This window comes from Engystomops pustulosus, chromosome 6, assembly GCF_040894005.1.
Source record: "Engystomops pustulosus chromosome 6, aEngPut4.maternal, whole genome shotgun sequence".
Taxonomy (NCBI): domain Eukaryota; kingdom Metazoa; phylum Chordata; class Amphibia; order Anura; family Leptodactylidae; genus Engystomops; species Engystomops pustulosus.
Genome location: NC_092416.1, coordinates 155141963 through 155258992, shown reverse-complemented (window position 1 = coordinate 155258992; position 117030 = coordinate 155141963). Strand labels below are relative to the sequence as shown.

General features: G+C 43.2%; 1 protein-coding gene and 1 long non-coding RNA gene across 2 annotated transcripts; both read right to left on the bottom strand.

Moving 5' to 3' along the window:
* Positions 1-49560: 49560 nt before the first annotated feature.
* LOC140066141 (uncharacterized) lies at positions 49561-55635 on the bottom strand. The gene is made up of 3 exons (XR_011848130.1): positions 55138-55635; positions 51111-51209; positions 49561-49636 (listed from the first exon to the last, which is right to left on the bottom strand). It is a non-coding gene; the product is annotated as an uncharacterized lncRNA (long non-coding RNA).
* A 29641-nt stretch (positions 55636-85276) lies between these two features.
* On the bottom strand, positions 85277-111342 carry MFSD11 (major facilitator superfamily domain containing 11). The gene is made up of 14 exons (XM_072111973.1): positions 111017-111342; positions 109183-109340; positions 105797-105852; positions 104744-104851; positions 104554-104633; positions 103860-103956; positions 103722-103780; positions 101710-101857; positions 101305-101345; positions 101157-101222; positions 93722-93847; positions 93460-93634; positions 92785-92920; positions 85277-88996 (listed from the first exon to the last, which is right to left on the bottom strand). Exons 2-14 carry the CDS (start codon positions 109276-109278, stop codon positions 88832-88834), a joined length of 1353 nt encoding a protein of 450 aa, XP_071968074.1. The 5' UTR covers positions 109279-109340; positions 111017-111342; the 3' UTR covers positions 85277-88831.
* Between the last annotated feature and the right edge of the window lie 5688 nt (positions 111343-117030).

Below are 117030 nucleotides of genomic sequence, written 5' to 3'. Positions count from 1 at the left end.
TGGAGCTTACTGTATGCTGTGTTACTATAGAATTAAATGTATTCATCACTGGCCTAAGTGGACACAGGATATCGCTTTCTGTACATCACAAGTGACATCCCAGGCACCATTGAGGGAGAAGCAGGTCCTAAGAACCCCTGCTCTTCCAGTGTCAAAGGCTGAGATATTCCCCAATGTTTGCACCTAGACCTAGAACACCATGGAAACTAGTCTTAATTAAAAAATCACAAACATTTATTTGGAGTAAAATTAGTGGAACTCCTTCACCTAGCTGGCTGTCCTGCTGTCTTACTTCTCTTATTGCGATATAAGGATCGATTTTGGGATTTATTTTAAATGGCAGGCGGTGAAGAAGTGAAAAACAAGTGAGAACAACTTGGTCAAAATATTGTGGCCATTGTGCTGCTGATTGATTTGTTTCTTCTTTTATTAAAATCAGCCCACTCATCAAAGAGATATGGCCCCCAGAAGTTTATATTTGACTTAGCTCATATTAGCCAAGGGGCGGTGACACACACCCTCATAAAATATAAAGGTTACCGCCTCCTTGGCTACTATGAGCATACAGTATAAACTTTTGCGCACCATATCTCTTGTGGGTGGACTAAACTTATAGAAAAAAAACAGGCACCAAATTGATCAGGATTAGAGCGTCAATCAGATGAGGCAGGTCGTTCAGTTTCATGCATTTGGTGTCAGGACTGCTTTAAAGGGGGTTAACAGAAATTCTAGTAAACCCTTGGAGGGTGGAGATAGGGGTGGCTAAAAACAAAAAGTTTACTTGTACTTCTCTGGCTCATAGTTACTGCATTGCTTTGTACTTCTGGTCTTTGGAAGGGTTGGTGGGACACAGAACCCCTTGGACCACCGGATGTCCCATGGTCCAAGGAGACCACCAATTGTCCCCTACACTTCTCGCAGTGTCGAAAACCGTAACCGAGAGCCAGAGCTGGGTAAACACACCAATGGTGTTTGTCCAAAATATGAGAAAAACCTCCCTAAGGTAACGACCAACATGTGCAATTATTATTTTTACCCTGTCGGTGTTGTCAACTCTATAACTATGGAATTTTGGACCCAATTAGGAAAGTATAAGTATAGATAGGATAGATACCCACTGTTGGTATGGATTATAAATAAGTGAAATTGTTGCATATAGAGACTACATTATACCAGTGTGCACCTGTATACAAGGTACAGACCCAGCAGTAGATATGATCCAAAATGAAAACTAATTTCTTCAATACTACTAGGAGACTAACAGATGCCAGAGCTCCATTGTAGGAGGGAACATACTGTTATTCCAGGTTAATAGATATACCGCACAGTAATGCAACACCACTGCCAACCTCATTTGCTCTCTTCCCCTAACAGATGCTTGCTCTTTCCCCAGGCAACTCCAGTTCATTTTCACAATTATGTCTTACCAAGAGAAAACATATGCACAGTGTCCGGTCTGTGCAGATCATCTGTACATTATGTTCATGAGGTCTTCTACCTGGAATGAAAGTAACTTCTGTAGGTCTTATGATATCAAAGGGCAATATCGTGGAGATAACTGGAGGTCATGTTGATCCAGTTGCTACGACTTTGGCATCGAAGAGCGGATTTTATAGTCTTCACATTCGAACCCATGGAAGGACCTTCCCATTGGAAATCTCTGGAAATTACTCCAAGAAGTGGCTAACAGTGGTGGCAATTGTAGTGGGCAGAGTTTATTACAGCTTTAGGTCGACCAAGGCCAGGAGTTGCAGAGTATGGGCACTACAATATGTGGGCAGATGGGCAGGTATAGCAACAACGGGAAAAAGAGGATAATGGATCAATGCCAAAGAATTCACTTAGAATCCTTCGGAATAAATAAGCTTCAAACTGTTAAAGCCCTGGGTGATGGAGGAATGACCATAAAGAAGCTTATGTCTACTGGGCATTGGCTGGAGTGCATGTGCCATGGGGCATTCATGACGTATGACCACTGGAAGTCCCACTGATCACAAGGAGTCCTGCATGGGATTCAGGTTGTATGGGCATGTTGAATCACTACGGATACATGGTTGACTATCTATGGCTCCCCGTTCGATTTAGAACAATGGAGGCTATAACACGGTGTCCCCTGTGATCAGCATCAATCTCTGAGATAAATTGATAACAAGCACTCAATTGCACTGTAGCACTCCCAGAGGAGAAATAAGGTATTACAGAGCAATCAATTAAATCAATGGACCTCACGTATAACTCATGGTCCTCCAATGCAACAGAAACTCTTCATAGACGCCCACCAAAATTCTTCCACATCTTAATTTTGAAGGATTAAAAGTGAGAGTCATTTGAGTAGTAATTGTAATGACTCACAATGTGTCTGTAGTATAGAAGGGAATAAGAATCAACATCTGTATGGAAAATAATCTATACTGCGAGCTTCAAGCAGCGGCTGGTGAAAAGCATCATCCGTTCTCACTTCACTAGTTTCATATTGAATTTTCCAGCTCTAGAGCAGATACTAATGGTCCAGAGAGTGTTACAGAACAATCGATCTATCAGGTCCTAAGGAGCTGTAATGATAATTGTGGCGCTCACCCTCCACAATATGGATACAGCCTGAGATACATTACAATGAAGAAGTGGAGTTACATTCAGAAAAAGGTCCATTTATTCCCCTTTGTATGTGATATTACAGTGTCCAGTGCCTCAATATTATAGCGGTCATCCAATGGAAAAAAATTTAGACCAAGGTATCAACTTATTATTTCCAAACTCTCTGCCCTGGCTTCTCTTACCACTATGCCTTCCAGCCAATCACTGGTTGATGTGTATCTCCATTACATCCAGTGATTGGCTGACCAGTCATGTCGTATGAGACTATGGGGTACCGGGAAGTAGTGGGTGAGTGGGGAGACTTAATTTATCTCCCCTAAGAATCAAATAATGTATTATTCAAGGTGACTGATCCTTCTCCAGTATAGACAAAATGTATGTTTACTATGACCATTCAGCTGACCCAGCGAAAATTAATGTATTCCTAAAACCGTAGATCAAAAGACCAACATGCCCCCTCATTTTAGACATTTAAGGGTATATAAGGATTAGGAGGACCATTTAGCAATATCTCTTTATAAAAATTATTAGTGAATAGAAAGGGGGTTGACACATCAGGGTAAAAAAAAAAAGTTGCAAGGAGGGTATTACATGTCGTTTGTCTGTGTAATGCTCCATTTCACCTGTGGGGGCACTGTGGGGAAATTCTACACCTGCTGTGATTTTCTTTCCCAGTACACAGCTGATTACCGCATAAATATCTATACCAGGACACTCCTCTGTGAATAAAACTTTGACTTTTACATATTTTATTTAGCCGCATTTCTATATTAACATCTTCAAAGGGTTATTCCTATGAAGACAAAATTCTTAAACATACTCAGGATAACAAAATAACACATTCTCTAATTCACTGTTGTTAACAAAAATACAGCATTTCACAGATATAATTACAACCTGTGTCCATGAGACCTGGTCTACACAATTTTGGTTGTCCCCGGATCCAACCGTGAATCTTCTGACTATGGTCAGATTCTTCTCATGAATAGCTTCTCATTACTGCACACTGCAGTGCTCTATGCCTCCTGCCCCACCCTCTGCATTACAAAAACAGCTCAGACACAGGTACTTCCTGCTGACAAGCTACAGACAGATACAAGCTTTACAGTAGAGCTGACTGTGTGTTTTATTGATTAGGTGAGTTAGCAGAGCTAAGAGTATCATTGTGTTTTATATTCATCTCATGGATCTCATTGTCTCTCATCTCTGATCTGTCTTGTCTCTTTTTCTGTGTATCAGATACTAGTAGAATGCTCAGAAGCTAAATAAAAGTTTAGATAAACCCTATAACCTGATAATCTAAGCACATTGTCAGCACACAGCATCTCATAGCACAGGCATGAAGTGTCTGCTTAGAGAGTCCCCACCCACACTCTGGAATCTTACACTGACCATCACTGAGTGATAGGAGCTAAAACAGCAACCTTTGAGGGGTTGTCCACTTTAAGTAAATTCCAAAAAATAATTGATATTGTTTGTGTAATGCTTTTGAATATAATTTCTTAATTTCTTATAATTTCTTATAATTGTCAATTCTTTAAAGTTTTCTAGATCTCTGATTACTGTCTGTTTGCTGTCATTCCACAGGAAGCCTAATTTTTTACTTCCTGTCATGTGATGTCACGCAGGTGCATGGCTCGTTACAGTAATCAGAGCTGTGTGTTATAACGAGGCATGCACCTGTGTGACATCACACGACCAGGGATTGGTTTTTACTCACAGGATGTAAACAGTGAATCTTTCTATAGAATGACAGCAAGCAGAGATCTAGAAAGTATATTGTAAAATTGTATAACTTTTTACTACACAAACAATATCAATTATTTGCTGAAATTTGCTGAAAGTGGACAATCCCTACAATACATTTTCTTGTTTTACTGTTTTTATGTCATTTTTCTTTTTGGTCTGTGTTATTTTAGCCACTTGTTTCTCATTTCTAGTAGATTACATGAGGTTTTAATCCTCAATAATTCATTATCTATCTCCTCATCAAGAACTCTTCATATTCCGTCTTTCACAAGACAGAAATTGTATTGCAAACTCAACAGCCTTGACACTATCATCACCCTATGAATTTCTATAGACTCTCACGGTAGGTAATATCAATGAGGAGAGAATGAGAGGTGCCTGTATCACTCAAGAGGTCTCCTGCCACCCACAAGGAGCTATTAACCGGTTTATCATATTTTAACCATAATATTTTACTTCCTTTCCATATATTTGATTTTTTTTATTATTCCATAGTCCCATAGAAACGCTTTTTAACCTCTTGCCTATGGCAAGTACCCAGCTGTATGTTACGCTGGGCAGGATGGTTGTACAATGAAGCCTTTGTGCTTGTAATGGTACGTAAAGGGGTCATCCAACTCTGCCTTTTAAAGGGGATCTTTCCCAACCTCCATCAACTCTCCACAACACAGTGGGGCAGATTTACTGACCCGGTCCATTTGCGATCCGGACGGGATTTATTAAGGTAGTTCCTCCGCCGTCCACCAGGTGGCGCTGCTGTGCTGAAGAGCATCGGAACGCACTGGAATACACCGAGCCGGGCCGAGTGAAGGTAAGTGCAATTTTCGAGTCACTTTTTTTTTTTAAATGCGGCGGTTTTTCCGAATCCGTCAGGTTTTCGTTCGGCCACGCCCCCCGATTTCCGTCGCGTGCATGCCAGCGCCGATGCGCCACAATCCGATCGCGTGCGCCAAAATCCTGGGGCAATTCAGGGGAAATCAGCGCAAATCGGAAATATTCGGGTAATACGTCGGGAAAACGCGGATCGGGCCCTTAGTAAATGACCCCCAGTATGACTAGCACATTCTACGCTATTGTCACCACTCCCATAGGGGCACATTTACTATGGAGTTCACTGGAAATGCATTGTCCGACGATCATGCACTGTGCAGCGATTCGCTAAGATCGTGCGCCCGATATCCTGCATGTGTCACTTCATCGCTCAGGTCACCTTCTTCTTCCTGGTGCATGTAAGTGCTTGATCTTGCGACACAATTTGAAAGTTAAATCCTGCGCTCAGTCTGAATCAGTCGGATCGTCTGACGGCCCGCCCCCTGATTTCTGTCCACCGCAGCCGCGCCACAATCCAGTCGTATGCGACCCAACCGCCTGTTAAATACCTGTCACAGCCAATCAAAACCTGAAAACGTCAGAAAAACCAGCGAAAGTGTGGCCACGGACCCTTAGTAAATAAGCCCCATAGAGTTGAATGGAGAGTAGCATGTGCGGCACACTTTCCATTCAGCCTGGCTTGGGTAGGGGCTCAACAGACCTCCAAGATGCGGGTCCCAGAGGAAGGACCCACATCTTTTATTTCTTTATGATGTGGATATCCTGTTGATATGAAAAATAGTCTATATGGGAGAAATCGAGTGGCTTCCATATAGGTGGGTGTCCTCTGTATTACACAGCCACGATAACCCCCATATTGGTGGAGATCCTTTGATATACCAAAATATTAAAGATTGTTCCATACAAACAAAAAAGTGTTAAAAAAAATTCTAAATGACATAATAGCCACTGTTTTTGCCATTTCACATATAAATTTTAATAAACAGTGATCAAAAAGTTGTACAGATGCCAATATGATGCCCGGTAGTTTAGTGGGTAACATTACCGCCTTGCAGCGCTGAGGACCTGAGTTCAAGTCCCAGTGTCAACATCCGCAAAGAGTTTGTATGTTCTCTCTGTGTTTGCGTGGGTTTCTTCTGGTTTCCTCCAACACTCCAAATATATACTGGTAGGCTGATTAGATTGTGAGCTCCATTAGGGACAGGGACCGAAAAAAATGAAATATTGAAATTTTTTTATGTACCTATATAAATCTGGTATCTGCAAGAGCGTGCTCACCTACAGAATAAAGGGGAGATGTCATTTGTTGTGCACTTGCTGTAAATACAGAGCCTGTAGGAAAATTCCACATCTGTTTTTATCGTAGGTACATGGGGTCCCGGAGAAGTTGAAAAACAGGACACAGTCAATCCTCCTAAATGTTTTGGAGACTTTAACAGCCACTGATTGGCCGCAGCATCACAAGATCCCTGGCACTTCATAGGAATGAGAGCGTATGGAGGGTGAATATATTTTATTCTTTTATCCTTCCCCTCAGACTCCTTGTAGTATTTCCAGTGAGGCCCCTTTAAGAGAGTGTATCCATTTCTCTAATCTAGGCAAAACTGAGATTAATGGCCTCAACCTTTTAGTGAGGTTGAAATATGACATTACACGGCAAAGGGCGAGCCAAATAATAATCCTATAGATGTTGATAGTCTCATTATGGCTTGTCAGCTTTGTCTCCGGGCCATACATTTTGCAGTATTGATCCTGTTCTTTGAGCTTATGTGGCCATGATATATGTTGATCAACATGGAAGCTTTCATTACATCCATTTTACTCTCAGTCTTCCTATTTACAGCTCCCATTGTTATGGCATAGAGCGCTATATATAGGAGGGGATTCAGCTTCTATAACATCTGGGGGAGGCCATTGGATGATTATGAGGGATGATTTCAATTAAATCTTCCTCCCCCATTAACACTTTGTGCCCAGGAATATACTTGGGGGTTAATAAACAAGTAGATCAGGATTGTCCAAATTCTGTGCATGCACCAGAGATTCCAAATTCGGCGCAGAATACATCAAAGTACAGATATACCCAGGATTTGGAACCTGTTTGGACATTTGTTAATCCTATCTCCCCCTGGACAGAATAAGCAAGGACTTCAATCAGTATATTGTAGGATATATTATAAAACTGCATATCAATCTGCTCTGCTCCTGTTCTGTTACATAATGCAATTACACTGAATCCACGGTGACAGGCTCCCTTTTGAAGTAATTCCATAATTTAGGAAAAAATGTAACCTACAGGACTGAAAGGAACTTTATATTCCCAACTATGAAACCTTTGTATTTTCACATTTTTACTAACATTAAAGGCTGTTAGGGCTCATGCACAGAATAAAGCTCCACGCTTGGAGAATCTGTTCCCCAGTGAAAATCTATAGAAGTGTCTCCACCTTTATTAGCCAGGACTGATGGGATCTTATGTGGCTTGTTTGCCTTTAGATCGCTCAGGTTTTAGGTCCTGCTCCTATGTCTGCACCCCTATGGTTAATGTACGTTCATGAAGGGTATTTTCTGGTCCTATATTGTTAATGACATATAATTAAGTGATTGGTTGGAGTCCAACATCTGACTCCACCGTTGACCAGCCAAATTGGAAGCGGAAGCAGACACCTCTGTCCGCAATGTACTGATCTGGCTCACTGTAGGCTTCCATTAGAGCTGATAAACCACGAACTGAGCTTTCGGCCTCTGAATCCATGTGTAGTTTATACCTGCTGAAGTTGGGGTCCAACATCTGGCTCCAGCATTGACCATCCATTTCCAAATACATACAGCTCTGTCCACAATGTAGTGATCTGGCTCGCTGCAGGCTTCCCATAGAGCTGATAAATCATGGATGGAGCTTTCTGCTTCCAAATCCATCTGTATTCTAAACCAGCGGAAGTTTGCTTGTCGGATGTTGAATCCCACCTATAAATCACCTATCCTATGGAAAATGCCATAGGTCCATGGTCACTCCCGCGTCAGTGTAATCCATAAATCCTTCTTATAAAAGATGTTTTCATAGGATGACCACTTCATAATATGGCACAACCTATTAAGGCACATGGTGGTTGAGTGAAAATCCATATTTATTAGGCACCATACAAACCTAGGGTGTCCATATATTGTCATTATAATACCAATTATACTGCCTCTTTTGTCTATGAGAATCTTGATGTGTGAATATTCTTGTTCAGGACAAAACTATAAGTCACAAAGCTTTATATAGCCGTGTACAATGCCCTTCACCCTGTGATCTTCTTCATGGTCAATAATGCATTGAACTGTGGTTATTCTGGCAGCTCTGTAACTACAACCCCAATAGGTAGAGGTAACACTGCCAAACAGCTTTATGGCAGCAAAGGGAATATTCCATGTTAGCTATATACATTGCATTGTTGCATTACAATCAGCATAAGTAAATATGTGAACAGTTTTTAATATAAATATATCTTTTAAGTTTCTTTTGATATGAAATTCTCACCATATGTCTGTAACAGCCTATCCAATCCACATTGGCAAAGTAATGAAACATTAGATGTCCATACATTAGGTTATGTGTAATAATGAGAAATTACAGAGCAAAAAACTATTGGACAAATGAAGAAAGAGAGCTGCAAAACGCCATGGAAAGTCATGACACCAGTTAAAATCTATCAGTAATTAGAAAACAATTCTGTCACTTACAGAAGAATAATTTTTGCCGGTTGAACTGATGGATTACAAAAACCAAGGTACCACACAAGAAGACACAAGTACTACTGTGATGAAGCATTATTGTTCATGTGACTAAAGTTTAGGCGTATTAGATCATACATCGCCTTTAAATGATATGGACACCTTTGACATGGGAAAATATTTTTATATTAGTGGTTACAGATTTCAGAATCTCCCAGTACTGCATTTTAGGGTCTGTGTATCCAGGTTGCCTATGTCTTCACTAGCTCTGAAGTATAAACAGTCTTATTCCTGGACTAATTTGACCTACAGACACTGATATGGGGGGTTCTTCCTGCATAGTCAGATTGTTGATTCCCTAGTTCTGTAAAATAAAATATTCCTTGGCAATACTTTGGGTCTCCAAACAACAATAAAGTGGAGATGTGCTAAAAAACTTTTCTCCCATGTGGATTCAGGGGGCACACAGGCTGGAACAAATATGTCCGGCTACTCACTGATGCATTTGCCTTCTCCAAAATGTGATCTGCTGGGGACAGCCTTCTGCTACTTGTAACACTTAGAGAAGGATGAAGGAGTGCCGAGAGAGCCAATACAGCCAGAAGCATTGTCTAATCTATGGCAAAAAGCAGCAGCACAGGCTGTTATGTGAAGGAGTGACACAGACTCTACAACAGGAAAGTTCTATATCCGTTCCTTGGTCAGTAATGGTGCAGTGATGAGGGGGTTGCTCAGTTATAAGTTCAATTTTAACTGTGGGCACAAGGATTAGTGGTTTAAGTACAGAGTATTGTTAGATGGATATCTTGATGAGTTATAATGGCACATATTTCAACATATTGGGGCTCATTTACTAAGGGTCCTCTGAGCGCATTTTTGTAGGTTTCCCTACGATTTCCAGTTTGCACCGAATTGCCCCGGGATTTTGATGCACGCGATCGGATTTTGGCGTGGCCATTGGACAACCCGGCGGATTCGGACAACGCTCAAGATTTAACATTTACAATTGTGTTGCAAGATCAAGCACTTACATACACCGGGAAGAAGAAGATGAACTCCGGCGGACCTCGGCACGGAAGCGACACATGCAGGAAATTGGACGCACGACCTTAGTGAATCGCGGCAGACCCGAATCGTCGCCGGACAACGCACCGCAGGATCGCGACAGGACGGGGTAAGTAAATCTGCCCCATTGCCTTCTCTTTTTGAAGGCACACGCTGTGATGGTTTCTATCTCTCTCTTTGGGCACAGGGTTTATCAGCTGTAATAGTATTGCTTCACGAATCGCTGAACAGCCCCCAATAAATCTCCGATACCAACCATAATGAAGATTGTGCAGTATCTAAATTGAGTCATCAAAAATGTGAACGTCACTGCGGAGAACTCTTGGAGCCATATGGTGAACAGTGAGTAACATTAGATTACAGTCCTCATGAGCAGCTGTAGTAGTACACAGTCATAAAGATCAACCGTGACATACTAAGGGGGTGCAATCCATGTTTACAAGCCGTTACTCTGAGTCGCCCCCCTTACATGATATCAGCATCTGTGATGCATCTTTATTTCACATCATTAACCCTACAATTATTGATCTGTAGAGCACATAAAAGAGCAGCAACAAGAATAGCAATGTTAATGCAACGTAATGAGAAATCCATATAGTCGTACTCCAATGTGCAGGTATTATACTGTACTGCTCATCCATGTGTCACACAGCAGTGCAGAGGTCAAACACCACCTTTCACATCATGTTATTTGTTTCGCTGTATATATTTATATCTAGAAAATCTTGTTTGAATTTGGAAGGGATTTTATAAAAATAATAAGAAACATGTCTATTTTCCAAAAACAGCGCCACTCTTGTCCTCCTTTTGTTTCCGGTATTACAGCTCCATCATAACGAATTAAAATCAGTAGTTTGGAACAAATTGCAACACAACCAGGGGTGCACCAGCCATAGGGTGAATTTGGCCACTTGCCCATGGCAGCACCACCTGCAGATTGGGGGGCAGCATCAGGGGCGTAGTTATCTGGGTAGGAGGTGCCATTCTATAGCTCGCCTCAGGCAGCAGAGAGTTAAGGTTCTCTCTATGATCCAGACACATGTGGAGCTTCATTAAACTTGAGAAAATACCACCATTTTCTCGGTGGTATACTGTCCCATAACGCACCCTCATTAACTGTGGAGCATGAGGGATCCTTTTTTCGCTTCCTCCGGGGCCTCCGTAACATAGAGAAAATAAACTTTTAAAAATATGTGAATGAGTTGGAGGCGCTCAAGGTCCCGTCCATCGAGCGCCTCCTGGCTCCTCCGAGACCTCATTTATACATGCCCGCCATTTCATTGAGCCATTAGTGATGCATTTCCTTAAAGGATTTTTCCAGGAAACATTTGACACATATTTTTGTCTTTTTCATACACTTGAATGGAGAGTGTCTTCGTGTTTAGCAACTCTCTATTCTAGTCAATGGGAGCACCGAAAATCGCTTCACCGTTTTCATTGGTCACATAGACTAGAATGGAGAGTGGCTGCGCATGTTCAACTCTCTAGTGTATAGGAGCAATGAAAATAGCTGAGTCCATCCGCTTGGCTATTTTTATTGCTCACATAGACCTGAATAGAGCTGCCGGGCTGCGGAAAGGAGGTCAGTGCACCCCCATTCTCAAGATAGGCACCTATCATGTACTGAGGACCTAACTTGTGGATTCGTCATAAATACCCAAGCTGAGAATAACCATTTAATCAATTGCTGATCATCTCCAACTTCTGATTGACTGAAAGGATGGGGGTGGAGCTAATCAACTGGGTGGAGCTTACTAATCTTTCCCCCTTCTCAGGAGAGGGTGATGGGGGATCCTCCTGCTGCAGCCAGTTGTTTTACAGCTTATAAAAGGAGGTGGCTGAGGCTACAACCTGGAGCTTTTAGGGGACAGATTTTTTGATAATATTTTTGGGATTTAATTACAACAAAATATGACCATAACAGAAGAAATTAACGATAAAAGATATACTTTCTTATTTCTGATGCTTTTTCTCCATTCCTTTAAGGTGCACAATGAGATCCCTTTAATCTGGCATCCATCTATCATCTATCTACCTGGCGTTCCCTCTAATTTCCCAACGCTCACATTTTAATTTTTAGAATATAGATTTACCTAATTGATTGTCAAGAAAGCGCAGATATATTAGAGCCTGCTTCTGGTTGAAAATCAGGGCTGACAGGGGTTAATAGATTTTCGAGGCGGCAGTGGGTGCTCACTCTCCTGTGGAGGGCACCTTGCCAAGCTTCATATTCACTTGGTTGTAGGATGAGGGGAGTAAACAGCTCAGTCTCCATGGAAATGTAATCGCCCCCAGAGGCTATTACCGCACACGGGTTTCTGCCAACTTGCTCCCTACAGTGCTGTGTGTGCACCTTACTGCGTGGTACAGCTCCCCCGGCTATTTCTGGCGCGTCCCTTCCCCCACACTTGTGTTATTATGACACCTGTATTGTAATCTCGTTAGTCGTCCCCATTAAAGGCAAAGGCTAATGAATTGTGGTTGTTTATGGAAAGTGATTATTGTAGATATGAAACGTTTCTCCGACAACATCTCCTTATCCCTGGACGACACACTTACTGGTGGTTGGCGTCTAGATCTCAGGTCAATCGTATCAACCACTTTTACATGTCCAGCTCCAACCCTATTTCCCTATTAAATATGTAGTTATTGTGCCCCACTACATGCCAACTGCAATGCCCTCCTTACATGCCAGCTACGCCCAGGTAACTGCTCAGGTGTGCATGGCATGTGTCTGCTATGAGAACTGCTTAGGGTAGAACAGGCTACAGTGCCAAATACAGATTGGCAGAATCTAGCTTAAGCCTTTCCTGGAGTTAAGAGTCAGTGCCAAGACCATGTTTCTGTTTCTTTGGTTGATAAGAAGATTTTACATAATATATTTTTTATACAGCCAGCATGTGATAGAGCAGGAAGAGCTCAGCAGATTGTGCACAGCAAGTTTTAGAGCAGGATATATGTTATGTAGCTCAGCTCCTCCTGCATGGAAATAGGACACTATGTACAACCTGCTCAGATCATCCTGCTCTATAACATGCTGCCTGCAGATAGGACACTATGTACAACCTGCTCAGCTCCTCCTGCTCTATAAGATGCTGCCTTCAAGTAGGACACTATGTACAACCTGCTCAGCTTCTCCTGCTCTATAATGTGCTGCCTGCAGATAAGACACAATGGGGCAGATTTACTTACCCGGTCCATTCGCGATCCAGCAGCGCGTTCTCTGCGGTGGATTTGGGTCCGGCCGGGATTCACTAAGGCAGTTTCTCCGACGTCCACCAGATGTCGCTGCTGCGTTGAAGACCATCGGAATGCACTGAAGTTCACCGAGCCATCGTGGGTGAAGGTAAGCGCGTGTCGAGCGACACTTTTTTTTTTTTAAATGCGGCGTTTTTTCCGGATCTGTCGAGTCTTCTTACGGCCACGCCCCCCCCCATATCCGTTGCGTGCATGCCGGCACCGATGCGCCACAATCCGATCGTGGGCGCCGAAATCCCGGGGCAATACAGGGAAAATTGGCGCAAAACAGAAAAATTTGGTTAACCCGTCGCAAAAATGCGAATCAGGTCCTTAGTAAATGACCCTTAATGGAGCACATTTATTAAGGGTTGTGCGACAGTTTTCTGTCTGACTTTGCATGTTTTTTTAGGTGCAAACTGCTTGCACGGGTATTTAAGAAGTGCCTGTGCCACATTGGAGTCGCATGCAACCTCCTCGTGTTGCGGCTGCACTAGACATCATGCAACACAAATTTCTGCACTGAAGGGGGCGCTACAGTCTGACAGAAGAGTGTTGCACGCCCTATGTTAAAGGTGCACCAAAAAAAAGTGGTTCACTCTGTCGGAACAGTGCAGGGGGCGGCAGATTCATGAAGAACGGGTACCAAATATCCTGAATCTGGCGCACCCTGCACACTACACAGGACACTGGACATAGTACAGACTACACTGTTCTTGGTAAATGTGCCCCAATCTGCTCAGCTCCTCCTGCTCTATAACATGTTGCTTGTAGATGGGGCTGCATTATTACAATAACAGGATCACTTTAACAGCACTTGTAAAGCTTTATATCTTGCGTGACACAGAGCCCTTCAGAGGAGCACACAAAGAAGTCACAGTGATTTACTTTCAGGTGAAAGTCAGCTAATTCCATTATTGAAGAATCTTGCAGAAAAGCTGAGGTTTCTTCTGAAGGAATGTGCAAGTCATTCCATCTGTAGGTAAAACACCAACGTGAAATTGGATTGGCAGTATTATGTCAGCCAGGAGCTCTTATCACTAATGAAATTGCAGGCCGGGGGGTCAATGGGCCACAAAGGGAAAAGACTTTGTATAGAGGTTGAATAATCCCTCCTGAAGTTCCCTGAGAAGGTGAAATATAAATGGTTACCGACATTTTAACAAACTTTAATCAATAATACAATAGAATGTAAGAACTTCCATCCATCAGAGAAAAATCCCTCGCTATAAGGCTACATTCACACGAACGTATGCCAGCCGCGCTGTAGTCGAGCGGGCATATGTTCGCTGTGATGGAGAGGAGGAGGGGTGACGTATGTATGACATACCGCGCCATAACACTGGGAAAGATAGGACATGTCTTATCTTTTCCCCGTATACGGAGTGGTACTGTGCCACACGTGTGCGCCAATTTCCGTCCTATGGGGGACGTATATATATGGGAAGCTATATACTTTACCACACCCGTAAGAGAAGAGCATGCCTTATTTTTTCGTCGTGCACGGTATGATACGGTGATGACCGGGTGACATAGCCGTCTATGAGAACATATACGCCCCCACAATGGCTGTGTGAAAGTAGCCTAAATCCATCTTTGGAGACAAGTCTGACTTTCAACTCAAATCAGTTTGCCCATGGAGTAAGAGAGAAAAATAGATAGACAGATGCAGCTAATAGTAAGTTTTTTATCTTACCAAGTTCTTTATACACATCCATACTGTTCAGTACTTCTCTATAATGGCTTCCATGCTGTGGCTATATTTCTGTATATTATAGCCAGTGATTGGTGAACACAATCCCTTTTACTTTTTAAGACAGATCAAACATGTCAGGTATACAGTGCAGGGGGCATAAACAGGGGGCAATAAAGAACGCAGGAGGCATTAAACTGTGCATGATCCACAATAGGATATTATATTGAGTAGAAGCCACTAAGGGAGGGTATTTTACAGGCTCAATATACTGTGTGGGGGAAATAAGAGGGGCAATATGTTGTGTGGGCCAGGTACAACTGAGGCATTATACTTTGTTGAGGGTACTAAGGGGGCATTAATTTGGGTATTACTGTAGGGGTATAAATGGACTTTATATTGGATTGGATAGTGGGATTGGACAGGGGCGTTAGCTGGATGGGGTTAGATTGTAGCTACTAGATATGTCCCTTTGTCTTTAAGCTACTCTTAGATGATTGTGGGGGTCCAGTATGGTGGGGAGGCCCTACAACATTTGCTAAAGGTACATTCTGTCCTAGTTATACCCCTCATAACTTAGCAATTAACTGCAGTAGAAATAGTAACACCCTAAGGCGACGTATTAATATATCCAGTACTTGATCTCACTGTCACACATTACATGTTATTGTGACCTGGAGTTTTAATTGACGGTGACAGGAAAATCACAGTAAAATTAGCGAGGTCGGCTGAAGAGACCAGAGGTGGGTGTACGTGCGAACTGGAATACTCCATGCAAGTCACCGGGAGCAGCATTAATATGCATTAGCGGGGAGAACTCCACATCCAGAATACCAGAAAGTCAAAGCGAAACTGCCAGATAGAGGGGGGACTAGTTATCGATATAAAGCGTCAGAATCCTGTAGAACATTGAGCCTGGGAGATAAGCGCATCAGTCCTACTAGTGTATAAAGCCGAGCTATGAGGAGCTGTCCACAGCCGCAGTGCTGATTCTTCATGACTGACCGAGGAATCATTTCTATGGGATTATCTAAATGCCCCCTTTAAGCCATATATATAAGAAGGGGACATGAACAGGTGAACTGTAAATTGTTGGTTTTGCAAACACGGCTAAATGACAAGTTCACATCTCCAGTCTCGCTGGTTATATAATTACTTCGTACATAATGGGGCACATTTACTTACCTGGTCCCTGCGCGATCCCCGAGGTGCGTTGTCCACTGGAATCCACATCTGCCGCGATTCACTAAGATTGTGCGCCCGAGTTCCTGCATCTGTCGCTTCCCCGATCAGGTCCGCCAGAGTCCACCATCTTCCTCCTGGTGCATGTAAGTGCTTGGCTTGCGAAACAAATTGCTTTGTTAAATCCCGCGCGTTGTCCGAATCTGTTGGATCGTCCGACGGCCCGCCCCCCGATTTGTGTCGCGTGAAAGCCGGCGCCGATGCGGCAAAATCTTATTGTGTGCCCAAAAAACCTTTCTAAATGCGGCGCACATTGGAAATCGGTCCGTGGATAGTGTGGTCCGCGGACCCTTAGTAAATGAGCCCCATTGCATTATTATGCCTCTAGCATAGCCTTCATTTTCTAGGAGTGTCGCTATTTTATGAGCATGGTGGCCACGTTTGGCATGTAGGAAAACACATACAAAATGATGGTGTTCCATTATTCCATGTGTATGGCTGCTATATTATGCACCAGCTAAGGCATAGCATCACATAGCTATCTCTATACTAACGTTTTTATATGGCAACAATTAATTCTGCAGCGCTTTAAGGGAAAGGTTAATCTGATAATGAAGCAAATATAGTTTGGGTTCTAAATATCTTTCTGTTTTATATACAACGCCCATGAAGATCTAGGGGTCACTATGGCAACAGACTAAATTAATCTAGTGTAGTCTGACAGATTGCACTGTTATAATATTTAAGTAACCAGTGTAATGAGACAATGGTATAGAGGTTAGAGACATTGGAAGATCCATTACAGATAAAAGGTATGCTCATATACTCATGGTCAATAGTGGATTATAATGTAGGTGGTTTGGGCGGTAGCTTGGGGGCCAAAGCCTTCTAGGGAGCCCATGACCACCCAAACCATGTTTAAATAATTTTTTTGCTGAGAAGGACCTTTCGACCCATGAATCCTTGTACATCTGTTCTTTATCTCAATACACATGTACACAAAGGCCATTTCAGGACATGTGAAGGTCCTCCAAAGGTCCTGAAACTTCAGATTGAAAGCAGGCAGAAGACACACATCCTCCATTCCCCAAGAAGTTTGATTCTAGTACCATATGTAGGAAGTAAACATTTGTAGGGGCTATAATGTTTATACAGCCCAGGGCCCATGGCAAGGTTCCTTCAGTGTAAATGGTTAACTTTCCTGGGGTCTATGCTCTGTTGCTATGCAACTTAAAACTTCTCTTGGCTTTGTTGAAATTATTAGGTCATCTAGTTTTGTTATAAAGACCCTGCCATTTCCATCATTTAGTTACCGGTGTGTTTTGCAAAGTCCATGTAAGTCTTTTGTTCCTTGGTATTTGTGGTATTTTCACACTAATGGGCTCCAGGGCAAATTTGGACCCCCTCGGGCAACTTTTACACATACCTTCCAGTACATTTCAGCACCTCCTATAACTAATTTTTGCAATACTTCATTGATGGGGTCTGAAAAAAAATGTTTTTTTCCACCCATCAAAAAAAGATTTTTTAAAACAGAATATGAAATTTGATGTAAAACTGCTTTGGGACAGAAGCTCAGTTTATGTTTGGTGGTCCTTTACAATAGCAGCCCAACTCTATATATGGTAGTCCTTTACAACAGCAGCTTAGATACAGCAGCTCAGCTCTATGTATGGTCAACCTCTATAATGGCACCTTAAGTACAGCAGTTCAATTCTATGTTTGGTAGATCTCTACAATGGTAGCTTAGATACAGTCGCTCAGCTCTAAGTAAGTAAGATACCTCAATAACATTGCATGTGTACCAGCTGCAGATGGTGAGAAGTGTTTTTGCTCTAGCTCTATATCAAGTGATGTCTTTTTTTTAATGTAGTGGGAGTAAAAGGAGAAGCCTGTAACCCTTGTAGCTGCACATTTCTCTCTAGCCTCAGTTACTTGACTTTAAACTGACCTACTGCTACCGCTGACATTAAAAGGTTAGTTATTCCTACACATCTCCTATCCTATATATCTAGTTTAGCTACCACTTTATCACTATCAAAGTCTTATATATTTTCCCTTACTGGATTTTTTTTAATTGACCATCTTCTCTTATATATTATATTCATAGCACATTACAATCTATTTATACAATTATGGGATTTTTACCAGATTTATCGCTCATCACTTCTTTACATCTTCTTGTCACATTTCCCCTTCCAATTACTAGGGAGACGTTAGAAAGGAGATGTCGTATGTGGAGATGGGAATAAACTTTAATGAGTATATGCTTTAACCAGTCACACAGCTGTCATTTACATATGTGCGAGGAAAAATAATTGATGTAAGACTGTGTTGTGCAGAGCAGATTAACAGGCGCCGGATAATCTTAGTATCTGCGGCTGGTTCTTCCCTATTTAGCTGCAATAGGAATTTTCTGCAAGATTAAGCCGCATATCCACATCCTGAACTCTCCGGTCACGTAGTACGGGCTCTATTAAAGGGGTATTCCCTTCCTGTCCTTATGTCGTCTTCTTTGGGCATCTAAAATGTAGCATTGCCATGCACGAAATAAGAAATGGTGTCCCATATTTCAATAATCTGGATATGGATAAATATTTAGGTCACACGAGTCAAATTTTGGGTCAGAAACTTATCCTTTTAAGAGAACCCAAGTGAAGTTGCCCTTAGGAGAACTCAGGGATTTATCCATGTCATTTTACTTCATCTTAGAAACAAGTGCTCGCCAGTGCTTTAAGATCAGTCTCCAATATGATAAATAACTCTAAATTTGCTTGAGCTGCAATACCACACACAGCCCATGGATACGAGTGGCGCTATTCTGTTAAAGGAAATCAATCATCAAAATCAAGCATTGATAAACCAGGGGCACTTACTCATAGATGCCTCTATGAGGCAGAGGGAGGGGGGAATGCTGAGGGAACAGGGAGGTGGAGGAGACAGTGGGGCTCATTTACTAAGGGTCCCAGATTGCACTTTTGTCAGACTTCTCGTCTTTTTCACGATTTGCACAGCTTGGACACGTATTTAGAGCTGTGATATTGCCGTCAATTTTTCTCTATACAGAACACCCTGGGCATCTTGGAACTAACCATAGATCTTCTCTCTATATATATAATTTCTGGATGATTAGGGCTCTGTAGGGGTTGTACTATCACATCCAAGACTCCTTACAAAGGGACAAAGTCACCCCAAAAATGATTTAGATTTGATTTAGATTTCTTTTGTTCATCATTAAACTGATTAAAATTCATGAAATCTTCATATTATTATATTAAATTTCATTTATATTATTTTCATTTAGAAGTTAACATTTTTATATTTTCAAAAACATTCTCACTTTGCGGCATTTTGTCCACAACTGTCTTAGACTTGTGCAAAATACTGTAAATATAGTACAAGTAAAAGGTAATGTTATTTATTTCCACCAACAGAAACAGCTCAATTCTGGTCTAATATCTAGACAAACTGTGCACACAATGTGGAACAAACGGGTTAAATCAAGCAATAATACCAAGTACAAAAGACATGGTCAGATGCTTGCCCTTTCTGTGCTTGGGAAATGGAAATAATTTAAAGTAGGGAATTCAGGTGTGTAATTGAAATGACTGGGTTAGATGGTAAAGGTCTTGGGTGCCGAGTGGCTTTTTTAACCCTATTGTATAGTGTAGCACTGATCTCACTGATCCCATAGTGAAACATAATGGCACTTTCCAATCTGATACAGATGCCTTGATTCCAACTACATTCCCTTATCTCATGTATATAGTAGCTGATATTAGAGGTGGGGAAATGGGGGTACAGTACAGCCAATCAGGGCTGGCAATAAGGGGACGGCAAACTGCATATGCTCAGGGTCCCCTGTCCTAAAGGGGCCCATGATGTATTGCTCTTTTAATACCCTTTGGTTGATGCTTATCTTCTATCTCCTGTCCTGTCTATATATCTATCATTTATCTCTTGTCTATATATCTATCAACTATCTGTCTAGTTATCTATCATGCTAACCATGTATCTTTTTAGCTTTTTGTCCTATTTAACTATATGGGGCTCATTTACTAAGGGTCCAAACGCTGCACTTTCCGCAGGTTTCTCGACAATTTTCGATTTGCTCCGAATTGCCCCGGGATTTTGGCGCACGCGTTCAGATTTTGGTGCTTCGCCGCCGGCTTTCACGTGACAGAAATCGGGGGCGTGGCCGTCGGACAACCCGACAGATTCGGAAAAACCGCGGAATTTAAAAAAGAATTTGTGTCGCAAGATCAGCACTCACATGCATCGGGAAGAAGAAGGTGAACCCTGGCGGACCTCCGCGCAGCGACACCTGGTGGATATCGGGCGCACGGAACTTAGTGAATCCCGGCAGACCCGAATCAGCGTCGGACAACGTGCCGCGGGATCGAGACAGGACCGGGTAAGTAAATGTGCCCCTATATCTCCGATGTACTTATCTATCTCCTATCTATTATCTATCCATCTATCAATTGATCTTCTACCTCTCTTCTACTGCATCTATTATCCATCATATCTATATATCTATCTATCGATCATCTATCTAGCTATCTATATATAATCTACTTTATATTTATGCATCTATAAATCTATATCATCTTTCATATTAATCTTCTATCATCCATCTCCCTATCATCTGTCTATCTCCTATATAATCCTCCTACAGCCCCATATTACAGATACTTACCTACTACTGTGTGGAACTACAAACTGTTATTATTGTGCAGGGCTAAAGGAGCCTCTTACTGACTGTGACTGTTCATTTTGGGGCCCCAATTTTATTTTTGCTAAGGGCCCCAATATGTCTGAAACGAAAGATGCAAAGAAAAAAATCTCATTTATGGGAGTCCAACTCCGATCATGAGAATGGGGTCCGAATTCACTAATTGACAGAACCAACGGCCAAAGAATGCCATATCCAATACTATGGGAGCGTCGACAGAGCACAGCGTAGGCAGAGCACAGCGCTTACCTATCTCCGGCACTTTCATAGACATTGAATGAGTGTTGCGGAGATACCTAAAAGCTGTGTAGAATTGAATGTAGCGACAGGACCCTGCTCCACCAATTAGTAAGAATGTAGCCCCCATTCAAGTGATCCGATTGCTGACGGCCCCACCGATCAGATTGTTTTCCCCTATCCTTACTTGGTACAACCCCATTTAGTGACAGTAGATGAATATACAGGCCCATTGTCATCTCTTATTACATTTTCTTGCATTGTTTCTATTCAAGGACTTATATTCACTTTCTACCTATTGTCTGATTAACATTTACTTCTATTTGACGCGTTTTATTCTTCAATTGTCTTGTTCTTCAAGGTTCTTGCAAAATTACTGAAGTAGAGGTTGAACTTGCTGCATATTAGTCTCCTTTTGTTCATACATAGTATGTAACTAGAACATCTTAACATTTAACCCATCTTGGAGATGATGTACGTAAGATGTGGATCCATAAGATTCTAGTAGCAGAACACAAATCCATTTATTACAGGAAGTGGAAGGTCAGGTCTCCGTATCTTATAATTATCACTTCCATTACTTTGTTCTTAGGAGTGAAATCTACATTTTAAATTTGAAGTTAAAACACTTGGCGGATTTATTGTATGAAATCATCTTCCATTAACAAGGATCACATGATCGGATGTGGGAAATATATTTTCGGTAATAACCTTAAATAGACTTTATGATGTTTTTTATAAATATGAATCATCATAATGTGACTCTCGGAGGATGTCTACTGTATGTTAAGTAACAGTAGTAATTTTTAGTTTTAGGTGATGTCAAGGATTCTTATTGCTGTTATCTTCATGAAATAGTCTGGCACCTGGTTGTGTCTGGTATTGCAGCTCAACTCTATTAATGTGGATGGGACTCTGATGCACTACAACACACGGTCTGTGAATTTGTGTGGTGCTATTCTCATCGCTAACAACCCCCTAAAAGGGAAAGTGGCAATTATCAGTTACTGCTCATAGGCCGTTATTCTTCCATAAGTGACCATTGCTGTCATTCTACCGTCATTCTATGACTTTTGAGGCCAGTGATTAGTCACAAAAGTCTTGGTAGCCTTTCTGCTTCTGGTCTGGCCAGAACTTAGGTGAATGGGGGAAGTCTTTTGATATGCAGTAATATCCAGTGGGTGATAGGTTCCATGAGATTACTGGTGATCAATGTGTAAAAAGCTTCACTTTGATGATGGATACAGCTACATGTTTCCACCCAGCACCTGGTCCTTCATAATGTGTCATCAGGCCTGATGAAGGACCAATTATGGGGCCGAAATGCATAGCAATTTATGTTTTTAACTATAAAGCTTGCTGTATCCATCATAGAAGTGAAGCTTTTCACTCTTTGAGTGCCGGTAATCTCATGAGACCTATGTTCCTCTGGATATTGCTTCTTTCATTACTCCTCTGCCTGAGCCCTTGTCAGGGAACGATTGGAACCCGGGCCTTCATAAAGCATCATGAAGCCTGATGAAGGCCCATTCGTTGGGCCGAAATGCGTGGCAATTTATGTTTTTAACTATAAAGCTTGTTGTATTAGTAGCACCCTCCACTTTGTCGGGGTTGTGGCGGTGAGTAGCAAAAGTGCAGTGCAGCTGAAGAGCAATTGAGGAGCACATTGAGGAGGATAGCTCACCAAGGTGGCCGGCATCCCTACAGTTCAAGTTCAAATGCAAGTGTGTGAGTTGTATTTGGCGCCGTCATCATCACAAAGCAAGTAACATAAACCTCCTCCTCTATTCATCCCCTGGGAGCCAGCCCTAGTCGGGAAGGGTCCATAACATCATGCTGACCCACAACACCTATCTCCCAGGGCCCAAATCAGCGAAAATTATCCCGACTGGCGTCACAAACATTTCCCTACAAGTCCTTTCCGTCCCCCTTTTTCAAGGAGCCTAGTGGCGGCCCCTGGTTCCCCGTCAGTACCCTCGGCCTAAGGGGACATATCCATCATAGAAGCGAATATTTTAACCATTGAGTGTCGGTAATCTCATGAGACCTATATTCCTCTGGATAATTCTTCTTTCATCACCCCTCCGCCTGAGCTCTTGTCAGGGAAGGAGTGGAACCATTTGAGAACCGACAGCCGTGACACTAAATACAGGCGCTAAAATTAGTGACTTCAGGGAAGAGACCACCTGACATTAATCAGTTAATTTTATTCATATTAAATGCGGTGTTACACTAGGGGTGCGCCCTTCTTTTATTTTTTGTGTGGTTGTCCAATTACCTGGAGGCCCCCACAGGCTAGTGGATTTTGTCCCTCCTTCCCAGGAGTTCTGAAGCCTGTGATATGGGGGCAGGTGAGTATACCACTAAATACCACCAGCAATCACCTCACCAAATAGCTCTCCACTGGAGCAATATCTATGGGCCATGTATTGCATATTTTGTGGATAAGTCATAATTGAGATGGAAAAGTTTGTTGTCCAGATTTAATTTCCATATGGATAACTGAATGTAATTTTCTATATACATATATACACTAGATATTATGCATAAGCTTCTATACACGTCTTACCTTACATACAGTTATCCACCAAGGAATAGTGTGTGACATGGCCCTCGTGCCAGATTTTACTCAAAGTTGCTGGAAATGTCAGTTCTGGTTTACTGCTGCTCTTCAGCATCCAGCTTCACGCTGATGAGATCTGTCTGTCTACCTGCTAACCCTCGGGTCCTCTGAGGCTTCTCCACATATTGGATGTTCATGGAGGTTTCCTTGTCAGCAGAAATATATGGCAATGCATAAAACATGGGATATGTATAACATTTCAGCTTTTCCATTCATTTAATATTCTAATGTAAAGATCTTGATGTCTTGTGTCACAAACTGCTTTCTTCATAACATGGGGGCAGATGGAGGATCATGTGATCCATAACTGTCCATGAGCAATCGCCCTGCGATTGAATATGAATATTATCTTAATGTCCTGGCAGGGCAATTGCTTACAAATAATTAGAGATCACATAACCCTCCATCTGCAGCCATTTTATAGTCAGGAATGTCTGGCTGATGAGGGAAAAGACAGGAGGCTTCACTTTTCATATCGAAAAAGTGGAGCAGAACTTTTAATAGTGGTATATTGGTAAATTATCCAATATACTTCCCACAACACTTTTACACACATAAAAAAAAAACATTAGGTAAAATTGCCAACCCCTTTAAGTTCAAAGTACTATCTGCAACACAGTTTGTGGAGATGGTCTCTACCCCCTTCTATTGTGAATTCAATCCACTTATACAGTGCCCCCGAGTGTCTCCAACGCTACCCTGGATTCTCCTGGACACTATCAAGGTGTCACTATGTGTTGCTGCTCTCCAGAAGGAGAGTGTCTGGTTTTATGGTAAACAAGTCTAATATTTTCCCCCCTAAAACGTGCTCTTCTATAACCCGATGGCTGTGGAAATTTACCAGTTTCACTTTAATTAGAGGTAGAAATGTTCTCTATACTCTCTATATTCATTAATACTTTCTACAGTTCTATACATACCCAGTACAGATAAACAGAATGTATATCACATGATGCAGTATAGATCAATGCAAGTTAATCTCCTGTTAAATAAAGCAAGAAATTGCTGACTTTGTATAGGGAAAGTATGGAAATGTCCACCGTTCAATGATCCCGTGCTCCAGAGAACTACACTTCAAGTTTGTTCTCTGTTGGGTTCCAGTTTCTTCAAAGTTTTAATCTGAGCAATGTTCCAGATTTAGACCCCCTGGTCTACCCACCTGCTTCTTATGATTCTGGAACCTCTTTCATTGTGATGACCCTTGGCTCAAATATAGACATAATTCCTGTGACCATGCCCCAATCCTGGTATGTTGACCACTCTTGAGTTCTGCTATGTTTACCACACTTCAGCCCTCCTATGGTGACCACACCTCAGTCCTCCTATAGTGGCCACACTTCAGTCCAGCTTATGAATCTTGAACTTCTTTTCTTGTGAGAACCCTTTGCTCTAATAAAGACATTACTCCTGTGACCATGCTCCAATCCTGGTATGTTGACCGGTCTTCAGTTCTGCTTTGTTTACCACACTTCAGCCCTGCTATGCTGACCACACCTTAGTCCTCCTATAATGACCGCACTTCAGTCCAGCTTATGAATCTTGAACTTATTTCCTTGTGAGAACCCTTGGCTCTAATTCCTGTGACCATGCGCCAATCCTGCTATGTTGACCAGTCTTCAGTTCTGCTATGTTTACCACACTTCAGCACTGCTATGCTGACCATACCTCAGTCCTGCTATAGTGGCCACACTTCAGTCCAGCTTATGAATCTTGAACTTCTTTCCTTGTGAGAACCCTTGGCTCTAATAAAGACAATGGGGCAGATTTATCAAGCAGTCTGAAAGTCAGAATATTTCCAGTTGCCCATGGCAACCAATCACAGCTCAGCTTTCATTTCACCAGTGCTCATGAATATTTTAAAGGGGAGCTGTGATTGGTTGCCATGGGCAACTGGAAATATTCTGACTTTCAGACTGCTTGATAAATCTGCCCCATTATTCCTGTGACCATGCTCCAATCCTGTTATGTTGGCCACACGTCAGTCCTACAGTGACTGCATTTCTGTCCTTCTGTGGTGACCACTGTCATGGCACAGTAGTCCTCAAACAGTTACACTCTTTGGTCCTGAATTGTTGATCATGCTTGCATTCTGGAACAGTGGCCACACTATTGCCTTACTATGGTGTCAAAGCTCCAGTCCTGTAATATTGACCACACTGAAGTCCTTCTGAGGTGACGAGTTTCCAATCATGGAACAATAGCCATACTTCAGACCACACACTAGTCTGGGAATAGAGACAACATTCACTCCTGCCATGGTGATCACATTTGCTCCTTTGAACATCTACCACTACTCCATACTCGGATATGACCCACTCCTGGATAGTGTCACTGTTCATTCCCTTAGAACTGCAATAGCCATTACTTCTGGGCCTCTTTTTGGCAGATGGTTATAGGCCATGCTGTAGAGCAATGAATATCTTAACAAATGCTCAAACTAATCACAACTTACAAATATCATATTAAATATTTTCTTATTTCTGCACATCTGAAGGCTACGCAGATTATGTATATATGTTTGTGTGTGTGTATTAGCACCTGCCACCAGTGTGAATGAGTTGAGCACTTAGGAGCCGCTGTATCTCTATGAAAGTGCTCATGCGTGACTGTGTATAATTAGATCTTGACTTATTAATTGTGTGTTTCCATGTACTGTATAATGAAGTATGCATCAAGATGTAGAAGCTATAAATGCTAGCATATTTATATGCATGGACATGCAAGCGTTCACTATATTATTTGTCACTGAATATTTTGCTTGCCCTTTGGATAATAATTGAAAAATGTACACATGTCTCCATCCATTCCATCCCATTCTTCTGGGTAAACATCTTGCACAGTAAACAGGGCTTGTTGGAGCATGAAGTGGCTCATTTTGTTGGTGTTCCCTGGTTCTGAACATTTACCAGGATTGGGAAAGCAAATGTTGGGAGTGATACACATTTTGGCCAGGGGAGATTTATCAAAAGAGCATAACTCTACCGAATTGATAGTTATTTGGCGCCCGTTTCTCACGTTGTAAGAAAATGTATAGACACAGCATGTACCTGATATACTGGCTATGCCTTGAGTTTTGTCATATGTTATCTTTCAATAAAGTTTATTGAACAGAAAAGAGCATAACTATTGTAGTTTCTCATGGCAACCAATCAGAGCTCAGCTTTAATTTTCCCACAGATGTTTATAATATTAAAGCTGAGCTCTGATTTTTTTTCATGGGCAACTAGAACAGTTTTACTTTAGACACTTCTGATAAATATCCCCCTTAGGCTACATTCACACAATGCATGCCCACCGTACTATAGCACGGCGAGCACACAGCGGCGCCGGAGAGAGCGCTACTGACCCCTGCCCCTCTCCAAAGAGATATATGGCGCACAGCGCCGTATTCCGGGGAAAGATAGGACATGTCCTATCTTTCTCCCAGCTACTAAATGGTAGGGTGCTGCACATGTGCGGCACCTTAATGCTCCCGTACGGCGCCGTAAACTCATTGCCATCTATGGGGGACGTATATACCCCTATATACATCGGCCGTATATATATATAGCTCCCCTATACGGCCTTATGTCTAAGTTAAAGGGGCTTCCCAAAACGAGATAAAAGAGTGTGTTCTTTCAGAAATAGCACTAAATTTGTCCATACTTCTGATATTTAATGCTTCACAGAAATTTGAGAAGTGGACTTGAACCACTGGTACAATAGTGGGATTAGAAACTTCAAGTGTAGTCAAGATTTAGTCCACTACAGTATGGCCCACTACCATGGATCATTGCATTATTGTCATAGTACAAATTATTTACATAAAACGATAACAGCAGATTTTTGTTCCCTGTTCAGTTGTATCCATATATATATTGAGCCCTTTGTTATGGGCACTTGTGTCATGTGATCTTGGGTCTAAGCACCAGCTAACATCTTGTTCTACTATGTACACAGGATGGCAGTCCTTCAGGACCACTCAAGGGATTTTCTCCTTCAGTTCCACTAAGTGGGTATTCTCGTCACCTTCCACAGGATAGGGAATAACTTGCTGATCTGTGGGGGTCCCAACAGTGGAATTCCCATGGATCATGAGAACAGGGGTCTGTTGTACCTCAAATTAATATTGCAGCTGGTTGCGCATGTGCCCTGTTGTTCTACTCATCTCTATGGCACTGATAGACAGTGATTGGAGCAGCAGTGCGCATGTTGGACTTGCCACTCTAGTTATTTAGATACAACAGACCCTATTCTCTAAATCTGTGGGGTTCCCACCAGAACCTCTATGATCAACAGGTTGTCCCCTATCCTGTGGACGGTTTTTCATTACTGAACCATGTTTTGGCCTCATTTCAAGGACCAAACAATATCTTGGAATGGAATTTCATGCTTTATAGATTTGTATGATGCTAGGAGTCCCACCCATGAGGCAAGTTGAGCCTCTTGCTTAGGGCAGCACCACCTGCAGCAAAATGGAGTGGCAGCACTAGGGGCGCAATCACCTACTATAAAGCAGAACCTTACTCTTAAAAATAGTGGGGCAGATTTATCAAACTGCCTAATAGTAAGAATGTGCTTAGTTGCCCAGTTGTTGCCAATTACAACTCCCCTTTAAAATATTCATGAGCACTGATAAAATGAAAGCTGAGCTGTTATTGGTTGGCATAGGGAGCTAAGCACATTCTTACTCTTTGCAGCTTGATAAATCTGCCCCGGTGTGTCTTTATGCCTGATGTCAGCATGAGTGTGAGATACTTCATGGAAAACCCACTTACTAAATAAGTAACCTGATATATTACTACCGAATGGGACTGAGGTGGCTCCATTCTATAGCTCACCTCAGGAGGCAGATAGTAAGTCTTTATTTATATAGCGCCTGCAGATTACGCAGCGCTGCACAAAGCATGTCAAATTGGTCCCTGTCCCCATGGGGCTCACTATCTAAACAACCTACTATGTTTTGGAGTGTGAGAGGAAACCGGAGTACCCGGAGGAAACCCACGCAAATACGGAGAGAACATACAAACTCTTTACAGATGTTGACCTGGGTGGGATTCAAACCCAGGACCCCAGCGCTACAAGGCAGAAGTGCTACCCACTCAGCCACCATGCCACCCTATAGTTTGGGTTCACCTGCCTGCACCCTAGTGGGACCACAACACTGCAATCAGGGATGCAGGGACTCCTACATAACTAGGATGTATAGAGTCCCATCGCCAGACTAGTGATCGATCCGGGAACAGACCGCAAACAATCAAGTGAAACAAACCTTTCTATGTGGATCAATATCTAAAATCCCAATACTGAACCAAACTTTTTGGAATTATGAGAAAACAAAAGAGTAGAAGCGGCAGAAGTGGCGTATGGAGAGTTTTTCAATGAATGTAATTTCTCATGTTCCTTTTCATAACATCATAAGGGCGTGTGACCGATAAACTTGAGAAAAGCAATTTAGATCTCAGATAATGTAAGAAACACAAAGATATAAATGACTGCCATTTCCTTCTTGCACTCAGGGACGGTCGCGGTTTGGCGAGATATTCTAACATTCGCCGAGACGGATCGGTCTATTACAGACAGACACTTTGTAGATGCTTTTGGGAGAGATAACCTGAGGGTTAGTTAAAAAAGAAGCACAATGCAAGGAATACAAAGCGCGGCAGCAGTGTGTGAGTGTATGTGTGTCCCCCTTTCATCACATATGCCGAAGTCAGATCTGTGTGGGTGTATTTAGAGTCCTGTCTGTCTGTGCGGTTGAATATTTATAGCTGTGTAGGAGTCTGTCCTTCTGCTTTAGCGCTCATGTGTGACTAGGTATAATTAGATTTTTGCTTATTAATATGTGTTCCCATCTTCTGTTGTGTAAGGGAATGCAATCTGGACCAGACCGAAAATGAAGAGAGAATAAAACGTCGCTACTGGACCGTGCAGTCGAAATAATAAGAGAAGAAAATGTACCTAAATTTTAAGGATCTGAAGGACTTTTGTTTTCTTAAGTTTTAAAAACTTCGATTTTTTGGTGGTTGCCATGATAGCACCAGGGTATCATCTCATTTCATAAACCCCTTAATGGCTAATCTACCAAGTAACAGAGTCTTAATGGTAGCTAGCCATTACATTAAAGGGAATATTCAGTTTTTTCCATATTGATCCCTTGTCCTTAGAGAAGGTTATCAGGATACTGAACAGCCACTGGAAGCAGTCATAGGACAGTGGTTATCACTGCTTCTGGAATAGATAAACTAGGGTATATTTTAGGGAAAAGGAGACTGTTTTAGTTTCTGAATATTTAATACCACAATGTGAGTTCACTGCAAAGGGGCCTACTGAGGCTCTGTCTCAAAGCTTCACTGAAGCTGGAACACTCCAGCTTCATAGTACATGCTGCATATCTGGTGCAGTGAAGCCAGAGTGTACTACTCCGGCTTCATAGTGTACACTGTGTACCTACAGCACTTGTGCAGTGAAGCCAGGATGTACTACTCCGGCGTCAATAGCAGTATCACACAGGCGCTGAGAGCACTGAATGGTAATCACACTAAACCACCAGTCCATAAGGGCCTGTGGTTGGTTTAGAGTCCCAAATCCACTTAACAAGTTGCCTTTAAGTTTGAAACAAGATATATTTGCTGAAAGTTGTCACTTTCATGTTACAGAGCTGTGCATGATGACAGATATAAAATGAAAATCTTCACTTTATATCCATCAACCTGGCTTTATCATCACTTGAACTGAGCTGTGCCCATATATACAGGATAGGAGTAGTAGTGCTAAAATGTGCCTTTATATATGCAACATCCCCCACCGGGGCCTAGCCCTTGAGGCCTGGAGACAGTCAGGGCCCGCGGTACCGGAGTGGCTGGCGGTTGCGGCCTAAGCACGCTATTGTCACGGTGCTTGGTACGGGGGAACCGGAGGGCTATCCTACAGCCTGGCAGGTCTCCGGCAGGGTGGTGTTGGCAAGAAATGATTAGGGAGAGGCTGCTATAGCGGATCTCCCTGGGGCAACCCCTTAATGTCCCGAGTGTGAGTCTCTGGGTGATGGACAGGGTGCCGGTGATGAAGGCAGCCGTATTAGCAGGGACCAGACGGAGACAGAAGTTGAAGAAAACAACTTACAGTTCTTTATTTGAACCGGCAGGAACCGCAGCAACGTGCCTTTAACAGATAGATGGAGTGCTGAGATGCTTTTGGAGGGAGCCTCAGGAGATAGTTCACCAGCCTGGATGTAGAGGGCAGGCTGGGAGGCAGCTGTGTCCTAATAGGATGCTTCAGCTGGTCCTGTAGAGCTTCAGGTATCACCTTTAAAGGTAAGATGATACCCCTTTCCTCACTATACTAACTCTAGTCTTCTTGCTCCACTCTTCAGAGGCAGGGGCTAGACTCTTCCTGCTCTGGTATGGGCTAGACTGAGTTTACTCACTCACTCACTGAGCTATAAGTCTTCCTGATCTGAGCTGAGCTCAGACTAAACTGATCTGATCCCTCTCCTGAGAGAGACTGCTCTGAGATCTGACCCAGAACATTCCTGGCCAGGGGTTTTATTACTTCCCCTCTGGTCAGGTGGTGGCTGCTCCTCCAATCACATCTCAGCTTACAGAGGACAGGATGTAACATAAGACATTGGATGATAGATTTTACATCATACACAGATTAACTTCTGCCTTGCCAGGCAGGATTCACCACTGCAATATCCCCTATGTCCTATCGGGACCATGTAGTGTGATGTGGTTACATGCAGGTGGGACGTATTCGCAAACACTCCTTCACCATTGCATCGGCGAGGGTGTTGCATACCCCGGGGGCAATTGAAAGAGCCGCCCTCGGCTCGACTACAGATGGCTTGAGGGAGCAGAGGTGGATAAAGGCACTTCTGGGGAGTGCAGGCTATGTGAGGTGTAGGGACAAACCGCCCATGGTCCTGGAGACAGGCACCTGGGTTGGTGTCGGACTAAAGACAAAAACATGTAAGTGCTTGACAGTTGGTCGCTGACGCCATTAAACCGAACTGTACAGTAGGAAAGGTGTGGTGTCATGTACTGTAATCCACTCCTTGCACCAAGGCCTGTATATTTGTTATGTAAACACTTCTTCCCTGGCGACAATTATATAGTGTGTATATCTGCATAGCGTTAGCATATGCGACACGAGTACCTCCTGACTGACATCCTTACCCATAGTATGAGCGGCATCCAGGTGCTATCTCTGTAACACCCCCGGTCCCCTAAAGACCCGCAGTTTACGGACTACCCCCACGTGCAAACCTCAGTTTGAGGGATAAGGTAGCGGTCAGTGTTTTACAAAAAGACGGTCCGACACAGCCACACTACAACCTGTAAAGCCTATGAAAGGGTGAATGCAGACTACTGGCATATATCTTGACAGTGTGCAAACAGATTAACTCACATTGGTTTAGAAGCCCAATGGGTACACATCTTAAAACGTTACAAACATTACAGAGGTAGTTAGGCTACTCAGGGTAGCGGCATAGAATGTCTCTTTACCTGAAAAGGAAAGGCATAAAGAGTGCAAGCAGAATGTCCATACCTAAAAAGGAAGGCATTAAGTGCAAAATAATAATAAATTACATGGCAACTTTTCCTTGGAGTTGGCAAAAGTCTCACAGAAGGTCTTTAATAACAAAGTCCATCTTCTGGGTACAGCCCTTGATGTGGGGAAAAGTGCAATGGAAGAAGCAAAGGGTCTCCTCTATGTGTAGAGGGACAGAGTCCTTTGTAGGAATCTCTGCTGTGGCAGAGGAAGGGGTGCTATCATAGCACATGACAGTGGAAAATCTCTTGACTGAGATAAATAAGGGTGAGAGTCTCAGGACAGTTTCTGGCTCTTTAGGGAAAAGTACCTGAAGTGGGCTACAGCCCTTCAGGGGTTAATCTTGCTGCTCAAGAGCAATGGCTGCAGGCATGGGAGCAGGAACTGCAGCAGGGACATCATCAGCCTGGGTGAAGAAAGCAGTGTTGAGATCTGTCACCTGAAGACATCTGGTGGTAGACACTGGAACTGCTGACATGGAACACCCAGAAGCTGGAGCTGGAACAGCAGGGAGGTCACCTACGGCGGCAGGCATCTCAGCAAAGGAAGGAGACAGGCACTTCTCTGGCTGACCTTCTGTAGCTGGGGGCGCTGTGGAGCACATGATGATGACCGCAGGAGCTGTAACTTCTTCACTGCTGACAGCTGAAGGATTGTTGTTCCTGGACTGACCTGTAGCTCTTGGGGGCGCTGTTACGATGGCGGTGGTAACCTCTGTAGCTGGCAGGGCGTTCTCACCGGACAGCCTGGGCCTCTTAGCAGGTGGTCCTGGATACTCCGCAGGACGATCAGCAGCATTAGATAAGGGGTCAGGCCCCTTTAAGAGAGTCCCTTTTGTAGCCGGGCCTCCTATGGGGAGATGTTGACCCTCTGCAGGGAGGCCGGACTGTACCCCAGCCGGGGCTAAGGGAGATATAGTAACAGTCACTGTGATATAGGCCCTGGGGGCCATGGTACTCACATCCGCGGTGGTCCTCAGGAGGTCCGTCATCGGAGGAGGCAGCCGCTGTGGAGAATCCGCCATTGAAGACTGCGTACGGGAGACAGCACTAAGCGGTGCAGCAGAGGAAGGGGCCCGAGGCTCGTGGGCAAGCCATGCGACACTTGGTTCTTCATCTCGGAGGCTGTGCGGCATGTCAGCAGGACAGGAGACAGCACGTGGAGAAATCCAAGATGGCCGATTAACCTCTTTGATGCTGGATGGCGGCTGCGCTGACTCTGAGGTACCTCGTGGGCTCTCACTGGCGTTGCAGCGCGGGAGAGTTTCGCGCCAGAGGGCGGAGCTTGAGTCTTTCCCGCCAGAAGCTGTGGCGGGCTGAATTTTCTGCTGCGCCACAGCGCGCTGAGGCAGGATTCGCGCCTTACGTGCAGGGGGCGGAGCTTAGCAATGTCTCTGGGTTTCCCGCCAGTGGAAGTTTTGGCGGGCTGGAATTACTTGCTGCACCACAGTTTCGTGAGGTAAAATGCTTCAAGCGCGGCAGCGCTGGATGTAGCAGAGCTGGTACAGTTCTTGCAGGGATTAACCTCTTGAGTGCTGGAGCGGCGCTCGACAGCACGTGGCAGCATCAACACAGTTCAATCCAGAAACACACAATCACTTGGGCCCAAACCCGGATGGCAGCAGGGTTAGGCAGCACAGTCTTTTCAATAAAGGATAGTCTTTAAGGCCAGAATAAGGCACAGAAGTATCAATCCTGTTTGTGACGCCACTTGCAACATCCCCCACCGGGGCCTAGCCCTTGAGGTGAGGCCTGGAGACAGTCGGGGCCCGCGGTACCGGAGTGGCTGGCGGTTGCGGCCTAAGCACGCTATTGTCACGGTGCTTGGTACGGGGGAACCGGAGGGCTGTCCTACAGCCTGGCAGGTCTCCAGCAGGGTGGTGTTGGCAAGAAATGATGAGGGAGAGGCTGCTATAGCGGATCTCCCTGGGGCAACCCCTTAATGTCCCGAGTGTGAGTCTCTGGGTGATGGACAGGGTGCCGGTGATGAAGGCAGCCGTATTAGCAGGGACCAGACGGAGACAGAAGTTGAAGAAAACAACTTACAGTTCTTTATTTGAACCGGCAGGAACCGCAGCAACGTGCCTTTAACAGATAGATGGAGTGCTGAGATGCTTTTGGAGGGAGCCTCAGGAGATAGTTCACCAGCCTGGATGTAGAGGGCAGGCTGGGAGGCAGCTGTGTCCTAATAGGATGCTTCAGCTGGTCCTGTAGAGCTTCAGGTATCACCTTTAAAGGTAAGATGATACCCCTTTCCTCACTATACTAACTCTAGTCTTCTTGCTCCACTCTTCAGAGGCAGGGGCTAGGCTCTTCCTTCTCTGGTATGGGCTAGACTGAGTTTACTCACTCACTCACTGAGCTATAAGTCTTCCTGATCTGAGCTGAGCTCAGACTAAACTGATCTGATCCCTCTCCTGAGAGAGACTGCTCTGAGATCTGACCCAGAACATTCCTGGCCAGGGGTTTTATTACTTCCCCTCTGGTCAGGTGGTGGCTGCTCCTCCAATCACATCTCAGCTTACAGAGGACAGGATGTAACACAAGACATTGGATGATAGATTTTACATCATACACAGATTAACTTCTGCCTTGCCAGACAGGATTCACCACTGCAATATCCCCTATGTCCTATCAGGACCATGTAGTGTGATGTGGTTACATGCAGGTGGGACGTATTCGCAAACACTCCTTCGCCATTGCATCGGCGAGGGTGTTGCATATACAGGATGGGAGTAGAAGTGCTGAGCTGTGCCCATAAATACAGGATAGGAGTAGTAGTAATGTTCTGTGCCCATACATATACAGGATACAAGTAATAGTTCTGTGCTGTGCCAATATATACACAATAGGAGTAGTAGTACTGTGCTGGGCCCATATATACAGGATAGGATTAGTAGTACCGAGCGGTGCACATATATAAAGGATAGGAGTGGTAGTACTGTGCTGCGCCCACATATATATGCAGGATAGGAGGAGTAGGGCAGCTCAGTGCCCAGATATAAAAAAGATTGGAATAGTAGTACTAAGCTGTGACCATATATAAAGGATAGGAGTAGTAGTACTGAGCTGTACCCATATATACAGAATAGGGGTAGTAGCACTGTGGTGTGCCCATGTATATATACAGTATAGGAGTAGTTGTGCTGTGCCCATATATATTCAGGATAGGTGTAGTAATACTGAGCTGTGCCCACACATACAGGATAGGAGTACTAGTACTGTGCCCGTATAAATACAGAATAGGAGTAGTAGTGCAGAGCCAGCACTGCTCCCCCTGCCCCCCAGGTAGTTATGCCTCTGACTGTACCCACATGACCCATAACGGGGACCAGTTATTTCAGAGACTAGATGAAGCCATCACTTGGTTATATAAGCATATTGCCACAGTGGACGAGTAAACACAAATGAATAAGGCGGTCCACTATCCCTCGTTCACAATTATCACTAATTATATTTTAGTAAAAAGATAGGGCTTTTTCCGCTTAAAAATGAATTTGTATAATTTCTACTTTTTTGGTACAGATTCCCATATCAACTTGTGAAAAATGCAGAATATCAAGCACCAAGGTGAAGGGTAATATTTTTGACTGCAGGAATATCCCATTGAGTATCCTACACTATTGTCTATGGTGTCCCCAGAATTAAAGAGGTCACTTTGTGTGATAACTCTTCACCTCACCCATCTTTTTTCTCTCTTAGGATCACCGAGGGACTCGTGACTAATACTGCTGCTTTCCAAACATTTCTCTTAATTAATCTAAAAGGAATTCAGCCCAAGGATTATGGATACTACTAATGAAACTTCCCACACGTTATCATCTGCAGCTTGGTATCATAGTGTAGAGTACAATAAGGATGCATACACATGGGGTATGGATGACTGACATATAAAGAAGAATGTAATAATGTTCTAAGGACTTCTTCTTTGCTTACTCCCTAGTTAAATGCTTGGGTCAAGGAAAATAGAGACATTAATGGTTGGACTGGCCCACCAGAGAATCGGAGGATCCTTTGGTGGGCCTGGGTATTAACTGAGTACTGATAACCAGAGGTCCATTGGGAGACAGCTCATTTTGGAGGCTACTAGGGTCTATTCCCTCAGGGTTAATGGAAGATACACACCCAGAATCATTCTATCAACAATGTCCAAGACAGAAGACATTCCATGTATAGGTCTACGTCGTAGCCCTTCAATAAGGAATACATGTTGAGGAATATGTTTCTGGTGAAAGGCTCTGACAAGATGTCTCTGAGTCTTGGTGACCTGTTGTGAAGATTCAGCAGAAGACCAAATTCTCCTATTGTGAGGTAGATAATACTTTATCCTCATGGCAGCAGGAATAGATCTTGTTGAACCCATTACCCGCATGAAAGCAATCTTATCCAGATGACTCACATTCAAAGTGTGTGCAAACAGAAGATGGATAGAACTGCGCTACGAGCTACAGAGACGACATGTATGACATATAGCACAGCATGTAATCCATCCCCATAGCTGACTGACAAGACGGGTTTGATGGCTGTGGCTCACAGGAGTAGACATGCGTCATATTGATGTGTTCTGCCATGCTTGAGTAGATGCTACATCATGACAGGAAAAGTTTTTTGACTTTGAGTTTTTTAACGTGGGTTTTTAAACTATTGATCAACATTAAAACATTTGTGTCCAACAGTAGTGGAAGCATTTTACTCCCCTTTAAATTGTTGACCTATCGATCCTCAGATTATCACATTGGAGGGGGTTCAACATTCATCACCACTAGGAGCTGAGCTACTGTAGCCATATCCAAATATAAGTAAATCCAAGCACTGGGTTTTTGATGCCAGAAAGTGATATTTTATTTACACAGAAGTGATCAAAAGGTGTGACGTTTCGACCTACACTCAGGTCTTTGTCAAACACGATCAGGGTGAAGATTAGGGCTTGGCTGGCTGTGCTGGCGAGCATCAGGTATTGATACTATGGGGGTCATTTACTAAGGGCCCGATTCGCGTTTTCCCGACGTGTTACCCGAATATTTCCGATTTGCGCCGCTTGTACATGAATTGCCCCGGGTTTTTGGCGCACACGATCGGATTGTGGCGCATCGGGGCCGGCATGCGCGCGACAGAAATCGGGGGGGGCGTGGCCGAACGAAAACCCAACGTATTCGGAAAAACCGCCGCATTTAAAAACCGAAAATGTGTCGCTTGGGGAGCGCTCACCTTCACCTTCTATGGGATGGTGCATTCCGGGGCGTTAAGATTATTTTCGGCGCTGCAGCGCCACCTGGTGGACGGCGGAGGAACTACCATCTTAAATCCCAGCCGGACCCGAATCCTGTGCAGAGAACGCGCCGCTGGATCGCGAATGGGCCGGGTAATAAATGTGCCCCTATGTGTCTGTAGGCGTTTTCCCGACGTGTTACCTGAATATTTCCGATCTGCGCCGATTTCCCCTGAATTGTCCCGGGTTTTTTGGCGCACGCGATCATCGGCGCTGGCATGCACGTGACGTAAAACGAAAACCCGATTCGGAAAAACCGCCGCATTTAAAAAAAGAAAAGTGTCGCGGAGCTTGCACTTACCTTCACTAGAAATAGGCCGGTGAACTTGAGTGCGTTCCGATGCTCTTCAGCGCAGCAGCGCCACCGGGTGGACGTCGGAGGAACTGCCTTAATGAATCCCGGCCGGACCCGAATCCACCGCAGAGAACGCGCCGCTGGATCGCGAATGGACTGGGTAAGTAAATCTGCCCCATTATGCTGCACTTTGTAAAGCCTAATATGTATATAACATATATGTGCTGTATATGTGTGTGTATCTGTGAGGTGTCTTCCGGCGATTCACTAAGGTAGTGCGCCCGATGTCCACCAGGTGTCACTGCTGCGCCGAGGTCCGCCGGAGTTCGCCGGAGTTCACCATCCTATCCTGGGTGCATGTAAGTGTGTGTCAAGCGACACATTTTTTAAAAAAAATACTGCGTTTATTCAGAATCCGTTGGGTTTTCTGACGGCCACGTCCCCCGATTTTTGTTGCATGCGGCGATGCACCATTATCCGATCACGTGCGCCAAAAACCCGGGGCAATTAGTCGCAAAACGGTAATTTTTGGGAAACCCGACGAAAAAGAGCAATTCGGGCCCTTAGCAAATGACCCCCTGTATGTGTGTATGTGATGTTTATCTGCTCTATATATGTGTATGAGTGTATAAATGTGTGTGTATGAATTAAGAACCGTAGGCTTATGTATATAGGTATGAAAATGAGTGTAATATGCATATTTGCTGCTTGAGCCAGCCATCAGCCGCCATCTTATAGATCATTCCTCCCTCAGCCTACTGGCTGCAGTGTTTGCTCTCCTCCCTCTCTATTCTCTACTGTACAGTCTGTGTGATCCTTCCCTACCGATCATGTAGATGCTTTCACTCTAGTTCTGAAGGCTTTTCTACATTTAGGGAAAAGGTTAAGGTTATTGCAAATACAATGAAAATACATAAAAGTAACTTGTTGGCTGCTTGTATAACCAGCACTTTAACACCATCCTGATCTCTTTTTATCATCCTATCCCTTTTCTGCTTTTAATAATAATAAAAAATCTAATACTAGGACAATGCATAGTAGACAAGAGAAGGCCAACACTACCAGGAGAGGTTTGCTGTGAGAAGCAGCAGGACAACCAGCTGTGTGAAGGAGTTACATATGTTCTGCAGCAGACAAATGGTAGGACACTTTTAACAAGCTGTGCTAATAGATATTCAAATGAACAATAAGCACAAATTTCATGCATTGGTACCCATATCGCAAGGTATCACAGATTGGGAACATTGGGTTAGTGGAACTAGTCCCATTAAAACTTTCTCAGTTCTGTCCACAAACCAATTAGCTCCATTCCTGACAACAGACTAAGAACAGATCCTTCCAAAATAATATTCAATTATTATAATCTAATTATGCTGCATCTTATTCCTCATCCGTACTAAGAAATAGCAGATGGATCAAAATCTCAGCAAGCTGTGTCAATAATCTGTCCATTGACTACAGAGCTGCCAGGTACATCTCCGAGCTTCTGCTCTATTCACTCTTTCATGGCTGCAGTAAATGGTCAGATACAATGGGGCAGACATATCAAGCTGTCTGAAAGTCAGAATATTTCTAGTTTCCCATGACAACCAATCACAGCTCAGCTTTCATTTTACCAGTGCTCATGAATATTTTAAAGGGGAGCTGTGATTGGTTGCCATGGGCAACTAGAAATATTCTGACTTTCAGACACTTGATAAATCTGCCCCAATGCCAATCCTGTCTGCAGTTTGTATATGATACACTAGCTCAGCTCCATTCAGTAAGGCATGGCTCCAAACTGTGGACAGGCCTGGGCCATATGGGAGGAAGCAGTCATGTTGTGTAGACCTACGCTATGCCATGTCACCCATAGAAGTGTATATGTAAAGTATATTACTGTAGAGATTTGTTCCTTTAAATGTAAGTATGTGCAGTTTAGTTTCCCACTGTAATAGATGGATATCTCAACTATATCCACGTATATTGTGAGGTTTGGAATTTGATCATAATAATCTACTATCCATTAAAGTGGCGTAAAAGCCCTGAAAGAATTGCAAATGCTAGCAAAGTAGGGGGTGGGCGTGGAGGGGCATGAAGAGGGGGCGCAGCTGGCCGGAAGGGGGGGGAGGGGCATGACGTTCAGTTGCTTCATGAGGCGGCTGACGTCATCAGGAGGGGAGGGTTGGAGGAGCTAGCCAGTGGGTTTGAAGTGCTGTGGGGAAGTGCACTTGGAGCTCGGACGGGCTTCAGTAATGCCCACAGAAGCCTTTCAAACTAATTTACATAAACATTAAAGTCTTTTTTTTTTCATAGAGACAATAATCTTTTATCTTTCATAAAAGTTTGCCAGTGTTTACCTTTTTAACATCTGGTTAAATGATATGGTAGATTTCTTTTACCTATAATGGGGCTCATTTACTAGGAGCCCAGTGGACCGCACTTTTGTCGGACATCCCGACGATTTCCATTTTGCGCTGCTGAGACAGGGATTTAAAAGGGGTTTTTGGCGCACGTGATCAGATTTCATGCTTTCATGCGACAGAAAACGGGGGGGGGGGGACAGACCGATCCGACGGATTCGGACAAACCGTGTCGCAATTGTGTCGTAAGCCAAGCACTTACATGCACCGGGAGGAGGATGTGAACTCTATCGGACCTGAGCGGGGAAGCAACACATGCAGGATATTGGGCGCATAATCTTAGTTAATCTCGGCACAGTGCATTCTGGACAATGCACTTTCGGGAACTCCGAGGGACCGGGTAAGTAAATGTGCCCCAATGTGTCTCCTTGATGTCTCCTGAAGAAAAGAAAAACAGTGATGTTACGAAGACAGACATGACAATCCTTTGTGCTAATGTTGAAAAAAAAGGGTGGCTGGAGAAACCATATATTTTACATCCGACCTCAAAACGCATTTCTTGGTTTAGTACAAGAAATATCCGACTAATCTAATATATTCAAAACCTCAGAAATCCTCACATTTCCCCTACTTCATTCATTCCATAATTCATTCCATAAAAATGCAAAACAATTTCCAGTATCAACTTCTATGTTCCTCTCAGTACATTATCAAGCGTCTACCTGCGGGCCACCTACACGTCAGCTCCAAGGCCGAGAACTGCCTCAGCACCAATGTTTCTTATTAAATGCCATCAAGTGAGTTGAGCATCTCAGAGACCGTAGCGACCATGTGTCTTCACAACATCCTGTCGTCTGTTCAGGCCCCCAGGATTGTTGATGGCACGGTTATGATTCCTGATGATAACCCCCATCAATCTTTGTTTTTTTCTGTGAGGCATCAATGTGTTTTTCTTTCCGTTTGGTAAAATAAGAAAAAGTGTCATCTTTTGTTGAATATTTTGAATTTAGCCCTTTAACAGAATGAAGGGGGTAACATCTATGATGATAGACTTAAAAAGGAACCTGTCACCACATTTTTACAAATACAGCTGGTGACAGGTTCCCATAGAGTCCTATTAACTAAGTGACACCTTTCTTTTAACTGAAAATTGTTTCCCGTACATCCCAATATATCAACTTTATATTATATTACTTTACATCATAAGGGGTGTGTCAAGCTCATCTAGCCCCTCCCATCTACTCCTCCTCATGCCCCATGCCTCTTATCAGCATGTGACAATTTTGATGTAATCTAAGGTCCTTTATCCAATTATGTTTGCAATGTCTAGCCCATGTATGTATCTGATCCCATGTCAGTATCAAGGAATGATCACAGCAGCCTCCATGGACTTCTACTCCTCCCCATCCGCCATGGAGGCTGCTGTGATTTCATGTGATCAGATATAGGACATGGGGTACATGTTGCAAGTGTAACAGGATATCACCCTGGTCACATGACATGCACTGCCCAATGTTCCACACAGCAGCATGTCCTAGCAGTGAGACCTGTCAGAAACCAGGAGGCAGGGCAGTGCAATGAAACTGATTTTTTTTAACATTGCAGCTATTGAACTGAACCATTTAGGGATAAGGGCAGTGTTTTTTAATAAAGTATTTATTCTGGGTGGGATCATTTTCATGTCACGTTCTCTTTATTATTTACACATTGATTTGTAAAGCACTACAGAATTTATAAAAACATAGATTATTATTATTATTATTATTATTATTATTACTACTCATTATCCTGCTATATCCTTATGGTTAATCTATGTCCTCCTGGTGCAAGTGTGCATAAATCTTTATGACCACAAGGGTGGTGACAGAGAGACAGGAGATATGTCTATATGGTTGGGTTACACATTGCTGGTCCATCATGTAGGAGATTACTAGCCTTCAGTCTCCTTTGTGCTGAGATATCTTCTTCCTCAAACCATTTTCTACAGAGACTTCTCTTCTCCTGTACCTGCTGCGGGTTGCAGAAATGATGCTCCTTGTTTCCACAGTAACACAAAACTGCATTGCCGGCTCTTCTGACAACATAAAACATCCTTGCTATTTTCTGGCAGATATTCTGCGCACGTGAAGAGGTGACAGTTTTTTGATTTCTGCAGAAGCCCTCGGAGCCCGCTGGCTTGCCAACTAAAAGTTTATAGCTTCATCGTGATGATGCAAATTTTTGGATGACTTATTTTGTGGTTGTGGAGTCAGCAGTAAACACTAGGGTGGGAGTGGACCAGGTTGACCTCATTGAATATAATTATGTCAGACAATGTAGCTGGTTTGGGGTGGGTCTTAACTGAATCGGGCTTCTGTATGTTTTCGGTGACTGAAACTTGATCAAAAATTTGGTGCATGTAGAAACAATATATTCACATGGAAAAGTACTGAAGTGAAACTAAAATACCTGCAGCAGACATCTGCTCTAGTCAGCAGTTTAGTCATGGGTTTAGCCGACCTTTTCCCAGTTTAACCGACCTTTTCTAAAGAAGAAGCCATAACAAGAAGACATAATGGGTCACTTTGCCATGAGAACTTTCAAAAACAAATACTTTTTCCCAAATGGGAGAAAGCCTAACTACCACTGTAAATTCTCTGTGCGGTAGTTTATACGGTCTTGGGAGTCTACAGTTGATATAGAAGATATGATATGAAAAATTATCCTTCTAATTAAAATTTCTTCTAATTAAGGCCTTCGGTGCCCTCAGGGAGCAGGGCTTTAGCATTACTGCAACATCTACACCCCTCAGCGTTGCTCCTTATTCTACAGAATTGGTCCTAGAGATGAAAATATGGTCAGGGGTTGACCCCCATGAACGGGGTGGTCTTCTGAAGAAGTTTGTATGTACAGTAAGTACAAAAACAATAACCACACACAAAATCACATCCCAGAAACCTAACTCCTGAAGGCAGCATTAAATAGTGATGGAGAAGGATCAATTCCAAGTTAGGTATCAAAGCTTGTGCGTGTGACGGATACACATTGTTAGGTTCTGACCTATCTTTCTTGTTACTCCGTCTTTATCTTTTCACCCCCTGGAGCGGGATTATTTTCTTTGCTTCATAAAAAATTGTGGGACCTATTTCAAGATGCCTGAGGTAAAATGTGAGGTAAATGGATCATAGTTTGACAAAACGTGAGTCCTCAACCACCGATTTGTTGAATGGATACTTCTTTCTTTCCAGAAAGAAGACAAGTTTCATGCAAGACCTAACACTCTGAAGTAAAATCTTTTATAATGCAGTTTAACCTAGCAGATTAATAAAATGGCAAAAAAACAACCTATCATGCCTGCTGTCCAGTGGTAGAATGATATGAAATGATTTCGGGAATGACCTGTGGCTCGTGAAATAAGGTTCTTTCATCCAGAACTGACGTAGTGATGGACAGTATGGATGGAAAGACCCACCACACCATTTTACCTCTACGAGGTGAAAGGGACATGTATTACAATGAGTTCGGGAACGGAATGGACACAAAATCAATCAAGGACACGTCTCCAGACAATGGGTGACAATCTGACGGTTCAGCCACCCGAGGACAAGCCAACACCGTACAATTGGGATCGGAACAGACATTTTTTTAAGCCAAAATCTCTCTGTCACTTTTCATTAGTCATCCACCTCAAAGATACATTTAATTCCCTTGCACGTCTCTCTCTGGATCTTCACCGATGCGACCATCACCCAATGAATGGGAACAGCCTGTCTTTCCGACACTTCAAGAGCCTTATGACAATTACCATAACCCTTAGCAACAACATGAATCAAGCCAACGCTCGTTAACATTGATCGTTAAAGAGAATCGTTGACTCTGAACAAAGACTCCAGGAAACAGGATCTATCGACAACGTTCCTCATCCGATGCTCTTAATAATTAAAATATCCCCGGCTTTGTCGTGAAACATAAGTATGCTCCCGAGTCTGTTCCGCAGACACCCACTTTATAGGGGAATAAAACGAGCGCCAGAGCTCTGCCTCTCCTTATACGATGTGAATAAACTTACATATTGATTGGAAACCGCATTATATGGGAGAGATAGAACACAGCCGCACAGTGATAAGGTACCGAAAGGTCAATGCCGACCATGACAGCGGCAAAGATTTGCGGCTCAGCAAGCTACCTTTCTTCTACTTTAGATGAGAAAATAGATCAGTCTTCTGTGTAAAGTAGCTTTTATTTTGCCTTTTATATGCAATAAAAGTATATGAGGGTAGTTTATTGGGTGGAAAGTGTATGTGTTGTCTATAGATTACCACTTACAAATATGTACATTTTCCTTGTGGGAGCAGGCGGCTTAGACGCTTGTCTTAGTCATGTTTGTTATATGGTAATAAAGAGAAATGAAAATATTCATGAGTCCCTGTAGACTCCCGTTTTACAAGGAGAGGGATTGTAAAATGGATGTGCATAGTTGAGCAGGGGTGGAGCTGTGGGAGGTGCAAAGGGAGCAGTTCAGCCCGAGCTGTGTCTGCGGGGCCCAAGGACCTTTCTAACATACAAAGGATCACAGTTTTATGGGGGCAAATACATGATGGATGGGGGTCTGCAAATCTAGAATCTGTAGCTAGTGATGTCACAGTACAGCGATAATACACACAGTGATATTTTACACAGAGATGTTACAGAGATAATGCACACTGCGGTATCACTGTACTGTACAGGGAAAAATATACATTGATGTCATAGTACATAGATAACACACAGTGAAGTCACAGTACAGGGATAATACACAGAGTGATGTCACAGTACAATAATAATTCATACAGTGATGTCACAGTACAGGGATAATACACACAGTGATATCACAGTACAGGGATAATACACACAGTGATGTCACAGTACAGGAATAATACACACAGCGATGTCACAGTACAGGGATAATACACATAGTGATGTCACAGTACAGGGATAATACACACAGTGATGTCACAGTACAGGAATAATATACACAGTGATGTCACAGTACAGGGATAATACACATAGTGATGTTACAGTACATGGATAATACACACAGTAATGTCACAGTACAGAGATAATACACACAGTGATGTCACAGTACAGGGATAATACACATAGTGATGTCACAGTACAGGGATAATACACACAGTGATGTCACAGTACAGGGATAATACACATAGTGATGTCACAGTACAGGGATAATACACAGTGATGTCACAGTACAGGAATAATACACACAGTGATGTCACAGTACAGGGATGATACACACAGTGATGTCACAGTACATGGATAATACACATAGTGATGTCACAGTACAGGATAATACACACAGTGATGTCACAGTAAAGGGATAATACACACTGTGATGTCATAGTACATAGATAATACACACAGTGATGTCACAGTATAGGGATAATACACATAGTGATGTCACAGTACAGGGATAATACACACAGTAATGTCACAGTACAGGGGTAATACGCACAGTGATGTCACAGTACAGGGATAATACACACAGTGATGTCACAGTACAGGGATAATACACACAGTAATGTCACAGTACAGGGGTAATACGCACAGTGATGTCACAGGACAGGGATAATACACACAGTGATGTCACAGTATAGGGATAATACACACAGTGATGCCACAGTACAGGGATAATATACACAGTGATGTCACAGTACAGGGATAATACACACAGTGGTGTCACAGTACAGGCAGTCCCCGGGTTACATACAAGATAGGGACTGTAGGTTTGTTCTTAAGTTGAATTTGTATGTAAGTCGAAACTGTATATTTTATCATTGTAGTTCCCGGCAATTTTTTTTTTTGCCCCAGTGACAATTGGAGTTTCAAATTTTTTTGCTGTAATAGGACCAAGAATTATCAATAAAGCTTCACTACAGACAATTTTAAGCTGATTATTGCAGTCTGGGACTATTTTAAAGCATCCAGAGAGCTTCACCAGAGGTCACAGTGGGCAGAGGGGTCTGTCTGTAACTATGGGTTGTCTGTAAGTCGGGTGTCCTTAAAGGAAACCTACCACTTGTAGTGGCAGGTTTCCGATGGAAATACCGGGCACCAGCTCAGGGTGAGCTGGTGCCGGAGCTTATTTTAGTTAGTGTTTTAAACCGCGGTATCGCGGTTTAAAACACTTTTTAAACGTTATAGCCGGCGCAGGCAGGTACGCGCTCGGCGCTTACCGTGCACGCGGCTCTCATTCACTTCCTATGTAGCCGCGTGCACGGTAAGCGCCGAGCGCGTACCTGCCTGCGCCGGCTATAACGTTTAAAAAGTGTTTTAAACCGCGATACCGCGGTTTAAAACACTAACTAAAATAAGCTCCGGCACCAGCTCACCCTGAGCTGGTGCCCGGTATTGCCATCGGAAACCTGCCACTACAAGTGGTAGGTTTCCTTTAAGTAGGGGACCGCCTGTACAGGGATAATATACACAGTGGTGTCACAGTACAGGGATAATATACACAGTGATGTCACAGTACATAGATAATACACACAGTGATGTCACAGTACAGGGATAATATACACAGTGATGTCACAGTACAGGGATAATACACACAGTAATGTCACAGTACAGGGATAGTACACATAGTGATGTCACAGTACAGGGATAATACACACAGTAATGTCACAGTTCAGGGGTAATACACACAGTGATGTCACAGGACAGGTATAATAAATACAGTGATGTCACAGTACAGACATAATACACACAGTGATGTCACAGTACAGGGATAATACACACACTGATGTCACAGTACAGGGGTAATACGCACAGTGATGTCACAGTACATAGATAATATACACAGTGATGTTACAGTACAGGGATAATACACACAGTGATGTCACAGTACAGGGATAATACACACAGTGATGTCACAGTACATAGATAATACACACAGTGATGTCACAGTACATAGATAATACACACAGTGATGTCACAGTACAGGGATAATACACACAGTGAAGTCACAGTACAGGGGTAATACACACAGTGATGTCACAGTACAGGGATAATACACACAGTGATGTCACAGTACATAGATAATACACACAGTGATGTCACAGTACAGGGATAATACACACAGTGATGTCACAGTACAGAGATAATACACACAGTGATGCCACAGTACAGGGGTAATACACACAGTGATGTCACAGTACAGGGATAATACACACAGTGATGTCACAGTACATAGATAATACACACAGTGATGTCACAGTACAGGGATAATAAATATAGTGTTGACACTGGACAGAGATAAGGCACAGTGTGAAGTCCACCAGTATTGATCATCCACCAGAAATAATACTACCCTATCAGAATGTGTTGCAGTTTTCTATATGAGGCAGTCAGCTGTTGAACAATTGTAATGCTGCGTGTAGACAATTTCAAGGCACCTTGAAAATTGAATATATCTGATTCATTGTTGTATCATTGTGATAATTATTCAATCATTTCTATTAAAATTGGAGCCAGAGATTAATTGTAATACTAAGGTTTAGCTCGCTGATTCATCTCAGGCAAATCTGACTCTTCTCTGCTCATTTTCACATCACTTTGGAGAAGATTTTTATAGGTAAAAGGGTGAGATTTCACATAAGAGGGAATTCTAGAAAGGACATTTCATTCCCTAGCTGAGGGGTAAACCTAATTTTTCTGCTGCCTGAGGAGAGCTACAGAAGAGCACCCTCCTCTGCCCCATACAGTAGTGATGTATCCGGTTATTTTTCTCCATGCAGTTTCTCACATCCATGTCACCTTCTGTGCATCCTTGCCTGAGGGGGCTTGTAGTCTAATAGGGTAAAACCTGGTGACGGAAATACATGGGTATAAGAAGACACATCTCTCATATGGCTGGACCTTAAAGGGGTTGGCCACTTTACCTCATGTTTTTGTACTGTGATGTGCAAGTGTGGGGGGGCAGGATATTAGGTCATTTACCAATATACATCTATTTATAGTTCTGCTCCGCTTTTTTGATATGTAAAGTGAAGCCTCCTGTCTTTTACCTCATCAGCCAGACATTCCTGACCATAAAATGGCCGCAGATAGAGGGTCATGTGATCTCTAACTGTCCACGAACAATCGGCAGTATATAAGCAAGAACATTTTCCCACCATGCTCCACCTGAACCTGTCTTTTTGCAAAGCAGGTTGTAGTAGGACGGGGAGTAAATACGGGGCCAGTTCAATAAGTACCCGTGTTTGACGGCTGAGGGCCTTCCTGAGGGAAGTTGGTGTTATCATCATGTGCTGCCATCTAGCAAACGACAGCATAACAAACTGTAGAAGGATTGATTGGTTAGTTTGGATTTGGCAGCCATTTGAGTAAGACGTGTTTCGTGATTTTCGCTAAGAGCAGTATTGTTCTGTAATTCGCTTTTTTTTTTTGGATGGGAAAAAATGCGAGGAGATAAAACCAACATTGGATGCTGTTTATGGGGACACTTCGCCATCTATGACCACAGTTAGATATTGGTTCAACAAATTTAAATGTGGGGCGACCATCCGTTTTTGCTGTGGAGCAACCAGGACGCCCAGCAGACGTGGTTACCGAGGAAATCATTCAAAAAGTCCACGACATGATACATAATAAGTTGGTGGCCGCATTTGGCAAAAAAGAAGGTGCTGTAACGCACCAGCACATTCATCCGGAGTTGTCGCTGCCAAACTGCATGAATTGCGCTATGAATTGCTGCCGCAACCCCCGTGTTCACCCGATCTGGCTCCCTGTGACTTTTTCTAGTACCCTAACATGAAGAAATGGCTTGCGGGAAAAAAATTTTGCTCAAACGGGGAAGTCATCGCGGAGACAGAGGTGTATTTTGGAGAGTTCGACAAATCTATTTTTTGGAGGGGTTAAAAAATGTCAGCAACATAGGGGGGAAGTGAATCTTTCTAAAAGGGGACTATGTTGAAAATTTAAAAAAAAAACATTTTGAAACACGGGTACTTATTGAACCGCCCTCGTAAGAAATTGAGAAGTTCCAAAACTTTCTGCACCCAAGCAGAAAGAATCTATCCACTGCATACTGGACCAATCTAGCATCTCCCACCTTCCATGGAGACATACAACCAGGCAGGCTGCTGTGCGTTGTACTTACCTGTACTTAAGCCTCTATAATATATGAGACCGAGTTCTTCATGCGTATCATATGATCATATATGGTCCAAAATACCCATTTCTACTTGCAAAAGTGTCCAATATTTTGTTTAATGAATACTGATTTACAGCTCATTGCATTGCGTTTTACTGAAATAACTGATAAGTAAGGAGAGACATGACATGTACTGAGGACAGGGCGATGAATGTACCAGGGAAAAATGCCACATGGAGCAAAACAGATGGAACAGAGAAAAGACATGACAGATGGAGTGGACAAGGAATACAGACGAGAACTTGGCCGGGAACCTGGAGCTTCGGTGATGATCCCCCCTAATATTCTACACTCGCATAGAAGAATTGAGTGGTGATAGTGGTCCAAGGATGACTTGTGAAAGTTCACCTGATGATGAAGAATTGTTCTGTTTGAAATCATCTATTGGATCATCTTTAGACTATTCTTTATAAACATTTTAGACACAGTCCTCAAGTAATGGAACACTGTCCTAGAAAGTCAGTCTGATTTACATCCAATGGTTGCGCCTTATTAATTGTGTAGGTTGTAGTTAGGATTTAAATGAATCAGGTGACATTTACTATATATGGCCAGTGTGTTCGTGGATCATTTGTTCTACTTACTTACCATATATCACATGTATGATCACCTTTGAGCTATGTCTACAGGAGAAGGGACATACATGCAGCATATTAGCCCACCATCAGAATTGAGAATTATGGTGCATATAGTCATGTACAGTGTTTCAAGCTCCATTCTGACCACTGTACAACTATAGAGGTTTCGGTGGTTGCAGTTGCAAGGGGGCTCACCAGCCGCAATACAACACTTTGATCTGCTAAAGATCCTCCTAAGTCACTAAAGTTAAGCATCATAAATCATTCAGTCTAAATCTGTGCTCTGAGATTCATTACAAGTAATAAATCGAAAATAGCGGTAGGTAGTAATGTCGAAAATAGCAGTAGGTCATTATATAGTCATGTACCTGAGGCTATAGAGCAGTGGTGGCGAACCTATGGCACAGATGGCGCACAATCGAAAAGTGTCTGAAATGACTTCACCTTCATGAAGGTCAAACAGAATTTCAATAGAAATTCATTTATTTTGGTTGGTCTAATTATGTGCCAAAAAGCTGCGGCCAAATTGAGTGACAAAGAAAGTGTGAGTGTAAAAAAAAAGCTAAATTGTGGCGCCAACATGCTGTTAATAAACAAAACTGCCAAAAAATGGTGGAACAATAAATGCCCCCATTGTCTCCTGGTGCTGATTGTATGGGTCTTGTGAGCTTCTTGAAGGTACTTGAAGGAATAGTTGCATGGCGGCTCCAAGCTAAACTTTGGCAATGACTTTTTCACCTTGGCTTATAGCGTTTTAGTATCACATTCATTTACAGAAATGTAATATGTTTCTTTAGTTGCATTTTTTTCTGTCCTTTTTTATAGTCTCATTAGATAAAGCTACTATTTCCACTAGGGTTTTTGTCAGAGCTTATAATACCTTCCATTTCTGATCACATGTATTCATAGAGTGCTAGCTGTGCAGGTTATTACGACCAAGTACTATGAGTGTATTAGGTGATCTGTCTTCATGGCATCATCTAAAGCTGCAGGGCTCCAATACAAAGGTTGTACCAGGCCCACCAAACTATAATGTATTATTTATTATACCTATCTTATGAAATAGATACATTATAGGTTCCTTTAGGTTCCCAATTAAAGGTATGATTTTCTGCGTCCCCTATAAGAGGAGTTTTATAACAAAGATCAAACCCAATTTTGGCCCCAGCCAGGATAGAAATATGTCATGGTAGGCCATCTTCAAGGTAAGGAAATCCAACATATAAAAAAAAACGGAGGCTCACCTGGACACCTTCCTCAGCCAAATCAGTTTCTTTAACACTCCATACAGGTATATGTCTCCTTCACCAACCCCCTATGTGTCTGGTACATCCATTAATCACCTGTTAGAAGAGATGTCAGTGTTTAGATGAGGGTTGTAGCATCTTTACAGAGTACTGAGCACAGAGCCGCACATTGTAAAGTGGCTGATACTGGTATTGCAGTTGCAGCTCTACCCACTTAAATCACGGTTGAGAATGCGTCCATTGGTAAGAAGGGAAACCCAGTTTTCCGGAATGTTCTCATTCTTATGATCACTGGAGATTTCCTGTGGATAGGGAATAACTTCTTAAACTTTAAAGGAAACCTGCCTCTTAAGGTAGATCTGGTGGAAGGTTCCTCTAATCTACAGTAGGATAGCCATTTTAGGGTTGATCCTTTAGTCATCCAAATTTTTTTGAATTTTTAATGGCCCTTATATGCAAATTTACTAAAGAGGCCACTGGGGCGTGGAGTAGCCTGAGCTGAGGCTACATGGAGCGGCTACTACTTTTGCCTCTTGCAATCCGCCTACCAATTCATCTTCAGCTACGAGGATCTGCGCACTTTCATCTGCAAAGCCGGGTTCTGTGCATGCGCCGTAGCTCTGGCTTTGGGGCCAAGACCATGCAGCCGCTGGCCTGTGTTCTGCGCATGTGCAGAACCTGGCTTTGCGGACAAGTGTGCGTAGCTACTCATATCGCTGGCGATGAATTGGTTGTCGGATCGCAAGAAGCTACTCAAACGTGGAGTGGCCGAGCCATGCAGCCTCAGCTCTGGCTACTCCACACCCAGAAGCCTCTTTAGGGAATTTGCATATAAGCCATTAAAATTTATAAAAGACTTGTGGGCCTAAAGCATTTGTCCTAAAAAGGGCTATCCAACAGTAGATTAGAGCAGTGGTGGTGAACCTATGGCACGGGTGCCAGAGGCGGCACTCCAAGTGCTTTCTGTGGGCACCCGGGCCACCCCCCAGAACACCAGACAGGACTCAAAGAATTTTCCTGCAGTTCCACGCAACTTTAAAGATGCTGCTTTCAGTCATATTTTAAAGTGATACTTACTCGGCTACTTGGGACTGTAGGAAGAGGGAGAATGTGTAGACAGGTCCGAATTATCTATGGAGGACTTCCAGCTGGATTCTCTGTGTACAGAGGGACACTGGAAAGAAGCTGCAATTATGCAAATGTTCCCTCCTTTCTACTGTGTTGGTGTCCTCAGGAGGCCAGTATGATTGAACATTGTTGAAGAACAGGGAGCAATAAGTTACTGCATTAATTTTTTTGTTGGCACCTCACGATAAATGAGGATTTGGGGTTGCAGTTTGGGCACTCGGTTGCTAAAAGGTTCTCCATCACTGGATTAGAGGAACCTGCCACCAGATCTACCTTAAGAGGTAGATCTGTGGTGTTAAGATTCCTTTAAAGTGTGTAAAACCCCTTTAAATAAGATTTTGGTGTAGAATTTCTGGTACCAGGCCACAACCTCATGTCCTCATAGTCTATGCATCTTAATGAAGATGGATGTTATATATGATTGCTTGTGAAAGGTAAGCTGCAGAAGTGTTGAAATGACAGGCATCCCTCCAGACCGCATATATACATGCACACTCAACTTGGCCGAGCATGCATGTCCATTCAGTAAGGAAAATGGAGTCACTTCCACAGATCATGCACAAATCTAACTGGCCAAGTCCTTCTGTACTGTAGACTCCATCCATGTCCATATGCAGCCTCCAGGCAGCCGAGCATCCCGGGAAATGCCTGGAGAATACAGTAAACTGTGATATTGTATAGTGTTATTATATCCCTATGTAAACACGCTCCATTTCTGGCGGTCTGTTTAGCGACTCTGAGTAGATCTGTATTGTAGACGGCTGTAATTACAGTACGCCAGGTCTCCAGTGTCTCGCTTTATTGCTGGATGTGCTCGGTTTCATTGCAGCGCACCTCTGCGCTGTGTAATTATCACACCTTAACTCTTTATAGACCAGTGACTGAATCATTGCAGCGTGAAGTCATTTTACTTTGAGATGAGTTCCGCCCTGCACACTGCTCCATCTCAGACAATGAATCAGATGGGAACATGACGGCTCGCGGAGCCTACACTCACACCGCTAATGTATGGAAAGCGTATAACTTATTATGAATGAGGCCGACTTGCTCCGGTGGATGTAGAAGGGCATCTGAGTGCGAGAAAGTACTTTGGACTCAAGCATTTAGAGCAGGGCTGTTACCACGCTAAGTGCAAAGTTCCATTTCTAACATGATAATTAAAGCAAACTACGGTGTAAGTTTCCACAAGTCATCCCGCTAGAATGGAGACTGTCATTGTGCAGGTAGATGAATATTCATGGAAATGCATTCAAGTGCAGATCAAATGCCAGGCATAATGTCTACCTACACATCGCATATAGAGCAGAACTAATTTATAGAAGGTTTTCGCTATTTGCGGCTGCATAGGGCAATAAACAGGGGGTACCCATCCCCCATCCTTAAATACAGAGGTCATTGTATACAGTAGAGGTAACATAACTTATTAATGGTGAACCGTATGGAGGTCAACATATCTTTTGCATTCACAAAAATTATCTTTGGAAATGGGGGTCCACATAATACACAACACCCCCTCCATATGTTATAAATGACATTGGCATCAATTTAAAAGAAATCTGCCAGCAGGATCAAGGATTGTAATCCAAGCACTTACATGCTGTTGTTTGCCCCCTCTGTCAGGATACACTCTTTTTTTAGGTTCTTATGCGGTTGTTTTTTTACAAAAAAAGGCTTTACAAATTATGTAAATGAGGTTAAGCAGCTCTGGTGAGTGTTTCCATAATTCTAAAAGTTGATTTTAATGACTAATAATAATTCCTTTATATATAGCACACACAGATTACGCAGCGCTGCACAGAGCTTGACAAATTGGTCCCTGTCACCAATGGGGCTCACAATCTAATCAACCTACCAATATGTTTTCAAGTGTGGGAGGAAACCGGAGGACCCGGAGGAAACTCACGCAAAGGAAGGAGCCCATAGATAACAAATATAAGAAGATTATCACAGTCACGGTGCCTGGATCTATGAATAAATGTCCCTGGTTTATCACAATGGATTTAGATTTCCTTTAATTTAGCCGGGAGCCCCTCAGGTTCATCAGCCGAATGTGTAAAGCCCTTTTTTTTGTAGAAACAAGGGTATAAGAAGCTAAATTTGGCAAGTTCTGTGCAGCGCTGCGCAATCTGTGTGCGCTATATAAATAAAGAATTATTATTATTAAATGAAAAGTATACCCTGCATGAGGGGGCACATACCTGCATGTTGGTGTGCCTGTTTACTATCCATTTTTTTCTTTCTTTTGAGGTTAGCGCTCATGCTTTTATTTTATTTTATTTGTACGTATACATTATTATTATTATTATTACTATCCTTGATCCTGGTTGTAGATTTCCTTTTAAAATGAGTCATATTCTTTAACAATTGGTCTGGAAAAATTGTCTGCATCTCATCAATGTGCAGACCTCCCTGATCCTCCAGTGCTCAAAGCAATTGTATTATAGGTAAATCTATTCCTACACCACCCTAGTCAAAAAAAAATATAATCAAAGCAAAACAAAACAATATAATCAAAGTAAATCAATAAATTGCATGTACCTGAACTGGCTGCCATTGAAAAGTACAACTTGACCCACAAAAAAACAAGCCTTGATATTCAACTTTAAGCAAATACAGTTATGTAATTTATGTTTGGATCTTTAAATCAAAAATGGAGTTAACCTTATGGGGATACGTCATATACAATGCTTACATTCTGAAAAAGTGGAATTGTTGTAACCTTTAATCAGTATCGAGAAATCAACGTGCCCGATCCTTTTTTTTGGCAAGGCAGGTAAGTGTCACCTGAAGTGGTCACAAGACTTTGGAATGAATTTGGTTGATAGTTAAACCAACAATCCTCTAGTAACAATTGAAGCCATGTACATGATGTATACACTGGGGCAGATTTACTTACCGGTCAATCCGCGATCCCGCTGTGCGTTGTCGACGTTGAGCTTAGCGGGATTCACTAAGGTCGTGCGCCCGATATCCACTAGGTGTCACTGCTGCGCTGAAGTCTGCCGGGGCAATTCGGCGCAAATCAAAAATATTCGGGAAACCCAACGAAAATGCTCGATTCGGACCCTTAGTAAATGAGTCCCATTGTGTCACTTTGTATGACATTAGGGGAACATGCATCTTGTGTTATGGAGGTATTTTGGCTTGTTTGTCAGAATCTGCTTTTCAGTTTCTCCTAAAAACTGATGAGAAACAAATAGTGCATAAAAGGGATGTAAAAAGAATGCATTATGGGTCCGCCAACCCCTAACAAAAGACAGAAGGTAGAGCGTAAAGTACACAGCACTGTAGGAGTCCAGATACATTACTTCCAGGCTGTTGATGCCAAATGGAGATGATCCAGAGAGCGGATCTGTGAGCGGCATCGTAAGAGACTGAGCTTCTAGAACAGAGAGACGGGGCTGAAAAAAAAAGCAGCAATACTTTGCCGCAACAGTCAGAATAGTGTTGAATTTGCAGATATCAGGCAAGTATAACAAGTGTTATTAGATGGCCAAGCAACCTGGATAGAAACCACCACTCTAGTTGCCTCTTTGGAGAACTCTCTAACCACCAAGATCATTGCTTCCTCAACACCAAGCACTTAAGGGGTTGAGTCATCAGTGTTTCTGTTCTTATTAATGTAAATGTATTTGTAAATGTAAATGTCAGAATCAGGAATACATGACACGGGAAGGTAGGGATAGGGTAGGGAACTCTAATGGAGCATGGAAAAACGGTGCTGCATTCCCTTCAGTGGGGCCTCTGCCAGGACAAGGTCGAACCAAAGCAAGAAGAAAACATCACAGGGTAGCACAGACGGTTCTGCAGGTCTCTTCGCACCTGCCCAAAACCAAGCCAGATCTTTTTTGGGTAAACCCTTAAAAGAAATCTATCTACCATTAGAAACCATCATACTAAACCAGGGACACTTACTCATAGATCCAGTCACTGGGACTGTGATAATCTTCTAATATTTGTTATCTAATAAGCCCAAAAGCAACTAGAGAAGGGGCGGAGGACTGTAGGGGGTGGGTTGAAGCTTTCTGGAAGGTTTGGGGCTTGGCCTTTCACTCCTCCCGTGTGAGGTCACCGGAGGCGGTCTTTGGGGGCGGGTATGGACCCGCCCGGGGATTTTAAAAAGTTCGAGCGCACGTGGGGGGCCTCTTTCCTTCTGCCCCCTGGACGAAGAGGCGAGAAGTCAGAGACACCTCTGCAAATACCCAGCATGGCTTCCCTAGAAGATCAAATCCGTCAACTTGTGGCCCTGCAGCGCCTTGCTGCAGGGTTGGTTTAAGAAGCGGACGTCCCTGAAGAGGACACCCATCTCTCAGGATCGAATCCTCCTGCAGTGGCTTCCACCCTGGAGGGTACAGCCACCACCCCCGCCAGGCGGCCCGCCACCCTGTCACCACCACTCACCCATTGCTCCTCACCTCCTCCACGTGAGCAGCTGGCAGAAGAAAGAGGACGTCCCATGAGGAACATCAGGCCTCCTGTCCGCCTGAGCCCAGGATCACCTGCACCAGCCAGGAAGCGCGGCCCCGCCCCAGAAGAAGATGGCGTCACCCAGACCACGTGGGGCACCGACTGCCCCGGAGGATCGTTGTGGGATCCCTGCAGAGAAGACTGCAAGGGGTAAGCGCGTTGCATCCCCTGCCCGGTGCCCCAGCGCTCCTGCCCGATCCCCTGCCCGGCACCCCAGCGCTCCTGCCCGCTCCCCTGCCCGGCACCCCAGCGCTGCGGCTCGCTCCCCTGCCAGGCACCCCAGCGCTGCGGCTCGCTCATCCTCTCACCCTGCCAGCATGTCGCACCAGCGGGGGTCGCAGATGGTGTTAGGAGGGAGGAGGCTGCTCCGTGGCGGATGTTACACAGGCCCTAAGGCGTTGGAAGATGCCCACATGCGAAGTTGGTTCCTAAGTTTCGGAGGAACACAAGAGGGCCGTGCAAGTTCTTAAATTTTTTAATTTATGTTATTTAATCATTTAATTTTGTGTTAATAAATGCTGTGGCCTTCCCACATTTCCATAATATTAGTTTCCCGGTCTTTTAATAAGTAATGTAACTTGTAGGTATAAAGGTCAAGTACCATATTTAAGGTTTGGGTTTGTCAATCCCTACAGTCTAATAAGCCCCAAAGCAACTAGAGAAGGGGCGGAGGACTGAAGGGGGTGGGTTGAAGCTTTCTGGAAGGTTTGGGGCTTGGCCTTTCACTCCTCCCGTGTGAGGTCATCGGAGGCGGTCTTTGGGGGCGGGTATGGACCCGCCCGGGGGTTTTAAAAAGTTTGAGCGCACGTGGGGGGGGGGGTCTCTTTCCTTCTGCCCCCTGGACCGAAGAGACGAGAAGTCTCCCTCCCCCCCTGCCCTCTGATTTGGTTATTTTCAGTTTCTTCTTTCCTCGGTTATGGCTGTTTCCTTCTGTTTTCCTACAGTTGTCACAGCAAAAGGCGGATGTTAGATGCCCACATGCGTTGGAAGATGCCCACATGCTGGCTGCAGGGCCCCAGCTGCCATTTCGGGCGAAGTTGGTTCCTAAGTTTCGGAAGAACACAAGAGGGCCGTGCAAGTTCTTAAATGTTTTAATTTATGTTATTTAATAATTTAATTTTGTGTTAATAAATGCTGTGGCCTACCCACATTTCCATAAAATTAGTTTCCCGGTCTTTTAATAAGTAATGTAACTTGTAGCTAGAAAGGTCAAGTACCATATTTAAGATTTGGGTTTGTCAATCCCTACAATCCATGGCATCCTCCTTCCTTCTGAAATTATGCAGCAGATGGCCTAAGGGGGGAGTTACCAGAGACTCTCCATGCTGCAGTTTTAGAGGCTTTTAAACTGTCCAGGAACATGTCTTCCCGTTCCCCTTGGCACTACCCCCTCCCTCTGCCTGCTGTAATCTCACAAAATGGGATGGGGAAGTGTAACAGCCCGGGAAGCTACAGCATATAGGAGCTCTGGTGACGCCCCCAGAGTCCTTCTGGCTCATTAGCATAATTTAAAAGCTAATTTTAGAAGGAAGGAGGCCTGGATCTATGAGTAAGTGTCCCTGGTTCATCATTCTTGATCTTGATGGTAGATTTCTTTTAGAGGCTCAAAGAAAACATAATCTACCAAGCCAATTCTTCTTTTATTGGTTATTTCAGTCCTGTCCCAAAATTTACCTACAGTATCTGGATCTGGCATAGTTTTTTTTTCATCTAAATCTATTCACATGGGGTGACACGGTGGCTTAGTGGTTAGCATTACAGCCTTGCAGCGCTGAGGTCCTGGGTTCTAGTCCCTCCCAGGTCAATATCTGCAAAGAGTTTATATTTACTCTACATGTTTGCATGGTTTCCTCCAGGTCCTCCGATTTCCTCCCACACTCCAAAACATACTGGTAGGTTGATTAGATTGTGAGCCCCATTGGGGACAGGGACTGATTTGGCAAACTCTGTGCAGCGCTGCATAATCTGTGTGCGCTATATAAATAAAGAATTATTATTATTCACATATATCATAACTAACACATAAATGTTTATATAGACATGGAAAATTGCACCCAAGCAAAAATAGTTTGTAACATCAGCTTCTTTTTTTTATAGTGCATTTTGTATATGTTTTTGTCCTTTAAACAGCTCCACAGCAAATCTGGCTGTTTCTATCTACCACGTGCCAGCAGTGATATAGTTAATCCTCGGCCCAGCTGGATACGGCAGTGTGCTCCAGAATAGAGGAGAAAAAATAACACTCGGGTCAAGGATGGGGGGACGCTGCTCACATCTGTATCCAGGAGCGGGGAAGCAGAACTGCAGGTGTGTACAGGAGCCGAGCTTATTAGCCAGATCTCGCTGAGCGAAATAGTTAACGCCGCTGTTATTGATGCCTTGCAGTTTAATACACAAGACAAGATTGCGTCGGCCCCGGCTGAGAATACGGAGTGGGGGGGCGGCAGGATTTGTCAGATATTATTTTCTCTGTTCTTCCATTGGCTGCTCCTGTGATTTTACTTTAATCTTTCCTCTACTATTTTCCATATCACACAGGAAAGCAGCTTCTAAACAATCCCAGCAGGTCCTCCCTTTATTCACCCATCTTTAATCTGAATACAGTGTCATCTACAAGGTGCGGGAAAAGCACAGAAACCCCTGTAGAGGGAGAAGCGGGAAAAACGGCTTTTCTTAATAATAATTGCCATTCTTGGAAGTGAATCAGATCTGGCTTTGCATGATAATTCGGGGAGGTCTGTGATAATTATTCTATGGATGTGCCCTGTCATTTTCTATGAATGCAGATGGATACAATAATGAGTCGCTATTCACGCTCCTTGGTAATATCATAGAGGTGTATGTTGTATAGACATATACAATGGTGTCGGTATATAGGATCAATGCTGGGATGGGGGGACGTGTGTGCATTACTATGCACCCAGCACTGTTACATCAATGTATTGAATATGGGCGATCAGAGGAAGATAATGAAGATGTATGCGCTTAGTTAAAGAGTAGGGGATTCTGATGAAGACTAAACACTGGAACCCATAGTAATCACTACATATTGCCAGGGGAACTGCAGTCTAGTATTATATACCAGCAATTCCAATGAATGGCTAACCGTGTAAAGAATGGATAGAGCAGGTCCTCCTCCATACGGCTCCATAGATCATAGGGACAGAGTCATTATTATGTTCACTAATTTTGCCTCTGATCCATTTAATGGAAACATGTCTGCCCATCTGCAACCACTAAATCACCAGACAATGCCCTTATCCAGCTGCGGTTTAGGGTCGCGACCTGTTGAAGAGGGCTGTGGAGTCGGTAAGCCGGTAACGCTGACCCAGGGGCGTAACTACTGTGGTAGCAGCCATAGCAATTGCTATGGGGCCCACAGTGTCCAGGGGCCCCGTCATGCAACCTAACACCATTATATACATATTTTCCTGCACATTGTATAGTATATTATGTATATAACATATATGTGATGTTTATGTCCTGTGTGTATATATGCTGTACTTCTGTATATGGCACTATGTGGGTGTATATGTGTTGTGTATATGCTCTATATGTTGTAAGTGTATAAATGTGTGTATGAGTGAAGACTGTATGTCTAAGTACATTTTAAAGTGGGAAGGGGGGCCCCATTCTAAAGTCCGCTATGGGGCCCTGTCTTTCCTTGTTACGCCCCTGCGCTAACCCCTCAGTTTGCTTAACTTCAACTCTGACTCCATCTCCACCAAAATGGTCCCAAACTAAACAGTCCTGTTTTTCTGGTCACTCTAGCAGTTGTAGCATGAGAGTAGACTTTCCTTCCCAGTGCCTTTTTCCTCTGATCTGTAACGGAGGAGCTTCATAACTGAGCATGTACATAAAATGCAGCCACATTCATCTCAACTAAAAGCCTAGATGAGGGGTCTATGTTTCCATACATTGGTGTATTTTGTTGCAGGAATGTGAAATTGCATAGAAAGTACAATATTGTAGCTGGACTTTGAACACTAAGGATGTCTTCTCACATTTCTGTGTTCTTTTCTCTGTGCATTCAAACTGCAAATCAGACACTTCCTCTGCTGTAATATCTAAGCAGCAGCCTGTTCCTGCTGTTACTCAAAGAAGAGGGGACCGGCTGTGCTGTGATATCCCACACAGGAGTCCAGCTACAATCGGAATTCAGGTTGAAAAAACAGACCTCTATTTCTGGCAGGTAAAAACTTGACACTGATATACACAAATATCAAGCAAACATGTTCAGTCAATCCCAGTTTGTCTATTGTGAATCTCAATTGGATCAAGTCAATGAAAAAATACACACATGGGAACTCTGTGATAAAATTGCACACGACAGGAACCAGATGTCTGCATCAGATTATTTTTTCAGGCTTTGTCTTCAAGCAAACAAATTTTACCTTTTAAATTTTAAAGGGGACTTGGAAACTAAAAAATCCACTGGTGCTCCTGCTGCTATATCGTGCCTGCAGAATCTGCTCAGATCCTCCTGCTCTATAACATGCTGCCTGCAGATAGGACACTATGTACAATCTTCTCAGATCCTCCTGCTCTATAACATGCTGCCTTCAGGTAGGACACTATGTACAATCTGCTAAGCTCCTCCTGCTCTATAACATGCTGCCTGCAGATAGGACACTATGTACAATCTGCTCAGCTCCTCCTGCTCTATTACCTGCTCCTGCAGATATGACACCAATTTACAATCTGCTCAGCTCCTCCTGCTCTATAACATTCTGCCTGCAGATAGGACACTATGGGGCTTGTTTACTAAGGGTCTGTGGACGCACTTTTTTCGGGGATTGCGCCACTGGGACAGGTATTTAACCGGGGATTTTGGCACACGCGATCGTACCAGAAATCGGGGGTGGGCCGTCGGACGATCCGACTGATTCGGACCGAGCGTGGGATTTAACAAGACATGCACTTACATGCACCGGGAATAAGAAGGTGAACTCGGCGGACCTGAGCAGGGCAGTGACACATGCAGGATATCAAGCGCATGATCTTAGTGAATTGCGGCACAGTGCATTCCGAACAGACAATGCACTCAGCTCCCCCTGATCTATAACATGCTGCTGTCAGATCTGACACCACATTCAATATGACATAAAGATGAGGACACCAGTAGATGATGGTATCAGCCATGAAAGACTCAGGGATTGAGGGAGATTTTAATAGTGAATGTTCCAGTTCAGGGACATGAGACATTGAGCTCAGAGCATGAGCAGCAGAGTATTAGATCAGTAAGTGTCATCCAGCGACAGAAGCATCTCCTAAGCGCCCTGCAGGCTGCTCACATATAAATGGCTGCTGATTAGGTTTGCATGCAAAATGTAGTGGTAACATTAATGGGTTTAAGCATCTGTGCCAAGTCCCTGCCAGCGATAAGGCTGTCAGCATGTGAATTGTATGTGTGAATGTTTCTTTTTAAGATCTAATTGTCAATGCAAATCTGACACATCTCCATATACAGAACATGGAGAAATCTAGGAACATAGATCTGAAAATTGTATGAAATGTAACCTTATGAAGATGCTGATGAGATTGTGCGCAGCGCGGTGTCCTGGAATATGTCACATGTCCTGACAACCCCATGTGGACAAATCCCAACCCCAATGCACACATCACCTAAGAAGTCCCACTGTAATTAACTGTACCACTGCCTATAACTCCAAAGTGGGCAACAAAAACATTGTACCAGGTAATGAATGGCTCATTGACCAGGGCAAAAGGTAGGTATCAGGCATCGAGTGGGATGAGGACTGTAATTGGGTGTCCAAGATAAGATTGGACATTAGTGTCCAGGCAGTCAGGCCCGGTAGATCATGGTTTCTTCTGAAGTTGGCTTACCTAACTATAAGATGATGCCATCATTGTTGGAGGAGAAATGGGTCATGTAGAGAGACTCTACTAGCAACTCCCTACCGGGCCTACAGATGCCTCCGATGCTCTTGCACCACTTCCGATTTTCCCAGGAATGGATTTTCTTCTCATCCATGTATATTGCTCTTCCATCTGACCTTAGCTTTGATCCTGACTATGCTCCTGCCCTTGTCCTTCTGAGCTGTTTGCTTTGCACCTGCTGTTCTACTTCTCATTATCTTCCTGGTAACTTCTGACTTGTGGCAATATTCTGATTTAGTATTAGAGCAGCTTTAATGCAAAGGTGCTGTATATTAAAAGATAGGGCTAAATACAAGGTAGATAGTAAGTACTATGGAAACAAACTCAATAATGGGGCTCATTTACTAAGGGCCCGAATCACTCATTTTCATCGGGTTTACCGAAAATTACTGTTTAGCGCCGTTTTGCCCCGGGTTTTTGCCTCACGCGATCGGATTGTGATGCATCGGCACCGGGTTTCACGCGACGGAAATCAGGGGTGTGGCCGTCGGAAAACTCGACAGATTCGGAAAAAACCCAGTATTTTTTTTTTAAAATGTGTCTCTTGACACGCACCTACATGCACCAGGGAGAGGATGGTGAACTCCGGCGAACCTCGGTGGACCTTGGCGCAGCAGCGACACCTGGTGTATATCGGGTGCACAACCTTAGTGAATCCCGGCAATCTCCGAATCAACGTTGGACAACACGCTGCTGGATCGCGAATGGACCGGGTAAGTAAATGAGCCCCAATATCTGAACTGCAACAAGTGGATCCTGTCCATAAGGGCTCACAATCTGAAGTAGATACACGTAGACCATAGGTTAAAATAAGTTATCATATGGCAACATTCTCATTATAACCCTTAAGTGTCGGTGCGGACCACATTGCAGCCCCTAAAGTGACAATCCTGGGGACAGTTAATGAAATCTGCAGGGGTCTAGAGTGAAGAATTTCTTGATCTTTCAGACTTTTGTTCTGGATTACCAGCAATTGGGTACAATTATATACTGCAAATGTTTCACTATGGATTTTGGCAGAATATTTCACATGAAGATTTTCCAAAATTTTGTTGTGCATTTGTTGGATTGCAAAGGGTTAAAAGTAAATGACATACAGCGTGCTGAAAATTCACACCGCACCATGCCCGTATTCGCACTGATTTTTTTTGGATAGTTTTTTTTTTGGATAGACTTGTTAAAACCTACGTTGCCGCTAGGGAACATTGTGCTGATTATCTGGATGGAAAATCCACAGGTCATCCACAAGTTGTGGGCATAACATTTTATGTGTCATTCTCTGCTTATAAACCTCCTCTGCAGATCTCTGTTCACTTTCCGGCAGACGACATAATGCCGGTGTACGACTTGACCACGGGGACCTCTAAGTGTTGTATTCTGTGGAAAAATAGTGATAGATTACGGGACCAGTGTGGCGGTGTCATGTTAAAACCGTGAGGACAAAATGCGGGTGACAGGTGTCTTGAATCGTCTTATGAGAGTGAGCACCAAATCACTATTAAATGCCCTGTTACTATGAGGCTCAGGCCATTTATCACATTCTCTCCTTGGAAAAAAAAATCCTTAACTCCTTCCTACAGGGAGCCATCAATCGTCTTGCCGGTCTGAAGACATTAGGATGATACGAGGAAGTCTGGATAGACCTTCAAGCTTAGAGATAGGTTATAAGAGAGGGCACCATGCTGGAGGGAAAAAAAAAGACACCTACACAACATGTGAGGAGAAGGAGTCAGATGTGTGACATCTATGTCTTGTGCTCGAAGGATAAAGGACATGTATAAAAGGGCAATGGGGAACCGTAAGTAATGAGAAAAACCAAGAAGATAGCGACAAGATCTTACTATGTCGATGGAAATGAGACATTGCCTCACAATGTACAGACGTACCGCAGATAAGGACAGTCTGACCTGGTCTGCCGTGTAATAAAATATCACATTCTAGGTCCCGATGGGTTGACTTGGAATACACTGATCAGCCATAAGACAGGTGAAGGGAAGAACACAGATTATCTTGGCACCTGTCAAGGTTGAAATATATTGGGAAGTGGGAGAACAGTCAGTTCTTGAGGATGATGGAAAAGACACAGAATTGGATTACTTTGTCACGGCTAGACTACTGGGTCAGAGCGTCTTCAAAATAACAGGACTTGTTTCTAGTATTTATTGCCTAGTAGTACCGAACTAGAAGGAAGAAAAACCCATTCACTGTTACCAGCTGTGTGTGCGGAGCATATGCCATTCCCATAGGTCAGATCTCACAGAAAAGCTAGAATTTGGTGAAAAAGTTACAACTCATTAGGAACGATAATAAAACATACAAAGTCTAGTCAGAGTGTCCATGGTCAACCCACTTATGAAAGTGCCTAAAATGGGTATAGTGGTAGCAAGAGGAGGAATGGAGGAATTGAAGATGGCAACTGGTATGATGAATCATGATGATACACAGCATGCAAACACATGGCATCTGTATGCAGTTAGTAAGAAGGACAAGCCAGGAGATGTTTCGGGCAATGTTCTCCTTGGAAAGGTGGGATCTGATATCTATATGTGGTAGTCTGTGAGATAAACCACCTACCTAATCAATCAAACCCCTCCATTTACAAACCAGTGGTATTCCATTAAAACAATGGCCTTCCTTGCCACCAGGGCTGTGAAAAGTGGTTTTCCAACAAACAAAAGTTAGGCCCTATTCACGGGAAAGGGCCTAACATGCTGATCAGTGGGGGTCTCATTGATGAGGCCTCCACAGATCACGAAAACAAGGGGTCCGATGGGGTCGTATGTACCTCAGTCGGACCCCTAGTTGCCCCGTCAGAGTATTGGATCAGATGGCCGCACATGACCGTGGATATGGCCTAACTTTTGTTTGTGGGAAAACCCCTTTAAGCAGAACCTCTGACTGCTCAATTTAAACATGGGGCATATTAAAGTGATACATTTAGAGTAATGATAAGACTTTTTATCACCATTATGAAGATACAATAAACAAGTTGTTTAGGTAGAGCATAAAAAACATTATTGGAACACGTTATTGGAACGCAACCTTAGGACTATAACTTTAATAGAAATCAGTTTTCCCCTCATATTCTATGAATAGGGTATAGAATACAATGGAGTCACTAACCTCTACAAACATGAACTCAGAGGAAAAGCAAACTAAAACATAAAGCAGTATACAGAGAGAACAAACCCTGTACAATCCTACCATAATCTAGTTTTCCTGATCACACCAATAGTTCTTAGATAAGTGCCGACTTTCCTTCCCCTATGATCTGTAGAGAAGGAGCTTCAGTGCTGAGCATGTACATAATGTGTAGTCTCAATCATCTCAACTAAATCATATAAACATCATCAGAGAAAAAGCAAACTAAATATAGAGAATATACACTGGACAATTAATTTATGCACAGTTTATTAAAACTTTAGATATGCTAAGTATTTACTTTAATCCTGATTTTCTGGTCACTCTAGCAGTGCTAGATGAGTGCAAGCGTTCCCAGTGCCCGTTTAATGGAATCTGTAGGGAAGGGATATTTCATAATTTCCCCAAATTCTTATGAAAGAAAATATTCAGCACATACTGGAGTGATCTAATTGTAACTATTTATTATATATTTTTGGAATCTGTGTCGTTCCATTTTATTCCGACTCCACAACTCTGTTTGCCACACTTGACAAAGGGTTCCAGGAGACGACTTGGCCTGCATGTTCTTCAGATCTTAAGTCCAGTCCTTGAAGGCTTCAACTCACAACACAAAGAAGTTAAAGAGGTTTTCCATTAATTACTACTGATGGCCACTACAAAGACCCCCACAACAATCAACTATTGATGGCCTATCCCAAGCAAAGGCCATAAATAATTTAATTAATCAATTTCAACAATTTGTCCTTCTCATGATGATATGAAATTCACAGATTGTGTATAAGAAGCTTAAATCTGCGTACAGGCCCCTTTATGTGTGAATTAAATAAAGGAAATATAAAAATGGAAATGAGCCAGCGCCGTTCACATGCATCATGAATAATGAAAACTATAGCTGACGACGCAGCTGCGCAAATATATATCATCAATCCCCAAAAATTAACTCTTTTGCCACCAGAACGGGCCAAGCATGATGTAACGCATAACAGTCGCTCTAAGTAATGTTCTTTAGCTATAAGAAGAGACAACAGGCCATGTAGACGCATCCAACCAGACTACACATTCTTCACCCGTTTCGTTTTCTGACACCACCGAAATAGAAGCGCTAGAAAACTACATTAGGGCGAATTATTTCCAGATGGTGATTTTTAAGCGCCGTGCATGACAGAATGAAACTTGTCATGTAATTGTGTGCTACCAGGAACGGGTAAAATTAAATTATGTTAAGACAGCGAGGCAAAGCAAATCTCATCTCTAATAAACAAAGTCATGTGACTGTACCGGCGGTGACTGCACAACCACATTCACAGATTCGGCCCGATGCTCCATGAATGCATTTTTTATTGAAAAAAATTGCCCTTCATGTCTACTAATTCACACATCAGATAATAATCTAGGTTTTATTATGATATTCAAATTGATATGGAGTAAAACAAATGGCAGTTTTGGTGGTTTGTACACTGTGCGGGACACTTTGGTGGTGGGGTGGGGGTTGTCTGGTCTGGCCCCTCATATTTACTATAGTCTCTTCTAGAAAATCACTAGAGACTATAGCCAAAAGCTCTGCCTGGCCTGACCTAGTCTAAACTGCCCTGACCTCGCTCGGATCCAAACCGGAACTACTAAGAGGCTTCGGCTGACGAGGGGGGAAATTAAGATTGGTGTTCATACTCCCAGTATGACAAATTTGCCTACAACATCGTCTGAAAATGTTACTCATGATGTTGGGCAAGGATACCAAAGGGGCATGAGAGAACTTGCATACTATCAGTTTGTGGCTTGATATACGTCCCCATAGACGGCTATAGGCGCCGGTGGTGGTATGTGGTGTACCCTGCAAAGGGAAAAGATACAGCATGCTATATCTTTCCCTGTGTTTATGGCCGTGCTTCACTATGGAGAGGGGAGGGGTGAGTAGAGGACAGCCTTCCTCCTCTCATTGTGCTGACGTATACTCTGACAAGCATAAGTTAGGTGTGAAAGAAGTCTTAAAGGAAACCTACCACTTGAAGTGGCAGGTATAAGAAGGAAATACCGAGCACCAGTTCAGGGTGAGCTGGTGCCGGAGCTCATTTTTGTTAGTGTTTTAAACCGCAGTATCGCGGTTTAAAACACTTTTTAAACTTCATAGCCGAAGCTGCTTCGGCGCAGGGAGGTACGCGCTCTGCGCTTACCATGCGCGCGACCGTGCGCGCGGCTACATAGGAAGTGAAGGAGAGCCGCGCACATGGTAAGCACCGAGCGCGTACCTCCCTGCGCCAAAGCAGCTTCGGCTATAAAGTTTAAAAAGTGTTTTAAACCGCGATACAGTGGTTTAAAACACTAACAGAAATAAGCTCCGGCACCAGCTCACCCTGAGCTGGTGCTCGGTATTTCCTTCTTATACCTGCCACTTCAAGTGGTAGGTTTCCTTTAACAGGGCGATCTTGGTCTTTTCATTTTTGCAGCACATGGACTGTTGTTGTATCCATTTTTTTTTATGCCTTTTCTTTGTAGGGGGTGTCCGATTAGGCCATTGGTTGTCAATTCTAGACAACCCATTTAAGGAGTACAGAGGTAGAAGAAGTGGCTGCTTGAAAGAACAGTAAGGCATAGATAAAATTATTGATGAAAATGAGTGAGCATAGATGGCCCCATGTAGTCCCTAATCAGGGCCACAACCAGGAAGTTTGGGGCCCCTGACTGGCAAATTTTGTGGGCCCTCCCACAGAATGATTATTCGGCCTTATGTGCACAGTAAGTTACCTGCTCCTGAGAAGGGGGGAGGGTATTCTGTGACTCGGGGCCCCTTCTCCTCTTTGTGCCACCCTGAACACAGTCATACTAACTCCCCCTGAAGGTAGCCCTGACAGAACTAACCTTTCGACAGTAATGCAGATGATAATAGTGACCTGAATTGCTCAGCAGCAAATGCAGGACACCCTGGATACCCTCCCACAACAATGGCCCAAATATATGAAAACTGGTGCAAACTGCCTTAGTGCAGTTTGCCTCAATAATGTGCAGATAATCTGCTAGTGGCGCATGCTCTTAGTTAAAGTGGTCTGTTTTCAGGATGTTCAGGATTTCAGGTTGATGCACTGCGACACAAACATGGCAAAAACACTTCATATATACCTGTGCAAGCTCCGAAGACACTTTTTCTAGTGCAAAAAACTGTCGCAAACACAATAATATATCCAGATCATTGGGGCACATTTACTAACCCGGTCCGGACGATCTGATGAAGATGAAGTCCGGCGCGATTCACGTAGCTCGTACGCCGGAGATCCTGCATGTGTCGCTTCCCCCGCTGAGGTCCGCCTCAGTTCACCTTCATCTTCCCGGTGCTTGTAAGTGCGTGTCTGTTACCAAATAAAACTAACATAAAACCAATATTCTAAATAACTCAACAATTTCCAAATGATTCCAAATACTGCATTACCCACAGCATTAGCACAACAACATACCAACATACTGATAATGAACAAAATACTGTACAGGCAGTCCCTGACTTAAGAACACCCGACTTACAGACGACCCCTAGTTACAAATAGACCTCTGGATGTTGGTAATTTACTGTACTTTAGCCTTCAACTACAATAAACAGCTACAATAGTTATAAAAGGTGTCTGCAATTAAGAATTATTTTTGTCCCTGGTTTATCCATACTTCATTTTGATGGTAGATTTCAAACAAATTTGCTTCAAAGGTTTAGTTATGCTTTGACTTTTTTAACAATTATGCAGCAGCACCACCAAGCTACAAATAATGTAAATCAAGGTTAGGGGGATTCGCCTTTCTCCTGCTCTAATCATCACTGTGGAAATCACACGGCTTCACTGCCGCTACTATAAAGGGATTGGCAGCACAAATTCAGATGCACTGCTAGCACTTTCTGACCCTCTGTGAAGGAAAAAGTGAGAATTTTATATAATAAAGAGGTTACAAAGAGGGCAGGGGGGGGGGAAAGTCATAAGGGAATATTTCCCCTTTCCAAAATGTATTTTATAAGTGAAGCATTAATAGATCGTCACCTCTATATGAGTGAGATTGTCAGGTAAGTGAAGTAAGGTGAACGTGTAGCTACGGTAGATCTGCTGGGATGTACCCTTCTGGATGACCCTAAGAGCCTGGGAGTTTTTGTAATAAATTGATTTGACCTCTGACCTCCAGAGTTCTCGTTGTGCGAATTGTATAGAAGCACCTATAGTATATATTTACTGCCAGGGTTATGTCACGTATAACATGATGACAATAGTAGTGTCTGATAGTGCCTGAACCTTACAGAATCACTTATTTCTAAATTGACTTTCTATGGTAATGTAATATTTTTTTGTAATACGGCTTATTACATTACATGTTCCTGTGGTCATGTGACCCTTGTTCTACCAGTGTGCCCAAAAAACATTTTGTACATCCAGCACATTATTCTACTTCACTCATGTTCTATTCTAATATCCATTACATCAGGCTCAAGTATAGAAATATATTCTTTCACCTCTCACAATGCTGACAAAACAGCAGAGCTTTGGGAGTGTGGGTGTCACACACTGATCCACTATTGTTAGTTTTGGAATGTAAAACACCTGTCTTGCCTTAAGAGCTGATATTAGGGGTTCCCCAACAAGAACTATCCCTTTTACTGTAGGAGAGGATAATGTTGTAGAGGTTTCCTACTACACAGAAGTAAATATATGCAGCTCAAGCATTAGGGGTTCCTCAGGGGCGGGGCCACTATTCAGGGTCTCCCCTGAAGTAATAAAGTTGGGAATCTCTACAGTAAATTGTTGATAAAGCATGCTTGCTTAATCATTGTAGATAAGGCGGAGACTATAAGGATTTCCGTCTTGGCCGGGCAGCTGTTGGAGAACAAGGTACCAACTTAGCAGTACGGCTGAACCCTCATTTCTCAGGCAAGTCATGACATTGAATGTTGCCATCTAATGCACCGTCCTGTGATAAGGTACAATGATTTATGTAAGACCTATTCTTCGTATCCTTGTGTGACCTTCACTGACATTTTCTTCTCAGCTCAGCAGTCTTCCTGTACTATAGAAATAGGGTCCTATTGATAGACTCAGAGGAAGTCAGATGGAGCCACAGACGGCAATTAGTCCCATCTAACAAGCTGCTCTCAGATTTTTATAACCTTTGAGTCACAGCATAAAAAAAAACTCAATAGTGTTAAAAATATTGTATTAATGCCAAACCTTGTGAGGTAATTGAAGTCATGAAAATATAAAGAAGGCCATGTCTTAGTCACCCAACAATTTTGTAGATTATGAAATTAATAGTGCACATAGCAGCAGGACATTGTAGCTGCAGGTGCACGGCCAATATCACACAGAACCAATCACAAACCTGAAAATTGACACCTTATAATCATCATCTCCATTTCCTACCAGTTTTTTACCATGTGTCCAAAGCTAGTTAGGGCTACGCAGCAGCTTGGACAGAGGATGGAGATACAAACTCCAGAAAGATGACAAAAACTATATATGTAACACCTCTGCCTTTTTGGACTTCAGCTTCATCCTCTGTCTGTACAGTAAAAGATGTGCTGCTGAGTGTAATTTTATACTTAGTTTGCATTTTGTCCTGCACTGGTCTGAACTCTGCCTTATTCCACTCCTGGTTGACTACATCTATTAATAGTTCTGCTCCGCTTTCTTAATATGTGAAGTGAAGCCTCCTGTCTTTTACCTCATCAGACAGATATGCCTGTCCATAAAATGACAACAGATGGAGGGTCTCTAACTGTCCATGAACAATCGCCCTGCCAGGACCTCGATCTCATATTCATGATAATTCATGGACACATCACATGACCCTCCATCGGTAGACATTTTATGATCAGAAATGTCTGGCTGAGGAGTGGCTATAGTGGAGTAGGGTGCGCACATGGCATTGAAAGGTACAATATAACATATCTTTTTTTCTGTAAAAAACTATTTTTTATACAAGAACTCCTTGGCAGTGTATGTACTATGTTCTGTGGGGATTGGGAGAGTGCTAAAAATGGGTCTCCTGGTAACAGGTTCCCTATAACACCCCAAAAATACATGTTTTCCCTGGTCGTCATCCAAATACGCCATAAAACTTGTATACAGGCAGCCCTCGAGTTACGTACAAGAAAGGTTCTGTAGATCTGTTCTTAAGTTGGATTTTTATGTAAGTCGGAACCGTATACTTTATAATTGTAGTCCAAGCCAAATTTTTTTGGTCTCTGTGACAATTGGATTTTAAAAATGTTGGATTGTCATAAGAACCAGGATTAACAATAAAGCTTAATTGCAGATGCCTTTAATAGCTGTTATAGCTGTTTATTGTAGCCAGGGGCTAAAGTACAGCAAATTAACAACATCCAGAGGTCCGTTTGTAACTAGGGGTCGTCTGTAAGTCAGGTGTTCTTAAGTAGGGGACCGCCTGTAATTATTCGTGGGGTATCTGCTTTTCCTCCTCAAGTCAACCTCTCTGGAGTAGTACACACCATGGTAGGAAATCTTCAGTTTTTTGGCAATTTGTTGCATAAATGGCCTTTATTTTGTAAGAACAAGACTGTCGAGTTTCACATGAAAGTTCTTTTTTCTGGCCATTGTGAGAGTTTCATAAAACAAACAAATGTGATGTTCCAGATTCTCAACCAGCTCAAAAGGAAGGTCAGTTTTATAGATTCTCTAATCAGCCAAAATGTTATCATGCTACATCCATTAGCCTTCTTACACAGTTAGCAAACACAATGTACCATTAAACCAGTGTAGTGGTTGTTGGAAATAGGCCTATATACACCTATAGATACACCTATATACACCTATATACCGGTAGATATTGCATTAAAAACCAGATATTCACAACTAAAATAGTCATTTACTACATTAACAATTTTTAGAGTGTATTTATGATTCATTTAATGTTAGATTCTTTGAAAGAAAATGTACTTTTCTTCCAAAAATAATGGCCCCAAACCTTTGAGCGGTAGTGTATATATATTTCTGTATTCTGTTAAATAGTTTGATGATCCCTACCATCATATAGTCACTGCATGATGGAAATACTGCTATAATACTGAAGGCAGCTTAAGACAGTTTGGTCTGGAATATAGGCAGGACTGGCTCCTGCTTACAGTAGCTCCAGGTTCCATTAGGCCCCTGGGCGACAGAGCCTCAGTGGACAGTGACCTTTACAGCCCCCCATGGGTTATATTATACAAAACCACTCATGGATATTTAATGTACAGCCACCCTCTCACAAGTCCCCCCCCCCCCTGCAGTTCTGGGTCCTGGCACTTGCCCATGGATGCCAGGTGCTGGCGCCTGCCCTGAATATATACAATACTAGCGCGCACAGCTTGTCAAAATCATTAAACAGACAATTTTTGTATCTGCTTTATAGATACAAATCCTACATCAAAACTCTAATGGATTTCTTTGTCTGGCAAACGTCAATATAAAATCTTATTAGTATGAGGTCTGCCCAGACTTTGGCTTGTATTAATAGCATAGCACCGCCATAATGTGAAATTACATGTACAATCATTACATACTTATTCGTTTACACTTAATTGCCGGATCAATCAGCGGGAGGCTTTGAGGAGCTTGATTTTTGAGAAGTTTGTTTTCTATGAGGCATGTTTTCTATGACCCCCCTTGGTCTGGGATCAGCAGTATTCAAGAGACCACTATGGCTACAATTACTTCCATGGCTTCATGATGTATGTACTCTCTCTGCTCCATGATCCATGGAAAGACAACGGGGGCATTCATTATTGACTTTCAGACGGAAAACTGGCATATGTTCTTTTTTTGGGAACACAATTTGGGCTCCGCTTGGGAATCAGACACTTTTCCTGCGCATCTAGTTTTCCAGACATGTTTTTTTGTCCCTAATATTTGGCGCACAATTAGAGTTGCAAAAAGCCGGTCTACAGAGTTTGTATTTCACCTTCATGAATGTGGAGACAGTTCTAAACCTTTTCGGTCCAGCACCACTTCATTCACCCCTTGCGCCACAATCACAGTGAAAATTACAGCATGAATCAAGTGTCAAAAACAAGGACCCCGCAGCAAAATTGATAAATGCCCAACATAGGGGCTGATTTACTTACCCGGTCCATTCGCGATCCTGCGGTGGATTCGGGTCCGGCCGGGATTCACTAAGGTAGTTCCTTCGCCGTCCACCAGATTTCGCTGCTGCGCTGAATTTCCCCGAGGCCTGCTGGAATGCCCTGAAATTCACCGGCCTATACTTGGTGTAGGTAAGTGCAAATTTCGCAACACATTTTTTTTTTTTAAAAGCGGCAGTTTTTGAAGCCGCCTGGTTTTCGTTCGGACACGGCGCAAATCGGAAATATTCGGGTAACACGTCGGGAAAACGCGAATCGGGCCCTTAGTAAATGACCCCCATAATGTTCTATATTTAGTGTCTCTTGATTCCCAGTTGATACTACTAGCATTTTGCATAGAGGTCTGTAAGAAGGATTTTGACTCCTTGGCCAAAGAGCAAAGCCTATAGCAGGATCCCCAACTATAACACATTGGACGAAATTTATAAAAAAAAGTGTCGCAAAACCCCTCAGTGCAGTTTGCTTCACTGATGTGCAGATTGGACACGATGTGGCACATTTACTTAAAAAGTCCCTGTGATTCACTAAAAGTGCAATTTCCGTGCGTCAGAAATCATGAATGTGTCAATTCCCCGCACAGGTCCAACAGCGTTCACCATCTTTTTGTGGTGCAGCTTTAATATTGGGCATGCAACACAATTTGAAAGTGAAATATGGCGCTTGGGCCAAATCAGTCGGATCGCCTGACGGCATGGGCCCTAGTTTGTGTTTCATGGAAGCCAGCGCAGCTGCACCTAAAGAGGATCGCGTGCGTCACAATCCCAGCACACACACACACATCTTAAATACCTGTGCAAGCCATTTTAACCATGAAGAACGTGCACAGTCCGACAAAAGTGCAGCAAGCGACTCTTAGTAAATGTGCCCCGATGTACAATTTACAAGCAACATGTTATGTAGTAGAAGGAGCAGAGCAGCATGTTATAGAGCAGGAAGCACTGTGCTGATTGTACAAAGTGTCCTATCAGCAGGCAGCATTTTATTTTAACATATGCTCATCCTATTCCGAAAGGGAAATTGAGGCAGATTTTGATGGTTTTCCTTGGACTTTGCACGTTCTTTTAGGTGAAAACTGCTTGCACAGGTATTTAAGAAGTGTCTGCGCCACTATTGTGTCACACATGACCCTTTTATGGCACAGCTGCACTATGCACCATGCAACACAAATTAGGGGGCCTTCTCTATATTCTCTATAACATTCTCTATAACATGCTGCCTGCAGATAGGACACTATGTACAATCTGCTAAGCTCCTCCTGCTTTATAATATGCTGCCTGCAGATAGGACACTATGTACAATCTGCTCAGAGATACATGTCAACATTCTGTCTACACATTTAATATATTTGGAAGGTGAGAACAGATTTGATGGAAATGAGGTGCTCTCTTTTATATATTAATATGGGACTCGCTGTTGACCCTTCCCAATCAGCTGTGACCTGTAGGGGCACTCTGTGGCATCCATTGATTGCAATCAGAACAGTCCTACAGAGCTGAGAACTGTACTTGACCTTCATCTCCAAATCTAGGTACCACACACGGGAGAAGACTATTTGCTATATTGATAGGACTGAAGCTGTGGGGATATAGACATAATACAATGTTATAATACAACTGTATAACTTTACAACAAAGAACAATAAAAAATAACAGCAACAAAGCTGTAAGTCTACATACACATAATACAGAATTTATGTGCAGATTTTCACATAGCGGAGTCTGATATTAGACACCAGAGAAAACAGACATGTACAGACCAGATAATGGGGTACACAATGAATATCCCCCCAATCTATGTTCTCTTTACTGTTTTAATACATTTTTCTTTGCAAACATTAAGCCTGTGCCTCCTTCCATAGATGAAAGAGATTTTCCGCCAGCCGAGAGGCTCTGACAGCTGTATTGATAATTTCAGACCAAGATGCCAACGTGTCAGTGTACAGCGCAAAGGTCAATTGACTTTGTATGTTAAAGCAGATGATGCCATCGATAGGGAAACGCAGCGGATTTGTACAATTACTCGTATTCCAAGTTATTTATTGGAAAAGAAAATAAGACCTTAATAAGACGCTCTGTTATTATCACATCTAGGATCCATGAGATCTGTTTCCGACCACTAACAACTACCATCGTAGTTGGTGTCTTTTGGCATCCAATATAAGGCTTTTTTCTCCCCGATTTGGAGCGCTGAAAAATGGCGTAAGCTTCCTCGTGGTTGCATAAAAGGCCAGAGCAGCTGAACATCCATTTCTGGAGCTGAAGGACCTGTGATGATGTCACAACCACATCACAGGTCCTTCAGCTCCAGAAGTGGATGTTCACCTACTCTAGCCTTTTACCACGCAACCACGAGGAAGCTAGCACCATTTTTCAGCGTTCCAAATCAGGGAGAAAAAACGCAGCCTTATATTGGATGCCAAAAGACACCTATCTGAGAACTGCATCTGGAAGGAAGAAGCAGGGGAACGCGGCAGCGGCATCAAACCTCTAAACAAGCTCTACGGGGAGTTGTGCCCTTAATGCGCAACCCCACAAGGTAAGTGTAATAATTATCATTGATTCCAAGGATATTACACCATAGGAGCGCTTTCCCTTCTTTTTGTCTCCCCATCTATTCTTCACATCATCGTAGTTGGGTCTGGGTACAGAATTGGGAGTGGTATTGTGGTCATGCTGCTTCAAGTTATGTATCTGCGTCCTCATATTGAACTTGCCTTTTGGTAGTCAGAATAAGCAAACACATACAGATAAAATAAAACTAGAGAATAAAACTTTGTGAATGTTGCTAAACTTTAATTTTGTCCAGTGGCGGAACAACACGTCATAGCAGCTACTAAAGGATCTGTCAAGTTGGGGGACCCGGTCATGCCTCTCTATATGTGTCCTCCGTCTGCAGCTAGAATTTACTCCACTGGTGGAGCTGGCCAACGCCGGCTCCCTTATCCACCATCGTGCCTCTGTCACTACTGTGTGCATAGAGGCCAGAAAGCACAATGTGATGATGTCATGGCGTCAGCCGGCTTCAGAGAAACTCATAGCAGCGGCTGCAGAAGGAAAGAAAGAAGGGGAAAGGGGAGATGAGGAGGCTCCAAAAAATCTTGGGAATGGGAAAGAAGGGTGGGTACCGAAAAGAAGACTTTTGTAAGGAGACTAAGGTGGGAAAGCTTCCAAAAAGGGACATGAGGGTAGCTGAAAGGGAGACATGTAGTGGGGGAGGCTACAGAAAGAGAGACATAATTTGGGGGGCTACGGAAAGCGGAGCATAAGGGGTACTTTCCCTTTATGGGCACCGCAGGAGGTAGGGAAATGATGCTCAATAAATATTTTAAGAGGGGTAACTCTACATCAAACCACAGCATACATTTACAGTGACTGTAATGGGGGCTCAAGCCCAAAGTTTGCTATTGATTCTGCTTACGCCCAGAGCGTTGGAGTCTATGTGCACCTGTCCAACATATAGAAGTGGGGTTCAGACTAACAGCGGTGCGCACAGTCCTCATAGTGCAACACAATTGATCTGTATCTGTTGACAACCCAAAAGGGATCAATGCCCCATATTGTAAGCCTGTTGTTCCCGACATCCTGTAATAACAATTTTTCCTTGACGATGGAATCTCCTTATATATTCCACATGAAAAGTCAGCACATTTTCCCATCAAAACAGCCTGACAGCCACATGGAGGCTTCCTGACAGGTTCTTTCTTTATTCTAGGACCTAATGAGGCAGTGCCAGCTCCACGTGCAGTTATACCACCTCACCCGCTCGCGTAGGGTTACCCTGAAGCCCTTCACGGTATTAGTTCTAAAACGCAGGCTGGTGCTTTCATCTCTAACCACTGGAGATGACTTCTTTCTCTCACACTTATAATTGTGAAACATTGCAAACTCTCATAAATCAACATGATTGCAGCCCGTAACCTCAAAGGGAGAAGGAGAGCGAATACGCCTCGTACCGTCGCAGAAAGACTCACTTATCACAACTGCTGCTTGAAGAAGACTAGAGCGCACTCTCAGATCAAAATCATTACATGTCGAGATCACATTGTTATTTGCATGATTAAGCAGTAACAAAGGGGCGTAGAAGTGAATGTATTGCGTTTTTTTAAAGGGATTGTCCATTGAATTTTTATTGTGTCCTTTACTTCTAGGTCCTTCAATCAGATCCTAAAGCAAGGAATAGGTCTCCAAGACAGTAAGTTATTGGTCTCTTTTTCATGAAGTCATGTGTAATGTAATTACTTGACCAGAAAATGTGGAGTGGAGATGTCCAGAAGGTGTCAGGATCCATAATTCTTTTTTTTTTTTTTGATACAGTCAACAAAGCCATTTGATAGGTTGTGCAAACCTACACATTTAGGATTTAGTATCTTCTGTAGATGCTTCTGCTCTCAATTGATGCAGGTTGTGTTTACACATGTGCAGAGGAACCCTTCAGAGAAGCAGCTTGAAGATCTCTAATCTATGTTCTCATATATGGTTAGAAACACTCATTTAAACTCATTTTTACCAGTCTTAATAGAGTGTTTATAACCACCTAGGAGACCAGAGATGAGGTGCACAGTAATCTATCCGGAGGCTTCTCTAAAGGGTCTCTGCAGACAAAGCAACCTGCAGTGAGTGAGAGAAGAAACATCTACACATGACAAACCAAGCAAAGCAAAATCTTAAATGTTGTTAAAGTGGTGGAAGTATTTACCTGAGGGTGGGTGGATAAATTGGACCCGGTGCCAAAGAGCCTCCAAAATCTCTCCGTTTTATAAGAAGATACCAGCATTTAGAACGGACCATGGTACTCTAGGCGGTTGACTTGCAAGTTATTCATGATGCTACTACCCAGTTAAATACGCCTCTATTCTCCATAGCTTTAGAGCCAATTGAGCACATCGGTGAAACGAGTGGAAGATTACAAAAGTGTACGTCCCCTTCTCCCTAAGTGACCTGGTCACACATATGTTCTATTTGACCCTGGCCAATTTCATACTAATGTTGGAACCCCCACTTAGTAATAGTGCCCATCTTTGTGTAACAAATAGTATAAAGTCCCATTAATTCCACCACAGTACAATACGTTTAGTGGCACTTACATAACATAACACCTACTTTAGTGGAGCTCTCCAAAAAGGCATCCAAAAAAGCAAAACCCACCTAGTCTGCTCATGTCCTCTCGGCAGTACCATCTCTGACTTGGAGTGGCAGACGCAACGATGTCATCATGTATTGCAGTCCTCTCCGCCAGCATAAATCACATGCATGGCTCAGTCAATCCAAGAGCCTATTGTTTTCAGTTTTCCGGAAAAATAAAATAAATCTGGCTCCAATAATACTATATGGGAAGCATGGTGGCTCAGTGGTTACCACTACAGCCTTGCAGCACTGAAGTCCTGATTTCAAGTCCCACTCAGGTCAACATCTGCAAAGAGTTTGTATGTTCTCTCCGTGTTTGCTTTGGTTTCCTCCAGGTCCTCCGGTTTCCTCCCACACTCCAAAACATACTGGTAGGCGGAATAGATTGTGAGCCTCATGGGGACAGGGACTGATTTGTCAAACTCTGTGTGCGCTATATAAAAATAAAGGAAATATTATTATTATTACACCCTTGCTGTGCCCATTCTGCAAGGTCAGAAGAAAAACTCCACTTATGTAATACAATGTTTAGCAAATGGAGAGTAAAATGAAATTCTAAAGGTACATATGGAGATAAAATTAGGAATAAATATATGAGATGATGTAGGAGTTTGCTCTATTTGAGCAGCCCCCACCATAGTTTCTGAGTATAGATTCTACATTAACCCTTGAAAGGTGACATAGAATAAAGTGTCTCGTACGCCCGCGCCTCCTCTCATAACTTTATTTAGATTGTAAAAGAACAGAGAACTGGGAACTTAAAAGGACATTGGCCATTAATAATGTATCATCAGCAGCTTCTCATTATAATATTCCGCATTTTTGCTGTTCGTGTAGTGAATTACATTTTCCTTATCTCATTGCTTGGCATTTTTCTGTAGATTTATGGAAATGTTGGTATAGCTGAAAAGATGAACTGTTACTATAATTTGTCCCCTGTGGGGCCAATGTTACTATGTTGGCTACTGTTGGGGCAGCTTTACTAAATTAGCTACTATGGGGCCACCATTACTTAATCAGCTACTGTGGAGCACTGTAACTATATTTTCTATAGTGGGGGGCATTGATACTATATTTGATACTGTGGGGGACTGATTTGACAAGCTCTGTGCAGCACTGCTGAATCTGTTGGCGCTATATAAATAAAGGAATTATTATTATTGGAAAGTATTAATTTGATGTACTTTGTGTATCTGGTGTGTACAAGCCCACGACTGTGTGAATGAGGCCTTAAAGAGTAACTGTAAAGGTTTTTTATTTTTCACAAATCAATAGCTCTTGGGATGTAAAACAACTTTGCCTATTATCTTTATTACCTATATGCAGTAGTTTCCTTGCTATAGCCCTCAGATTACCACATTGCTGCAATGGCTGCCTCCTCTCCATGTACTGATAAGCCCTGGAATCCGTCAGAGAAACAAAGTGTAAACAAACTACGGATTCATTGGAGGGGAGTAGCTGCGCTCCCTGCTCACAGAGGAAGAGGTCATGTGTCAGTGAATGTAGCAGAGCTGGAAGTGTTCCCAAAAGTGAATTCAGCTGAATGCAGATGTCCCTGCACAGAATAGTGAGGTAAAAGATTTTTTCTATTCCCGATCAGTCCCTCCATCCCAGTCTGTGATTCTACAGAAATTTCTCTGTCTGTCTCTGCTCTTCCCTCACCTTGTCATTGGCAGTATCAGCTCTGTCCAGATATGCTATTAGCCCTTAGTGCTCACACAGCACAGGCTATAGCCTTCATGTAACTAGTGTACTTGGATTTCTACCACTTATTACATGTTTCCTGCTCCTCCATGTGATGGAAGCTGCCAGGCTGTCACCATATACATCCTGTGTGTACTGTACATGTCCCCTGCCCCTCCATGTGATGGAAGCTGCCAGGCTGTCACCATATACATCCTGTGTGTACTTTACATGTCTCCTGCTCCTCCATGTGATGGAAGCTGCCAGGCTGTCACCATATACATCCTGTATGTACTGTACATATCCCCTGCTCCTCCATGTGATGGAAGCTGCCAGGCTGTCACCATATACATCCTGTATGTACTATACATATCCCCTGCTCCTCCATGTGATGGAAGCTGCCAGGCTGTCACTATACACATCCTGTATGTACTGTACATGTCCCCTGCTCCTCCATGTGATGGAAGCTGCCAGGCTGTCACCATATACATCCTGTATCTACTGTACATGTCCCCTGCTCCTCCATGTGATGGAAGCTGCCAGGCTGTCACCATATACATCCTGTATGTACTGTACATGTCCCCTGCTCCTCCATGTGATGGAAGCTGCCAGGCTGTCACCGTATACATCCTGTATATAATGTACATGTTCCCTGCTCCTCCATGTGATGGAAGCTGTCACCATATACATCCTGTATGTACTGTACATGTCCCCTGCTCCTCCATGTGATGGAAGCTGCCAGGCTGTCACCATATACATCCTGTATGTACTGTACATGTTCCCTGCTCCTCCATGTGATGGAAGCTGCCAGGCTGACACCATATACATCCTGTGTGTACTGTACACAGTCCCTGCTCCTCCATGTAATGGAAGCTGCCAGGGTGTCACCATATACATCCTGTATGTACTGTACATGTTCCCTGCTCCTCCATGTGATGGAAGCTGCCAGGCTGTCACCATATACATCCTGTATGTACTGTACATATCCCCTGCTCCTCCATGTGATGGAAGCTGCCAGGCTGTCACCATATACATCCTGTATGTACTATACATATCCCCTGCTCCTCCATGTGATGGAAGCTGCCAGGCTGTCACTATACACATCCTGTATGTACTGTACATGTCCCCTGCTCCTCCATGTGATGGAAGCTGCCAGGCTGTCACCATATACATCCTGTATCTACTGTACATGTCCCCTGCTCCTCCATGTGATGGAAGCTGCCAGGCTGTCACCATATACATCCTGTATGTACTGTACATGTCCCCTGCTCCTCCATGTGATGGAAGCTGCCAGGCTGTCACCGTATACATCCTGTATATAATGTACATGTTCCCTGCTCCTCCATGTGATGGAAGCTGTCACCATATACATCCTGTATGTACTGTACATGTCCCCTGCTCTTCCATGTGATGGAAGCTGCCAGGCTGTCACCATATACATCCTGTATGTACTGTACATGTTCCCTGCTCCTCCATGTGATGGAAGCTGCCAGGCTGACACCATATACATCCTGTGTGTACTGTACACAGTCCCTGCTCCTCCATGTAATGGAAGCTGCCAGGGTGTCACCATATACATCCTGTATGTACTGTACATGTTCCCTGCTCCTCCATGTGATGGAAGCTGCCAGGCTGACACCATATACATCCTGTGTGTACTGTACACAGTCCCTGCTCCTCCATGTAATGGAAGCTGCCAGGGTGTCACCATATACATCCTGTATGTACTGTACATGTTCCCTGCTCCTCCATGTGATGGAAGCTGCCAGGCTGACACCATATATATCCTGTATGTGCTCTGTACATGCCCTCTGCTCCTACATGTGATGGAAATTGCCAGGCTGTCGCCATATACATCCTGTACATTTCCCCTGCTCCTCCATGTGATGGATGCTGCCAGGCTGTCACCATATACACCCTGTATGTACTGTACATGTCCCCTGCTTGTCCATGTGATGGGAGCTGCCGGGCTGTCACCATATACATCCTGTATGTACTGTACATGTTCCCTGCCCCTCCATGTGATGGAAGCTGCCAGGCTGTCCCCATATACATCCTGTATGTACTGTACATGTCCCGTGCCCCTCCATGTGATGGAAGCTTCCAGGCTGTCACCATATACAAGCTCTATGTGCACTGTGCAGTGTTCACTGGATTTACTTGTGGGAAACTAAATGGATTTAATGCTACATTACTTTGAGAGAGAACACAAGGCATCATGGGATCTGTGGACAAACTAACTGGCCTCAGCTTGAGGGCAGAGACTGACAGACATTAGTTTTTGCCCACTTCCCCTCTGGTGTGAAAGATTTTTGTCAAACACTTTCAAAATGCCATAACTTTGTGGGGAAAAAAAGGGTGAGCAGCACAAAATAGGCATCGTTCTGTTTGTTTTCAAAGGGGGAATTACATATAATAATTTGGTAAAATCACTATAACTTTACAGTTACAGTTAGAAGTGTAATATTCACACAGCTCCCATTCCTGTCTGTAACTTCAACTGTGGATTTTTCAGTCTCTTTGTCACCTTAAAAACACAATCCATATACAATTTTATGGGAGATCCCGTGGGACAAGGTTCAGAAAAATCGCTGTATAAAGTCTGCCCTCCTCCAGCCTGTCAGCAGATGGCAGCACAGGGGCTGCAAACAGCTACATGGACAAGAAGGGCAAACTCAAGGAAAGTGCCATTGCTAAATGTGAGAAATTGGGGGTAATTTAAGAGTTAAAGAGTGATGGTCCAATAGATCAAGATATGACTTTATTTGTATAAATGTAGATTAAAAAAAAAAAAAAAGAATAAGTGAGCCCTAACCCATTTTTCATTTCAAAAAATAACTTTTGACCCCGTCTTATTTTCAGAAAAGGTCTGTATGTAGTCAGGGGGCGATCCCACCAGCCTGTATAAAGTATCACTTCCCCATATTAGGACTCGCACTATAAAAGTAGTTGGTGGTCTTGGTACTGATTCTGTGACGGGCTACAGCTGCTTATACTCTGGCATGATAATGGCCGCAGTGCCCCATGGGTAGACTAGGCAATTGAAACATGAGAGAATGACAAAATAAGTCATTCCCCCTGTATGACTGCGCTTATAGGTACAGCTTCTGGAAAGTGGGACTAGAAGTGGCTGCCAATATATCTGCAACGTAAAGAAATTCATGCATAGTAAACCATCCTGCCGCTGCTGGAAGACTCTGCGGCGGAGGTGCGCAATTTTTATTACTATAGGTCATGGGCGCCAAGTACAGTCCGCTCCATCTACTCAGCTATAAATAGGTCTGAGGGAGAGTTTTCTGCTGAGAAGTTAGTAAATAAATGGCAGATTTCGGCTAAACGGGAGGAGAATCTGATTAATATGTGACCCTTAAAGGAAACCTACCACTTGGGATAGGGCTTATAAGCAGAACATGCCGTGCACCAGCTCAGGGTGCGGCGCACTATGCACGCACGGTCGCGCGCATGGTGCGCCGAGCGCGGATTCCGGTGCGGGGAAGCTAGTTCCGATATAAAGATTAATAAACTGTTAAAAACACTTTAAAACTGTTTAAAAACATAACGGAGATTTGCGCCGGCACCAGCTCACCCTGAGCTGCTGCACGGCATGCTCTGCTTATAAGCCCTATCCCAAGTGGTAGGTTTTTTATTTTAAGTACCCCCACTGATCAGATTCATCGGACGGGTAGCTAGTATGAGGCCACCATCCCCTATTGGTGGTGCCAACATGAGGCTGGCAGTGCCATGGGGAGTAGAATTTATGGGTTTGTTCAAACTGAGGATTTTTGTCGATTTTAGTAAAATAGTTTCAGTTCCATTGACATGAATGATGTTAAAAAAAGAAAAGAAAAGCGTGATTTTTATGTGAGGGAATTTTTTTTTTTTTCAAAAAAAGGTAAACATGCATTTTAATGGACCTAAGGCTGCATTCACACTGCCGTATTGGAGACTATATACGTCCCCCATAGCCGGCAATGGGCGCACAACGGGAGTGGTACTGTGCAACACAAGTGCAGCACCGTATCGTTCCGTACCCTGTGAAAAGATAGGACATGTACCGTGCTACGGTACTGCGGGCACACATCAGTGTTAATACAGCCTAATTTTTACGCTGATCTGTGTGGAGGATGTAGAAAACGCAAGTGCTATACTTCCCATAGAATTCTATAGGAACGTGAATAATACGGACGCCACACGGGTCTCATCCGCCTGAGGACCATATTTGTGGAAACAATCATGTGACTGTTCAAGAAATTGGGACAAGCTAGTGACATCATTCGCCAGGCTTCCGATCTTTTGTGGATCTACAAAAACGTATGACAAATGGAGCTTCGTTGCGGAAATACAGCGGAGAAACACATGGACCGCAAAACCGGACCACGGATCCGCTGATCACCGCCCCCGAGAACACCACACATTCGCATGCAGGGAGCCATAGATGTGTAAAATCCCTCCACTCCCGTAAAACTGATGTCAATTATCTTCATTTTCATGCCGCCAAGGACCCTTCAAGGTTTAATGAGCCGCCGTTGTTGTGGCGCTGGTGAAGAGGGCATCTTACCGCGCTGAGTAAATGATCTCCGCCGAGAGGTTACAGAAGACAAAACTTTACTTCACCGTAAATAAAAATAGGTTTTAATTTTTTTCCAATCGTGACAAAACGCCAGATTCATCTGTCAATGGTTTTAATAGTCCCTGTCACATCCTCCAGATCACGGCTTCAGCGTGAACATTAATGTCCTCCGGTGTGGAGATTTTTGTTTTGTTTTTAGATTTTGCCCGTGGCACAGATAGGAGATAAGCAGCGCTATGGATCCGCTGCGGCCTTCACAACTATCACCTCAAGGAAGGAACACGGACGAGACAAAATATTGTAACCGCCTGGAGGGCATCATGAAACCTCTGCAGAACAGGAGACACTTCATCATCATCAACATGTCACTGACCACCAGAGCCTGGGAACACACACAGCTCAGCTGTGCGCAACAACGGAAACACAGACTCCACCACATTGCATCCCGAATGGAGAGAAAAAGACACTGGGGCACATTTACTAAGGGCTTTGCACCGGTTTTTCACATTCCTTTAGACGAAAACTGCTTGCACAGGTATTCAAGAAGTGTCCGCGCCTCTATTGTGTCACACCCGACCCTTTTGTGGTGCAGCTGTCCTAGCCTCATTGCAACACAAATTAGGGCGCGTTCCGGTACTCAGCCGGACTGTGCGCCGTATTGAAAGAAAATTTACCATTTGATTTGATGCACTACGAAGCAAACATACCTTGAGAATGCTGTAGCTACACTGATGCAGAGACATATCTTGTTTAACCCCTATGGCCGCGGTCACACGTACCGCTAGGCGTCCGCCATAACGCGCCGCTAGCGCGCAGGGGGAGGTCCTCAGCCCGAACGCACGTGCGTTTCCAGGGAAACGCATGCGATTGTTAAGCCGCGTTATGAACGGACGTCTAGCGGTACGTGTGACTGCGGCCTAAACCTTTTGCTGAAAAAAACTATTATAAAATTCAGGATAATGAGTCTCTGTCGCTCCTTTGCCTGCCTCAGCACTTCTCTGAGGTCGCATTCACATGATGCGTTTTTGACACATTGCAAAGGCTTCAGTCTTGTTCACATGCTAAGGTTGCATTGCATTATGTAACCTTAACATGTGATCAAGGATGAAGTCTTTGCGAAAATGCATCAAAAACCGCAACGCATCAGGTGAACGCGCCCTGAGGGTGCAACCACACGTTCAGTTTTTCAGATGCAGTTTACAATGCCAAAACCAGGAGTGGAGTAAAAAAAAAAAAAAAAAAAAGGGAGGAGGAGGAGCATTTCTTAATGACATGTCCCCACCCATTATGACCCACACCTCCTTTTGGCTTCAAAAATTGCATCTGAAAAACTGAACTTATGGCTGCACCCTTACACTGCTCAGGAGAATGATGTAATCACTGACAGGCAGAAGTAATCAATCACTGCACCATCCCCCAGCTGCTGTGTGCCCCCACCTAAGGTTGATTAGTCCTGTCTGGAAAGTTTAGGAAGCTCTGTGTAATGTTTTTAGGTACTGCAGTAAGCAGGCAACCCAGCTTTTCCAAGGTCCTGAATGTTATAATTTTATTTTTTTTTTTTCAGCAAAACCACTCACTTCAGGGATTAACCAAGATATTATCCTGTATTAGTGTAGCTACAGCATTCTCAAGGTATGTATGGTTCATAATGCATGAAACCAAATGGTAGGTTTCCTTTAACATGCAAAGTCGCACGCCGTATGTTAAAGGTGAACCACAAAAAAGTTGGTGAACTCTGTCGGGGCCAATGCAGGGAAGCCACAGATTCATGATTTCTGGTGCACATTCTTAATGAATTGGTCGCACCCAGTGTTATACAGAGCACTTTTAGTGAAGTTTCCAACTTTCTTAGTAAATGACCCCCAATATCTGCAGTTATAAAGACCTGAGTGCACACAAATGACTACAAGACAATAGCAACAGACAACACGCGTAAACATTGCATTGTACTTGCACGTGTCTTAGCGTGTGATACGTTTTTGACGCGTCTCCATAGACTTGTATGTTACATTTTTAAGAGTGTGACTAGCAAAAAGTAGAGCATAGTGAAAAACAAATGCATATCTACCAAAACCAACTGCGTACAATGGGTCAGAGCGTAACGTAAGTTCTGGGCGTTAAAAACATGCACAGAACTTTCCTGGAGTGAAAGGGGCCATAACTGTGGTAATCTTCTTATATTTCTTATCCGTGGTTTTCTTCCTTATAAAATTAACTTTTAAAATGATGCTAATGATTCAGAAAAGCCCTGGGGCGCATGTATCCCCCTTTCCCCCACTGCTTTAATCTCACACAGTGGGAGTGCGCAGTGTAACAGCCTGTGAAGCTACAGCATGCTTGATTTTGATACATTTCCTTTAAGAAGCTCTACATAAGAAATGCCACTGGTATTTATAGGTCCTCAGATATCATCTTCTGTGCCAAATACATAAACAGCATTATGATTTAATAACCAGTGTTGACACGGGTCTCAGTAGTGCAGTCCCTGACTAAAAACTATGATCGGCATATTCATAAAATAGTCCCTAAAATCACATACGTGGTGGTCCCATACCCCCATAAATCAGCTGTTCTGATTGGAACAAGAAGCAGATGGCGCCATTCTTGGTGAAGTGGTCAGACCAGGTTACTACATATCAGCTCCCATTCATTTAAATGTGAACTAAGCTGCATTGACTCAGTTCAGCCACTAAACAGAATATGGCGCCGTCTCAGATTCCGAGTTCAAACAGATTTAATAGACAGGGATTCTTTTCTGTAAGAGCAGCAAGACTATAGAAGTCTCTACCGCAGGAGGATACTTTGTACATGTTCAATTAGGGGCCTTTGGAACAAAAATAAAATTTGGGAACTGCATTCTTTTGAGTCAGGGATAATACCATGGGCCTACGGATTAACACTGTAGGGTTATAGGTTATGCTTGATGGACCTATTTACCCTGATCTGCTATGATACATGGCCGGCTCCGAGGCCTATATGAGACACATCTACACTCGCTATAGGTACATAGTCAGGGAATTTGTTTTACTTCTCGGCAGGAGCACAATTAAGGAGTGACTTTCCCTTTGAGGTGAGACGCCGGGAGTGCAGATTTGGCACAGTACAAACACAATACCAACCATCCGAGGTTGATACTTGTCGCTAGTGAATTATAATAAACCCTTAAACAAAACAAACCCATATTCATTTCTTAAAAACAACAAAAATATCCTTAAAAAAATGTCACAACGTAAAGCGCCGGGAGTGTGAAGAAGTGAATGGCATTTGGCGGGTGGAGGATCGTAATCTCCGTGTCTGGCGAAACTTCCAGATCCTCTAATTGTCATGCAGCAGTAATGAGCGGAGGAGAGATTGGGCCAAGGAATTTAGCAGCTATTGTCCTGCCAATGTCTAACCAGCACTGCCACAGGGCAAGGGTTGTTTTGCTTTTTTTTCTCCCTAAACAAAGTGCATTGTGGTCCAAGTTGTCCCAAAAATTTACACAATGGACACAGACAGGCTCCGGGGGGGGAATGCCCTGCGACCGGCGCAGATCTCATGGTTCCGATCCGAGACGTTGGTCCTGGCACCTTGTGAACCAGCAGCTGTGTGATTGGCGTGATCAAATGCTGCCATAGCGAGTCTCCTGAGGATCCAAGCTGACAACCCCCCATTCCACAAAGAAGAAGGAGATGGTGCCGAAGAATCCGAATATCACCATGATTAACAGCTGCCACTGCAGGAGGAGGTAGTTACTGTAGAAGAAGGCGACCGCTGCGCTGATGGACTGAAACGAAGAGGACAAGAAGAGTGGATTAGACAAAAAAAAAAAAAAAAAAATGGCCTGGAAACACTGCAGAGGTAAAAATCATTAGCGGAAACACAAGAAGCGGAATAAGAAGGCAACTTGCTGATTACAGAGTTCATAACGTGACACACAAGGATGATTGCTCATCACCAGCAAACTAGACACTACAGCTTTAACCCCATTAACCCCTAGGGGACACAGCCTATTTTGGCCTTAAGGACGCGGCCCCATTCTTCAAATCTGACCTGTGTCACTATAAGTGGTTATAGCTTGGGAACGCTATGAGATATCCAGGGGATTTTGAGATTGTTTTCTCGTGACACATTGTACTTCAAATTAGTTTAAAAATTTGGATGAAATCTTTTGCGTTTAGTTATGAAAAAAAACAAAATTTGGCAAAAATTTTGAAAAATTCTTTATTTTCAACGTTCTAAATTCTCTACTTTTGATGCAGACAGTCATAGCACCCAAATAAATTCATAACTTACATTTCCCAAATGTCTGCTTTATGTTGGCATGGTTTTTTAAGATTCCACATATTTTACTAGAATGTTATGAGGCTCAGAATTTGGGTGCCATTTTTCACATTTTTTGTAAAATCGCCAAAACCCGTACTTAGATGGACCTGATCAACTTCTAATTGACACTGAGAGGCCTAAATAATAGCGAGACTCGTAAATTACCCCATTGTGGAAACTACACCCCTCAACGTATGAAAAACTACTTTTAAGAAGTTTGTTAACCCTTTACGTGTTTTATAGGGGTTAAAACAAAATGGAGGTGCAGTCTGCAAATTGTAATATTTTTTCACAATACACTCATTTTGGGTGGAAAATTAAACATTTAAAATGGATTAAATTAAAAAAGGCTCCACAAAGTTTGATACCCAATTTCTCCCGAGTACACGGATACCCCATATGTGGTGGTAACCTGCTGTATGGGCGCACGGCCGGGCATAGGAGGGAAGGAGGCGCCATCCAGAGCAGATTTGCTATGTCACATTGTACAGGCTATAATTTTTTTCTTTTTTTATTGAGGACCTATAGGGGCTTATTTCTTTTGCCACATGAGATGCACTTTTCTGGTAGGTAATTTTGGGGCATCTACAGCTAATTGGTGAGATTTAATTAACTCTTTGTTGGTGGAGGAAATGAAAATCATCAATTTTTAGGAAAATTTTTATGTGTTTTTTATTTGGCCGTTAACCATACCATAAAAATAGTATATTATTTTTATTCTTTGGGTCGCCACGATTATGAAAATACTTCATTTATATATATTTTTTATTTTTTACCATTTTTACTGAATAAAAAGTAATTTGGCAAAATTGTTGTTAATTTTAGCATCACCGTCTTTCATATGCATAACTTTTTTATTTTTCACCTCACAAATCTGTTTAAGGGCTTATTTTTTGCAAGAATGATATAGCTCTTTTTAGTGGTCTTATTTTAGATTGCGTAACTTTTTAAAATCACTTTTTTTAGAGCATTTTTAAAGGGCATTAATAAAAAATCATCTTTTTCAGAGAGAGTTTTTTTAGGTTGTTTTTTACGGGGTTCACTTTGCGGATCTAATAACGATTCTGTTTTATTATGCAGATTGTTACGGACGCAGGGATACCAAATATGTGGGGGTTTTGTGTATTTTATTCAATTGTACTGAATAAAAACTAATTTGGAGAAAATCTTATTCATTTTAGCATCACCATCTTTTCATATGCATAACTTTTTTATTTTTTGGCTGACAAATCTGGTTAGGGGCTTATTTTTTGCGAGAACAGTTGTTCTTTTTAGTGGGCTTATTTTAGAGTGCATAAAATTTTTAAAATCACTTTTTAGAGCATTTTTTATAGGGTATTAATTAAAAATTATCTTTTTTCGGAACGTTTTTTGCGTTTTTTTCCTCCGGCGTTTACCGTGCGGGTCCAGTAACAATTCTGTTTTATTATGCAGATTGTTATGGACGCGGCAATACCAAATATGCAGGTTTTTTTTGTGTTTTTATGTTTTTTATACTTTATTAAGTTTTTTATGGGAAAGTGACATTTTAGGGGCTTATATTTTATGTATTTATTTTTTATTTATTATAATGTGTAGTGTTAACTGTTTTTGCATTTTTTTTTACTTATACATACTTGAACTTAAACCAGTGATGCTCTGATCACTGGTTTAAGTTCAATACACTGCTCCGGGGCACATGCCAGTCCTCGGAGCTGCCCGGAAGAGGATCGGATCCCCCGGTAAGCGGCACGGGGGATCCGATCCACAGCAGGAACACCCTTACACGCCGCGGTCATGCTTGACCACGGCGTGTAAGGGGTTAACACCCACGATCGGAGCCGGCTCCGATCGCGGGTGTTACAGCGCGGTGTCAGCTGTGATAGACAGCTGACAGCCGCTGCTTCTGGTACCGGCTCCGTTCGTGAGCCGGTCCCAGAAGCTAGACGTTATACTACGTCCCGGTGCGCTAAGCATCTAGCCCCGGGGACGTAGTATAACGTCGTGGTGCGCCTAGGGGTTAAACTACTTGCTCTCTCGGGTAGGGGATGAAATGTGCTTTCTAGAATTCCCTCTTTACCTATTAAAAAAAAAAAAAAAAATCTCCTCAAAGTCATTTAAAAAGGAGCTGAGAAGAGTCATATTTTGCCTGAGATGAGTCAAGTTTAGAGGTTGCAGTAGTAATATCACTTCAAACGCCTCTATCTTTGGTTCTATAGCACCTAGAAACATAGTCATATTAAAGATAAGTATCTTCATAGAGCCGCAATTCTGATCCATCTGAAAGACAATGATCTGCAGAACTGGAGATACAGACTGTAACAAAAATGGTGGAAATTTATCTGCAGCTTGCATTTCCATCAAAGTCATTAAACATTCTGTATCTCTGGTTCTGTAGATTACAGAACCAGAATCTTTATATGATGCGAAAGATCTTTTCTTTAATATGACAACACCCATCTAGGTGCTATAGAACATAGAGGTGGCTCATAGAGGTGGCTCATAGAGGTGGCTCATAGAGGTGGCTCATAGAGGTGGCTCATAGAGGTGGCTCATAGAGGTGGCTCATAGAGGTGGCTCATAGAGGTGGCTCATAGAGGTGGCTCATAGAGGTGGCTCATAGAGGTGGCTGACGTGATGTAGCCTCATCTTAGGCAACATCTGACTCTTCTCAGCTCAGTGTCACATGACTTTAGAGGAGATTTTTTTTTTTTTAGGTAATTCAACAAGATTTCATATAAAATAGGGAATTCTAGAAATGACATTTCATCGGGGGAGGCTGTTGGTTTAATGGGGTAAAATCTGGTGATGCCCCCCCTTAAAAGATGGCATAGAAAAAAAAAAATAACACGCATTATCTGACAGCAGTTTTGACCAAAAAAAAGCGATGTGTAGCAGCTGCGAAGAGATGCACATGTTGTTAGTAGCAGCAGGACTGTGAAAAATGTAATTTATATCCCAACTACAGCATTTCCTCTTTATGACCAATAAAGCATTCGACCTGTTGGCAACACCTTGCAGAATGGATGGGGGGGATGTAGAGAACTCAATGCAGAGATCTCACAGCACAGCAGTGTGAGGACACCCCTTCCCCCCCCAATGTCATGGACCATAAGTCCATTTTTAGACATTCTCGCGGATTATAACACATGTGAACGTCCCCTACCGTTACCTGCAGTTTTGGAAGGTCGAACCAGCTGATAGGAGCTCCCTGCCTTCTTTATCACATATAACTATGACAAATATTGCAAATTCTTCACTATTTTTTACCTGCACAAATTTGAAGATGGCGAAGGCCGGTGCACTGTCATCTGCGTATAGGGTGCCCAGGATGCTGAGGAGCTGGGTGTTGAAGCAGCTGTCTCCTAAGCCCAGCAGAAAGCTGCAGAAGACGGCCAGGGCTTTGCTGGAAGAAGACAAGAGTCAGGATTACACATCCCCCTCATTCATAGTACGATAAGAATCGTACTTATGATATTGTAGTTACATTTTGCTCAGTTTGGGGCTTTTATAGCTTTGTTACAGGTTCTGGCTAGGATTACGGAATGTTCATAGTCATAGTTGTTTAGGATTCAGGTCCTGTGTTGTCATGGTCTAGGAGCCCCTAATAATTCTCAGGAAAGTGAAATGGTGACCCCTGCTGGCTGCATGATAGTGCTACACTCCATAGTCATAGTGCACAGAGCACTGGAAGAGGTCATTTATTTTTTGCGGGAATAGCAGAAGTTATCATTAAAATCATTTTTGGGACTGATCACTTTTTGTTCAAATTTGTATGTGTAGATAAGGCAAAAATGGGCAGATCTAAAATTTTTAGGTCCCCCCCCCCCCCCCATTGAAGATGGCAGTGCTTATGATACACTGTCATGTTTGACCAGCACTGGAGGGGGTGTCTGATCATAATGCAGCAGACACCCGCCATGTGTAGAGATTGCTGTCAAATACCTTGGATCTACAAAAGCGCGGCTGTCCGTCCCATCACCGGAGGCAACAGGTGCATCATTTGGAACGCTGAGGAATATCAAATAAAAAGCCAAGAAATGAACCACAAGGCCCAGGAGGAACACAGGATTCCTTCCAAAACGACTGTTCTTACTGAGCAATCCAAAGACGGCTCCACCTAGAAATAATGGGAAAATGTGGAATAAAATATGGAGTGCAGACAGCAATATCATTATGAAATCATACAAGACATAAAAGAACCAACCTAAGACTTCTCCAAGTCCGACAAAAATCCCTGATAGTCCAATGAGGCTCTTGGCATCGGCTCCAAAGGAGTTGATGGCTCCTATACATGTGCCATACACACCCGAGTAAAAGGTGAGCTCAAAACCTGAAACGGTGAGAGACAAGGATAGAATGAGTCAACGACATAAGAAAAATATAAAAATGTTGAAAATGTGACAAATAAAATATAAAAGCATAAATTATCTCTACCTATGTAGAAAAGTTATATCTACACCCAAAATGGTAGAACTAAGGAGTCCCTCCCAGCCTGGCCTCACACTGTGCCAAATACGGTATAAAGAAAATTCTGAGGAAACAACGGAAGGTTCTGGATCTCTCCATAAAGTTCCCATCAATCTGCCCTCTATCCCTGTATCCATCCACCTGTGCCCTCCCTCCTTCAACCACCCTCCCCATACAGATAGCGGGCCATCTGTACGCCGACTTCGCTTCTAATCTGTTTCCTATCCTCCATCTATTAATCCGGCTGCCCCTTTATCCAGCGGTTTTATTATCTGTAAACACGTTGTCCCCTACTTAAGGACACCTGACTTACAGACGACCCCTAGTTACAGACAGACCTCTCTGCCCACTGTGACCTCAGGTGAAGCTCTCTGGATGTTACTATAGTCCCAGACTGCACTGATCAGCTGTAAGATGTCTGTAATGAAGCTTTATTGATAATCCTTGTTGCCATTGCAATATAAAATTGTCCCTTCAACCCCCTATCTTATCCCTCTAGCCACAGAACAGTCACATCGCCCACTGTATGCCTGCCAGTCCCTCCAGCCCAAAAGGTGGGAGGTGATCTCTCTTCTATTCCGGCTGCTGCTCCATTCACCCACTGCTCCCCTATCCATCTGTATATCCCTCGAGCTGCCCGCCTGTCTCCACCCAACCCCACCTGTCCCTCCTATTTATCCACCTTTCCTACCCAACCCTATTCATGCTAGTCCCGCTAGTCTCCAGCCTTTAATAATAATAATTCTTTATTTATATAGCGCACACAGATTACGCAGTGCTACACAGAGTTTGCCAAATATGTCCCTGTCCACATGGGGCTCACAATCTAATAAACCTACCAGTATGTTTTGGAGTGTGGGAGGAAACAGGAGGACCCAGAGGAAACCCACACAAACACGGAGAGAACATACATACTCTTTGCAGATGTTGACCCTGGAACAGCCTTTTCCTCCGCCCAACTATCTGCCTGGCAGTCCCTCCATCACTGCCCTAGACCCTATATCAGTGGTGGCGAGCCAGAGGTGGCATTCAGAGCTCTCTCTGCGGGCACCCAGGTCCTCAACATAGAGTTCATAAGACAGGACCCATGGCCTCCTCCTTCAATCCCAGACCAAACAGGACATTGTGCACTCAGTACTATTTTAAAGCAACACATCCTTGGCTGCCTGGGACTGCAGGAGAAGTGAGAAGCGGCGGACAGTGCTGGATAATAATTTGAGCTCCTGCCACAGGCCCTGCATTCTTCCTTTATAGCGGACCCTGGAGGGACGCTACAATAATCTAAATTTCTCCTCTTTCTACTGTATTGATGTCCTTAGGACACCAGTACGATTGAAATCTATGACAAAGCAGTAAGCAATAAGTTATTACTTAACCCCTTAACACTCTGCGCCGTAGCTCTACGGCGCAGAGGTATAAGGGATGTATGAAGAGGGCTCACGGGCTGAGTCCTCTTCATACAAAGGTGGGGGTTTTTGCATTTTGCACAAAACCCCCACCGCTAATAACCGCGGTCGGTGCTTGCACCGATGGCGGCTATTAACCCACTCAACGCCGCCGGCAAAGTCGCCGGCGGCGTTTAAAAGACGGTTGCCATGGTAGCCTCGGGTCTTCTTTTGACACGAGGCTACATGGCTTATGCAGGTTCGTTACAATGAGCCAGTGGCTCATTGTAATGAATGACCTGCAAAAATGCCATATATTGCAATACAGAAGTATTGCAGTATATGGTAGGAACAATCTGACTATCTAGGGTTAATGTACCCTAGATGGTCTAAGAAATAGTGGAAAAAAAAAGAAAAAAAAAGTTTAAAAAATAAAAAAAATTAATAAAATATTAAAAATTCAAATCACCCCCCTTTCCCTAGAACTGATATAAAACATAATGAACAGTAAAAATCACAGACATATTAGGTATCGCCGCGTCCCAAAATGCCCGATCTATCAAAATATAAAAACTGTTATGGGCGTCAGTGACCTCCGAGACGGAAAATGGCGCCCAAATGTCCGAAATGCGACTTTTACACCTTTTTAAATCACATAAAAAATGAAATAAAAAATGATCAAAATGTCCTCAAAATGGTAGCAATGAAAACGTCGCCTCATTTCGCAAAAAATGACACCTCACACATCTCCGTGCGCCAAAGTATGAAAAAGTTATTAGCTTCAGAAGATGGCAAAAAAATTTTTTTCTTTTTTGTACACATTCGTTTAATTTTTGAAAATGTATTAAAACACAATAAAACCTGTATAAATTCGGTATCACCGCGATCGCACCGAACCAAAGAATAAAGTAGGCGTGTTATTTGGAGCGAAGAGTGAAAGTCGTAAAAACTGAGCCCACAAGAACGTGACGTCACGTGCGGGTTTTTTTCAATTTTTCCACATTTGGAATTTTTTTTCAGCTTCGCAGTACACGGCATGTTAAAATAAATAACATTACGGGAAAGTAAAATTTGTTACGCACAAAATAAGCCCTCACACAAAGTTATGGATTTTTGAAGTTGGAGAGCAAGAAATGTGCGGAAAAACCCTGCGTCCTTAAGGGGTTAAATTGCCATGTTGGCACTTTGAAAACCTTTAACAACCCCCCCCCATATGCCATTTTTCATCCCTTTAGCGGCATGGCTGTCCCTCATCCCCATAAGCTACCCCCAGTCCCTCCTCCCCTCTGTCCACGCATCAATAAGTGACTGCAGGATGATATAAAACTATTATAGTAATGTGAGCGATCTGTCTCCCTGCTCTTGTGTTCTGTCTGGTTGTCTACATGGAGGAAATTGCCATTTATCACTGTAGTAATTACAGACCCACATTCACACCTATAGAAGGCGTCATGTGCTGCATTTACAGTTAACACACACAAGACAACTCGTCGGAAAAGTGCAGCGAGCAAACGTGATAGAAACTATTAGTCTGCGGGTATAAGACGCTTCCGGAGGCGAGAACATGTCAGATCGTCTTCCTTGTAATCTGCCTCCTCGTTATAAGCAGCGAGTAATGGATTGTGAAGATGACCGTCTAGCGCAGAGGCGCCTGCCTTCCCGTTCCATGGGCAGCGCCGTTTTGTCTATTAGCCTCCTGGCCCCTGTCTGCTGCATTACATATCTTGTTAGCCGCCTGTCCTATGATAAAGGTTATTGCTGACACCTAACACAACCTCGCAGGTAACCATCAAGACGTGAGAACTCGTCCGCAGTCCCCGATGCTCCTTTCGCAGCGAGCTGATCTTTACATGGCTTGCCGGTTACAATCTCTACAGATTTTTAAGATGTTAGCGAAGCCACTTTGATGGCGGCGTCCGCCCTGTAGGTGGCGATAATCAATAACTCGCCTCCTGCTGCGACTTTCTCCTCTGCAATTATTTGCAGGAAAGAAAAGAGAATTAAAAAGTAATTGTACAGCGCGTCCCTGGTTTTCTCTCACTCCGATGTTACACAAAGATAAAAGTCCTGGTGTAAATGCAGACATACAAGAGAGGCATTCACATACCATTACCTCCAGCGCGGGGCCAGCAGGGATTTATATTCAGGCGGCATGAAAGGAGGCGACGTGAAAACAATAACACTATACGGGGGATTTATCAAAACGAGCGCAAGCGAGAGAGCGCAGCTAAGCGGGCTGGTGCATTAGTCTTAGTGGGGGCTTCACTCTCCACTGCGCTAATTTTGACAAATTGATGGATAAATGCAGACATACTGAAATGGAAAAAATGTAGCTGCAGAAAGGGTTAGGTATTGGCCCTAGCAGGACACTTAAAAGAAAAAGAAGTAAGTCAAGAGCCAGTCGAGAGAGAGACAGTCAGCCAGGTAACTATAACATATAGTCAGCCATCTACACAATACAAAGCTTAGCTATGGTGCTGAGAGCTAGTCCCCCTGCAATGACGTGACAGAGGTAGGTGGCACAATCTAATCTTCTTACTTGTGTATGTTAGATAATAGAAGTTATTTGAATTTAAATATATACCATAACAGCAAAAACCGGGGCATGAAGTCTGCAGAGAAGAAGAACTGCAGGGAAAAAATGACATTTCCATATACCAAGCCTTTAACCTCCAGATAATTGTTCACGTACGAGGAGATTTTCAGCTTTATTAAGTTATATTGCTATAGAGGAAGAGGAAAGCGGCTCCGGCAACTGTGCGGCTCAGCGGTGTACGCACTAAAATGTCACAACATCAAATCAAATTGGATGAGCAAAAGCGCTCGCTGCTTCTGCGCCATTGTCTTTGTCATAGAAGGAAACAGAAGCCATTGTGTAAACTAACAGAACGCTTTCCATCCACCCACATACAGCAATCATTAGAAATTAGCTACTGTATATATCACATAGATTGCAGGGTACATTAACCACACAGCAACCGGACCGCATCATAGAAACATGGCAAACGCACCACGGATCACAAATAACCATGTAACAATGATGCTACTAACAAGTTCTAGAGGCAAACTACATCCACAGCCCAAACATTCAAAGATAACCTCAATATCATCAAGGGTAACATGTGTTGGAGGCTCTGTGAGTTTCTGTTACAGATTCTAACCTAAATAATGATAATATTTATTTTTATAGCGCCATAAAATTCCGTAGCGCTTTACAGATCATTCCAAGATTGTGATGTCCCTATAAAAGTCTTTCTGGTTACAATGAGAGAGAAATAGGCGCACATTCACCACTCTCCATTCACTTATATAAAAGAGGTTGCATCAATATTTGAAGTTATCCCATATCATGCGGCGATTGTGAGGGTCCGACTGCTAGGACCTCCACCGATCAGGAGTACAGGTTCTGATTGGGGCAGTGAAAGATGAGCATATAACCTTCATCTCTATTCAATACTCTATTCAATGAGAGTGTTGCAAATAAGAGATAGCAGCGCTCAGGTATCTCCAGCACTCTCATGCATTGTCTATGAGGGAGGCCAAGATACCCGAGCGCTGTGTTCACCAATGTCTGATATATCTCATAGTATTGAATGAAGCTACAGAATGTAGCCATGTCCTGCCTCTACACCCATTAGTGAGGATAGGAGACCTGTTTTCCGGATTGTTGGGGGTCCCAACAGTAGGACCCTCAGTGATCAGCTCGTTAAACTCTATCCTATCAATACTTTTCAAAATCACATTCACTATAACGCTACTGTATTACGCTGCTGAGTTTCCGCACCAAAATCTGTGTGTAAATTCCGCAGGGAATCTGCGACATGTGCGGCCAGACATTCGCAGATGAAGCGAGAGTTGATGACAGCGGGCTGAAAATTGCTTGATGACGTCCACAGTGGGGGGGGGATACTGCAAAGGGCGCCACTAAGCCGGGTGATGTGCGTTTTATATATTAGAAAAGGACACACGTTTCCCCAAGGCTAGGGGAGGGGAACAGCTCCTCTATAGTCACCCCCTGGCGATGAATGGCCTAGTCACAAAGGACATGGCATTGAAAGGTACTAGAAACACATTTTTTTCATTTTTTTTTTTTTATACAAAAACTCTTTGGCAGTGTATGCACTATGCTCTATGGCAGCTGGGGAGGGATACTAAAATGGGTCTCCTGGTGACAGGTTCCTTTGCCAGGAAGACAAGATTATGAAATATATTCAGGATAACAAAATAACACATTCTCTAATTCACTGTTATAGCTTCTCCTGTCTGCACTATGCAGTGCTCTCTGCCTCCTGCCCCTCCCCCTGCATTACAAGACCAGCTCAGGCACAAGAACTTCCTGCTGGCAAGCAGTGTGCAGACACTTACTCTATAAAGCAGAGCTGACTGTGTGCAATATAGCAGAGCTGGGATGTCATTTTGTGGTATATGCATCTCATCATCTCTAATCTGTCTCATCTCTATTTTTCTAAAAAATGGACCCTGATAATGTAAGCACACAGCATTTTATAGCACAGAGGAAGTGTCTGCTTAGAGAGTCCCCCACCCACACCCTGGGATTTTGAGTAATAGGAGCTAAAACAGCAATAAAACTGAGTAAAATTGTAAATGTAAGGGGGTCGAAAATGACCTTTATTGTGCAAATATCACTAGGGCAGTGGTGGCAACCTATGGCACTGGTGCCAGAGGTAGCACTCGGAGCCCTTTCTGTGGGCACCCAGGCCATCACCCCAGCATGAAGTTCACCAGACAGAACTCAAAGAATCTTCCTGCAGAATCTTCCTACAACTATAGGCGAATTTTCCCTCCTCCTTTCAACTGCATTGGTGTCTTTAGGAGGCTGAACGATTGAAAATTATCAAAGAACAAGGAGAAATAAATTACTGCTTAAATTGCAGCGCTGGCACTTTGCAATATAAGTGGCTTTTGGTTGAAGTTTGGGCACTCAGGCTCTAAAAGGTTCGCCATCACTGGTCTAGTGGACTGAAATTTGAGAATTTTATTTCATGGACAAGCCCCTATAAGATTGCTGAACTCAGTCTGCAATTAAATTGGGAGAAAAATTTGTGTGCAATCCAAGTATCAGAGCATTCTTATATTCTGCAGAAGATCTCATCACATCACATGAGAAAGAGACATCATCTGAATCTATAGAGTAGGAAATTGACATTCTGTAGATTTTAAGATCATTCTGGCCCATGTGTACGGTACCACATAGCAAGGTAAAAGGTATTGAATTCCTCAGATAATAAGCTCCTCCCAGCAGGTCCCTCATTCCTAATTATGTTATTGCTCAGTAATGTTTTAGCTATATACACGCCATGTCACTTACAGCGCTGCGGAATAAGGTGGCGCTATAAAAATAAAGATTTATTATTGTATTCCATCCATGTCCTGAAATAAGGAAAAATGTGCACACACTGCCCCCTGCAGCCTTGGAACTGCAAGTGTTGGAAATAGTAGGGATGATCAGTTTGAGTAAAGTAAATATGGAGTTTTTCAATCTTGCAATCTGGGATGCAGAGCTGCTATTCCCAATAAGTGCCAGAAAAAAAAAGAAGATTTGTTAAATAATGTAATAGTAGTGCTTTCAGCTATTCCCTGCATATATCATTTTAGTCAAGAATGAAGACTGTGAATGAGCTTCAATACCAGACGCAGCCACATGTGGCGCCCTTAGAACGAAGGAATGTAGATTATTTCTTCATTAGTCCAGATTACCAAATAAATCTTATACAGTATAATATGGTGTATGGGTTCAGTGTTGTAGAGTAGCGGCCATGTTGTTACCTGTATACGCCATTGATACGCTCAGCAGCAACATTTCTTTGGTTATGGATAACCTCAAAGACTTTGCTGCAACAAGAACATTAGAAATGACGAATATGAGAACATGGATGAGATTAAGATACAGTCCGCAGGGTCTGTAGAAACTTACTGAAGGCGTCCAGAGCTTTACTTGTGTAGCTTTGTGATGAACTGTGGAGGTGAAAAAGAAAATAAAATCATGTCTTAGAAGATATTTCAACTATTTGTACATCCAATATGAGACAACAAATGATATGCCTCCTGGCCACCGTTTTGGTCACTTTTCTACCAGACCCGGAAGCAGATGTCTGTCCACTATATAGTGGCCATACTAAGGTACTGCAAGCTCAGCCGGCATTAAAGTGCTTGCACTTACAACGCCTGACCACTGTACAGAGGACATCTGCTTACAGCTCTGTGATCTGTTCAGTGTGGATCAGTCTGAGTCCCCCCATCAATCAGATATTGAGGATAGGCCATCAATATAGAATCCTGGACAGCCCCATTGAGGGTAAAAAAGTAATAATACACTCACGCGCTCCCGTCCACCACGTCTGAACTTCCATCGTCCTCCTCATTCAGCTGCGATACAGTTGGCTTTGGCGTCCGTATCAGAAAGAACAGCACAGTCCCGACCAAGCTGATGACAGTCAGAGCGATAAAAACCGTCCTCCGGTCCCTTTCTACATACAAAAGGGCAAAAAAGTACAATGTGGATAGGCACAGACATAGACATGGTTCTTACTTCTAAAAATATGGGGTGCGCACAAATATATAGAAATTGATGCCTCAAAAATGTTAGAAGAGAGCCTCTAAATACATGGGAGGAGGGGGTGTCACAACTTCTGTTTTTACAAATATTGACAAATGAATCGCGATCCGCCTTGCATTGTATTCTATGTATACCACTGACTTACAATGGGACTTAGCGATTTGCATTTCATGTAAGTGTGAATAGAGCCAGATAATAAAGTGACCACTACCTGATCATTAACAAAGCAAAAGCTCACACCGGATAAATCAGGAATTTTTAAACGTTTCATCGGAATGACCTCCGGGAATTACTTTGATGGATTTGCAGGTTGTCTGGTTGACCACAAATTCCAACGGCAAAAGTATCGGCCCTATAGTGCTCTGCTGATACCTACATTCGGCTGCATTAAGATTACACCCAAAGAAACCTCATTTGGGGACTTGGTATCCCCCAAGAGGCCGTGTACGCTTACTCTAAATACCATATACCTCATGGACTAAATACACCGCTTTACAATACGCTGCCAAGGCAAATGCACCAGGTGTGAATGTTGAAGGGAAAGCATTTGGGTGGAAAGTGAAGAAAACACTAAACATTTCCCTCCAGAGGGTCCTTAGCTCCCACGGTGACAACCCAACTCCCATAGCTGTCGGTAATAATTTCACATGCAATGAAAGGTGGTGCCAGCAAATGGTGCAGACGTCACATGTGAATGAATGTGTTATCATTAAAAGGTGTTGGCCACCAAAGTCAAAATTAGAGTTTTCCTTTATCCATAGAACAGGGGTCTATTGTACCCCAAATGAACAAATGCAACTGCTGCTCTATTCATCTCTAACAATAGGTGGGATCCCCGGTAGTCGTCAATTTTTGTCAGTGTCATAGACAAGGAATGGAGCAGCAGCCTGCATGTCTGACTTGCGGCTCCATTTATTAGGGGTACAAGAGACTCCTGGGGTACAAGGGATTTGTGGACCCCCTATCAATCAGCAAGTTATCCCCTATCCTGTGGATAAAGAATAACTTGTTGTAACTGGACAACCCCCGATGAGGAGTGGTTGGATAGTGGGTGGTCCAGAGGTACCACCTAGAAGGGTAAGTATAGCTGTTCTTCAATTCCCACCACCAAAATCATACAAATCAAATAATTCTGCTAAAATGGAAAAAACACTTTAACTCCACATTTGGGGCAACAAAAGTTAGCACTAAGGGCAATTTTGCGAAGCCAGAAGAGGCGTCATGTAGTCTATGCAGCGGAAAGAAATGTAACTTCACAGAGATATACGCTCTCTCACAGGTCCCACTGGATTAGACACCAAGGCTATATTCACATGAACGCGTGTCCGCTGTACCATAGCATGGTGGGCATACATCGGCGCCCGGGAGAGGAGGAGGGAGCGCTGCTCACCCCCTCCCCTCTCCGTAGCTATATATGGTGCACGGCGCCGTAATCCGGGGAAAGATAGGACATCTCCAATCTTTCTCCCGGGCTAGGGGACGATGCCGCACTGCTCCCATACAGCACCATGTGCCAGTTGCCGTCTATGGGGGACGTATATACATTGGCTGTATATAGGCCCCTTCCCCCCATAGAGGGGAGGAAACCTGTTCTAGTAGCCTATGGCAACCAATCAGAGCCCAGCTTTCATTTTCCCACAACGGTGTATAAAATTAAAGCTGAGCTCTGATTGGTTTCCATGGGCAACCAGAACGGTTTTACCTCAGACACTACTGATAAGTCTCCCCCTTTACATATATAACAGGGTACCAGCGTCTTGTGTGACACAACCCACCTGATATGGTGACTTCTCCTTTCCAAGCGACATAGATATAGAGGTTTCCGAACAGCATGCTACAAGAAAATAGGGAAATATTCAGTGTAATCCATCTGTATGACATATGGAGATGTTGTCAATCCATCAGAAACAAACCTGAACTGTAACAGTGCCCAGAAGATTCCGCTGTTCCTCCCAATGGACCGGTCATCAGAATTCACCGTCAGACACGTCCCCTGAGCAGTCCAGAGAACTGAGGAGGAATAAACAAAGTTTAGTCAATTTAGTGAACTGGTTTAAATCAGAAACTTGCAGACAAATATAGTTTTATGTGGGGATTCTCCTTTGTATCCACCAAGAACATTAATTTATCACATATAAAAAAAAATTGTCCGATTATGGATCGGAAAATCTCCTTAAAAGAAATGTACCATCAAACTTAAGTATGATAAACCAGGGACACTTACTCATAGATCCAGGCTATGACTATCCGCAACTGTGGTAATCCTCTTATATCTGTTATCCATGGCCTCCTTCCTTCTAAAATCAACTTTTAAAATGATGCTTATCAGCCAGAAGTGCTTCGATAGATCTCCCCCATGCTGTTACACTGTGCACGAGCATGTTCCCCCTCCCACCACGTTATGTGGGGCATCTTCACTCATAATTGTAAAAGTTGATTTTAGAAAGAATGAGGCCATGAGTAACAAATATAAGAAGAATACCATGGTCACGACGCCTGGAGGATGTATTAATAAATGCCCCTTCTTTATCGATGCTTTATTTTCATGGTAAAGTTACTTTAAGTTCCCTAGGAAAAAGGTCCTCTTTAAAGATGTAGATTACTCACCAGCAGCAGCAATTCCAATTAAAACGGATAACGTGTAAAATGACCAGGTGAACGGCTGGATGAACATTGCTATATAGGCACTACAAAGAGAAAACCCATCAGATATTACATGTAGTACACTATTATGTGCCAATGGTTACCATAGTGACAACATCCCCCCCGGACATGTGCTTTATTATATATCACTTACCTATAAAATATTCCACTCAGGAACATGGACAACTGAGTACCGATCAATACCACCACAGACGGAGCTATAAGATTGGAGGCAGAGAACACTCCATAGATAATAGCCATGCTGGAAAGAAGAACAACATGACACGGGATGTTATACGGGAAGAACAAGCAATATAAATATATAAGTTTGTTATTTGTGCACTTGTCCTATTGAAAAACACTATAAGGGTTCTCAATATATATCGTGATCATGATCTAATTAAAAGGGCTGTAACACAACAGACAACACAAAACAAAGAAGGGCAACTGAACATTAAGTCAGATAGAAGTGAATGAAGCTCATCTGCACCAGTGATTGCTCCCCCATTCTCCTGATCGATGGGGGGCTGGGCAGTCACCCCACCAAGAACTCTTTTGTGGGACACCCCCTTTAACACTGTAACTTCAAGTTTACAACCAACTAAAAACCACAATATCCATTGTGATCACTTACCATTTCTTTGCACAAAAGAATGTGATCTCCAAAATGGATAAAAAGCAAGAAAAAGCAGTCCGGCCATTCCTATAACCAACTTATATGGGTCTTGCAAATCTATTTACATTTTACCTTGATATATGGATCAATTTAGAATTTGTGGTTGTTTGATTCCTGGAAACCCTAATATTCACATAAGAATGGGGCAGCCATATTCCACTAAAGGATATTTATATTAGAATCTATATATAAATCGCTCTAGTTCTACAGCTCCACATTGTTCTATAAAATTGGCTAAACTGCAATACCAGTCATGGCCACAAGGGAATGTGGTTAGAGGCACCTACTTTCCACTCCATAGTGTGACTGCTGTAGGTGTCCTGCATCACAGCACCACTACCAGTCAATTAAAAGTGACCTATTCCATTGATTCTAAGATGGAAATGCCCTTTAAACCATCTCCTACCATTCACTCCATATTTGATGCTCCTTTAACATGTGACATGATATTCGGAGTGGAGATATCCTCGACCTTTACACCAAGAAACCATCACACAGAGAAGACTTTTGTATTGGTTTCAAGTTTCGTACCTTGTATATCCGCTGCCATGAAATTCTGTATTATTCAGGCTGGAGATCACGGTTTGCTGTAGGGAAGAACAGAAGACACATTATGTAAGGTCAGTCTTGTTCATATCATGTGGATCCTTATGTCTTGTACACTGTTAAAAAAAAAAAGGGAACACTTAAATGACACATCCAAGATCTGAATGAATTTAATATTCTCATTCAATACTTTGCTCTGTACAAAGTTGAATCTGCTGACAACAAAATCACAAAAAACTCATCAATGGAAATCAAATTTATTAACCAATGGAGGCCTGGATTTGGTCACCCGCAAAATTAAAGTGGAAAAACACACTACGGGCTGATCCAACTTTGATGTAATGTCTGTAAAACAAGACCAAATGAGGTTCAGTATTGTGTGTGGCCTCCACGTGCCTGTATGACCTCCCTAAACGCTTCGGTAACCCACACAGGGAGTGCAGCTCATCCAGGGTGGCACATCAATGCGAGCTGTGGCCAGAAGGTTTGCTGTGTCTGTTTGGTAGTGTCCAGAGACGCTACCAGGAGACAGGCCAGTACACCAGGAGACATGGAGGGGGCCTAGGAGGACAACAACCCAGCAGCAGGACCGCTAATTCCGCCTTTGTGCTAGGAGGAGCACTGCCAAAGTCCTGCAAAATGACCTCCAGCAGCCCCAAATCTGCGTGTGTCTGCAGAAATGGTTAGAAACCGACTCCATGAGGATGTAATGAGGTCCCAACATCCACCGATGGGGGTTGTGCTCACAGTCTAACACCGTGCAGGACGCTTGGCATTTGCCAGAGAACACCAGGATTGGCTAATTCACCAATGGTGCCCTTCACAGATGAAAGCTGGTTCACATCAAGCACATGTGACAGACGTGACAGGAGTCTGGTTGCTGCCTGCAACATCCTTCAGCATCACCGGTTTAGCAGTGGCTCAGTAATGGTGTGGGGTGGCATTTCCCTGGATGGCAGCACAGCCCACCATGTGCTCACCAGAGGTATCCTGACTGCCATTAGGTACCGAGATGAGATCCTCACACGCCTTGTGAGACCATATGCTGGAGCGGGTGGCCCTGGGTTTCTCCTAATGCAGGCACGTGGAGGCCACACACAATACTGATCCTGTTTCTACCATGGATAAGACCTTTCTAAATTAATATTTTCCATTAAACCAAGAGTGGCCTAGTATAGTGTCTAGTATAGTCTCATCTTGAGTGTATGAGGCATCTATCATGATTATGAAGCTGCACCCATGACCCCTTCAAGATCCTTCTTCAAGAGTCATCTGACATACCTCAAGATGTCTTGGTGAAAGGAAGTCTCTAAATGGGTCATAGGGGCATTAACTGAATGCAACAATTATACAAGGTCTAACAAATTCACTATTATTCTAAAAGATGGACATATAGTCAGAGGTATATTCAGAGGACAAAGACTGATAGGGAAAAGAACATGCACAGAGCGGTTGTAGGGGAAGGAGTGATAGAGTATAGGCAGTGTACGCGTATATATAGAGAGGTAAGAGGGCGAGATTATACCAGCTGCCTATATATAGAGAGAAGATTGATAGAGAGATTACACAGTCTATGTATGAGTTTATAGGGAGGAAGGAGGATATAGAGATTATACATGTTGTGTATGAGTTTATAGGGAGGATAGAGAGATTAGACAGGCTGTGTATGAATATATAGAGAGGAAGAAGGAAACATACAGCAGACGGGGAAATTATTTGTCAGTAAAAGGGATAGGAGAATCAGTCCATGAATGAAGTACTGATACCAAAGTACAGCAGCATTCTGGATAGGGAAGTCTTTACATCTAGCATCTGAACATAGGATCTGGTTTCCAACTCAATATCAGGGGATCTACAAATTTTAGATTTTTAATTTTTCTCCTCTAGAGTAACATCCAGTTCCAACAAAAAGCTGCAAGATACTGTAAATCTCACAGCATACCCTACACTGTAATAAGATGCTGGTGCTGGATGAACCTGTTAGGCCAGACGTTCTGCTGTTTACAGATCTGTGAAATGCACTTCACCCACACCCTCACCCTTGCAGCAGCAGTGCTTTGGCTTCACAGTAACAATTATTTGCATGAGAATTGAGACAAAAGTCTGGATTTATTCTACTAAACTTTGTACAATGCTATGGCTTGTGTTGGTGCAACAGAAAACACAAAGGAATAAATCAAGGAAATTCTACTGTCTCTTCCTTATTGTAATTACCGCGTCCTGTGTATTAGGCCATCCGGATTAAGAGGTCTGGCAACTTTCATTGGAAACGGGAAGTGTACGTCTGCTTTTCCAGGAAGCGTTTAAGGGGTTTTACCACTAAACAGACTTAATCCCGATCCACAGAAGGGTGGTCCGAGTGCTGGGAGCCACAGTGATCATGACATACAGAACAGGAGCCGCATGGGTGCGCATGCCTAAATTTACTTCTATACAGCAAACAATGTCTACAGAAATAGAAGTGAACGTAGTGCAGATCGAGTATGAACAGTATCATTCTGCGTCAGACATCTCAGGGTGCAGTCACATGTGGCATTTGCATTACTTTTATAAAGCAATACAAACGCCATATGGGGGGGCTTGGCTCAATCACAGCTGCATTTGCAGCGAAAAGCATGTGATCAGTAACCAGCATCTAGTGTTTTGCATTGTGTACATGCAGCACACCGGGTGATGGTTACCAATCGCATGCGTTTAGCCATGCAATCGGATTGAGCTCCCGTGTGATTACAATTGCAACGTGTGAGCGTGCCCTCAATGGGTTTGCAGGTCCCCCATTCTTGTTATAGCTGGGATTCACAATGGCTGGACCCACAGCAATCATACCCTTATGCATTGTCCTGTGGATAGGAGATAATAAACTTTAATGGTGTTGTCCCAAGTACAGGACTTCTGAATAGGTGAGAGTCTGGCACCTGGGACCCCTAACAATCAGGAGGATGGGGATGCATGCCCTGCCTCTCCCTTCATTTCTATGAAATCAGCCAAAGATAGCTTATCTTAAAAACTCCTTTAGTATTGAATGGAGCAGTAGGGTGTATCACATTGTTATCCGCCATCCTGTGGATAGGGGATAACAATCAAACAACCCCTTTACATACACATGCACACTCAGCCAATCCTAGCATGCACATGTATAGGTGTCAGTCCTCATGTTGTCAGAAAGCAGAGCACAATAAGGAACTGTTGTACAAAGCACAGACACGTCTTTTCATGGCTTCGCTGACCGGCACCAGAAAGCTTCTTAAACAATTTTCTGCCCCTAAACTGGTGTGGACAAACATTTAGCTTCCAAACAGAGCGGTAAATATGTGGATATATGGACAACGTCCTCATTGTACAATACATGAAGTCATTGTGGCCCGACTTACCGCTACATTACCACACGTCTGAAAGGCCGTGAACATGAACATGAAGGCAAAGCCCAGGATGAAGATGTTTAGGAATTTCTTCTGCTCCGGAGTCATTTTTCCAAGGTTTATCGGATTGGGGAAGTGAATAAAACTGGATAAAATCTTAAAGCCAGCAACTGAGAAAAGGAAAGAAGAGAAGTATGAAGCAATATAAAAGCAGAAAACATACATAGAATAGGCAGAGATTTGCTCTCATAGGTTATTATTTTGTGCTAATTGCAGGAAGTTTTAGGATGGCACGTTGTGTTTGCGTTGTATTTAGAAAATTAACGCAAACGCATGGGGGAGGGGCTCTGCCCGCACGCATATGTGTTTCTAGTGAAATGCAGGCGAACGGTAACAAGAAAACAATGCAGATGTAAACAATGCAAATCACCGGCTGAAAATCACCATTGCATACGTTTCAATGTCAGCGCATATGCGAACAGGTCCAGCCCCACCACCCAAAGTGAGTTCACATGAGGCGTTTTGAGCATGAGTTTTAGATGTTACCATGCCTTTAGCTGTTTCAAAAGCAATTTTCTTAATTGCTGATAGTGTAAGGGTGATAGCACCCATGGCGTTTTTGGTCCGTTTTTAGGCATGAGTTTTTAGACAGTTTACCTTGCGTTTGGCTGCTTACCTATAAAGATAACTGGGAAAAAACTGACAAAAACGGTCAAAAACTGATGCGTTTTTAAACTGACTGAAAACTCATGCTTAAAAAACAGACTAAAACCGCCATGTGTGGCATCACCCTAAGCAGTGTTAAGCAGCTGCTGACACTTCTAGAAAAAACTATTTCAAAGCACCCAAACAAATGGTAAAATGCATGCCCAAAACCCCAGGTGTGCACACACCCTCAGTGCCGTATGCTACTTGTTTAGCACCACAGCTATTCCTTTCAAGCTCCCACAGACATGCAGGCATGGCTCAGGCAAGCATTCATGTGTTCTCAATATAGAAAACTGTTTATGTCCCCTCCAAGTGCAAACATATTGGGCATGTGAAGTTCCATATGTCCAAACCTTCATGCCCTGGACATGATGTATATATGTTTATGTGGGTAGATGACAGACCTCTTACCCATGCAGCGCTAAATAAAGAACATGACCTGCAAGAGTTTACACAGGTCATATATATGATATCGCGCCACAAAACTGTATGCCTATTATTAATCAATCTTAACGGGGCTGTCCAGGCATTGTTACTCCTTTTGATACTGTAGGTTAGTTGGTAAAATTCACTTTAGAGTTGAATCAGTAGCTGATACTGTGCTACCTTTGTGATAGACAATACCTGAACAACCCCTTTAAATGGGTTATACCAGGTTTGATTGTGAATAGAAGATAGGAAATCGAATTCATGTAACCTGGGGGCGCCATAGACTCCCTCCTGTTATAGACCATTTTCTCCACTATTCCCATTAGTTTGTAGAAACTTCCGCACCAGTCCTCACCGAGCGGAGCCAAAAATGCCAAATCCTCCTCCAATACAAACATGTCAGCTTAGATGTGAGCGTCCTATTACTCATCCAGTACAGCCATGTATGGAAAATTCCTTAAAGCGGACGAAGACAGTGCATATGCGGACAATGTCACCCTGTGACAAATACAAATACAGCAAGCAGAGAGCCAAAGACTATATACACAACACAATATACTGGGCACCCACTGAGCCACCTGTAGCCCTACACAGCGCGTGGGACTACAACTCCCATCATGCCTGGATAGTGCTGGTGCTGTGTAAGCATTCTGGGGGTTGTAGTTTCCTAGCAGGTATGGCAGGTAGGTACACCCTGGGCACCACTTACCTTGCTGGCAGCGCACACTCTTCCTGCAGTATTAGTGTGAGAAGTTTGCCGGGCAGCAGACAACACACAAGTGCCGGTCACCTGACTGTGCACACAGCAGCTGCTGCCTCACTCCGCTCTGGAGTCAGCTGACTGAGGTGGAGCCGCGCTGGGGATGCCGGGAAATGAAGTCCAGCGGTGACCGAGGCGGTACCTGCCCCTAGTACAGATAATAGGCCGTGCGTGCTCATACATAGGAGCGGTGTGGTTATGAGAGGGTTAACCCCGTGACGTGCCCACCTCTACCCTCTGCCGTGCCAGGGAGCCCTGGCATCAGCTGACAGGAAGTGCAGCTTGTACTACAACTCCCAGCATCCCCCGCTGCATGCCACATAAGTCTGAGTGCTTAACTCATTCATCCCCGAATCACTCTCTAAAGAGATTTAAAAAAAAAGCTATAAAAACTGTGAATACTGTATTAACCTTTTATGGTTAAATCTATAATGGACCTATATGACACAATGTCCCTCATTTATAATAGTAGGAAGATTACTGATAGCCATACTGATGGATCTTAACCCCTTCCCGACTAAGCCCTTTTCCGTTTTCATTTTTAACTCCCCACCTTCAAAAATCTATACATTTTTATTTTTCCATGTACAGAGCTGTGTATGGGCTTGTTTTCTTCTTAACAAATTATACTTCATAGTGATGGTATTTATTCTTCCATGCCGTGTACTGGGAAAAAAACATTAAAAATGCAGTGAAAATGGTGAAAAAACGCATTTGCATCGTATTATTGTGGGCTTGAATTGTACGACTTTCACTGTGCACCCCAAATGACATGTCTACTTTATTCTATGGGTCAGTACAATCACGGGGATACCAAATTTATATAGGTTTCATTATGCTTTCATACATTTAATTTTAAAAATTAAAACCAACTGTACAAAAAAAATGTTTGGATTGTGCAGGATTCTTCCTGCACTAATAACTTTTTCATACTTTGGTGTACGGTGCTGCCGGTGGTGTCATTTTGTACAACTTTGATGACGTTTTCAATGCATTTTTAGGACTGTACAACCTTTTGATCACTTTTATTCAATTTTTTTTATATTTTTCAAAATGACAAAAAAAGTGCCATTTACGACTTTGGGTGCTATTTTCCGTTACGGGGTTAAACGCAGTGAAAAACCGTTATGATTTTGATAGATTGGGCACTTTCGGAAACAACAATGTTTATGATTTTTACTGTTTATTTTTATATCAGTTCTAGGGAAAGGGGGTGATTTGCATTTTTGTTTTTACTATTTTTCAGACCCCCTAGGGCAGTGATGGCAAACCTTTTAGACGCCAAGTGCCCAAACTACATCCAAAACCCACATATTTTTCGCAAAGTGCCGATGTGACAATATAAACAGTAACTTATTACTCCCTGCTCTGTCACAGGTTTAAATTGTATAGGCACCTGAGGACACCAATACAATAGAAAGAAGGAGAAAAAGCTTAGGTTATCATTGTAGCTTCTTTCTAGGGTCCTGGGCTGCCTGGAACTGTAAGAGGCCTTGAGTACTGTCTGGCGGAGTCTGAGGTGGGGTGATGGCACGGGTGCCATAGAGAGGGCTCTGAGTGCCACCTCTGGCACTAGTGCCATAGGTTCACCATCACTGCCCTAGGGTACTTCAACCCTAGGTCGTCTGATCAATCTTACCATATACAGGCAGTCCCCGGGTTACATACAAGATAGGGTCTGGAGGTTTGTTCTTAAGTTGAATTTGTATGTAAGTCGAAACTGTATATTTTATAATGGAAGTTCTAGACAATTTTTTTCTTTTGCCCCAGTGACAATTGGAGTTTCAAAATTTTTGGTGTAATTGGACCAAGAATTATCAATAAAGCTTCATTACAGACATCTTACAGCTGATCATTGCAGTCTGGGACTATAGTAAAGCATCCAGAGAGCTTCACCAGAGGTCACATGGGGCAGAGGGGTCCGTCTGTAACTATGGGTTGTCTGTAAGTCGGGTGTCCTTAAGTAGGGGACCGCCTGTACTAGCATACTACTGTATGGCAGTATATGGGTATTTTGCACCTCATTCCTGAAACTGTGCAAATCGCACATTGTAATGAATGGGTTAAAACGAGACAGCCTCAGGTCTTTGTAAGACCCGAGGCTGTCATGGCAACCGATCGCCGCTCCCCAATGACGTCACGGGGCGCGACAATCGTTACCAAGATGGTGGCGCACATGCAAGCACCGATCGCGGGTGTTACCGGTAAGTCTGTGCTGCAATAGAATTAACATAATTCTAAAAGTTGATGTTTGAAGGAAGGAGACAATGGATAACAAATACAGACAGTCCCTGCGTAACGTACAAGATGGGTTCCATAGGTTCGTTCTTATGTTGAATTTGTGTGTAAGTCGAAAATGTATATTTTATAATTATAATTCCAGACAAAAAAATTTTTTGCCCCGGGGCCAATTGGAGTTTAAAATTTTTTCGCTGTAGTTGGACCAAGAATTATCAAAAAAGCTTCATTACAGACACCTTACAGCTGATTCTTGCAGTCTGGGACTAACGTAACATTCAGAGACCTTCACCAGAGGTCACAGCGGGCAGAGGGGTCCATCTGTAACTATGGGTTGTCCATCTGTAACTATGGGTGTCCTTAAGTAGGGGACCGCCTGTATAAATAGATTACCACAGTTCCATCATGATGGATTTTGATGGTAGATTTCCTATAATTAATTATAATTAAAGTGCATTAACATATTTTACTGGAAAAATTGCTATAAAAATAGCTCCCACAATATTCTGTATGTTATATATGCATCCCATACGTAGTGTGATCGGAGCTTTATATTAAGAAGGGGAGCAAAAAGTATCCGGGAAGTTAGAATAGCAACGAAATTTAGGGGAAAGGCCAAGTTTGACTGTTATTACTAATTCAACTGCATGCGCAGTAGCTCCGGCTTCACAGACGAATGTAGCTGCGCACTGGGGACAGAATGGAAGGATAGAGAGATGCTAATGGGGCATAGAGCGTCCGTAGCTCCTGCTCCACAGCGCAGCTACTCTGTAGCCTCTAGAGGAAATTTGCATAAACAAAAGATTGCATTTTTACTAGATTCTGCTATTAAAAATTTAAAAGAAACCTACCACTGCTGAAGGTAGGTATTAGATGTAAACACCAGGCACCGGCTCAGGGTGAGCTGTGCCGGAGCTTACCTTTGCTAGTATTTTAAACCGCTATAATGCGGTTTAAACACATTGAACAGCCCCGAGGTAGCTTCGTCGCTGCGTGCGGCCGTGCGCGCGCGCGCACCTCCATAGGAAGTGCCGGAGGCGTCACGTGCGTACGGCCGCACGCAGCGCCGAAGCTACCTCAGGGCTGTTCATCAAAATGTGTTTAAACCGCAATATAGCGGTTTAAAATACTAGCAAAGGTAAGCTCCGGCACAGCTCACCCTGAGCTGGTGCCCAGTGTTTACATCTAATACCTACCTTCAGAAGTGGTAGGTTTCCTTTAACCCCTTAACGCTCTGCGCCGTAGCTCTACGGCGCAGAGGTATAAGGGATGTATGACGAGGGCTCACGGGCTGAGTCCTCTTCATACAGAGGTGGGGGTTTTTGCATTTTGCACAAAACCCCCACCGCTAATAACCGCGGTCGGTGCTTGCACCGATCGCGGCTATTAACCCTCTAAACGCCGCCCGCAAAGTCGCGGGCGGCGTTTAAAAGACGGCGGCGCGCGGGCGCCGCCATCTTTTTTTCGATCGCCACGCCCCCGAACGTCATCGGGGGGCGGCGATCGGTTACCATGGTAGCCTCGGGTCTTCTCTTGACACGAGGCTACATGGTTTATGCAGGTTCGTTACAATGAGCCAGTGGCTCATTGTAATGTAAGACCTGCAAAAACGCCATATATTGCAATACTGTAGTATTGCAGTATATGGTAGGAGCGATCTGATCATCTAGGGTTAATGTACCCTAGATGGTCTAAAAAATAGTGAAAAATAAAAGAAAAAAAAAAGTTTAAAAAATAAAAAAAATTAATAAAATATTAAAAGTTCAAATCACCCCCCCTTTCCCTAGAACGGATATAAAACATAACAAACAGTAAAAATCACAGACATATTAGGTATCGCCGCGTCCCAAAATGCCCGATCTATCAAAATATAAAAACGGTTACGGCCAGCGGTGACCTCCGAGGCGGGAAATGGCGCCCAAATGTCCGAAATGCGACTTTTACACCTTTTTACATAACATAAAAAATGAAATAAAAAATGATCAAAATGTCGCACAGACCTCAAAATGGTAGCAATGAAAACGTCGCCTCATTTCGCAAAAAATGACCCCTCACACATTTCCGTGCGCCAAAGTATGAAAAAGTTATTAGCGTCAGAAGATGGCAAAAAATTTTTTTTCTTTTTTGTACACATTCGTTTAATTTTTGAAAATGTATTAAAACACAATAAAACCTATATAAATTTGGTATCACCGCGATCGCACCGAACCAAAGAATAAAGTAGGCGTGTTATTTGGAGCGAAGAGTGAAAGTCGTAAAAACTGAGCCCACAAGAACGTGACGCACGTGCGGTTTTTTTTCAATTTTTCCACATTTGGAATTTTTTTTCAGCTTCGCAGTACACGGCATGTTAAAATAAATAACATTACGGGAAAGTAAAATTTGTTACGCACAAAATAAGCCCTCACACAGCTCTGTACACGGAAAAATGAAAAAGTTATGGATTTTTGAAGTTGGAGAGCGAGAAATTAGCCGAAAAACCCTCCGTCCTTAAGGGGTTAAACAAAATAAGGATGGGGCTGGCGCCTTAGTAGGTGTCAGAAATTTCTGACGCTCTCTCAGTATTAATTGGAGCAGCAGTTGGCATACTCAACCTGTTGCCCATCAGTTAGTGAGAATGAGACTTCCAGGTTTCAGTAGGCCTCTGGGCAATAGAGCCTTAGTTTGCCCCTTTGCAGTGAACTCTTATGGCGGCATTAAAAATTCAGAAACTAACTAAAATATTCCTCAGTCAGGTCTGTAATGGTTCTATTATATACATCCCCCATGGATTCATTATTTACAGCCTCCCTCATCCCCCACCCGATGTTTCCAGGCTGCTGGGGACTGAGATTTGGCCATGTGGTCACTCTTAGAAGCTCCGGGCCCCAGCATATAGATCCTCAGGGCGCGTTCACACGTTGCGTTTTGACCTGCGTTTTCATTGCGTTTGAAACGCATATACAACAGCTGAGGAGAGGTGATTTGCCTAATTTCATCACTGTTAACGCATGCGTTAACAAAACGCATCGTAAACGCGATGTTAACGCATGCGTTAACAACGCGTTAACGCATGCGTTAACAATGCGTTTACAAACGTAAACGGTAATGTAATTAGGCAAATTACCTCACATCAGCTGTTGTATATGCGTTCCAAACGCAATGAAAACGCAACCAAAACGCAACGTGTGAACGCGCCCTCAGGGCACGTTCACACATTCCACTAGTGTCACATTCATAACCCGACGCTAGCGCACAGGGGGTGGGGCTCAGGCCGATCGCATATGCGTATCCCGGGAAACGTATGCGATTGATAACCCGATTGCATGAGTTTCTTTAGAAACGTATATGCAATAAAACAGAGCCCCGCCCCCTGTGTGCTAGCGTCGCTAACGGAATGTGGGACTGTGGCCTAAATCTCCATTCACACGTATATCTTTTCAAAACGCAACGGGCAGGTGCTTGGCCCAATCACATACACTGCAAAGCTTGTGATCGCAACAAGTGTTCGGCATGAAAAATATGTGGCGCTCATTCCCCATGGCAACCGCTGCGTTTGAATTATGTTTCAAAACACAATTCAAATGCAGTTTGTGAACACGACCTTACATTGCAAGGATTTAACTCCACGTCAGTCATTTGAAAATCTGCGGAAATCCATTTAAACTACTGATTTTTTTTTCCATGTTGCAGATTCACTAAAATCGGAATTACATGGACTGTGATTACGCGCCCATACCACAGGA

Coding starts and splice junctions, on each gene's coding strand:
- MFSD11 (XM_072111973.1), bottom strand. CDS start 109,278: ATGACTCCGGAGCAGAAGAAATTCCTAAACATCTTCATCCTGGGCTTT. Junction 103,781..103,859: donor TGGGCACTGTTACAGTTCAG/GTTTGTTTCTGA, acceptor ATTTTCTTGTAG/CATGCTGTTCGGAAACCTCT. Junction 93,848..101,156: donor CGTATCAATGGCGTATACAG/GTAACAACATGG, acceptor TCACCGTTTCAG/GTTTTGAGCTCACCTTTTAC.